This window comes from Tamandua tetradactyla, chromosome 8, assembly GCF_023851605.1.
Source record: "Tamandua tetradactyla isolate mTamTet1 chromosome 8, mTamTet1.pri, whole genome shotgun sequence".
Classification (NCBI taxonomy): domain Eukaryota; kingdom Metazoa; phylum Chordata; class Mammalia; order Pilosa; family Myrmecophagidae; genus Tamandua; species Tamandua tetradactyla.
This window is the reverse complement of record NC_135334.1, coordinates 113,004,340-113,148,518: the sequence shown is the minus strand read 5'-3', so window position 1 is coordinate 113,148,518 and position 144,179 is coordinate 113,004,340. Positions and strand designations below refer to the sequence as shown.

At 38.4% G+C, this 144,179-nt stretch overlaps 3 protein-coding genes across 4 annotated transcripts; 1 reads left to right on the top strand and 2 right to left on the bottom strand.

The window, feature by feature from the left end:
- Positions 1-39,271: 39,271 nt before the first annotated feature.
- IFTAP (intraflagellar transport associated protein) lies at positions 39,272-122,875 on the bottom strand. 2 transcript variants are annotated; one of them, XM_077114442.1, is made up of 7 exons: positions 122,665-122,869; positions 104,143-104,298; positions 78,725-78,879; positions 77,037-77,108; positions 68,872-68,938; positions 52,939-53,078; positions 39,281-41,174 (listed from the first exon to the last, which is right to left on the bottom strand). In XM_077114442.1, the coding sequence occupies exons 2-7, from the start codon at positions 104,273-104,275 to the stop codon at positions 41,010-41,012; spliced, it is 732 nt and encodes a 243-aa protein (XP_076970557.1). In that variant the 5' UTR covers positions 104,276-104,298; positions 122,665-122,869; the 3' UTR covers positions 39,281-41,009. The 2 variants fall into 2 exon arrangements, with proteins under 2 accessions (XP_076970558.1, XP_076970557.1); XM_077114443.1 differs by lacking the exon at positions 104,143-104,298 and having other exon boundaries at positions 39,272-41,174; positions 122,665-122,875.
- A 253-nt stretch (positions 122,876-123,128) lies between these two features.
- RAG2 (recombination activating 2) lies at positions 123,129-124,709 on the top strand. The gene has a single exon (XM_077112291.1). The coding sequence runs from the start codon at positions 123,129-123,131 to the stop codon at positions 124,707-124,709; it is 1,581 nt and encodes a 526-aa protein (XP_076968406.1).
- A 12,495-nt stretch (positions 124,710-137,204) lies between these two features.
- Positions 137,205-140,336, bottom strand: RAG1 (recombination activating 1). Its single transcript, XM_077112290.1, has one exon. The coding sequence runs from the start codon at positions 140,334-140,336 to the stop codon at positions 137,205-137,207; it is 3,132 nt and encodes a 1,043-aa protein (XP_076968405.1).
- Positions 140,337-144,179: the final 3,843 nt, after the last annotated feature.

The following is a 144,179-nucleotide window of genomic DNA, read 5'->3' as shown; positions in this document are numbered from 1 at the left end:
GCATTGCTGGGACACAAGGCAGGGATTTTTTGGAAGTGTACCATACGGCTTGTGTTTAGCTAACCTATTCCCAGGGTAAGGACTGCTCATTTTCCTCCTTAACAATAGAGGTAATCCTACGGAAAAGTGACAAGGACACTAGACTGGATTTTCCTGTGATGAGTCCTGCCTGGGTCCACATGAAGCCAGCACGGTATAGGAGAAAAACCACAAAAAAACAAGATTCTCTCACTCTTTCTTCCTATCACTAGAAAGGGGTTCTCCCTTCAAATTCTGCCTTCCATGTTTTTCCCCTTGACCTACTTCCTTCCCTCCAGACCACAAGGATTCACTTTCCTCCCTTAGGAAGGAAGTTTTTCTAAAAGCAAAATAAAAAGTCAGTCATCATTTAAAATAGAAGACTGATGGCTCTTAATTGAAAGATCAATTGTCATTACAAAGCGCCCCATATATGTCAAGCAAAGGTCCCTGCTGTGGGAAACTACAGTAGCGCTGGCCAACAGACTTTTCTGTGATGATAGTCTATGTTTCTGCTGTTCCATATGTTAGCCACTAGCTACAAGTGGATACTGAGATTTTGAAATATAGCTCTTGGAATTGAGGACTTAAATTTAAGTAGCCACGTGTGGCTAATGACGACCATATTGGATAGCATAGCTCTGTACACTATCATCCATTTCTACTAAGCAGTGCTGCGTGACTACCGACTTCTAATCAGTGCTACAAGGCAACTAAAAAAGTAAACTCAAATACGGCTGGTCTTCTGCAGGTGAGGCGACCTATACAGCTGTAGCCCCAAACCAAGTGTCTCTGAACAATTGTTTCCAAAACACCTGGAAGGCTGACCCTCCAATTGTCCTTGGGTCACTTACTCACTATTCAGTTAAGCAGGAGAACCAGTTACTTGTTTATCACTTGGAAGTAAGGACAGACTGCTGACATTTAGGCATCAGGAAAAGTCTGGAATTGGCTGCTGCAATTGCAGCAGATACTGTAAGAATTAAGAGTCAAGTACTACCTAAAGAAAAGCAGAATAATTTGTCTCTATTCTTTATCCCCTATGCAAATATGCCCCCAATCATGCTTTGGTCTTAGACCTGGAGTGATGAGCTTCCCTACAAAAATAGAAGTGCTAAGGTGGGGGGAGGTAACAAGCTATGCAAGGCATTTAAAAGGCAAATGCCCTGAAGTGCAGAAGGGTCAGCCTCTCTAGAACATCACCTAGTTCCATTCCCTAATCCCATATTATTGACAGTCCCTTCCAACATGAAAAAGTTAGAAAGGGCATAGCTCAAATACCCCTAAACACTAGGAGAAAGACCAAAGGTGATGGTGGAGCTATACAGAGAAGGTAGGGTTTAACAAATGAGTATGATTGCTGAGTCATTATATTGATAGTCTCTAGAATCTTGGAGCAACCAGAAGTAAAAACCTAAAATTGTATAATTGTAACCCATACCAAACTCTGAAATGTTTTCTACAACTAATTGTTGCAAAGTGCTTTGGAATTTATTGCTTTTTTGTATATATGTTATTTTTTTTTTTTTGCATGCTATATGGCAAAGATCACATTTCATTCTTTTTCCATGAACGTACCCATTTATTGCAGCACCATCTGTTGAATTTTTGTTTTGTTTGGGCTTTTGTTTATTTGTTGCTTGTTTGTTTGAGAAGTGAATGGGCCAGGAATCGAACCCAGGTCTCCTGTATGGCAGGTGAGAATTTTACCACTGAACTACCCCGTACCCCCTGTATATATGTTATTTTTAACAATAACAAAAAAAAAAAAAACGGTCAATTGTGATGATTAAAAAAAAAAAAATTCCTCCTAGCCTCCAGTGTTCTGAAGCAGCTAGAAGGAAAATCTGGGATAATGGAATGGTAGCCCACGACAAACTCTGGGATCTGTTCTGTAACTACTGGTTGAAGAGTGCTTTGAAAACTATTATTTTTTCTTTCCTTGCTTGTTTATGTGTTATATTATATATAAAAAAGCTTTTTTAAGAAAAGGCAAATCCCAATCCTTTGTGACAATGCAAGCATGTGCTAAGAATATGTTCCCAGACAAAAGCTGAATTTTTTTGCCTAATGCACTCAAATGACCAATTCCTGAGACCCCAAAGAAATAAAAAGTTTATTACTAGGTGCATAATAGGAGAACAAGTGGCCTAGCAGCCCAAAATCTATCCCCAAACTGTAATAATTCTGATAGTTTTATTAGAGAAAAAGCCAGATAGGGTTTAGAATACTGAGCACAGTGGCCCCAGGTGATTTAATTAGAGGAGATCTAATTATTGAGCATGTGCAGATTGACTACATGCTTAGTCACAGAACGTGTGTAAGAAGATGGTGAAATGAGGTGTAGGTTAAAGTCTAAGCTACTGCACATGTCAGGCAGGCCCACTTTGGTTAGATCCAGTCTCAGTTATCAAGATAACTTTAGACTTGGGGTGGATTAGTTCTGGGCTGACCCAAGACGTTTCATTAATAACCATTAGGGCTGTCTTTAGTGATTATAAGACTCTAAAGTTGAAAAACTAGATAACTGGGTACAAATGAAGGTTAATCTCAAGGTTTTTACAATCTCAGGGCAGAAGATAAAGGTTATACAATCATTATCAGAGATCAAAGCAGCTGAATTACAATTTAGAGATTTCAGGTATTTCCTTCTGTCTACTCCAATATACCAGAAAGCACAAAGGAATATCTATATAATGATTCAGTAATCAAAATCATCCCTTAAATCCTGAGTTCTTGGTTACAGATATGGAACTTGTATCTTCACAGTAATAAGAAGCATTGAACTACTGGAAGCAGGAGGACACATAATCAGGTTTGGGTTTTGTAAAGATACCTGTGTTTGCTGTGGGAACAGACTGGAGTGGAATGAGAAGGGTGGGAGAGACCGGTTAGGAAGTCTGGAAAAAGGCAATGGAAGTTCTGGACTATGAGAGCTGTTGAGCCAGAGAAAAGGGGTCAAACTGAACAGGGACAAAACTGACAGGGCTTCGTAATCATTGGTAGGTGGTGAGTAGGAACAAAAGTTCCTGGTTTTCCTAATTGAATGGAGGGAGATACTATTGCCTGAGATAGAGACACTGGGAAAAATAGGCTGGATTTCCAGTTAGGGCCAATGAGTTCCATTTTGGATACTCCCTTCTGACGTATCTTTGACCCAACCAGTGAAAACGGCAAGTAGGCAATTGGCATGTAGTTCTGGAGTTCAGAGGAGGGTTTTAATCCAGATGTTGATTCCATTAAAATAAGAAGAAGAAAAATCAAACTGTGATGAACTATCTCACTTTTCAACATATTCTGAGCAAAGCCCCTAAGTGAGCAAGGAAGACTCTTCCAGGACTCAGCATGTGCAGGTGACAGCCTCATCCTGGCCAACCTCCAAAGCTGCCCAATCCCTCCAGAAAACACAGTGGCCACTGCCTACTTTGGGAATGCTGTGGCACATGGTCTTGATCTCACATAATCCTGCTACATGATGCCTGCTGTTGCCACACACTTGCCTGCTGTTTTTTTTTTTTTCCTGCCTACTAAGCAGGGATGGTCATGAAGTTTTCTGCCCTTTCTAATTTGCAATGCAATTTTCTTTGCAAAAAGTTGTAACACCTTCATGTAGTGACCTCTTACTCAATCTGGAGCCACGTGATCCCTGTGCCCAAAGAAGGCATAATTAGGCTAGGGTCATACGATTCAATATCTGCAATGGTCAACCTGGAATTAAGCCACTACCCAGCTCCATTGTGATATTGCCATGTGGGAATACCCAGTATTGCCGGAGTTTCTAATTTTTCAAGAGAAGCTGAAGATGTAGGGGTTTTTTTAAACAATATGGAATCTCTACTGTTTAGCTCAGATTTATTTTTAGAAGACCAGCTAGGACAAACAAAATCCTTCATAGACCCCATTTTATCCCAGTTTGTGACTTCAGGTCTCATGGATGCCACATGTACAGCATTCTTGTACTCATTCATTAATTATCCATGATTGATACTCCTCCCCACCAAATCTGAATGCAACCTCTGAATCCACCTCAAACCAATTCTCCAGAGAGATAATATTCCAAATGCTCAAAGCTATTCGTGAGCTGAAATTTATTTGCCTTGTCTGGCCTAGTGGTAACCAATGCTACTCCTTCACAGACATATGAGAACATCATAAAATTCCCCAAATATAAAGTCTCTCTCCTTTCTACTACCTTTCAAGAGAATCTACCTTGGGGCACACAAATGCCAGAATCCTTCTGCTGGCTGTTTCTGTTGGCACACATTGTGTTGTCTGAGTCTGCAAACTATTCCTATTTTCTTTGTCCTCAGAGACCTTTTGAAATGCCTCTGTAGTTCAGTTAAATCAAGGTCTTTTTCTTTTTCTTTTCACTCCTGGCCTTCACTTCTCCTAATTTTTTTTTTTTTAAATCTCAACAGTATTTCCCTAAATGCCTCATTGTGACTAAAAGTAAGACCTGGACAATTTTCTTTACATAACTTTCTAATGTGATGTTAATTGATGGCAAGACCTTTTCACACTAGGACCAACCTAAGCATTCGGGGCAGCAGGAAGAATCTGCAAACCGTGTACTTCTTGCAAAGTGACTTGCTTTGTTTTCACGGGAGTTTTAGATAAATTGAAGTAAGAGTTCCCATTCATTCCAATTAGTAAAAAAACAATCATTTTCCCATGTAAAATTAAAGCTTAGCAGGCATCTTTCCTTGGAAAGAAAAGAAGCCGAACACTTTTAATTTAAGCAAAATAAGAGCATTAAGAAGACATATTCCTCTAGAGTCACACTCCTTCAGGGTCCTTGAACGCAGGTTATTAGCTTACTTTTTAGCCAAGATAGAAGATCTCTTTGCTGTTATCCTTAAAGATCGCCATTAATAAAGAACCTGCTGTTATTCTATTGTGAGTTTTCTTTGGTGGGGACAGGGACAGAGGAATTCTGTCTCATGTCTTAGATAGAAGTTTTGGGGAATAACCTGTATTAGAGCAGTGTATATAGATAGATAGATAGATAGATAGATAGATAGATAGATAGATAGATAGATAGATAGATAGATAGATAGATAGATACTAGTGACAAGTGGCAGAAATTAATTAAAGCCACGGAGACTGAAAATATTTAAAAAAAAAAAATAAGAAATTCCAGGGCGATGTCATCATGCCTCAGGAAATGACGAGAACTGGGATCTAAAAGAACCCTCAAGATCCTCTCCCTCTACTCTGCTCCTACTGGTGATAGGTGCATTCTTTCCCTCTGCAGATCTACTTTGTCTCCTCCTCATTTCACAGGATAGAAAAGGGTCCCCAGGCTTCCAAGCCTATGTCAGACAGGCCCTGCCATTTATGTAGACAGACTGACTGGGAGAACTCCCGTCCCAGTTTCCAGGGGAGAGAAACTGACTGCCTCAGCCCGGGTCCAATCAGTTTTGAACACGCTGACATGTCACCCAGTTTGAGCACGGCTGTCCAGGGCACGCCCCTGTGATCTGGGATACTTCCCACAGAAAACGGGATGGGGAGGGCTAAATGATCACTGGCCTTTGGATAGGACAGATGCTTTAAAAAGTGTCTCTAATTGGATAAAGACATTTTTTTTCTTCATATATCCCACTCTTTCTTGTCTGACCTCAGCACCTATTTCTCGTGCTAACTAGCCTCACTAGATATTTCTCCTTTTGAAGGCTAGACAATAGGTAACTATGGCAACTGGCTGTACAGGTAATTGCTTTAAAACATTGCTCAGGGGTTAGAAAGCCACGGAGACACTGATCCCTAGATTCGACTGAGGCATTAGTTCACATCTCAGGTGAGGGTCTTGTCTCCAGAACAATCAATGATTTACCTTTTAAAAATAAAGACACCTGTGTGTGCCACAATTCTGCCTAAAGGCTCACGCATTGAAGTGGACCCAGGAGATGCAATTTCAAATAAGACTCACCTTTTCATCTTCCAGGTCTATGACTCGGTTAGGTCTCAGCTGCCTCTAATCTTCTCCTTTGTCATCTTGGCCTCAGCCGCACACCATCTCCAGGAACAGGCTGTGAGGAAAGACAGTTAACACAGCATTCTTTCAGATGCCGTCAGCTCAGCCTCCAAAGGTCCAGCAGCACACGAGGCATCCCATCACCCTTCAGCTCCCGGCGATCTCCTGCCGCATCCATCTACTCTAACCTGGAATTCACGAGCACAAGGACAATATTCTTCCTTCTCCTTGTGTATTTTAAAATAAACATAACATTGGAGTGAGGCACTTTAGAAATGCTGGGATAAATAAATAGATATTATGCAAGCTTTTATGCCCTCATTTCCTCTTCTACCAGTAGAGTTTGGGAGATAGCTTGGCAATCGAGCACATGGGTCCTGGATCCTGGCTTCTTGGGTTCAAGGCCCAGCTCTTCCACTTACAAACCCTAGCTCAGGCATGTTGCTTAACCTCTCTGAACTTCAGTTTCCTCACAGAGTTGTTGTGATGCTGTTTTGGTTTACTGAAGCTGCCAGAATGCAATATACCAGAAATGAATTGGTTTTATGAGGTTTTGTTAGTTTACAAATTTAGTCCTAAGACCTTGAAAATGTCCCAATTAAGGCATCAACAGATAGGACCTGAACTCTGAACACAGGCTGCTGGCATCCAGGATTCCTCTGCCAGCAAGGTACATGGCCATCATCTGTAGGTCTTTTGCTCCAGGGTCTCCTTGCTTTCCGCTCCCAGTTCCAGTAGTCAACTCTCTGAGGGTCTGTGGGTCCTCTCTTGGCATCTCTGGGGGCTTTTCTCTCCCAGCTTTCTGGATGTTTCTCACTTTAAAAGCTCTCTTGACTTTTTCTGTCTTTTATCCTCATAAAGGATTTCAATAAAAGATAAAGACCTACCTTGAATGAGGGCAGGGACTGGGTCTGATCACTCAGAGTATTTCCCTCAACCTCCCTGGGCCCAGATAGACTGTGAGTTATAATGAGCATTTGCTGAGTGAATAATGAAGGAGCGGGGAAGAAGATGTGCTATTCTTTACATGCACAGGTGATAGCACTACTACCCTATCAGTTTCCCAACATTGGGACGTAGTATATGGATACATCTACACCCTCTTGCCTGGGACCAATGATTCAAGTATGACTGAATGAGGTCATTCGGCCAAGCCACCTCGTCCCACCACAAAGGAAATTCTGCTCCTCATCAACGTCACTTCCTTCCACCTCGAATGAGGTGGGTCACATCTCAGTTGAAACAACCTAATCAAAAGGTCCCACCCACAATAGGTCTGCACCCACAGGAATGGATTAAAAGAACATGGACTTTTCTGGGGTACATAACAGCTTCCAACCAGCACAGATGGTTAAATGAGTTACTATACCCAAAGCACTTAGAGCTGTGTAATTTATTGTTATTATTTTTACTATTGCTCTAATATAAAATCTGCCTGGAAGGGCCACCTAGGACTGGTCCATGACAAAATGAAAGAGCACTCCTCTTTGTTCGCCATTCAGGGCCATTCTGCTCTCCTACATCCTTTCATTGCTTCCTCCCCAGCACTCCAGCAGCTGGGAGACTCGTGCAAACTTCCCACATCAGTACCCACCCAGGACACACTCCCACAGCAGTGATGTTCTCTGGATCTTTTCTCTGCCTCTTCCCTCATCTGTGCCCCTATTCTGTCTTCTCACAGCAGGGCCAATGTCCAGCTTTTAATACCAACACTCTTGTCACCAACAGAGGTGAGAAGAAAATAGAACTCCTCGGGACTCCTGAATGACCAAAGTTGAGGCTGCACAATGGGATTGGCTCCCAAGGCAGTGCTAGACTTAGCCAGGCCTCCAGAACCATAAGGCACACTTCCTTTCCACAAAGCAACAGAGCCTGGCTTGTGGCTCAAACGTGGCTGGTTTTTCATCTGAGCCTTTGCCATCTCACTGGTCCTGCATCTCTACACTGACCTCATTCCAGTCAACACTCCCCACTGTTGGGATCTTTCTAAAGTCCATTTCTAAACGTGTCATTCTGCATCTCCAGGTCCCTAATGCAATGACCTGGACACATGCTCCCATGCCATTGCAGGGCCCTGTCTCTTTGCGCAGGCCAGGGTGACGGTGTACCACATTCGGTTGCACTTATTTGCTTTCCTACCTGTTCCCCCTAGGAGATCACGAGCACCGTGAGAATATAGACCCTGTCTTGCTCATGTTTGCATCCTCACTATCCACTGCAGGGGAAACGGTAATTCAATATAAGGTGGGAGGTTCTGAATCAAAGTAGTGTAGGAGTTCAGAGATGGGAAAACAACCAAGAACACTTAATACAAACCCTTCATAAACAAGTTCCCCTCTCTTTGAGAAAAATACTCCTAATATCTTTTCTCTTTCTTTTTTAAGAATATTTTTCTACTTTTTCTTCCAAAATACCCCCCCATCTATAGCCAACAGGGTTATGCCTATTACATTCAGTGTCTCCTAAAGCCGCCCTCCACCCTCCATTCTCACTGCAACTGCTTTGGATAGACCCCATCACCTCGCCCCTGGACCACTACATCAGCCTCCCTAGTTGATCACACTACCCGTTCTTCCTCCAGTCCACTGTCCATAGTGCTGGCATGAGGCTCTTTCTAAAAAGTTTATTTGATCATAAAACACACCACCCTCCAGTTAAATAAAATATATTTGAAGGCCCTGTACTGCCTACAAGGTTCTTAGCATGACTCAGAAGCCTACCTCTGGCCCCTCCCTACTTTAGAAGTCTCGTTTCCTACCACTCCACTTACCCTATCATCCTTCCCTCTAACCACAGAAAGCCACTGGCCACTGCCACTCTGCTCTAAGGGTTTCTATGCGTTGGGTAGTTTCTTCCAGCTAGACTATCCGCAGACTCACCATCCCTCCACGTAGCTAACTCCTACTCCCCTTTTCAAGCTCCAACTCACAGGACATCTCCTCTGGAAGCTTTCTATTGTTCCCCAAGAAATTATCAATTATACCCTGTCCTCTTCAGATAGTGTAAAAGACAAAGCATTTCCTATATGAGTTTGCTTATCTCTCCCCCACTTTACAGTGAGCTCTTTGAGGGCAGGGACTGGGTCTGATCACTCAGAGTATTTCCCTCAACCTCCCTGGGCCCAGATAGACTGTGAGTTATAATGAGCATTTGCTGAGTGAATAATGAAGGAGCAGGGAAGAAGATGTGCTATTCTTTACATGCACAGGTGATAGCACTACTACCCCATCAGTTTCCCAACATTGGGACGTAGTATATGGATACATCTACACCCTCTTGCCTGGGACCAATGATTCAAGTATGACTGAATGAGGTCATTCGGCAAAGCCACCTCGTCCCACCACAAAGGAAATTCTGCGCCTCCTCAACGTCACTTCCTTCCCTCCTCCTTCCTTACTCTCTTCCTTTCTTAAATACAGAATAGCAACCGTAGTGCTGGCATACACATGAACCTGACAGCTTCAGTGGGTGATTAAACTCTTCAGCTTCCCTCCCCTGCTAATCAACTACAAAAGCCTCGATACACGCATGAACCTCAGAGAGGTTTTATCACTTAATTACTATAAAACAGCTGCCCAGGTTAATGCATGCTTGATCTCAAAGGAGTGGCATTGCCCATTATGTTATTTATATCCATTGCATACCTAGAAACAAGTACAGAGAATTCAGGCCTAAAAATATGTGACAAAGTCTCATTTAATGGGACTCAGGAAGCATGCACACACACAGACACACACACACACACACACACACCACTAGTCCCCACTACCACTCCTCCAAACTCTGACCTGCTATTTTTCAACAGTAAATATAATAATATAATTTGTCATTATAATTCCAGCTCAATAATGTGCTCCTTTGGTTTTCTTTTTTCTGTTAAAAATGCAAATACCATATAGGATAGATCACATATCAAGTCACAGTCAATCACATATCGTAGAAGGAATCAATTAAGCCTTTTTCCCAAGGCACTAGTGTTTGTAGGGAGTTGAGATAGTCTCTGGAGGTAATCTGAGCACCTGAGTTCCTGGGGCAGATTTACCTACATGGGAGGAAACAAGCTCAGAGAGGAGGGAGGGTCTGAGACAGCAAGGCTCAGCTGTTTTCTGTCAAGGCTTTCTCCTTGACATTAATACAACGGCAGACAATTGCATGGAAATAAGAATCTGACTGTATCTAGCATACTATTCTGCAGGTTTGAATTACTGAAATTTTCTGCCTCTTATTTCCAGCTGCAGGAAAATCTCCCGGCATTTCAAGTATGAGGCAGGATGAATTCCAATTCCGTGTTTCATTTTATAGAGTGTGTGTGATTCTGACAAGCCTGGGTAAATAATTTTCCATAAATCAAATCATAATATAGGTATGCTGGAGAGAATTGGTGGGGAGATCATTTTGAACAGTGAAAACATCTTAACTATTTTGTATAAATGTATGCTTTGATACATCAGGCCTGCTTGCTAAGAGGTGCATTTACAATACGTGCTGCTTCTCTCTCTGGAAGGCAGAACATTTAGAACTCTGTGTCAAATACTGATTTCACTTTCAGAATACCTGCTCAGGTGGGCAAGATTCTGCTGGGACTCTCCTGATGATCTCAATATGCCCATATGCATCCACAGGGTGCATTTTATTATTCCCAAACTGGTAAGAGATTTGCTCATCTGACAGGTTGGTAGAGGAACAAAAAAGTTGGTCTGGTGATGGAGTCTCTTTCTGCTTTCTCATCTTCTCACCCGGGGGAGAAAAGAGACCCCAGAAACTACATAAGTGAGCTCTTATATCCATAGCCTCTTATGTTGAGAAAAACTGGCAGTGTGTTTGAATAGAAGTCTCGGTCTCACTGAAATAGTTTAAAGAAATGACAAAATAATGGTGTGTATCATTGCTTTCAATGTAGATCAACAATCTAAAGGGCGTTGTAAATAGAACCACGCTCTACTTAACTGGGTTTGCACATAGGGATTGTTAAAAATATTCTTCTCTAACAAAAATATTTCGCTTTTTTAGCCAGTACCTAGAAGCAAAGTGAAGCATGTCCCCCAATAAGCTTGGAATTACATGATCCAAATAAATTAAAGGAAAACCAGTTAAATGGACACTGAACAGGAGCAAGCAAAAAAAGACTACCGGGTCCTTTACTGAAGCATAATCAATGATGTCTGCAAATCAGAACCTCAACCAGACCCAAAAGAAATATTCCTCAGAACTCTCTCTGTCCCTTATGCCCTGAGTCCTGACCCAAAAACCTCCTGACTAAACGTAGCTTTCAGTGGCCATGAAAGGGGCAGTCCAGGCACCAGCAGACATTCTCTCTCTCTCTTTTTGTAAGTACACTCACTGGCATTCCACGTTATACATTCAACCCATGTGAATTAAGTTTGTGAGTTATCATCACCTGAAGTCTGATCAATTCTAGGTATATTGATAAAGCCCAGTTTCTGGAGCAATTTGCAGGGTGAAGCACTCAGAAAGATGCCACTGCATTCTACCAGTTAGCTTGTCTATGGCTTTATCCTTTCCTTGGCCATTGATCTTTTTCCAAACTTTGACTATTGTTTAAAAAGTTGTGACTCATAAGCAGTACCAACACAATAGAGCTTGTTGATCTATTTTACCTGGTTAGTGAAAACCCAGTGGAAATAGTTACTTAGCAGCACAGACAGAAGGCTAAAGCTGAGTATTCACTTCAGTGACGTGTTAAAACTGGTAGGACCACAGACCCCTTTGAGAATCTGATGGAAGTTATGGTTCCTCTCTCCATTAAAAATGCACGATCACAAGATTTGGCAAGTGAATCTGTTTCCAGGCTGCTGTTGGAGAAGCCTGATCTCAGGCTCACCCTCGTTTTGTCCAGGGAGGAGCTGAAACTCAGCGATGGAAAATGACTCGCCTCAAGTTGTACAACTAGTTAGCCACAGAAACAGAATTAAATGTCTTCAACATCATCAAACCAACTAAGAGTTAGATGACCAACAATTTTTATTCACTTTATAACAGGTTGTGTTGACATCAAATAGACAAGTCAGTCCACGCTGCTTGGGCACCAGCCTCTCATGGGCCCCGCTGACCCCAGTTCTCTGAGCCAAGCTGCATTTAACCATTCAAGCTGCAGCTCTTTATTCATATTGTAACAATGGTAGCCGAAAGAGGGAAGCAGGTTGCCCACCTCAATCTGAAGAAGATTCCAGCATCCTTCTTGCATCCAGGGCTATGCTAAGCAAACATCTGGTTTGTCCAGTGATTTTCATCAAACAGTTAGTTATGAGATTATGGATGAAAATAGACAGTTCACTCGAACTAGCTAGTTAGTGAAAACAAACCACCTACAGGAGGTGCAATTTCTAATGCAATTTCTCTGCAAAATAGAAATTAATATTTTCATGAAGTTTTACATTTTATAAAGCGCTATTAGGGACATATATCAATTAGGGAAGGAAGAAGAAAAGGGAGGGAGGGAGCAACAGAGCCTATGAAAGGTGGCTTTACATCAAATATTTTACTCCCTAAACAACACCAACTTAAAAATACCATGTCTCTTTTTATCCATGAAGAGTCAGAACCAAAGCGGTTAAAAAATCTGCACAAGGTCACACAGATAAGAACTAGCAGAACCAGAATTCGAATCCTGATAGCTGAGTACAATCCCATTTCGTACACATGACAAATTCAGGTTCTAGGAGGTAAAGTCACTGCTTCCATTCATCGAGCTCCTAAATCCTGGGGCCTGGATTGGGACTAGCACCGTTAGATCCTAAAGCAAGCTGTTCACTCCACTGAGCCAAGCGTTCTAATATTTTTAAGCAATGCATCTAAATGAGACATGCCCAGTTGTGCTTTGTTTCTCAACATGATTCCCAAACAAACAGAACTCATATCACCCGGAACTTGTAAGAAACGCATGTTCTCAGGTCCTACCCCAGACCTACTAGATCTGAAGCTCTGGAGGTGGGACCCAGCACCTGGGTTTAAAAAGTCCACCAGGTGATTCTGATACCCACTAAAATTTGAGACCCACTGCCCAAGCAGCATGCATTCCCTGAACACACCACCTGGAAGCAATTCATTCTCTCCTGCATCTTTTCGGGATTAAAAAGAAGAAGAAGAATTTAACATCTGTGACCTCGCCTTACAAATCATACAAATCATAAGTATTCAGTAGTCAATCCAAGTCCCACGGCACTCTGGAAGACCCCCCAAACACTGTGGCACATGATAGCACCCCCGAATTTCATTTTGGGCTCTTTTCCCCAGACACAACTGGAAATCAGAGGAACCCAAAGCATATTAAAAAAAAAACCTGCAGAAGTATGTCCTCAGAGATTATTTCCTAACGAAAAGGGAACAGTGTTCTCCTCTTTGCTTCAGGACATTTCAGGACTCAGAGCTGAATTTTTTAGGGAAAAAGCTTACCTTAGAAAATTGTTTTCTCTAAGAGAATCCACCAGGATAGGTTGTAAGCTTTGTTTTAGAGCTGAGCTCGGCAACGTGACGTGGGTGTGTGCCTTGCCTGGTTTCCTTATTTCTTGGCGGGTGGTTTGTTTGATGGCATTAAATGTTCTCCCCAAGCAGGTGTTGGCTGGATGGACTAAAACTAATTAGTCTGATCTTGGGGACACCAGGTGTGAAGACTGGAATTCAGACTGTGTCCCTGCTGGTTATTTGCTTGAATTACACGAGTGTTCTAACAAGGGGTGATAATAGATTACCTTTCCTGGAGTGTGCTATATTTTATCACGGAAAACACAGTGGTACCAAATACAAGTACAATGTTTGCTGGTTGAACCAACACAGTCCCCGCATTTCCCAGTTTATTGCTTAGCAATTGAATTCACCTGGAGTCCGGGTGTGGGCGAAGGCCTCGCCAGGAATGATGCAACAGTGCCCCCAAGTGGTTCCCACATGAAAGTGGCGGCGGCTGAAATGATACCCACCCCCATTAAAAGAGATGCATTTCTTCCCGAGGCTCCCTATGGTTCACTTTTGCGTTTGCAGCACAGACGTCGGGCGGTCGTGAAGGGACGTGGCCTGTTTCCAGATGGACATAAGACATCAGTCAGACAGCACAGGAGAAACTGGGTAATCAGGTCACCCTCTGAACTCCCGTTTTCAGCTCTCGTTCAATTCATCCGGCTCTCGCCCTTTCTTGTTAGTGGCTATTGTGGGACTCCAGTTTAATCAGCCTCGCTGTCACTCCGGAATCTCAGCGGCTGGCCATTTAAGTATGGCCCAGAGCTCTAAAGCCAGGCCCCATTCCTATTCTTTCTCAAAGCTTCCCAGAACACACTCCCAACCTGTAGGAGCCAAATCGTATCCTCGCCTTTAAGAGGGAAAAATGAAGGTCAAGAGGGAGAAATTCAGAAAAACCCTGGCAAGTGTCATCCCTCCAGCAGTTGATCTGGCTGGGGTTTATTTGACATGTCTTACCTCTTTATTAATCAGGTAGGCGTTGTGTGAATATCAGAGAAATCACACATCATCAATAACATTATCTAGGAAAAAGAAAAAGAAGTTCGCTTCTCTGAATGAATTGAAGACACATCATTAAATTTAATTATCTGCAAAGAACCATCCTCAGACCTTGTTTGCCTTCAGGGTCCCAGCAGCGCTGGCTTTCTCACAATCAGCCACGGGCTGTGGGCCAAGCACTGTGTCAGGTGTTGTGGAAAAGGCATTCACCAAACTAGACACGGCCCTCCCGTTGCTGACCATCTAGGAAGGAAAACGTTGATGTTTAATTAAAAATATACATAAATGAGTCTATTCTACAAAAGAGAAGTACAAAAGGCAACAGTTGGATGCCTCTGGGAGACTCTTACCTCTCCCTTGAGGAGGCAGTGTTGTGTAGCGGAGAGGGTCTACAAAGCAGAGTCTTTTTTTTTTTTCCCAAAGCTTACTTGAAAGTGGTTAAAATGGGAAATTTTATGTTGTATATATACACACACATATACCCCACCACAATAAAAAATATATATTAAAACACAGAGTGAACACTAAGGTAAACTCTGGACTTCAGTTAATAATATAATAATAGTGGTTCATCAACTGTAACAAATGTACCACGCTAAAGCAAAAATGTTAACAACAGGAAAAACTGGGTGGAAGGGGTTCTAAATAGGAACTCTGCATTCTGCGTGATTTTTTTCTGTAAATCTACAACTGCTGTAAAAAATAATAAACATTTTTAAAAAGACAGAACCACACATTTAGTCCAGTAATTGTTATTTCTGGATTTTGAGAGGGTGTTTTACATATGTATAACCTGGTATTTATAAAAAAGAGCGAAGACAATCAGGTTGGGATTAAGGTAATTCAGAATACAGGAGTAAGGAAGACATGGTCTATATTTTAGAACCTCATCTACTCTTTGAGAGAAAAGGAAAAAAGTTTATTTTGTCCAGAACTTAAATTTTCTGTAGCACATAATCTAATTCAACCTGTTTGGATAGATCACCTAAACAATCCAAACACAGGGAGCCAGAATAAGAATGAGGGCCTTTAATCCTGCAGAGCTTAATGAAATGCCTGGACACATCCCAGAGCATATTAAGCAGATAATCAAAAAGTACTGGCAAAGTCCTTTGAGGGATGGGAGAAAAAATATGGAATTATTAAACTTTACCACCAGGGAAACCCCTGATAATGTGTCAAACATTAGGGACACCCAAATCAATAGGCCACGATTTTGATCTTGAGGCTCTTTTGAAGCTTATGTAGGTAGCGGGGAAGCTTAGACTACCTATAGTTATATCTAAGAGTCACCTCCAGAGGACTTCTTTCATTGCTCAGATGTGGCCTCACTCTCTAAATCCAACTCTGTAAGTGAAACTATTGCCCTCCCTTCCATGTGGGACATGACATCCAGGGGTGAAAGCTCCCTGGGGGCATGGGAAATGACTCCCAGGGATGAGTCTGGCCCTGGCACCCTGGGATCAACAATGCCATCCTGCCCAAAAGGGGGAAAAGAAGTGATACAAATCAGGTATCAGTGGCTGAAGACAGTTCAAATAGAATCGAGAGGCTACACTGGAGGTCACTCTTACGCAAGCTTCAGTTAGATGTTGCTCCTATGATAACTTGCCAAACTCCAACCAAAATCATTCCTGTCAATCATAAAGAACACCTAGGGCAATATATAAGATTCTACAAAGGTTCCAAGGACTAGGGTAACTTTCCTGAAAACTTCAACCTCCAGATGGGTCCCTGGACCAGATAAGTCCTGAAATGCAGAGGGCCCAGCCTCTCCAGAACATCAGCTAGTTCCATCTCCTTACCCTATATTAGTGACTGACCCTTACAACACAAAAAATATAGAGTAGGTATAGCCCAAAAATCCCTAAAGAGTGGGAGAAAGATCAAAATTGATGGTGGAGTTATACAGGGAAGGTCAGGTTTTACAAATGAGCATGATTGCTGAATCGTTATATTGATATTTCTTTTAGTCTCTAGTATCTTAGAGCAGCTAGAAGTAAAAACCTAAAATCGGGTAATTGTAACCCATACTAAACTCTGAAACCTGTTCTACAACTAATTGCTGTTTTGTGCCTTGAAATTTATTGTTTTATTTGTATATATGTTATTTTTTCACAAAAAAAAAGAAAAATATTTCTTCTAGCTTCCAGCATTTTGGAGCAGCTAGAAGGAAAAAGCTGAAATAGTGAATGGTAACCCAGAACAAACTCTGAAATCTATTCTGTAACTACTTGTTGAGGTGTACTTTGAAAATCATGGCTTTTTCTTTCTTTTCTTTGTATATATGTTCAATTTAACAATAAAAAACATTTTTTTAAAAAGTCAGAGCTAGGCTTAAATTCCAACGTCCCAACCCATTAGCTGGGGACCTAGGCAGGTCACCTAAACGCTCAGAGTCCAAGTCTTCTTATCAATGTGATCAGTATATAAATTTCTACTTCATGGGGATGCTAAGAGGATTAAATGTGATTTTGCATGAAAAGATCCAAGTTCCTGGCACACAATAATAAATGGCACCCGCCCCCCCCACCCAGCAAGCTTCCCATGAAAGTCACTTGACAGCTCCACTGGCACAACGTCACCCTATAGCTGGTATGTACCTGAAGGCTGGAGGCTGGATTTCATAGCCGGCCAAGAAAAGCCCAGTTACCCCCACATTACATAGTTAACCCCATATTATTAACGGGCCTACTGCACGCCAGGGTCTGGCCAGGTCCTCTATGTCCATGCTACTTCTCATTTTCAAAGTGCTTTGCTTTTTAAAAAAAATGCTCCAATTCAAATCTAAATTTCGTATCTGGAATTTTGCATAAAATTCATATCTGGAGAGCATGATTTGCAGTGATAGATGGAGAATCTTTCAATTCCATAGATGACAGTTTTGGTGCTTCCTAGTCAAATAATCAAATTCGAAGTAGCTTTTATCCTCATCCCTGGAGATGGGTGGGCATTAGGTGGAGAATGAAACATCCGGGCTGACCATTCGGGCGCACCGGTCTGTTTGCTCAGAGGCGCTTGCACACAGCTTTCAGTCAAGCCAGCGGGCTGGCTCCCCACTCTCACTCTCAGCTCCTCTCAAGCAGATTTCTATCCCCTCACCTCCACTTCGGGAGGTACCGCCTCCAGCAGATGCCTTTATCAACAGGGCTCTAGCTTTGGAAACTTACAGAGGAGGCTGGGAAATGTCCATTCTTTAAGAATTTTAAGAAATATGGGGAGGGGGGATGGAAACATTGTAGTTGTGTCAATATTCACTTAACACTCTACTCAGATATACAAAAAAAAAATAGCCTTTTTTTCCTCTATAATTGATCAGGTTTTCCTCACCAGCCTTCGTGCAGTTGATGGCAGAAGCAAAAAATAAAATGTTTGTCCAGTCTGATAATTTAGCCTTCATAGGATCACACCTCTGCTTGGATGAATTGGCCAAGCGCTCAGGGCTTCCAAGTCTGGTCCCCCCGCCCTGCACCCCTCTAGGAAGTGCCCTGGGTTTGAGGGGAAGGGTGTGGCTCACGTGACTTGATAGCGGTGAGAGTAGCTGGCCAGGCTGCCAGCCAACATCTGCTGTGGGGGCCCAGGCTGTCTCCTGGACGGGAGACCCCTGAGCATGACCACCTGCCCTGAGCATCCTGCTGGTGCCTCTGCACGGTCCGTGGCTGGCATAGTTGAGGGTCTGCAGGACTAGGCCGACCTCAGCACTCGCGGCCCACCCCCAAGGCCTGACCAGGAATCCCTGACCGCCTGCTGTCTCAGCAACACATCTCCTCTGCCTCCTGAAGCAACCCCTTTCGGTGAGCTGCCCAGTCAGGCTGTGCAACCGTCAGTGGTTAGTCCTGGGAGCACAAGGGATTCCCGAGTCCCTTTCAGTCCCTTGAGAAATAAGGGAGATTCAGGAAATCCAACTCCAGCTCCTCCTCAGCTAACCAGGCTGTGCTGCCAGTGTCCATTGATGGAGCTGTCCATGGTTGACACCAGGGCAACTGAGAAGCAAATCCACACCCAGAATCCCAAAGACATGTGGTGATACACACATGAACACACACACACACACACAAACACACTTCCCATTTCCAGGGCTCCCAGAAAAAGGAAATCAAGCCTTTGTGTCCTACCCCTTCCTCGCCTCCCTCCTCCTTCCCGTCTTCTTCCCTCAATCCCCCCCGCCCACAGTGGGGGACAGTGGATTTTCCATTTATCCTTCTTCTGGGCTGCTACACTCGGAAAATCTTCCTGCTTTAATCGACTGAGGACCACTTCTCAAAACGCTGAATATAGAGGGAGTAGAAGGAACCTGGGATATCTTATTCTCTGTCGACAAAGATCTCTGTCTTCCTGCAGAATCAAAAAAAAAAAATACTACTTTAGATATCAAAATTGTAATATTAACTTTTTATCTTTGCATCCCTCTTGTAATTGTCCTAAGAGATGGGGGATGCCTCAAGTAAACTAAAGAGAAGAGGAAGGGTAGGGAAAGGCAAAACAAAAAAAGCAAACACTTATTTCAAAGTATCATGCCATTACGCTACCGTGCTCTCCAATTAAATTCTTCAGATCTTTCCTGAGCCTCCTGTGCATCCTCAACGACAGGAAGTACATAAGAAACGTGATGACATTGTTTCCAGCTTCAAGGAAACTTCACTCGAATGGGAAGAAGGACAGTACTCGTGAATTATTTTTTTAAAAGGCAAGATCTGACTTGTACAAATGAGTGGTGAAGGCAATTAGTGCTCCAGCTTGTGACTGAAAAGCAGACCCACCTCGAGTCCAGGACCTCAGCTGGCCCCTGATTTCCTTTCTTCCTCTGCTATTCTTAAATTCTTTGTTTTTTTCGTTTCTCTGCTGCTTGAAAGAAAAGCACTGAAGCAAAGAGAAAGCGATCCACCACTGCACACTTGTGGCTGCAGACAGCACTCGTATCCCTGGAGGGGTACGAGTCAAATGAATGAGGCGTCCTGCGGGGTCTCTGTCCCCTATATGCCATTTGTGCTCATCATTATTTTGATAGTTTCTCGGGTCACATAAGGCTTTACCAGACAAACATCCACTAATTAAATATTATGCAAAATGTCCTGTTCCTCTGCAGTCTCCCATACCTGAAATATATTCTATTGAAAAATGAATCAAATGATTTTATAGATCCACTTCAATTTTAGTAAGGCCCCATAAGAGAGTGGTAGACGCTGATTTTAAAAAAAAGTCAACCTAATAAAAAGAAACCTTAAAGGGCATAGAACTAAATGTTCCTCCTGGTTGGCTATTCTAGATTACTCTATGTGTGTGCGCACGTCATTTTTTTAATTTGTGCCTTTTTTCAGTGTTCTTAAAGATTAGTGGCAACATTTAACATGCCAAACATAGCAAGCACGGAAAAGCATAACATTCAGAAGTCAACATATCTTATGCTTAATTTTCTATAGTATTGTGTTTTGTTTTTTTGCTTGGTTTTGAGGATACTTTGATCTCCACTGAAAGCAAAAATAAGAGGGAGAAAAACAGTACAGGAGACCTGCTTGGCACAGTCACGAAGGACAGATGGACAAGAGGGAGAGAAGGCCCCAGGTCAGGGACTTCCACAGCTGATTTCTCCACCCCAGACTCTGCTTTTAGTTCATGGTTTTCTTCTCTCTTCTGCCCAGTGAGTGGCCTTCTCTGGGGAAGGGACCAGCGCCCCCTTCTTTATCAGCATCTCCTGGAGGGCCAACACCTCCACCTGGGCCTCCTTCAACACCTGAGTGACTTTCTCCTTTGCTACATCGAGTTTCTCTTCTGCTTGGAGCTTCAGTGCTCGGTATCTTGGGCCTTCCTTTTCAATTTGTAGTATGTAATCCTCAACACGCTGGAGCAATTCTTCATTCCAGCAATTGCTTTCAGTCCCTTCTTTTATTTCTCAGATTGCTTGCAAAGGTCAGAGAAAGATGTGTCCACAGAGTTCAGGCCTGTACGAAGTGGATCTTTTTCTTTCAGAGCCTTCTAGATTTCGAAGGTTCTGGCAAACTTCTGGGTCTGAGCCTCCTCGTCACCTGGAGTCTGATCCCTAAAACCTGTGCATGATCTCGCCCTCTGCAGGCATTTCTGGGTGGGGGAGCCTCAGCCTGGCTTTTCAATTCCAGGCTCTCGCTGCACCCACATCCGGGGGCCTCTGGCTGTGTGGCACGTCCACGGTGCTGCTGGCAGGTAGGCCCACGGGCCCCACGACAGAGCACTCATGGAAAGGTCCGTCCCAGGAGAATCCAAAACTCCAAAGAAATCCAACTCCACCTGCTCTCCTTCGGGCTGTTCATTGGCAGCGTGAATGTGTTTGTCTCCTGGCCATGGGGACCAATTTATTACAGCTGTCTCTCAGGAATGGGCCATATTTGAGATGTAAAGACCGTTTTCTCAAGGCAGACTCCAGTGAGGAAGTTCTGAACTGCTCCAAATGACCTACATCAGCCCTTGTGCCTAAATCTGCACCTAAATCTCTAAAGCACTTCTCTCCCGGGGCCACAGCAGGCTCCAGCCCTCGCTGAGCAGGGGACGGCACTGGCGAAGTGGTCCAAGCAAGAAAATTGTACGATTGTCTAGTTTTTCTTGAATTGGGCTTTTATGTCTTTACTCAATTTGGGTGTTTAGTGATTTGCCAGAAAGTCAAACAACTCTTCGTATACTAAGCTAGAGAACGCGTTGTAGAGCCAAATGAGCATGAAAGTGTATTTTTTTTTTTTTTAATAATGCTTTTGCTTTGGTTCCCCCTCTATTATCCAAGCCATTAAGATTTTATAATCTTGGCCAAATTAAAGTTCATCTAATATCTTAATTTAGATATTAGGTATCTAATTTAGAGATCTTGATTTAGGTATCTTAATTTCTCGTCAATTGTTTGAAGGTAACTTGTACTAGCAGAGCAGGTGACTAGCTCTGTAATTAAAACTCCATGATAACTGTTCATTCAAGTCAAATAAAATTCTTTGCCTTCCCCAGATCCTTTTCACGTGGGCAGCTATCAACAGTCCTCCACGGGGGTTCTCAAGCTTAAGGGAGCAATAGGATCACAAGGAGAGCCTATTAGAGCCCCGTCCGCAGAGTTCCTGATTAAATGGGGTTGGGGTATGTGGGAACTTGCATCTCTAACTGAAGTTCTTAGGTGATGCTGAGGCTGCTGGTGTAAGGATAGATACTAAAGAGAAATAAGAGAAAATTTAAAAATAAGAAAAAATTTCATTCACCCCAGTGCAAAGAAAAGAGAAGAGATTTACTGCCCCCCCTTTTCTTGGAGTACTGTAGAAAATTTTTAATTGTCCCTGCCTCTTTGAAATGTATGTAGATATTTTCATGAGATAAATAAGGTTTCTGCCAATTTTATAACCCAGGATTGATTCCCCCAGGACCCGGGAGCCCGTTCTTTGAAGTTGCTCTATCCAGCTCAGTCATTCAAAAATAACAGCGGTCTTGGCTTTGTAAATGCCAGCAGATGACCATACTGGTTTAAAAAGAAAAGAGGAGTGGCTGGCAAAATTACCACCCTAAAATTAACATGCAGCCAAAAGCCAATAAAGCCAGTCTGATTTCTGAATAAAGCACCAGTTCTTCGGAGGGTTGCTTTAAGAAAGCAGAGCTCTGAGTACACAGCGCAGCCGAAAATAAAATAAAAAACCCAACTGCAGCTCATTCCTGTCAAAGAGACTTACTGCTTTCGACCCAATTTATCATTCTATGGTACAAATCAGCATCACTACAGTGTGTTTCAAATTAATTAAAAGACATTTCTTTCCATCCAAGGTATAATCAAGGCAATTTACTTCCAAACATAATCAAGAAGTTATGAAGAGAAAGATTAACCATATGAGGAGTTTTTTCATGTGTGAAGGTAATTGATTTTCACATCACTTTTTTAGGTTTCAAATGAGATTCTAAAAGGCTGGGTTTTCCAGAATATCTCAACTTAGCAGAATTTTGAGGTACTCCTTCAAAGCAGATCACACTTTCTACCAAAAAAGAGCTCCCAGGCCATAGAGGGCAATGGGGCACTGAGATAATGAGTTTGTTATGGGGCCACCAGCGGCTATATTCAGAGTTCCTGGGAGCCTTAGCCAGAACTCCTTTTGAATACTCAGAAGAGGGCAAAAAGCATGATGAGATGTTCTGTCTCTCACCAAAGCTTGGAGCTGTGTATTTTAAAAGCCCAGGTGGGGGCAGGATCATTAGCAGTTCTTAGAATGGGAGAGCAATAGGGAGGGAAAAATGCTAGCCAGGTTTGTTCATCCCCAATTCTCTGGAAAAAATGGTTCATTTGCAAAATTCACTTCCATAAAGAGGCTCAGTACACTCTACCCTGAGCCAAATAAGAGCACATTCAGACAATAGAAGCAGCTGCCTCCATTGCAACTGGGGGCTCTAAAAGGCTTCCCTGGTCCCAAATCTCTTTATTCCAGCACTTCCATGGCCCCTTAAATTTCCTTCTCAGTCGCTCCAGCAAATCCTCACATGACATGGACTATTGCAGGAGAGTAACATAAGCAGTCATTACCCACATTTTTGCAATTTCTTGAAGAATACAGAGGGCTCCTTTTTATCGTATGCATCACCACACCTTTCTGAAGTCCATATTTTGAAAGATGTTGCCAAATAGCATGTATTAACAATCCTTTGCCTCCCCCCCGCTTTTTTTTTAAATTAACGGGCCTAGAAAATGCCAATGTAAGCTCTGCTTACACATGCTGACTCAGGAGATAGATCCCCAAGTTCCAATACTGATTAATCTTAAAAAGTTTCTCTGTGACTCAGTTTCCTCATCTGTAAAATAGAGATAATGCCTATATGTGGCTTGTGAGGTTTTATGAGAATGAGATGACTTAATATATACGAACTTCTTAGAACAGTGCTTGGCACAACAGGCTGTGTAAGTCTGTCATATAAGTCTAAGCTATTATGTTTAACGGGGGTGCAGGGAACAAAGCAGGTTCCCAAGCTTCTCTCCAAACCTCATGAGTCAGAATCTGTAAAGCTGTGTCTTCCCAGGTGATTCTGACGATGTATAACAGCTTTGGGAATCATGGATGGGCAAGAGTCACGTGATTATCTCATTTAAAATCTCTCCACACTGGCACAGGAAAAGACAGCTGGGCAGACCTAGAACAGGGGTTCTCAAGTGGTTCTCACTTTTGCCCCTCAGGAGACATTTAGCTTTGTCTACAGATGTTTCTGATTATCACAACGGGGGCAAGGGGGGATGATTGTGCAATTGTCTAGTTTCTCTCGAGTTTGACTTTTATAGCATTACTCAATTGGGGTGTTTTGTGATTTGCCAGAAAATCAAGCAACTCTTCGTATATTAAATTAGAGCCAAATGAACATGAAAGTGCTTTTTCTAAAAAAAATAATAATGATTTTGCTTTGGGTCCCCTCTTTTATCCAAGTCATTTCGATTTTATCAACTGAAAAAGGCCAGAAATGCTGCTAAACTTCTTGCAGTGCACAGGGCAGCCCCACCCCACCCCAACAAAGAGTCATCTGACCAAAGAGGTCAGTAATACCCAGATTGAAAAACCCTGCTCCAGCCCAGTGCTTCTCAAACCTTAATGTGCCTACAAATCACCTGGCAGATCTTGATGAAATTTATATTCTGTATACGCGGATTTAGGACGAGGCCTATTCACCAGGGAATCTATTCGCATAGTCTCGCATCCCTCCCCAGACCTGCTGGATCAAAATCTGCAGTTTAACAATATCCCCAGGTAAAATGCATGCATGTTAAAGTGTAAGTAAACTTTTCTAAAGTTACTCTAGAAAATCCAATCAGACTGGAGCTAATTCGCAGAAAAGAAAGCTATTTTTCAGAAGGATTGACAAAGAGAAAACGAATAGTACTTCAATTATTTTTTCATTTAAATGTGTTGGAGAATTCTAGGGATTTCAGTAGATGAGTCGCCTGAATCAGATTATTCAGACCAGATGGTCAAAGTAGGGTTTAGTGTTCCTTAGACAAAGCCAGCAAAATCCTTAAGGGTTCAGAGAAACAAACAAACAAAGCAAAGGAAAGAAGGGCAGATGCAAGGAAGGAAGGGAGGAAAGGAGAGACGGAGGGAAGAAAGGAGGGAGGAAGGCAGGAAAAGAAAACAAAAGGAAAAGTAGACAGTGAGTTTGGGAAATGCTCACTACTAAGTTAAGACGAATTATTTTCTTTAATACACAATCCTGAATATGCAAATATGCACTTTAAAATGCAAAAGGAGATTATTTTTCATATTTGATCATAGAAGCTTTTATAGAGCATTTCAAGGCCTTGATATTCTAAGGACTTTACCTTTGGAAATGCTGGTCTAAATAAATCATTCAATTTACTGGAGCTTTGAAAGTAAATTTGCTGCCATGTATACATCTTTCCAGACTACTTCACTTGGAAGTATATCTTTGGAGCCAGAAGCTGACACTTTCACCACCTAGCATAGACTAGACACAGTCCTGGGCACCGTATGTGTATTTTCTCTGGTACTCATGGCAACCCTGCAAGGGAGGAAATAACCCAGTTCACACATGAGAAAAATGAGGCATGAAGCGGCTGATAAATTTGCCCAAAGCCATGTATCTTGGTAAAGCTTGATATCCTCTCCTAGCGCATCTGATGAGGCTTTGCTTCTGAGACACAAGATTAGGAAATCAAGAGCTCAGACCTGATTCAAGTCCTGGCTAAAGACGTCTGCTTTCCTTCAGTCCAAGGTCCTCTTTGCTAGTCAATGACGTGACCTCTGTCTCAAATTCTAACCCACTCTCCTCATTTTCTTACCTCTAACATTTCTACTTTGCTCCAAGTCCTCTTCTGTGGCCAACATTCACAGGTATATCTACCTCCTTCTTTCCCACAGATAATCCCCCAGGATGCAGACCCCCAGCTTTAGAGTTCTCGCTTCACTCTCAGGTTGCCCAGATGGGATACGTCACCACCTCTAATTCCCTACTTGAAAAGAAGCCCACCCAACAAATCAAAGTATTGGTAGGGGTGGGCCATGGTGGCTCAGCAGGCAGTTCTTGCCTGCCATGCCCAAAACACAGGTTTGATTCCCAGTACCTGCCCATGCAAAAAAAAAAAAAAGAGCATTGGCAGTTCTACAGCTGCTACCTGGGGTATCCCCTTACCCCACTCTAGTCTGAAGATTTGGCCTCTGTCATCATGTCTGAGTACCAGGTGACCCTTACACTGGACTTGACTCAGTAGCCTACCATGTCATGCAATCCTCTGCATTCATTACCCCCGTCCCATCGTCAGGTACATTTGCCTACAACACTCTGTTGAGCATACCTGCTTCATCTGGGCACCATGCTAAATGCTTACACATCATCCTTTTAACCCTCACAGCATCACTATGAAGTAGGTAGTATTACTCCACTTTGAAGATGAGTAAATTATTTACACTATCACTCCACAAATATTTGCTGAACTCAAACTCTGCCCTTCCTGACCCCAAAGCTCATCATCTTAACTGCTAAGCCCTGAAAACTTTCCACTAATTTAATTAAATGCTTGTAAATTCCTACTGGAAGTGGGTGGAGGCAGGGGGTACAGACTAATCATGCTTGTTGCTTGGTTTCTTCATAAAGGCACCTCATGAAGGTTTCTTGGCAAATATTTCTAACATCAGATGTGCAAATTGAGGAAAGCTGCAATGGCCTGCAATTGTACTTTTCCAGTCCAAATTCACAACTGAACAGAACTTTGGTTTATGTCAAAACAGGAGTCTAAAAACAAGTTCACAAGCTCCAATTTCACAGAGATGCGGATTGTTGATGAAAGTTGAGCAAAATTACAACACTAAGAAATGAGCACTGTAAAAATTCACCCACAACCTCAACTGCATTTGTGGCAGAAAAATCAGCCAATGGATCTAGGCTTCTGCATCCTCTGGGATTTTCTTCCTTAGGACACCAGTTAATTCATCTCTAAAATGAGAGAATTCAATAAAGCAGTTGCTGTAGTGCCTTCCAACTCCAAATTTTATGGCTTTCTGAAATGGCAAGACCCATTTCCAGCTACCCGTTGGGAGCAGCTTACACCACATTCCTTGGAAGGAGACATAGTTAAACTGGCCTTCTCCACACATAAGTTTTCTATTACCTATTCAAGCTCAGTTTTATTAATTCTTTCTATAATGTGCACCACTGGAATTACTCTATTTGCTTCTTACTTTCACTTTTCAGATTCTCACAAGAGTCAGGCAAGTCAGGCGAGTCCTGGAGCCTCCATGACTCACTTGTGATTGCAAGAAGCCAAAGTAAGACTCAGCAAGCCCTAGCACTGTTCTCCCCCAAATACCCTCAACTCGTCACGTGACACCATGATGTATACCTTTCTCACTTAGAAAAGCAATGACATTGTCTATTGTCCTAAATCAATGCTTTTAACATTATTTGGAGTGAAGGACCAGTTTTGTTTTGTTTTGTTTTTAAAATTCCAAACCAGCTCAGAATACTTCAAAAAAATACAATAAAAATAAAGTTCTAGAAAAATGAAATGTTATTGGATACCACAGCAACTTCAAATTGCTAAAAAAGTTTCTAAATGCATACTCTCCTTTTCTGAGCTTATCTCACCAGGGACTAGTACCAAACAGTTCATAGCAGTTTATATAACCACAGAGGTCTGTGAAACACACTGAGTACTGTCCCCCTAAATCTGCATCCTCCTCATTTCAATTCCAGACATTAATAGGCAATTACTATGTCTACACTAGGTGCTATAAGTACTAGTGATGGTTACGCAACTGGCTTAAAATTACTTTCACATGCTGAGATGAGTAAGAATGAGACTGGGCAAGTTATAGTGCTATGAAATAATCCATAGATTTTTTTAGCTTTTTTATTGTATAGTATAACATATATGCAAAGCAAAGAAATATAAAAGCAACAGTTTTCAAAGCACTCTTCAGTAGTGGTTACAGGACAGATCCCAAAGTTTGTCGTGGCTACCGTATGATCCTCTCATATTTTCCCTTCTAGCTGCTCCAGAATAGAGGAGGCTAGAGGGCTTAAATATGTTATCATCATCACAATCACCATTTTTTCCTTCTTTTTTTGTGAAAAATAACATATATACAAAAAAGCTATAAGTTTCAAAGCACAGCACCACAATTAGTTGTAGAACATATTTCAGACTTTGACATGGGTTACAATTTCACAATTTTAGGTTTTTACTTCTAGCTGCTCTAAAATACTGGACACTAAAGGAGATATCAATTGAATGATTCAGCATTCATATTCATTTGTTAAATCCTATCTTCACTGTATAACTCAACCATCACCTTTGATTTTTCCATACATCTCTTTAGGGTTGTTTGGGCTATGGCAATTCTCAATTTTTTATATTAGAAGAGTCTGTCACCCTTATATGGAGTAGGGAGACAGAGCTATCTGATGTTCTGGAGAGGTTGGGCTAAGTTTCAGGACTTATCTGGACCAGGGACCCATTTGGAGGTTATAGATTTCTGGAAGGTTCCTCTAGCGCATGGAACCCTTGTGGAATCTTATATATTGCCCTAGGTGTTCTTTAGGATTGGCTAGAATAGTCCTGGTTTGGGATTGGCAGGTTATGATAGGTAGTAAGGTCTACCTGAGGCTTGCTTAAGAGTGACCTTCAGAGTAGCCTCTCGACTCAATTTGAACTCTCTCTGCCACTGATAGTTTATTAATTACACTTCATTTCCCCCTTTTGGTCAGGGTGGAATTGTGATCCCATGGTGCCAGGTCTGGATTCATCCCTGGAAGTCATCTCCCACATCTCCAGGGAGACTTTCACATAGAGGGGTGGCAATGATTTCACTTGCAGTTGGGCTTAGAGAGACTGAGGCCACATCTGAGCAACAACAGAGGTCCTCCAGAAGTAACTCCTAGTCATGCCTATAGGTAGTCTAAGCCTCTCTGCTACCTACATAAGCTTCACAAGAGTAAGCCTCATGATTGAGGGTGTGGCCTATTGATTTGGATGTCCCAAAAGTTTGACCCAGTATCAGGGGATTCCCTGATGGTAAGGTTTAATAGTTTCATAGTCTTTCTCCCCTCTCTCAGGGACTTTGCCAATACTTTCTGATTATCTGCTTAATAGACTCTAAGATGTTTCCAGACATTACAAAAATCTATGCAGGATTAAAGGACCCATTTCTTATTCTGTGCTCCCTGTGTTTCAGTTGTTCAAATGATTCTGTACAGATAGGTTGAATTAGATTATGCACTACAGAAATTTTAGTTCTGGATCCCATTGGTCTCAAAGAGTATGTGTGGTTCTAAAACATAGACACTGTCTTCTTTACCCCTATGTTCTGAATTACTTTAACCCCAACCTGTTCGGCTTCATTCTTATCTCTAAATAGTAGGTTATATATATAAAACAGCCTCTCAAAATCCAGAAATATTAATCACCACTCCGGACATAATGTCTGCTCTAAAAACTTACAATCTAGGCCCCTGTTTCCTTATAAGCATTTTTAAAAGATGACCACACCATTGTTGTTTTGTTTCTGGCTTATTTTGTCTCACCAAATGTCTCACATGTTCATTCACATCGTTGCATGCTTCACGACATTGTTCCTTTTTGTGGCAGCACAGCCTTCGTTCATAAGTATACACCATCATTCGCCAATCTACTTCTCCGTCAGTGCATCCTTCAGCCACCCTCATTCATCGGGCACCATGTAGAGAGCCCAAAGTCCACAGTCCATCAACATTCTCAATTTTAGATAATTTCATTGTTCCCAGGAGAAAGAACCAATAAACACACCCTTGCCAAATAGGAAATTTAAACGTCCTCTTAACTCTTGTTCCTCACCCCATTATTTACCTCTGCTGTTTCTGTGGTAGCTCTGATGGTTTCCTTTTGCATGTAGCTCATAGCATGCGATAGCAGTTTTTCCCCTATACTCTGGACTTAAACACTCTTTATTCAAGAATCGATCTTTGAATTAATTCTTACAAGAACTCATTCATATTCTTAGTGTGAGTCAGTGGGACACATAAGTCTATACAACCCCTTTCAATCTTGTTCATCTTCAATATGGTAATATTACTTCTAGACCCACTAGAGAGCCACCTTCACTCCTATCTATTCCCTTACACTGGAGTTCAACCTCATTAGCTAACGGTTCACCCATTTCTAGTTTCTATGTAGCTCTAAGTTCCCTATATTCAGTATTATAAGCCTCTGATTCTACTTTTAGGCTGGTCATAAAAGTGGAATCATAATGCATCATATCCTTTTCTGTCTGGCTAATTTCCCTCAGCATTATGTCCTCAAGGCTCATCCATCTTGTCATGTGCTTCAGGAAGTCATTTTGTCTTACTGCTGCATAATATTCCATTGTATGTATATACCACATTTTGTTGATCCACTCATCTGTTGATGGGCATTTGGTTTGTTTCCATCTTTTGGCGATTGAATAATGCTGCTATGAACATCGGTGTGCAGATGTCTGTTTGTGTTGTGGCTTTCAGCTTTTCTGGGAATATACCAAGTAGTGCTATTGCTGGGTCCTAAGGCAACTCGATATTTAGTTTCCTAAGGAACCACCAAACAGTCTTCCCTAGTGGCTGTGCCATTATACATTCCCACCAGCAGTGCCTAAGTGTCCCAGTTTCTCTACGTCCTCTACAACATTTATAGTTTCCTGTTTGTTTAATTAATAGCAGCCATTCTTATAGATGTGAGGTGGCATCTCATTGTAGTCTTGATCTGCATTTCCCTTATAGCCAATGAAAATGAGCACCTTTTCATGTACTTTTGAGCCATCTGTATTTGCTCTTCAGAAAAATGCTTATTCATATCTTTAGCCCATTTTATAATTGGGTTGTTTGTTCTTTAGTTGTTGCGTTGCATGGTTTCTTTGTATATACAGGAAATCAAACTTTTGTCCAATATGTAATTTCCAAAATTTTCTCCCATTGAGTTGGCTGCCTCTGCACCTTTTTGACAAGATCTTTTGAGGTGCAGAAGCATTTGATTTTGAGGAGTTCCCATTTATCTGTTTTTTCTTTTGTTGCTTGTGCTTTGGGTGTAAAGTTGAGGAAGCTACCTCCTATTACTAGGTCTTGAAGATGTTTCCCTATATTTTCTTCCAGAAGCTTTATGGAGCTAGTTCTTATATTTAGGTGTTTGATCCACTTTGAGTTAATTTTTGTGTAGGGTGTAAAATAGGGGTCCTCTTTCATTCTCTTAGCTATTGATATACAGTCCTTCCATGCCCAATCATTGAAAAGACTATTTTCTCCCAGTTCAGAGGATAGGGGGGCCTTGTTAAAAATCAGTTGACCCATAGGTTTTTACTTGAAAAGAAGATACCATCTGTCTTGAGAGGTATCACATCCAAGTCAGAGAACACAATGCTTCATTTAATATCATGATGTATTAGTTTTGGAAGTTTCAGATAGATCCCAACCCCCAATTAATACTTTTTTTCTCTATCCTGGTTTTAAACCTTAGAGGTTGAAAGAGAAGCCTGTAATGAAAAACCTGGGATTCAGCCTCAAATCCTCTCCTCCCCTCACCCTCCCCATATCTAATCCCTCACTGAGTCCCATCAGTTCTATCTCAAAAAGGGGTCCAGAATCCATCTCCTTCTCTCCACCTCCGCCATTAGCAGCCCAGCCCAGCCCCTGTCAACTCACACCTGGATTGCTGCACAACTAGCCACTTCGCCTATCTCCCTGTTCCTTCTCTTGACCCCATCTCAACACCGCAGAATTGATTTCTTAAACACATGAAGCCATGGCTTCCCATAACGCTGAGATTAGCATCCAGCTCCGCACTGTGGATGACAACACCCATGCCTTCTCTGGACACACCCTATCTCTCTGGCCCTATCTCCAACAGCCTGTGCTGCCCCTCACACTCCAGCCACACCCACCTTCCTTTTGATCCTCAGGCCACCAGGCTTATTCACACCTTAGGTCTTTGTCCTGGCTGTGTGCTCAGCCTGAAACATTCCTTCCCCAGGTCTGAATGCATCTTGTCATTCCAGGTTCAAGCTATCTGTGACCTCCCCAATGATGGTTCCCCTCACCATCCAAATCCTCTCTTTCACGTCACGCACACTCGTGTGCACGTATCATTAACATGTGATCTGTTTTGTTCACAAATGCAACTCCACAGTGTTAGTGGCTGGTACATCATAAGCACTCTTTAAACACATGATTGGCTATAGCAAAACTTTCAGCACTGCCCAGGAATGTGTGCTTCTTTGTTACTTAGGAGTATGAAAAATAATTCATTCATTTTTTTTAAAGGAAACAAAAGAAGCAGAGGGCTTGTTTGCTGATTTACTTGGGATTTAATTAAATGAAGAATTTTGATGAAAAGAAGAAAAATATTGTAGTACATTATGGTGCTAATGTGTGAGGGTTTCCATTGTTTACTCCATCTCCTGCCTGGGGTTTTATTAATGAGCCAACTATCTTGTGTATGTGATAATGTATTACAATGAGTTCCATTTGGTTGTGGGTCAAGATAAAATAGTCCAGTGTAATTTAAATGAAATGACGTTTGCCTGATAAATGGCAGACTCATTTAACATGTGCTTCTCTACTTACACACTTTAGCTATACACCCCCAAGTTGAACAAGCCAAGCCTCCCTCCCGTCTAGCTTGTGGGAAGGGGTAGATGCACCAGCTGCTCAGAAATCTAATTTGACCTCTAGAAAAAGGAATCAAGATGGCCCCTCAAACAGCCCCATGTTACAAAGACTCTCCACTGGGCCTGGCAGCATTTGAACGGTAGCAGGTCTTGACAGCGATCTCTGATTTTCTGAAAAGCCAGGCAGGTATTCACCACCTGGTTATTTCTCAGAAGCAGCTCCTTGGCCCAGAGCAGAGCACCAGTCCCAAAGAGGAGGCATTCCCCTCCAACAGACCACCTTCAAAGGCTGGCAGTGCCCCACGCCCACCTGTGCTAACTGTCAGCTCCCACAAGAGGACTCACGGGGTGGGAATGCCCCTGTTATCTCCAGCTTTCATCGCTGAGGTCTAGAGGAGCTGTTCTTGTGGGTTGAGAGGGATGGGGTTCAAGGGTTTCTTTGCCTCTGATGTCAACCCTTCACCACCACAGCCGAACACATGCCATCTGTGCTGCAGCAAGATGTCTAACAGGGGTGGGAGGGGCCGATGAAATATGTACATATATAGGTATTTTATCTTTGATTCTACATAATCAAGATGAGCCACCTCTCCCCAAAAGAATATTGAGCTCAACTTCTAGAAATTCTAAAGAAAGTCTACTTTCTTCTCCTTTTAACTATAAAAATTTCATTTGAGGCAATGGGTCAAGTTAATGCATTCTCAGTTCACCACTGGATTCCCCAGAGCATTACATTGACTTCTCTTCCCTGTGTCAAAATCTGCCTCTCTGGCATGTTCTACAGTATTTATTCACTCCTTTTTCCTTCTCCCATACTTTGCCTAAGATGATGCTGAACATAGAGGAGACATTCAATTGATACTTGGTATTTCCTTCATTCTTTCTATTCTGATCAATTATTGTTTAAAAATATGACTCAGATTTAGGGAAAATGCACAGTTTTTTCAAAAGTCATTTCATTTCTCATCTGGTGCATGGCATGAGAATGGGTTATTTAATTGATATTTTAGCATATCAGAGCTTCATTTCAGCACAATAAGAAATGATCACTTTGGATGCAATCTGCAAAAGTGTTTGTGATCCTTACAAATTAAAGATAATAACTAAGTAAAATACAATGGGCTCATTTGAGTTGACAAATATAGTAACCATTATATATGTGAGGATATTTTTACAGAAAACAAATACTATGGCCAGCATCTTCCACAGCCCTTGTCATGTAAGACTCATGTATCTTTATAGGTTTTGAACACAGAAACACCTCAAATCCAACACCCCATTCCCTCATCTGCAACTTGCATACATTCTTCCTTTTGTTTGTTTTAAATTAAAACCCCTTCCCCAGAGTTCTGTGCACCTGCACACAAGCAGCCAGGTGTTCTGCTGCTTCAGCACTAAACAACACACAACATGAATCTCTGTATGTTGCACTCACACTTGGTGGATTGGGGGAACAGATGCAGATGCTATAGGTAAAGCCCACAAGCCAGAGTAATACAAATGAACAGAAGTTAATTAAAACAGACAAATGCTACATATTTTGTTCCCTGAGAAAGGATATTAAACCCAAATGCAGGAATGTATATATATATACAGACATACATACATAATATATAAACATGCAAAATATAGTTTATATGCTTATAAAATAGTCACCAGAAATCATTAAGGTCAATACATCAACAAACAGGATGACACTATAACCAAGTTGTTTAAAGAAAGATATAAAAGATTCTTCAGGAACCAAAGCCTCTTCAGGAATGAGTTGACCTCTGTTTTCTGGTGCTATGTCCTCTAGAAACTGACCCACTTAAACCTAAGGGATTTAGGAAGACCATTTTTTGTACAGACGTCTGAGACCATGATTTAAAAAATAAAATAAAACAAAGCCCCAATCTGCACGATTCTAATCCTTTCCAGGTTTTCCCATCCTTGTGGGCAAAAACAAAATGAAGATGAGAATAATTAGTGCCTTTTTCTGCCTGGTTGTTAAACATCCTAATTACTTCAAGCACTATTACCACCACTTGCATATAAGCTGTCCTTTGAAAATACTTTTCAATCTAAACTAAAATTGATGTTAATTTCTTTCCAAGAATATAGCCAGTATTAACACAATCTGGAGAGTTATTGAATTTACTTTTTAAATCTTAACAGGGATGTCAATATTCTAAGTGCACACAATGGAGATAACAATCTAGTACCATCTGAAGTGGAACCAACAAAATAACTCTTTAGAAAGACTGCACATCTTTGTAGACATAAAAGACATTATAATTATATATCATGTACCATAGCCTTTATTACTGTCTTGTCATTATTTTGGTACTAAAATGTCTTCCTGTATTCCTTCATGCAAAATTTACTTACATTAGAATTACAACATTGAGTCTTTTTTTCCCCCACTTTTGCACTGGATAGAATTACTTCTTGATTCCTATCTCAATAAATCAACATTCTGGTGCAGCTTGTGCAGACATTTTTCATTAGTTTCTTTGCCATAAATTCAAAGTGTTAATAAATCATAGCATTAATTATTTGTTTCTGTAACAAAAATGTAACAAAGAAAGGAGACACTGGATAAATATTAGTTGATGTCTAAAATTTAATATGAGCCTTTATTGTGGCATTCAACCTGAATTTGGAAGTAAATGAAGCCAGTGATGAGAACCATTATGTGCAAGAGACAGTTCTTAATAAAGATGCAAGAATGAGTTTTGAGGTCCGCCCTCAGGGTTGGGGGAAAACTTGTACACGAATTACTGTAATACAAGGGAGAATATGCTGAATACCAAAGTATCACAAAATGACATCATGGTCCCGGAGAAGAAGAAATTACACCCAGTTGGGAGAATCAGAAGGGACTCATGAAGGAAGTGACCTTTTGGATGCATCTTAAAGAATGAGTAGAAATTCACTGGGCAGAAGTGAGGGGTGACCATTCAGTAAAAGAGAATAATAGGAGCAAGAGCTTGAAAGTAGAAGGAAATACTCAGGAGCCGTGAGTAGTCAATTTCGTCTGTATCATGGGACACATAGGAATAGGGTCTTCGATGTCAAATCGAGATGTTTTTAATAATTGGTAGTTTTAAAGCAACATTGGTGGAAACATGAAAATAGATGAAAGTAATGTGTACAGCAAGCTAGAAGTGAGAGAATTGAATATTTAGATATAAATTAGAAAGGAAGAAGGCTTCCAGGGAGAGATACATTAAAAAGAAGGTCTGAATAACGGCAGAGGGAATACAGAGATCGGAATCAAAAGGTTGTGTGACCCAATTCAACCATATATGTATAACAATTGGTTCTGTTTCTCTGAAGAACCCTGACTAGTAGAGGGCTCAATATATGTCTAACCAAATTGAATTGATGAAATGGACTTCCAAGTTCTTCAATTAATCAGCTTATACTTTTAGGTTTAATTCACTCAGTAAATATTTATTGAACACTGACTTTCCTCCAGGCAGTTTTAAGATGTTGAGGATACACCCTGCCCTCTTGCATTTTACATCCTAACAGGAGGGAGAGCGAGACAATAAATGAGTCAAGGTAAGGGAATCGGACGCACACTAACAGGATGGAGCTTTTTGAGAAAGGGCTCACTTTAGATAGGGTGGTCGGAGAGAGACTCCACATTTCACCTGAGATCTGAATCCTGCAAAGGATGCAGCCTGGAGACCAGGGGAAAGCCTTGTAAGCAGAAGGAAAAACAAGAGTAGAGCCCTAAGGTGGAAATAAAGCGTTGAAAAACAAAAAAGGTGGAAATGTTTGAAAAACAAAAAAAGAAAGCAACGTGGCCAGAACAGGAGAAAGGAGGAAGATGGTATTAGATAAGAACAGAGAGGCAGGTAGGGGTTACGTTAAGTAAAGGCTGGGTACACCATGATGAGAAGTGTGGATTTCTCTTCAGCATATGGAGAAATCTTTTTCTAGAAAATTCTTGAAAAAATGTCTCTTTTGTATCATTCCCTGTGCTACTGTATTCACTTACCACCACCTTGTAAGAAACAAGCAAATAAATGAATAATTTTCCATTAACTGGGTTTTTTCATATTTTAATTCAACCATACAGTCACCTAGCGCATAGGATAAAGTTCTCATTTAAAATGAAGATACAGTTCCATCTTATTCATGGGAAAAGAAAAGAGAAGCATCAATGAAGGAACTGAGGAAATTCAACATCGGACTGAAAATTTTTTCTCCATCTTGAGTCACTCCACATAAGATGGGTCCTGAAATGGTAAGATTGCTCAGTGTCAATTGAGCACTGAACTAGTGAGAGCTGGCTTGAAGTGATATTTTCTCCACTTAAGTTCGTTTGTGTTGCAACTGTCACATTATTTCAAGATACTTTAAAAATGCTCATGTTTTTCTCTTCCGTTTTGGTGTCTACACTCAGATGCTTCTCCCTACTTTTATTCTTTATTCATCTTACTTGTACTGCCATTACCTGACCCAGGTGGGCATCACCCATCAATTGAAGCACAGGTTTCTTCTAAAAGCACCTGCTTAGTGTTTGCCAGCCATCATGAAACAAACCATTTCCATTTTTTCAGGGAACCTCTAAGCTGAAAGGCAGTCATGCAGGAGTATTTGCTAGTTAGGGCAGCAGTAATGACCCAATGAAGACAAAACATTCCCTTCAAAGGTTTTAAGGAACCCATTTTCCAGTATCATTTTTCCTATAATGCACAATTGTTTCAAATAATGCAGGAGTCAAAAATTGCCAAGAGGAAAGAAGTCAAAACATGGTGCATGAACCTCAGATAGAATATTCTGCAGTAATGTTTACCAGCCATGTGCCCTGTCAAGTTAGATAATTAAATAATTCACTAAAATGTAGTTTTTTTAAACACTTTAAAAGATGGCCTTATTTCTGCAACTAATGAAACTACTTAAATCAATAAAATAGGGTTGTCTTGAAAATGGTGAAGTCTTTTCTTTATTTAAAACACCAAAAAGCTGTACTGAGTTGAAAGAGTCTCTGGTCCTGTGAATAATAAAATCCCAAATGCAGTTGTCTCCCCAAATCAGTATGCTGCATAGAAGATTTTATGTTAAAATCTTGTCAAGCTCACAATTGCTCTCATCCCCACAGTGCATCAGTAAACAATCCTTGTAAGGTTTCCTTCCAAATCTCTCCTGAATACATGTATGCTTTTTCTATCCACACTGCCTTAATTTGGGCATCTTATTATCTCCCACATCAACTATTCTAGCAGTCTCCAAACTCAGTCTCCGATTTAGTTTCACTTCGATTCATTTTATTGTTCCAACTCACACTAGCATTATCATTCTGAAGTACATTGCCAATTTTGTTATTTTTCTGCTTAAAAATCAGAATCTGACCCCAACTTACTTCTCTTCTGCAGCTGCCTGTACAGTAGTCCCACAGGAAGCAATGGTTTTTCTTCAAACAAGTCATAGTTTGCATGGTGGTTTGGACCTGTTTGTTCCACAGAAAATTCTTAAACTTAATCCACTTCTGTGCATGTGAATCCATTGCAAGCAGGACATCTGATGAGGTTACTTCAGTTACAGTGCGGCCCACCTCAATCAGGATGGGTCTTACTGTAATACTGGAGTCCTTTATAAGTGAAATGGAATTCAGACAGCAAGAGGAAGCCAGAGGGAGCAGCCAGAAGCTGAACATCGACGGAGCCCAGAAGAGAAGGGGGAGACCAGGAGACACTGCCGTGTGCCTTGCCATGTGACAAGCAAGGACCAAGAATCACCAGCAGCAGGCCCCAGAAAGCCACTTCTTTGGGGAGAAAACATCACCTTAATGATGCCTTCAAATGGACTTGACCTAACCTCAAAAATTCCCATTGGTATCCGTGTGACACCAGAGGCTCAGAGCTAGAGTTCTGTAGCTATGAAAGTAGCATTACCCCATCCAGCAACTGTTAAAAACACTGAAAAAGTGATCAGACTTCCATTAGAGATGTAAATGAAGCTCATCTGGGTAGGACTAGGACTAAGGCAAATTAGAATAAAGGGCAAAGGATGATATTGATTGTATTTTAAAACTTCAGCTTCTGTGTGAGACCAAAGGAAGAGATGTTTATTTGGCGCAAACTTTATATTTTCAGTAGCACACTGTCTAACCCAACTTGTATGGTCAGCTTATTCGAACACCATAATTGAATGGAACCTTGAATAGGAAGTGAGATCTTGTTAGATTGTACAGGTTGGTGTGATACCCCAGTACATTCCAGAGTGATCTGGTAAGAATATTAAAAAATATTTGCAAAGTCCCCTTAAGGGACTCGGGGAGAAGGTGGAAATAGTAACCTTTCCCACCTGGGGGAGACCTGACAGGCTCGCAAGCATTGGGAACCGCCAATTTCATGGGCCAGGCCCTCAATCTTAGGGGTTGCCCTTATGAAACTTATTTTTGCAGAGGAGAAGCCAAGCCTACTTATATTATACCTAAGAGTCACACCCAGAGAACCTCTTTGGTGGCTCAGATGTGGCCTCTCTCTCTAAGCCAACTCTGCAGGTGAAGTCTCTGCCCTCCCCACTATGTGGAACATGACTTCCAGGGGTATAAATCTCCCTGGCAATGTAGGTCATGACTCCTGCGGATGAGCCTGGCCTTGGCAATGTGGGAGTGAGAAAGTCTTCAGGACCAAAAGGGGGAAGAAAAATGAAACAAAATAAAGTTTCAGTGGCTGAGAGATTTCAAATAAGAGTCAAGAGATCATTATGAAGTTATTATGTAGTAGATAACCTTTTTTTAGTTTTTGGTATATTGGAGTAGTTAGAGGGAAATACTTGAAACTGTTGAACTGTAATCCAATAGCTTTGATTCTTGAAGATGAATAACTATAGAGCTTTTAAAATGTGTTCATGTGATTATGAAAACCTTGTAACTGATACTCCCTTTATCCAGTGTATGGGCAGATGAGTAAAAAAGAAAAAAAAAGAATAATAGGTGGAGGTGGCGGTAAGGGATGTTTTGGGCATTCTTTTTTACTTTTGTTTTTACTCTTACTTCTATATATTGTTGGGAGAAATGAAAATGTTTAAAAATAAATTATGATGAATGCACAGCTATATGATGATACTGTGAACCACTGATTGAACACTTTGGATGGATGATTATATGGTATGTGAATATATAATATATCTCAATTTTTCAAAAATTCCCTTTGTTTAAGCCAGCCCATTGCATGGTATTTGCTTGAGCAGCCAAGGAAACTAAAACAGTTTATATATACCCTTATGCCTTTCTTTACACTATTTCCTCTGACTGGAATGTCCTTGCCTCTTCTCTGCCTCAAAAAATCCTATTGATTCTTCATGGCCCAGCTCAAATCTCTCCTCTGTGAAGATTCCACAGCTCTCCAAGATGTAATTAAGCAACTCCAACTTGCTTTGCTCCAGTAGCTCTTGACACACACCACTCTTAGAACACAGATTAGCCTCCCCTGTATTGTCAAATGAAAACATGCAAGTGTTACCTGAAATTTTCTAGTAGTCTCATAAAAAAAGTAGAAATAGGTGAACCTTTTAATAATATAGCTAATATATAATCATTTCAACAATAAAAATATAAGGAGATACTGTACAATTTTTCATATTAATTATTCAAAACCCAATGTGTATTTTACATTTACAGAATATTCAAGTTCAGGAATTACGTTGTCATCAAAAAATAATCCGGTTTCAGATTTCATAAAATTTACAGTTAAAAAAGTAGATTAATGTATGCAAGTTGCTCTAAATGTTTTCCAAGAACTGAATCAAATATCAGGCTTTTCAGTTTTAAATTAAAATTAAATCATGTTAAACATCAGTTCCTCAGATGCACTAGCCACAATTCAAGTGCTATTGTATTGGACGGTGCAGCACTACTGTAATTATTTGTGCATACATCTGTCTTCCCTACTAAATTAGACCAGGTCTAATTTACCTGTATCCTCCCCCACTGCCTAACTTAAGGCTTGGCACATAAACAGTGTTTTATGAAAGTTTTTTGAATGAACAAAGGAAAAACAGATGTGGAAATCATTTGACTCTACCCCAACACGAAATTGAGAACATCATAATGTAAATAATGTAAAGGGCAATTTTTATGAATAAACACATTCACACCCACATAAGCAAACACACAAGCACAGGCTTGTATGAAAACCAATTAAGCCTAAATACATTTGATTTGTTACTGATTGCCTCAGTAATAAAAATGACTTTCTACATTCTATCCCCCCTTCTTCTTTGCCTATACCCTTCTTTTCTCCTTCACTTAATATATTTATGGATAGTCTACAAAATAGGACTTTATAATATGGTTTTATATTCTCTAGTTTTCTCTACCCATCCTTTTCATTCTCAAATTATTATTTGAAGCTTCTGGAGAAAGAGATCATTCCCTTCTACTTTGTAACTATCATCCTGTCTGGCTTAAAGTAATAATAAAGTACAAGAATTTAATAAATGACATATAATCAATTCTCAGATGCCTTCTTTTCAGTGAAGCCTTTTCCAGTCAATTCCTGAAGCCCAATCTCTTCAGCACTCAAATATGTACCACTTTCTCTGTACAGCTGTGAACTGTGAACTATCCACGTAAGCAATTCTCCTCTATGTGCTACAATTTATTTTGCATGTGCAATTGTCCTGCACCCCCAAGAAGGTAGAATCATGTCTCCAATTTTCATTATCATACCCCACAGCACCTAGTATAACACTCTTATCAAAATGGACCCTTCAGTAGGCTCATTTTCCCCACTTCACATCCCCATCACTCCCTAACCAGTCATAGGAGGCAGCCACATGACAGAAAGATCTCTGCACTAGCACCAGCGCCCTACTGACCAACAATTCTGAAAATGAACACACACATATAAATTTCCACAAAAGGGATTACAGAAGGTTTATCTTCTATTCTTACGAATGCTGCCTGATTAAGAACAAAACAAAAATAAATGCAAAAATGTCCTAGAGAATCAGTCGTGAGGTTCCTCTAAGTCTGTGCTGGTGTTCTCTCGTTTTTGCTTGGCTAGCTCTTTGACAGCATCCATCTCTGCAGGAGTGAACTTGGGGGTTAGCACCACATTGTCGTAATCAAATTCTTCATCAAGCGAGAATGGCTGAACTTCATCTCCAAGTATCTACAGAAGGTAAGAAAGGAGGAAAAAGAAGATAAAGTTGAAAACATAAACTCTCCATTAATATTTAAACTTTTTTTAGACTTTAGCACTCTTAGCTGATTAATCTGTTTTTAAGCAAAAGAACAAATTCAATTATTCAATTTGACCTAATTTAAGCCTCTTAACATGCCCCATTTGTAGCACACTGCATCTGAATGAGTATCATTAACTAATTCCACCCAAGGCAAGAATGAGAAATTCTCCCTTGCACACATTCATTACATTTTTACCACTTGTAGTAAGGGCTGGAGGCATACGGAAAAACTAAGTTATTTTGAAATGTGAGAATCTATACCTTAAGATTTTGATAATTTTAAGTACATTTTGACCATTTACTACAAAAAGACTACATCAAACATAATTTTCTAAGAAAAAAAATCTGTATATTTGGATATACTTCTTCAGATAATACCCATAACTCCTAGGCCAGTAAAAGTAGGAATTTTTAAAACACATAGTATAATTTTAAATTAAAAATTCCAGAATCCCTTTTTTTAACTACCTAGAATTTTTAAAATATTGGAGGTTTATCTAAAAGTCAGAGTAGCTGCAAAAACAGGCAATAATTTTGTCTCTATTTATTCAAAATTCATAATTTTTAGACTTCCTACAGTAGATACAAAGCATATTTTCCAATAAACAAAAAGTAAATGCCTTAAATCTCATTGTATCACCTCCTTAAAAGCCTCTCCTAAAGCAAATGGTGTGTACTACAATGAAATCATCCAGCACCTTCGCGTAGATCTATACTATGTGAGGGATGGTTATATAATTGAAAACTATGGTTTATGCGAGAATGAAAGAAAAGTGCCCTGAAGCTATAATCAGCTTAAAATATTCTTGCATGGAGGATGATCTCAATGAATAGATTTTGCAATCTTCTTGAAAATTAAGTATGTAACTCAGAAGCTATATACTGTTACTGTGGAAAAAGAAATCATGAAAAATAGGTATTTCTTATCCAGCAAGTGATATCCCAGCCATCTATCATCTTATCTTTGCAAAACCATCAAGAGGACAAATTTCAGACACTCGTTCATTTCCTCTTTATTAGAAGGTACTGGCATGCTTTTTTGACAAAGATAATGATAGGAGCTATTACTGAGTGAGTCCCCACCTCCTTCCAGGCACAGTACTAGGAATCTTTAAACAACACTACAAGTAAGCACTCTTACCTCCATTTTATGAACCTCTGAAAGGTTAAGAAACTTACTCAAGGCTGTTTGATAGCAGCCATTCTTACAGGTATGAGGTAGTATCTCATTGTTGTCTTGATCTGCATTTCCTTTATAGCCAATGAAAATGAGCATCTTTTCATGTGCTTTTGAGCCATCTGTGTCTGCTCTTCAGAAAACTGCCTATTCATATCTCTAGCCCATTTTATAATTGGGTTGTTTGTTCTTTTGTTGTTGAGTGGTATGATTTCTTTGTATATACAGAATAGCAAACCTTTGTCTGATGTGTGATTTCCAAATATTTTTTCCCATTGAATTGGCTGCCTCTTCACCTTTTTGACAGTCTTTTGAGATGCAGAAACATTTGATTTTGAAGAGTTCCCGTTTATCTATTTTTTCTTTGGTTGCTTGTGCTTTGGGTGTAACATTTAGGAAGCTACCTCCTATTACTAGGTATTGAAAATGTTTCCCTACATTTTATTCTAGAAGCTTTATAGTACTATTCTTTTATTTAAGTGTTTCATCTCCTTTGAGTTAATTTTTGTATAGAGTGTAAGATAGGGGTCCTCTTCCATTCTTTTGGCTATTGATATCCAGCTCTTCCATGCCCAATTATTGAAAACACTATTTTCTCCCAGTTCAGAGGATTGGGGGGCCTTATCAAAAATCAGTTGATCATAAATTTGGCAGTCTATTTCTGCACTCTTGATTCGATTACATTGGTCAATGCTTCTATCTTGGTGCCAATACCGTGCTGTTTTGACCTCTGTGGTTTTATAATAGGTTTTAAAATCAGGGAGTATTAATCTTCCCATTTTGTTTCTCTTTTTTAGGATGCTTTTAGCTATTTGGGGTCTCTTTCCCTTCCAGATGAATTTGGTAACTAGCTTTTCCAAATCTTCAAAGTAAGTTGTTGGAATTTTGATTGGTACTATGTTGAATCTGTAGATCAATTTGAGTAGAACTGACATCTTAACTAAATTTAGCCTTCCTATCCATGAGCAGGGAATGTCTTCCCACCTATTTAGATCTCTGATTTCTTTTAGCAATGTTATATAGTTTTCTGTGTGAGAGGTCCTTTATGTTCCTAGGTAAGTTCATTCCTAAGTACTCAATTCTTTAGTTGTTATTGTGAATGGAATTTTTTCCTTAACTGACTCCTCAATTTGGTCATTGCTGTTATAGAAATGTTATTCATTTTAGCACATTAATTTTATATCTGTCACCTTGCTGCATTTGTTTATTAGCTCAGGTAACTTTGTTGTAGATTTCTAAGGATCTTCCAAATATAGTATCATGTCATCTGCAAATAATGAAAGTTTTACTTCTTTCTTTCCAATTTGGATGCCTTTTATTTCTTTGTCCTGCCTGATTGTTCTAGCTGGACCTTCTAGCCCAATGTTGAATAACAGTGGTGACGTTGGGCATCCTTGTCTCATTCCTCATCTTAGGCAGGAAGCTTTCAGCCTCTCTCCATTGTGTACGATGCCGGCTATCGGTTTTTCTTATATTCCCTTTATCATATTGAAGTAGTTACCTTTGATTCCTATCTTTTGGAGTGCTTTTATCACAAAAGGATGTTGAATTTTGTTCAGTGTTTTTTCAGTATCAATCAAGATGATCATGTGATTTTTTTTCCTTTTCAATTTGTTAATGTGCTGTATTACATTAAGTGATTTTCTTGTGTTGAAACAACCTTGCATTCCTGTTGTGAACCCCACTTGGTCATGGTGTATAACTCTTTTAATGTGTTGTTGGATTCAATTGAACATTTTGTTGAGAATTTCTGCATCTATGTTCATGAGGGTGGTTGGCCTGTACTTTTCCTTTCTTATAGCATCTTAATCCGATTTTTGGCATTAAAATAATATTAGCTTCATAAAATGAGTTAAGCAGAGTTCCTTTTTCCTCAATTTTTTTGGAAAAGTTTGAGCAAGATTAGTGTTAGTTCATTTCAGAATGTTTGACAGAATTCCCCTGTGAAGCCATTTGCCCCTGAGCTTTTCCTTGTAGGAAGATTTTTGTTGACTGATTCAATCTCTTTACTTGTGACTGGCTTGTTGAGATCTTCTATTTCTTCCTGAGTCAGTGTAGCTTGTTTGTGTGTTTTCAGGAATTAGTCCATTTCATCTAAGTTGTCTTGTTTGTTGGCATATGGTTGTTCATAGTATCCTCTTATGATTTCTTTTATTTCTTCAGGGTCTGTGGTTATGCACCCTTCTCATTTCTGATTTTGTTCATTTACATTCTCTCTCTTTTTTTCTTTGTCAGTCTTGCTAGTGGCCCATCAATTTTATTGATTTTCTCAAAGAACCAACTCTTGGTTTTATTGATTCTTTCTATTGTCCTTTTGTTCTCCCATTCATTTAACTCTGTTTTAATCTTTGTTATTTTTCTTCTTCTAATTGCTTTGGGGTTAGTTTGCTGTTCTTTCTCAAGTTCCTCCAAGTAAGCAGTTAAGTCCTCAATTTTTGCTTTTTCTTGTTTTTTAATATAGGCATTTAGGGCAATAAATTCCCCTCTCAGCACAGCTGCATTCCATAAATTCTGATAAATTGTATTCTCATTTTCATTCGTCTCCAGATAGCTACTGACTTCTCTAGCAATTTCGTCTTTGGCCCACTGGTTGTTTAAGAGTGTGCTATTTAATCTCCATTTATTTGTGAATGTTCTGGTTCTTTGGTGGTTACTGAGATCTAGCTTCATTCCATTGTGATCAGAGAAAATCCTTTGAATAGTTTCAATGTTTTTAAACTTATAAAGACCTGCTTTGTTCTCCAGCATTTGATCTATCCTGGAGAATGTTCCAGGATTACTAGAGAAGAACGTATATCCTTGTGTTTTTGGGGTGTAATGACTTATATGTGTCTGTTAGGTCTAATTCATTTTATCAAGTTGTTTAACTTCTCTATTTCCTTGTTCATCTTCTGTCTGGATGATCTGTCTACAGCAGAGAGTGATGTTTTAAAAGTCTCCTACTATTAATTATTGAAACATCTATTGCTCCCTTCAGTTTTGCCAATGTCTGTCTCATGTACTTTGGAGCGCCTTGATTCAGAGCACAAACATAACTGTTATATCTTCTTGGTGAAATGACCTTTAATTAGTATACAGTGTCCTTCTTTTTCTCTTATGATGTCTTTACATTTAAAGTCTATTTTGTCCAATATTAGTATTGTCCTGCTTTCTTTTGGTTACAACTTGCATGGAAAATTTTTTTCCATCCTTTCACTTTCCATCTATTTGTATCCTTGTGTCTAAGATGAGTCTCTGGTAAACTGCATAGCTGGATTATGTTTCTTAATCCATTCTGCCAATCTGAATCTTTTATTTGGTAAATTTAGTCCGTTACATTCAAAGTTATTACTGAAAAGGCATTTCTTGGATCTACCATCTTATCTTTTTGTTTTTATTTGTCATATACATTTTATATATATATATACATATATATTCTTTTCCCTCTTTCTCTTTTTATCCTTTAAGTTACCCTTACTGGTACTCTTCAATTCTGTGCTCTCCTCCAGACATCCCTCTCCTGTCCTTTTTTTTTCAACTGGCAGAACTCCCTTTAGTATTTCTTGTAGGGCTGGTCTCTTGTTGACAAATTCTTTTAGGACTTGTCTGTCTATGAACATTTTAATCTCTCCCTCCGTTTTGAAGGACAATTTGGGTGGGTACAGAATTCTTGGCTGGAAGTCTTACTCTTTCAGGACCTTAAATATATCCTACCACTGACTTCTCACCTCCATGGTGCTAGTTGAGTAGTCCGAACTTAGTCTTATGTGGTTTCCCTTGTATGTAGTAGACTGTTTTTCTCTTGCTGCTTTCAGAATTTCTGCTTCTCTTCAACATTTGACAGACTGATTAGTACGTGTCTTGGGGAAGGCCTATTTGGATTTATTCTGTTTGGAGTTTGTTGGCCTTCTTTGACTTGTATATTTATGTCCTTTATGAGGGTTGGGAAGTTTACCCCCATTATATCCTCAACTACTCTTCCTTTACTCCTCTCTTCTCCTTCTGGGACACCAAGGATTCTTATATTTGTGCACTTTGTTTTTCTATAATTTCCCTGAGATCCAATTCAAATTTTTCCATCTTTTTTGCCATTTGCTATTTTGAGTGTTCAAAATCAGTTTTCCTGTCCTCTATATTGCTTATTCTTTCTTCTGTCTCTTCAAATCTGCTGTTGTGTGCCTCTAGTATGTTTTTTATTTGATCAGCAGTCTTTAATCTCTGTGATATCTATTTTTCTATTTATTCTTTGAAATTTCTCTTTTGCTCTTCTGTTGTCTTCTTCATCTCCTTTATGTCATTTGCCATCTCACTTATTTTATTAAGTAGAGTTATATGAACATCTTTGACTAGTTGTTCCAATGCCCATGTCTCCTCTCATGTTTTAATTTTGTCATTAAGCTGGGCTATATCTGTCTGCATTGTGGTATGTTTAGTGATTTCTGTTGTTTTTGTAGCATGTAAATACCTTGATTGATTTACTTTGGGAGTTGGTTTCTTTCAGAAGTCTAAGGCCTTGAGTTTCGGGATGGATGCGTAGCAGGTTACAGGGTATGGGGCAGGGCACAGCAGTGCAGTGGTGCATTGCAGCACAAGTATAGGCACAGGGTGGGGATGTTATACTGGTGCTTGTGAACGCGGGCACACAGAGGCCAGGGAGGATGTAGCCGTGGAGGTGCACAGGTCTGGGGGGTGTAGTCTTAGTGTACGGGGGTCTCGGGCACAGGCCCTTTGGGTACATGTGTAGAGCTGTGGCAACATTCATGTACTGGGATAGATGTGCTCTGGCTGCACAGAGCAGCACTTCCTCAGAGCTGGGAATCCAGCCTTTAATGCTTTTTTTATACATTTAAATTATTCTCTATTATGGAACATAATTTTCTTCATCAGCCACAAGATACTGGTCATAGAAATAACAAAGAATCAAGTTCTTAGCCAGTCAATCAATATGATGCCAAAACAAATATTATTCATTGATAATATACTTAAATAAAAGTGGTGCTAAAAGCTATAAATTTCTTCACTTCAAAACTGAGAATTATTAACAAAACATTTTGCTAGATTAATTTCCTAAGCAGTCAATTAAATGCTGAAATATAAAAAGAAAAATAATGATTCTATAGTTTCAATGCCAAAATATAATACTCAGAACTTTCTGAAATATTTTCAGGTATCATTGTCACTCTGTAATGTAATGTAGCCCTGAGTAAAAATGTCAGAGGAATAGCCTCCTGCAATCATCCCATTTTTTCCATAAACTCTATGACCCTATTAAATTCTAGGCATTGCATTAGATGCTAGGAATACAAGGATAGTGTTAAGACCTGCAGAAAATGACAGACTAATAAATAGGCACATAAACAATTCATTATAGTAAAATGTGGTAAGTGCAAATGGTCTAGTCAGGGGATGTTGAGACTAGAGAAGGAATACCTAACCCGTCCCAGGTTACAGGGATTGGGAAGGACTCAGAGAAGGCAGGCCTCCTGAAAAAGATGATGATGCCTGAGCAGAAGCTTAAAGGGTGAATATTAGTTAACAAGATTGAGAGAAGGAGTGCTTTGTAGACAAGGAGTTCACATGAGCAGGCAATGGAAATAAGCTAGAGTGCAAGTAGTTGGATGTGCAAGTAGTTGAGGGTTGTGAGAGGATAAAGCATAAGGTAAAAAGTGACAAGAGATGGAGATGATGCCATATCATGACAGGCCCTGTATGCCTGGAGATGATGAAAATCCAATGAAGGATTTTTTTTAACCAGGGTGGACACTTGGTCATCTATCCATTTTAGATAGATTACTTCATTCATTCCAATTTTTGCTGGATACCTACAATAAGGCAGGCACTATTTTAGGTGTTGGTGACATAACCCTGTACAAAACAGACAGCTGTCCTGCCCTCTTAGAGACTACATAACTTTATGCTTATAGAAACATACGCATAACTTTCTACTTATGGAGTCATAAGCATAAAAAGCAATAATTTAAAGATGAAAATGGATCCAAATATGTAGGATGGGAAGAACTGTAGGTTAAACATGGAAACTTGATGAACAGTGACTCATAAGGGGTAACAGAGGAAAAAAACTCCAAAGGAGACAATAAAAGAACGGTCTGAGGAATAAACAAAGAACCAGGCATGAGTGAAGTGAAAGCCGTAGAGTAAGAGTACCAGGGAAAGGGGCAGTGAGCAACCATGCCAAATACAGGAGAGAACTCCATTAAAATAAAGACTGAAAAGTGTCCATTGGATTTCACAGTTAAAAAGTAGCTGGTACCTTTATTTGGAATATATCAGTCAGATGGCTGGAGACAAGGACATTTTGCAGTATATCAAATGCCGAGTGAGGGGAAAGGAAGCAGAGTTAACTAGTGCAGTAGAGCCTCATGTCTTACAAAGTCTGGATGAAAAGAGGGAAAAGAAGAGAGAGTAACTAAAGAGGGTCCAAGGTGAAGGGAAGATTATGCTTTTCTTTTTTTTGTTTTGTGAAGGATTTTTACACGTTTATATGTTGAGGGGAATGAACCAATTGAAAGGAAAAGAAAGAATTACCTTAACCACATTATTATATCAGAATTTTGCTCCCAGTAAAAAGCAATATATTTTTCTCTATCTGTTCATTCAATAAATATTTATTGCCTATGAACTACATATCTGGCACTGTACTCAGCACTGTTTCTGCTTTTTCAGCACTTTAATCAAGTAAGCTTCTGAAGCCACATACAAATGAATTCGAAGTCTTTCAAAACAAGGGGCAGATACGAAATTAACAGAGAGACTGGATATAAAGCGGAATTCAGAAGACCTCACTGTGCAATTCCCAATGACAGTTTCTAAAATATATAAGGTTGCATCTCTGTGTGTTTCAGTGGTTGGTTGTTGTGGCAAGCTTTGAGAATTCTGTTTTTTCAAGTTAAGTTCATTTTAGGATTCTAAGATATAAGACTGAGATTTTAGATTACAAATTGAAATTCTGACTTACTTCTAAGAGAAGAATTTGTGAAATACAGACTACCAAATCCCTTGCTACTAAACAAATATGAATTAAGCTATTAACCTGTTAATTTTGCCTAAGGAGCTGAGAGAAATATGTGGGTTTCAGGTGCCTAATTTCAAATTGAATTGAATTTTTTTTGTAGCCTCTACAGGGAACAGAATTTATACACTATTAGAAAACTGCAAGTTTCCTTAAAATTGCTCAACTGACTTAGTCCAATAGGGACTCCTTATTCCTAAAGGAGGAATAATTTCCATTCATAGTTCCACACAGGTAAATTAAAGAAAACAAAATTTAATGCTCAAATTAATAACAGTGACATTTTGGCTGGAGCCTATCTTAAAAAGCAATACGGGGGGTGCAAAGGTAGTTTAGTGGTAGAATTCTTGCCTGCCATGCAGGAGACCCGGGTTTGATTCCCAGCCCATGAACTTCCCAAAAAACAAAACAAACAAGCAAACAAACAAAAATAGTTCAACAAACGGTGCTGCAATAACAGGATACTCATATGGAAAAAGAATGAAATGTGATCCCCACCATACAGCATATGAAAAAAAAAGCAATATGGTGAGTAACCCGTCTTTACAGGTAAACACTGTTAGAGTCCATTATGAACTGGAAAATCAGATCCCCTACTAAAATGCCTCAAAGCTTTTTTTCTATGCCCTCTTTCTTATGGCTTTTGGGGAAAAAATAATTTTTCACCTTCCTAAAATGAACTCTTTTTGTCCGGTAAAGCTGTTCAAAACTTCCAAAATTCATCAAAATAGAGTTATTCACAAATAGAAGGGCAAGAAGTTATTCACAAATAGAAAGTAGAGGGTCTTATAAAATATCTGACTCTAAGGGGAAAATGTACATACATAAAACCATCAATAAAATTAGAAAAAAAATTAATTGGTCCAACCCAAATCAGAAAACTGATGGATTCTTAATGAGTAATTTAAAGAAAGTCAGGAAGTCCAGGACATATTTTCATCTTTTGAGACCGAAGTCACAGAAAGCAACTACCATCTCTAGACCCAAAGTAGCCCTTGTTAGGGACTTGCAGGACATATTTGTAGGAAATTGATGACTTTGTTCATTTGCTGTCATTTCGGTGTTTTAAAATAAGATTAATACTATTAATTTAAGGCAAAGTTGGTGCAGTATTATCATTCTAAATGGTTCTTAAAAGTTTTATGAATAATGCTTAGAAATAGAATCCCAACCAAGATACTGCTACAGATATTCAAACAGCGGCAAAATTTACTCATCTATGGCTCATGAGTTCACCAACTCAAAAATTGTTCATATCTGATTCCAACATTTAAAAATGTTCATATTTTTCCAGTAAGAAATTTGTATTCCTTTTAAGGATGAGAGCATATATAGGGGACTTACTGGCTATTTGAAAGATTCCAAAAATCATTCAGCTTTTTTTAATCCACTGACTAAAACCATTTTATAACAATTTCTATTACTAGGTGCCGTGATCATTTATTGTTTCAATAATTTATACAATCATAACTGAAGCCAAGAAAATGAACAAGTATTTAAAAACTGATTCCTACTAGAAATGATCTTGCAATTTTACCTTTTTTACTAACTCAGAGAGAGCAATCCGTAATTGAAAAAAGCACACTGGAAAGTGGCTATCCCTACCTGTTTATCTGTAACCAATTTATGCATTTAATATTAGCCTGCAAGCATCCTAGATGTATCTTTGGATGCCAGTGACCACAAGTTCCTTAAGAAAAGGGCAATGTAAAATTGAAATGCATGATGGACTATAGTTAGTACAATTATAAAAATCTTCCCTTATGAATTGTAATAAATGTACCACGCTAATGCAGGGTGTTACTAATAGGGTGGTATATGGGAACTCTCTTTTACACACAATTTTTCTGTAAACCTACAATTTCTCTAAAAATAACTAACATGCATCCACATACACACAAAATAAAGGATAAAAAAATTGAAACATGTGGGTTATTTTTGACTGAATGACTACTTCCATAACAGAATATCTTTAAATGAAAAGACTAGTACCTGAATGATTACATAATCAAGAAATACACCAGAGATTTTATTAGGAAACAATAATAAAGAACCATCAGTAACTTTTCATGCCTAATTCACCTTAGTGTTAGACTAAGGAAGGTGATAAAGGTCAATATCTAATGTTACATGAGATAAATAAATATCTCCTTTTGGCCACCGAATTATTGTTGGGATTTTCTGATATAGAAGCCTGGGCTTACCTTAACTAACACAAGAGGTTTATAAGGACTTTGAAGCAATAAAAAGTAATAAAAATAAAATGGCCAGTTCAGATGAAAAGAGATAAGAAAACTGTCCATCCCTTCTTCTGTGTAGTCCATAGATAGCACTGTCCTATTACATGGCTATATCATAAAACAAAATTTCCACATGAAAGCATAATTGCTCTATGTGTTTAAAAAGAAATATATAAAACAGTGACAGTAGCAGGGAAAAGGACCAATTAAGCAACTTTAATTCTAAATTTTCCCAAGTCAGAGAAAAATACAAAAGCACCAGGTCAGGACAAATTCAACTTTCCCATTTGGAGAATTCCTGATATTCTCTCAAGCAGTGGGGACAACCAAATCACAGGCTGCGCCCTCGATCTTGGGGTTCGTCCCCTGTGAAACTTATCCCTGCAAAGGGTAGGCTAAGTCTACTTAAAATTAGGCCTGAGAGTCACCCCTTAGAGAACCTCTTTCATTGCTCAGATGTGGCCTCTCTCTAAGCCAACACAGCAAGCAAACTCACTGCCCTCCCCCCTCTACATAGAATATGACTCCCAGGGGTATAAATCTGCCTGTCAACATGGGACAGAAATCCTGGGATAAGCTGAAACTCAGCATCAAGGGATTGAGAAAACTTGTCTTGACCAAAAAGGGGAAGGGAGAAATGAGACAAAATAAAGTGCCAGTGGCTGATAGATTTCAAACAGAGTTGGGAGGTTATCCTGGAGGTTATTCTTACACAATATATAGATACCCCCTTTTTATTTATGGTGTATTACAGTGGCTAGAGGTAAGTATCTGAAACTGTAAATCTGTTCCAGTAGCCATGTTTCTTGAAGATGATTGTATAATGACATAGCTTTTACAATGTGACTGTGGAAAACATTGTGCCTGATGCTCCTTTTATCTACAATATGAACAGATGAGTAAAAATTATGGATAAAAAATAAACAAATAATAGGGGGAGCAAAGATTAAAGTGAGTAGATTGAAATACTAGTGGTCAATAAGAGGAAGGGATAAGGGATACGGTGTGTATGAGTTTTTTCTTTTTTCTTTCTTTTGCTGAAGAGATGCAAGTGTTCAAAAAAGTGATCATGGTGATGAATATACAACTACGTGATGATATTGAAAGCCACTGATTGTACAGCATGTATAGAACGTTTGTTTGTTAAGGTTTACGATAAAAACATTAAAAAAAAAAAAAAGGCACCCAGGTCTAGTAGTATTTCTCTGAAAGGATGTTACCCAAGCTAAGCAGTTTCAAATCTAATTGAATTCCCTGTGGAGTACCTCTTCCATTTGTTTGTCTGCTCCTTTCACAGTGAGCCTTGACTTTCCTTCACAGGTCAGAAGCCGGTCCACAGAAGGAAAGTAAGAAGGAACACTGGTGCTTACATCCGGTTCCACTTCTCCTGGAAGCAGCAGCAGATCTGTCAGGACAGAAAATATTTCACTTGATCCTTTCAGCAAGTTCACAATTTACATAATTCATCAAAAGGCCTATTATAGTCCAAAAAAGGACACAAAGATGCCCAAGTGAAGTGCAGGTCTATTTAACAGTACCTGTCCTTATTTGGGATTTTGATTAACATGATTCTCCTTTCTATAAAATATAAGTCTTTGGTGTGTTTATATTATCTGACTGTTATAGTTACATTCCATCCAAAATTCTGGGACAAATATTGTTTGTGGAGAAAGCTGATCATTCTCCTCACTCCCAAACCAATATCTACTTCTATAGTAAAATAAAGTAAGAAGATGCTACTTTTGCCTCATTTGTCCATATTTTCCTGAGGGGTAAAGAGAAAGAAAATAGAGTGCTGATTTCATCCTATAACAATATGGCAATATTTCAAAATATATATATTAAAAAATAATGATTCCAGAAAGAAAGTACTTTAACTTTCTGCAGAGAAATGAAATACTCTGTCATCCTCAGAATGCGTGGTCTAATTTTCAACATTTGCAAACAACCTTTTCCAGCTTTTTAGCACAATCACAAGAATTCAATAGACAATCTTGGTTTTCTGGTAGAGCCATTATAAACAGATATGTTCCCTTATTTTTGCATGCAATGATAGTACACCCATGCATTCCAGATAACTGGTGCTCTTCCAGAACTTTCTGCAAGGAGGACAAAAAAACAAATAGAAGCACAACTCCTCAGTCTAAGTTTTCATAGAACCAGAAGGGCTTGCTGGAGTTAGCCAATAACTCGCAGTTGGCGCAGGATGAAGCTGCCTGCTATTCAATGATGATCCTAATTAAGCCACTAATTAAGTTCTCAGTGGAAGTGATTAATTAACAACAGGCATGCCTTGGCCATTGCCAATGGCAGCATATATAGGGAGATAATTGAGCAGTTATTGACATTCAAAAAATGAAACTTATTTGAAGTGCATCTCTTTCACCACTGTAGATATCATCTTCACAAAACACACATACACACACAAAAAAAACCCCACATAATTACATAATTCTTAGACTCCAGAAACAGAGAATACAGCCTGGAAATCAAGAAAGGAGGGGAGGCGGGGTAAGGTGGTGGTGAAGGTACTGCTACTATGATTATTATTATTTTTTTTTTTGTATGCTGTATGGCAGGGGTCACATTTAATTCTTTTTGTGAGTATCCCCTTATTTGCAACACCATTTGTTGAATTTTTTTGTTTGGTTTTTCATTTGTATGTTTGCTTGTTTGGGAAGCGCATGGGCTGGGAATCAAACCCAGGTCTCCCACATGGCAGGCAAGAATTCTACCACTGGACTAGCCTCACACCCCCTATGATTAATTTTTGAAACACTAGACTATGATGTAATTTATTAGCAGAAAGAAAAAACAATAATAATAGCAAACACTTATGTGCCTGGCATTTTATATGCTTTAACTCAACTAATCCTTCCAACAACTCTGTTATTTCCCATTTTACAAATAATGAGCTCCAAGCACAAAGAATAACCTCACTCAAGATCCCACGGCTAGGGTGGGCCACGACAGCTCAGTGGTAGAGTTCTCACCTGCCATGCCCAGAGACCTGGGTTCATTTTCAGGTGCCTGCCCATGCGAAAAAAAAAAAAGATCCCACAGCTAGACAGTGGCACAGCTAGGGAGTTTGTCTGCAAAGAAGCTTATGGTCTTAACCCACAATGTCATATTATGAACTTCTTTAAACTAAGCATTTTCATTATATATTTTATTTAAATCTATCAGATTAGACATCCAAACTCAGCGTCAAAAAAAATGCAACTATTATTGCACATTAGCATGGTTAATAACATTAAGTCAATTCTTAAGCATTTTGTACCCAGAAAAGTAACATTGCTAAACCCAGTAAGTACGGCAGAAAGACTGGCTTTCTAATGTACCAATTTATGAGTTCAAGGTCAAACTCCCTCATCGAACTCTCCGGTATAACTGTCTAGGACGGGTACAAGCCTGGCCAGGGGCCCGCCAACAGCCAAGACAAGAACAGAAATGTTTGGGTCCATTAATATGTAAAACAATATTTACCAGACCCATTCACTACCAGGACAAACATCTGTTCAAATGTGAAATCAAAGTCAATTCTGTTTTCAAGGCTATTTAAAATCATCATTCAGACTGATAATATTGTGCCAAGGGTGACAACTGTGCAACCCCTTCACTGAAACTCTTCACCTCCCTAATCTCCTTGCAAAGGAGGTAAGATTTTCAACAGAAATTCTCTCTTTCAAGAAATTCTATTTCCCTGGGAATACACCTTTCAAAACACAGTACCCTTTGCATTTTTAATTCTCGTCATTAGTTTCCTCATTGCAAAAGCAAAATGCACAAACTCATATCTCTTGGCGTCTAACACAGCCCTATATGTAGTAAAGCCTCCACAAAAATTGCAGAGAGGAAGTGAATTTCTTGCATCTTAACTTTTAAACTGAACAGTAATAATCGAGTCTACCCAACAATATGTCATTGTAGGTGATACAACATAAGTATTGTCCTTGCCCTCAAGAACCAAATGTTGTTACAGGGATTTATGTCATACATAAAATCAATTAGAATAATCAAGAACAAAATTGAATGTCCTTAATTCTAAAGGTGACAGAAATTTATAAAAGAGTGAAACCAATATGGATTGCACAATCTAATAAGGCATTTGTTATTAAGGAAACAAAGTTATCTTTTAACCATTTTATAATATTTATATATTCATTCATTTAATAATAATTACATATTCGTATACTCTAAGAAGAAAAATTATTGAATTCACTGATGGGAGGCGGGTAGAATTCCCAAAGTTCTCTGTTAAACTTTCTAAAACTGAAATGCCTTCAGAAGCTTAAGTGGACCTTATTAGTTTTTATCTGTAAAACAAAGGCCTTGCTGTCGTCTTAACTAAATACCCCCATCTCTTCTGATTTGCACCGTCAAGTTAGGGTGACTCTCAAAAATGGCATGATTGGTTGGAAATATTTCGACCTTTTCTTTCTCAACTCTAAGAAAAATTCTAATATTTGTAAACCATGTATTCATGACATTTGTCTTTCTGTATTTAACCAATGATAAGCAATTCAGAGGCTATAACTATGTAATATATCACACTAAAAACTGAGCAGTCTACCCGACATCTAATAATACTGACTACAGTAATATTTAATCTTTCTGGCTTATTGTAAAATTAACCAATCTGTTCCTTTGTTGCCATGTAGAAATGGTCAAATTCTCCTGAAAGTTTGGGCATTTCAAGAACAATGAGGATATCAATAAGTAATATTTCAGCTTTTAGCTATGGCAGTCTAGCTCAGTGTTTCTCATTTTTTAAAATGATTAAAAATGTACCATATTAGAAATTAAAACATAAATTTTCATAAGTATTGAGTCATTAAAAATAATAATCTTATTACATGTTAAAATAAATATTGTATGGAAAATATTTTCCAAAGACAATGCAATAATGAGAAGAGTAGAATTGATTTACATTTTTTCAACTCTTTAATGTCTGGCTTAATACATAATAGCTAGATTCTATATTTGCTTCTGCATTCAATTCTGCAATATGCTGTTTCCGTTGAGGTAAAGGAAGAAAATCTAGCCTCATATAGACAAGCTGTTGGAAAGTGGAGAGAGAATTTTAATAGTCTTCTTAAACAATCATGAATATTCTTCCTTGATACTATATCAGGACACAATAAATGATAAATAAAAGTTAGTTTCAATGTGGAATCTGAAGCCATATGTAAGCTTTTCATATTGTTACATTAAAACCCATTCATCTATCAGGCATATTGAACAGATCTGTCTCCTGTACAAGACTTTGTACCAGCATATATTGGTCACTTGAAAAATACTGGTCTTTTGTGTTATGCAGATCTTCTAAATATTAATCTATTTCATCATTCACTATAAAATTCAAATTTGTTAATATCATTATGTTCTAGTTTGCTAGCTGCTGGAATGCAATATACCAGAAACGGAATGACTTTTAACAAGGGGAATTTAATGAGTTGCCAGTTTACAGTTCTAAGGCTGAGAAAATGCCCCAATTACAACAAGTCTATAGAAATGTCCAATCTAAGGCATCCGGGGAACGATACCTTGGTTCAAGAAGGCCGACAACGTTCAGCATTTCTCTCTCAGCTGGAAGGGCACATGGCGAACATGGCGGCATCTGTTGGCTTTCACGTGGCTCTACCAGAAAAAGGGACTCTCCCCAAAATGTTTCCTCTTTTAAAGGATTCCAGCAAGCAACTCCACCTTCAGTGGGTGCAGACACACTTCCATGGAAATCATCTAATCAAAAGTTACCACCCACAATCAGGTGGGTCACATCTTCATGGAAACAATCAAAATGCTCCCACCCAGCAATATTGAATGAGGATTAAAGGGCATGGCTATTCTGGGGTCCACCACAGATTCAGACTGGCACACATTACCAATTTCATCTGAAAATAATATCACCACCAATTTCATCAGAAAAGACTTTAAACATGGGAAGCTGTCCTCTCACAATACTGAATACAGGTTTTCCAAAATCTAATTTTCACTTGATTCATTGGCAATGAATACTATCAGTTGTTTGTTTTCAAGTGACAAGGCTGACATCATTCATTTATGAAACTATAGTTTGTCTGTCAGTCATTCTTTCAAGTATAAATGGTGAGCCACAAAAAACAAGCCAGTTCAGTGTGCCACTCACACAATTGCACAAGTGTTTCTACATAAGACAACCACCTCGTTTCAGTATGCAGCAGAAGTGCTTTGTGCACACTTTCTATTTTGGCACTCAGAACATTAAAAAGAGCTGTACTCAAGAATGAGGATTTAATAAAATAACTTTTTTCCTCCATCAAGGACATTATTAATGGAAATTGGCGTTTGTTTTAACCGCAAAAGCAGAGCGGCAAAGATCACAATGACTACTAGCAGGGTTGTGATTTCTGTAAGTTGCCACCAAAACTGTTTTTACAGCATGAGTACAAATACCAACAAAGTGAAAAAGGTAAATAATGTCTTGATATTATTATGAAAATAGTTTTAACCCATAGACCTCTGAAAGGGCCTCAAGGTTCCCTAATGATACCTAGGCCACATCCCCAGAGATCTATTAGTCTAATTACTATCAGTCCTACCATCTCACAAACAACTAAAAACGCTGGATAACTTATAAAAACAACTACTTAAAGGCAATAGAGAGCTACAAGGCAGCCCAGGGCACAAGGAATAAAATTTCCAAGAAAATGGAGAACACTGAGAAGTGAGCCTAAGAATCTAAACTGCTTTTCAACAATAGCATTTACTGATTTTCAAGCAGACACCAAGAAGCTGAAAAGCTAAGAAATAAGCTAAGAGGCTGAGAAGCTAAGCAGAACTACCAAACAATTCACAGTACTGAGTTCAGAGACAATAAGGAGAGGCTCTGGTGTTCCCTGAAGAGCTATACTCTAGGAATAAGCAAGAACTAGAAGCCCTAACAAACCTGAAACCCAATTTTGAATGAGGTCAACCTCTGATTGGATCAGGTGATCTATTCCTACTCTAATTACTTGCAAAATATTGAAGAATCTCTTCTCTAGAGGAAGATATCATCTAAAGCCTCTATGATTTTTCATAAAAAATGTTCAGCATTCAAAGAAAAATTACCAGGCATAAAAAGATATGGTATCCAAAAGGGAAAGCAGTTAATAAAAACAGACCCAGAAGAGATCTCAGCTATTAGATTTATATGTAATAAACTTTAAAATAATTTATTAATATGTTCAAAGAACATGTGCCAAAAATGGAGAATCTCGAGAACTGAAATGTATAAAAACAGATATTCCAGAACTATTTTAAGGATTACAATAACTGAAATAGAGATGGGATTAATAGCAGATCAGAAATAGGTCAAGAGAAGATCAGTGAAGTAGAATTTGGATAGTAGTAAATATTTGGACTGAAGCAAGAAAAGAAATAAAAAAGGATAGAAAATACAGAAAACAGTATAAGAGATATATGGGACATGAGGAAATGATCTGGCGCACAAGTGATATTTGAAGGATAACAGCTAAGAATCTTCCAACACTTAGAAGAATCTCTACAAATCTCAATCAAAATACTTACTAAGATCATCCCAGAAACTTCAGGTATTTATGTCACACCTGAGACTCAGAGTTAGAGCTCTGAAGCAATGAAAGTCAGCAGCACCCCCATACAGAACCCGTTTAAAAAGGTGAAAAAGGGATCAGACTTCACTTAGAGATATGAATGAAGCTGATCTGGAAAGGATTGGGGTAGATGAGTAAAGGATGATGATATCATCCATATTTTAAAACTTCAAGTTCTGTGTAAGACCAATGGAAGAGATGTTTATTTGGTGGAAAATTTATATTTTGGGTAGCACACTTCCTAATTTAACTTGTATGGTCAGTTTAGTTGAACATTATAAGTACATGGAATCTTGAATAGGGCATGAGAATTCGTTGGTTTGTCCAGATTAGTGTGATGCCCCAATATATCCCAAAGTAATTTGGGCAGGGAATAAAGAAGTATTTTCAAAGTGCTCTTGGGGGACTGGGGAGAATAGAGGAAATATTCAACTGCCGCATTTGGGGAATTTCTGATATTCTTGCAAACAGTGAGGACAACCAAATCAATAGGTCAAGCCTTCGATCTTGGGATTTGTCCTTATGAAACTTATTCCCGCAAAGGATAGGCTAGGCCTACTTAAAATTATGCCTACGAGTCACCCCAGAGAACCTCTTTTGTTGCTCAGATGTGGCCTCTCTCTCTAAGCCAATTCATCAGGTGAACTCACTGCCCTCCCCACTCCCCCAAATGGGACATGACTCCCAGGGGTATAAATCTCCCTGGCAACATGATACAGAAATCCTGGGATTCACTGGGACCCAGCATCATGGGATTGATGAAGTCTTCTTGACCAAAATGGAAAAAAGAGAAATGAGACAAAATAAAGTTTCAGTGGCTGAGAGATTTTAGACAGAGTCAAGAGTTATCCTGGAGGTTATTCTTAAGCATTATACAGATATCTCATTTTAGCATATGGTATATTGGAGTGGCTGGAGGGAAGTACCTAAAACTGTTGAGCTGTGTTCCAGTATCCATAATTCCTGAAGACAATTGTATAACAACCTAATTTTTACAGTGTGACTGCGTGATTGTGAAAATCTTGTGTCTGATGCTCCTTTTATCCAGTGTATGAACAGATGGATAAAAAATAGACAAATAATAGGAGGGAAAAGGGTTCAAAAAAATTGGGTAGATTGAAATACTAGTGGTCAATGAGAAGGAAGGATAAGGAGTATGGGATGTATGAGTTTTTTCTTTTCATTTCTTTTTCTGGGGTGATATAAATGTTCTAAAAATGATCATGGTGATGAAAACACAGCTATGTGATGATATTGTGAGCCACTGATCATACACCATGTATGAACTAAAAGTGTCAATAAAAATATTAAAAAAAAAAACACCAGGAAAACCACACCAAGATATATTATACTGAAATTACTAAAAAACAAAGAGAAAATCTTAAAAGCAGCCAAATGAGGGAAAAATCATATTGACCTATGAGTTTTCAGTAGCTTTAAACAATGAAATCCAGAAAACAATGGTATAATATCTTTAAAATGCTCCAAAAATAATGCAAACTCAGAATTCTATTCCCACTAAATACAGGGCGCAGTGGAATAATAAAAAATACCTAATTAATTCAAAAATAGGCAGAAAGTGAGGGGTGAAAAAAGAACACAGAAAAAGCAGGACAAGTAAATAACAAATAAAATAATAGATTCAAACCCAAATATACCAGCAACCACATTAAGTGTAAATGGACTAAATCCTCCAATTAATTAGAAGACAAAGTTTCCAGAATATATATATAATATATATATATTATGCTGTTTGTAAGAGATGCATTAATTGGAAACTTTCTCGAGAAAAAAAAGTAGAATAAGTAAAAGTGGAAGTGTAAAATAAGAACGATTAATGCCCATCCAAGGATAAAGTAGGGAGGCTCAGGGAAGACTTATTTCATGGATGGAATTGGCATTTGAAAGTGATAATAGATCATCTCCTATTTTCCAAGTACAGAAATAACAAAAGAATTTATGGAAGAGTTAGAAAGATGGCAATCAAAATATGAGCTTTATAACTGGTAGAGCTGAACTGGAAAATGGAGCTTGACCCACAGTCACAATTGGGCTGTTTATTTATCAGGCTTTTCTCTCAATTATAGACCTGAGAGAAAGTCCATATAGCTGAGACTTATCCAGACAGGTATAAACAGACCTATTTCACATCTATAGAGCCCTGAGAGTAAGGTCTGAGATATAACTCTAGACTTCAGTTCTCAGACTTCGTTGTACATTAAAATCACCTGGGGAACTTTAAAAATTGCCACTGCCAGGACACAACAGCCACTGAAACAATAGCTCCACAAGCTGGAACAAATCAGCTGTATGCTTTTAAAGCTCCTTAGGTAATTCCAATGTGTCCCTAATATTGAAAATCATTGCATAAAGCAGGCTTGCGTTCCAACTAAGATGTGTTTACTATAAGAAAGGAGACAAAGGCACAGGAGAAAGCATAAACCTTCCAAACAGCAAGACCCCAAAAGATACAAAAATAGGCTTAGTTCCTTTTCTCAGTCTCACCAATTACATGAAGCTTCCTCTTCCCTTAGGGAAAAACAGGCAGAGGAACAGAATTTCTCCTCCCAATCCTATTTTCTTCTAGAGAATGGAGTAGAAGTTTCTTCTTGCAATCATGAAGAAAGAATGGGCAGCAGTTTTTCCCTGTAGTCAATCTGGCTTTCAAGCAGAATGTTACAGACTGATAAATTTGCACATAAAAAATTACAGGAGAAACCCCAAACAGGACCATTCCAGCTAATCCTAAGGAACACCTAGGGCAATATATAAGATTTCACAGGGTTCCTTGCACTAGTATACCTTTCCAGAAACCTACAACTTCCAGACGGATCCCTGGACCAGATAAGTTCTGAAACCTAGAGGGCCCAACCTCTCCAGAACATCAGCCAGTTCCATCTCCCTATCCCATATTAGTGACAGCCCCTTCCAACATGAAAAAGTTAGAATGGCCATAGCCCAAACACCCTTAAAGAGAGGGATAGAAAGATCAAATGTGATGGTGGAGTTATACAGAGAAGACAGGATTTAACAAATGAATATGATTGCTGAATCATTAAATTGATATCTCTTTTAGTCTCCAATATCTTAGAGTAGCTAGAAGTATAAACCTAAAATTGTGGAATTGAAACCCATGTCAAACTCTGAAATATGTTCTACAACAAACTGTGGTGCTGTGCTTTGAAATTTACAGCTTTTTTGGGGTATATATGCTATTTTTCATAAAAAAGAAAGAAGAAAAGTCAATTGTGGTGATAAAAAGAAATATTTAAGCCTTCTAGCCTCCTATATTCTGGAGCAGCTAGAAGGAAAAATCTGACGGGATCATATGGTAGCCCATGACAAATTCTGGGGTCTGACTTGTAACTACTTGTTGAAGAATGCTTTGAAAACTATTGCTTTTTTTCTTTCTTTGCTTTGTATTATATGTTACACTATATAAGAAAAAATTTAAGAAAAATTAGAGGACTAGAGGACCTTTTGGAAGCAAGGACTTTCCCTTAAATGTTTTTAGTGCTCTTTTAGGCAATGAAGGAATGGAATTGTTATAGTTCTAGGTGAAAAACAAATGAAATGCTAAACTATAAGCTGGCTGACATGAGTCACCTTCTCCTGGTGACTTTACACATACTGTTACTTACGTGGCTCCTATACTCTCCTATTTACCCCTCACCCTCACTTTCATCTCCTCTTTGCCTAATTAATGCTACTCATCTGTTAGATAGCTCAAATTTCATTATCCCACAGACAAATCTACGTTCCCCTGCCATATGCACTCATGAGATCTAGAACAATTTGTATCATATTATGGTGATTATCTGGTTAATATCTGATTCAGCTAAACTATGAATTCTATGAGGACAGGGTTTATTTTATTCCTCCTTATATTCCAGACAGCAATCACAGTCATTAAACATTCACTGAAAAAGTGCCCCTAGTCTACAATGAGCTGGGACTTAGCATCAAGGGATTAAGAAAGCTTTCTGGACCAAAAGGGGAAAAGAGAGAAATGAGACAAAGTAAAGTGTCAGTGGCTGAGAGATTTCAAACAGAGTTGAGAGGTTATCCTGGAGGTAATTCTTACACATTGTACAGATATCACCTTTTTAGTTAAGGTATATGGGAGAGGCTAGAGCCATGTTTCTTGAAGATGATTGTATAATGATATAACTTTCACAATGTGACAGTGTGACTGTGAAAACCTCATGCCTGATGCTCCTTTTACATACGGTATGGACAGATGAGTAAAACATATGGATTAAAAATAAATAATAGGGGGAACAAATGTTAAAATAAATTTAGTAGATTGAAATACAAGTGATCAATGAAAGGGAGTGGCAAGGGGTATAGAAAAAAAATAGGGGAAACAAAGGCTAAAATATGTTAGCTGGATGGAAATACCAGCAGCCAATGAGAGGGAGGGGTAAGGGGTATGGTATGTATGAGTTTTTTTCTTTTTTCTTTGTATTTCTTTTTCTGAATTGTTCTAAGAAATTATCATGGTGATGAATTCACAACTCTGTGATGATATTGTGAGTTATTGATTATATACCAAGAATGGAGTGATCATATGGTAAGAATGTTCATGTTTGTATGTTGCTATGTTTAAATAAATAAATAAAAATTAAAAAATAAAAGTACCCCTAGTCATTCATTAACCTGTCTAAAACTCCTTAAAGTTGCAGATAAGGAACCTTTTTTTTTTAAGTAACTGATACCCTCACTTGTATGCATTTGTCCATTAATGGCTAAAAAAATTATTCAAAGTGGTAGAGAACTTGAAAATGAACATCAAACAAGGCTGTCAACCTTTAAGTAGGCAAGACCATCCACTCTTATTCAAAACAACCAACCACAGCATAAACATACCACTGCTCAAGTGACTTCTATAAGACAGTGTAGTTCTGGAAATTCAACCTCAAAAAGAGTCTCTTCAGCCAACTGACCTCATCCAGAAAAGCTGGTCTCAGAGAACAGCTTTAAGAACAAACTCAAGGGGAAAAAAATTACAGTAACTCGAAGTTCTCACTACTCTAATGGCCTCAGCATAATGCCTAATACATGTTCCATATAATAATTTTACTAGATAACAGCTTGAGTCAGCTTGTCTAGGACAGGACAGTCACTACGAATGCTCAGTACCATCAGGTTAATTACCTTATCTCAAATTCAAAGTAGGAAAAAATGGTTAACTGGATGGCAAACAAACACAAGAATACGAAGCATTTAGTAGTGTTAAAATGTTATACTCAGACAAGAGCACAAAACTGCTTCTCTGAAATACTGTCTTCACTCTCTCTCCAGCTGGACTGCCAAAAAAGATAAACCAAATATTGCAACAGAATCATGCTCCTGAATTTTGGAGAATATTTATGAAAGTAAATAAAGGTAAACAAATGAAGTCAATGGTAGAAAAACAATATGCAACCCACTTCTTTGCAGCCCAGGGCAAATCGGTTGCTTAAACAATAACAACAGAATCTAATCAGTAAACCTCTCAGCTGCCAAAATTATACAAGCAACTTGCCTATTTAAAATGTCACATTTCCCATCTGATATAAATATTTGCCTTCTGCTCACATTCCTGAAGTGTAATACAAATTAAACCCAAACTAAAATTCACCTTGGCACAAACTATTTAATTTTTTTCAAGTGACCCAGCATGTGCATTATGAAAACTGTGAAGCCCTGGTGGTCCTTCCGGTAATTAGAATAGATGACTGAAGGCGGGTTGCTTTTTAGCCTAGGCTTTTCACGTTATTTTACACATGGGAAATCTTGACTAGCTCATTCAGTCTGCTGAGATGTTGTTCAGTCTCAATAACCTTTCATACACATATGCAAGACCACCTGTTGCCTTATTTCTAAAACGCATCATCCTAATGAGACCTTTTAATTCAATTTTTAAAAATAAAGAAATAGACTGGTAACAAAAAAAAACAACTTTTAAAAAATGTTCAAAGAAAACTGAAAATAATGGGAAAGGTTCGTTAATAAGATTGATATAATAAAAATCAGAAAATATTTTGCTAAAAGCTTGCTCATACAATCTTTTGGCTATGTCAGTTTACATCAGTATACAGACTTTTTCATTACTGACAGGAAGTAAGAAATTTAAAACATTGGGAAAATGTCCAACCTGCACTTTTGTGTTCTCCTATGAGATTAATTGTATAATGCAAATGTACTGCATGCAAACAAGAACCATTTGACTCTATGTGCCTGTGCTGGTTTGAAAGGAAGTATGCCCCCTAAGAAAAGCCATGTTTTAATATAAGTCCCATTTCATAAAGGTAGAATCATCCCTATTCAATACTGTATATTTGAAACTGTAATGAGATCATCTCCTGGTTGATGTGGTTTAGTCAAGAGTGGTTGTTAAACTGGATTAAGGGACGACATGTCTCCACCCATTTGGGTGGGTATTGATTGGTTTACTGGAGTCCTATAAAAGAGGAAACATTTTGGAGAAATAGATTCAGAGAGATTCAGAGAGAGCAACACTACAAAGCAGAGAGTCCACCAGCCAGCGACCTTTGGAGATGAAGAAGGAAGACGCCTCCCGGGGAGCTTCATGAAATAGGAAGCCAGGAGAGAAAGCTAGCAGATGACGCTGTGCTCGCCATGTGCCCTTCCAGCTGAGAGAGAAGCCCTGACTGTGTTCGCCATGTGCCTTCTCACTTGAGAGAGAAACCCTGAACTTCATCGGCCTTCTTGAACCAAGGTACCTTTCCCTGGATGCCTTTGATTGAACATTTCTATAGACTTGTCGCAGTTGGGACATTTTCTCGGCCTTAGAACTGTAGACTAGCAACTCATTAAATTCCCCTCATTAAAAGCCATTCTGTTTCTGGTATATTGCATTCCAGCAGCTAGCAAACTAGGACAGTGCCACCTACCAATTGCCAATATCAGGACTGCCTGAGGGACTGGTTAAAAATGCAGATCATCAGATGCCAACACAAGACCTTCTGCATTAGCCTCTCTCTAAGGACAGGACCCAGGAAGCTGCATTTTTAACAAGCACTCCCATCCCCACCTGTAACACTAAAAAAACAGAGTGCTTACTTTCTGAAAAGTTCTTAGCTCTCCCTTCTAATCCAATCAGAGCCCCTTGAACTGTTCTACAATAGAAATTCAGAGCCCCCTAGGGTATTAAATAGAGAACTCTTCCCTGGAGAATGTGATTCTTTGGGTCTCCTATCTCACTTGAAAGAAATAAGTAACTAAAAAATCTGCAAAGTTTGCTGGTTAAAAGAGTGCTTGAAAAATGATCCCTTCAGTGGAGTGGTGGGGATGTTTTGCATAGAATAAAAATGTTAATTGCTTCCAATTATAAAGGCCTCTCAAATTCAGGCAAAGAATCAGAGCAGAGGCTTACACAATCCATTTACAGGTAGCACTCATCCCCAAACCAACAACCCCCAGCCACTTTAATTCCTGTCTGATTATTAAGCCTGTCTCCCCCAACAGTAACGACCATAATTCATGTTTCTGACTCCTGAAGACTAAACAACACTTATGCCAACAATCAAACTATAACTGAGAAATCAGGATTTAAGGGAAATTTTTGATTACTGAATCATTATATAGATATTTCTTTTTGCTTTCTGGTATATTGGAGTAGACAGAGGGAAATACCTGAAATCTCTAAATGGTAATCCAGCTGCCTTGAACTCTGATAATGATTGTACAACCTTTATCTTCTGCCCCTGGGATTGTAAACCTTGTGACTAACCTTCATTTGTATCCAGTTATCCAGTGAGTGTTGTAATCACTAAAGACAGCTCCTAATGGTTATAAATGAAGGGTCTTGGGTCAGCCCAGAACTAACCCACCCCAAGTCCGAAGTTATCTTGATAACTGAGACTGGATCTAACCAGTGGGCCCGCCTGACATGCTCAGTAGCTTAGACTTTTTAACCTACAAGTCACCTGTACCTCATTCTGCCATTTTCTTAGACACATCCTGTGACTAAGCATGTAATCAATCTGCACATGCTCAATAATTAGATCACCTCTAATTACATCTCTGGAACCACTCTGCTCATTATCCTAAACCCTGCTCATCTTTCTCACTAATAAAACTGTCAGAATTACTGTAGTTCGGGGAGACAGATTTTGGACTGCTAGGCTACCTGCTCTCCTACTATGCGCCTAATAATAAACTCTTTCTGTCTTTGAAACCCCACGGTGTCAGGAATTGGTTATTGAGCACATCGGGCAAAAGAATCCATGGCCTCTGTTTGGTGATAAAACTCTCATAGAAACTGCCCCTTCCCTAGCAGGTAAAATTGACTGTGAGATGTTCTTGCACATTAAATCAGCAATGAGAGTTTTCAAAACAACTCTAATTTTGAACACACTTTGGAGATCCTTTGAGCAATGAAAGATATCTGTGCTTATCGAAAAACCAGGAAAGGAAACAGGATTCTATATAAACATCAATGGACTAGCATTAAGGAGCTCCCCTAGTACAGTCCAGGCAGAAAACAGCCCCAGAAGGAACAGTTATCATATGTTAATATTTATCAGAATATTAGGTATCTGGTTTTACATATTTAACATTTATAGAAGCAAAAATTTGGATTTTATTTATTTTGTATTCAATCCTGGTATTTCTATGATTTTTATGATCAACTGATAGTTTATGTATCCCTTTAAAATAATCTCAATTTACAAAATTCTGCTTTCTAGAAAATAGGTATTTGATCTTAAAATGGCTCTACTTGAAACAAATATCCAAGAATCAATCATGTGCTGGGTTGGGAGAAGTTCACCTTTATTTCGTTTTGGTTTAAACCAATAGCTTTACAATCTTCAAGAGGCTATATATAGTCTGAATTGAGATGTGCTGTAAGTATAAAATACAAATCATATTTTTTTTAATTTAGTAAAAGAAAAAGAATCTAAAATAATTCATCAATAACTCTACATTGATTACATTTTGCATTTTGGAGATATACTGGGTTAAATACAATATCTCATTACATCTTATTTCACCTGTTTCTTTTTTGCTTCTGTAATGCAGGCCCAAGGTAATTTAATATTTCATGTCTGACTTGAATTATATTTCTACTGGACAGCACTGCTTTAGGCTAAGGATAGGTAAATTCTTTTCTTACAAAGGTCCAGATGGTAAATATTTTAGGCTTTGAGGAACAAACGGTCACTGCCCAACTAACTATTCAACTCTGCCCTTGTAGCTTGAGAGTAGCTATGGATAATTCGTTATGAATGAGTGTGGCTGCATTCCAATAAAATTTTATTTAAGGACATTAAAAAAAGAGACAGGAAGAAAAGAGGCTACATAACCTTTAAGCTGAAATCTTCAATATTAAAAAAAAAAATCACAATTCCAGTTTTCCCTATCTCAGGGGAGGCAGAGAAAGGAATTGCTTAAAAAAAAGAAACTGTCCAGTATATGTGGTTCATTGGTAGACTGCCCACCTGCCATGCAGGAGATCTGGGTTCAGCTCGCAGCCTGTGCACCACCCACCCCACCACACCACACCCCCCCCAAAACAGACAACTATCTCAAACTTTATTTGTAGTTTCCAGAAAGGGGCCAAGCGGTATAGAAAGAAAAGTATAGAAAGCATACCCTGGCTCGCATGCACCTTAACCTCTTCATCCATGACCAGGTCTTCCAATTCTAGAAAACCGTTTACCTAGAAAAGGATCGACATCATTTTTATGCATATTAAACTGAAAGGAAAAATGCGATTAAGAGTAAGTCCACTTTCACAACACTCAAGTGAGCAGATGAATCCACTTTTCTCATTAACTTCTGAGTCATAGCTAAAGGCCTTTATGCTCACTGAGCTTTCTTTCTTACTCAAAGCAGCAGTAAATTTCCAAGTTGGCCTGGAATTTGTAAGCACTATATTAAGATCGCCATACAAAAGAGGAAAAACAGTTTGGGGTGTTTTTGAAATGAGACTTTGTTCCAGAGTCTATCCCAGAATATATGCCACCCCCATCATAGTACAAACAGTCTTTCTGGGATTTATTGTTGTCGTTTACGTTTGTTCTCAAGCAAACAGTAATGGTGAGTACGGCCATTCTCCTAACAGTATGCTTTCCTACAGGACACCGAAGAGCCAGAGAGAAGAAACCAAAGACAGTAAGAGGCAGAGGTTCATTCAAAACAAAATCATGCTGCCCCAGGTAAATCACCAGAGAGGTGAGTAGGGCACAAAAATCAAGTGTTCCCTCTTTTGACCAATAAAACTGAAAATTACTTGAAAGGTAAAAAGAAGAGCACATGACCTTTACAAACACAATAGCAGAATTTCAGTAAAAAACTATTTCTCATGGAGTGCTGCTTTTCACTGCAAGCTGACAATGAGACATTTTAGATTAACAAAATGGTAACATTTCAGATTGTCAGCTAATTCATCTCAGGTGAATATCAAAGAGCACAAATAAGAAAATGCTTTCACCGTTGGTGTGAATGAGACCCAGTAGAGTGAAGGCAAAATGTCGCAATGTCTTTTATGTTCACAACCTAAGATATGTGCATAATAAAATGCCTTCAAATTACAAATTTAGGTTTCATAATTGGAATTCAAAAAACAGGCTGGGTCTGTCTTTCCCCAACTCTACCTATGAGTCCACAGCTATTACACAGGACTTAAAAATGGTCACTTCCACTGTTTGTGAATATATAAATGCAGTTAATTCTTGGCACCCATGTGACAGCAATACATTTATCTTCTATATGATGGTTTCAGTACTAAAATCTGAGAATCTTTACCAGGATAAAAAATTTAAAGCCCACAGAGCTGCACATAAACAGTGAACCCTAGTGTATGCTATGGACTATAGTTAATAGTATAATTATAATAATATTGTTTTATCAATTGTAACAAAGGTATCACACTAAGGCAAAGTGTTAATAATAGAGAAAAGTGGGAATCTTTCTGCATGATTTTTCTGTAAACCTACAATTCTCTATATTAAAAAAAAATTTTGGAATCTGTTGTATTGTCATTTCTTTTAATGGTATATGCTGAGGGGAACTTGAATTATGTTTCTCTATCAAAGCATCCTTTCTATCTGTTAAGCTTTGAGGAAAAAAGACCCAGAACCCAGTCAAGCAAGGATAGTTTAAGATACTAAAATACCAATTTTAAAAAAACGTATTTAAAATAAAACCTGGGATGCACGGGTGGTTCAGGATTCGATTCCTGGACCATACACCCAAAAAATAAATAATTAAATATAAAATCTGAATTCTCCACCTTTGTATGAAAAATGGCAAATGGCTCTTTCTCCGCGGGCGGCGCTCCCGCCACCAGCCAGCCAGCCCTCCTCTCCCTCTTTCTCCACCGGCGGCGCTCCCGCCGCCAGCCAGCCAGCCCTCCTCTTCCCCCTTCTCTGCCGGCAGCGCTCCCGCCGCCATCTTGCCCTTCTCTTTTCCCTCCTGCTCCGGCACTCCATCTGCCATCTTATCCTTCTCTTTCCCCTCCTGCTCCGGCACTCCATCCGCCATCTTATCCTTCTCTTTCCCCTCCTGCTCCGGCACTCCATCCGCCCTCTTATCCTTCCCTTTCTCCTTCTGCTCCGGCGGCTCTCCAACCACCACCGTGCCCTCTGCCGCCTTCACCAGCTCCTCCGCCACCGTCCTCGACAGCCTTGCCATCCTCACCTTTCCTCCTCCAGAACAGCTACTGGGGGAGTGGAGACGATACAGAGCAGCTCCCAGAGCCACGACGGAGATCAAAGGGACGGCCTACCCCATCCTGAAACGGCTGACTGTCTGGGAGAACCAGCTCCGGTGAGATCGCCGAGGGGCGCGGGCTTTCCCAGGTGGGATGGCAAGCGGCCGGAGTCCCTCCCTTCCTCCTTCCCAGGTCAGCTGGCAGAATTGGGCAGGCAGTCCCCTCGGGCCGCGGCGGTGGGCACCCCCACCACGCAAGGCCTCCCAGACCAACTGAGAGAGTTGGGTCGGATATCCCCAGACTGCGGAGAACGGTGACCGGGGAGGTCCCTTCCAAACACGTGACTCCCCAGTCTGGCTGGGAACGGTGCACTCTCCCGGGCTGCGGCGGCTGGCGCCCTCCCACCACGGCCCGGTTCCTTCCGGGCCGACTAGGAAATTCGGTCGGGCGCTCTCCCGGGCTGCGGCGGCCGGCAACCCTCCCCGCGTTCGGACCCCCGGGCCGGGTGGCACTCTTCCAAGCCACTTCGGCTGGCGAACCTCCCCCATGGCAAGAGTTTTCCAAGGTTAAAGGACCCACAGCACCTTTTGCTGGTGGAACGCGCAGACAAACGTGTGCCACGAGCACCACCTACGGGGCAGGATAGGAAAGACAGAACCCAGAGATTTCACAGAAGGATCTTTCAGCCTGTGGGGTCCAACACCCAGGGAAGTCTGACTAAATGCCCAGACACCAGCAGAGGATAACGGATCACACTCAGAAAACTGAAAATATGGCCCAGTCAAAGGAACAGACCAATAGTTCAAATGAGATACAGGAGCTGAAACAACTAATGCTGAATATACGAACAGAAATGGAAAACCTCTCCAAAAACGAAATTGATAAATTGAGGGAGGACATGAAGACGACATGGGCTGAACAAAAAGAAGAAATAGAAAAACTGAAAAAACAAATCACAGAGCTTATGGAAGTGAAGGATAAAGTAGAAAAGATGGAAAAAACAATGGATACCTACAATGATAGATTTAAAGAGACAGAAGATAGAATTAGTGATTTGGAGGATGGAACATCTGAATTCCAAAAAGAAACAGAAACTATCGGGAAAAGAATGGAAAAATTTGAACAGGGTATCAGGGAACTCAAGGACAATATGAACCGCACAAATATACATGTTGTGGGTGTCCCAGAAGGAGAAGAGAAGGGAAAAGGAGGAGAAAAACTAATGGAAGAAATTATCACTGAAAATTTCCCAACTCTTATGAAAAACCTAGAATTACAGATCCAAGAAGTGCAGCGCACCCCAAAGAGATTAGACCCAAATAGGCATTCTCCAAGACACTTACTAGTTAGAATGTCAGAGGTCAAAGAGAAAGAGAGGATCTTGAAAGCAGCAAGAGGAAAACAATCCATCACATACAAGGGAAACCCAATAAGACTATGTGTAGACTTCTCAGCAGAAACCATGGAAGCTAGAAGACAGTGGGATGATATATTTAAATTACTAAAAGAGGAAAACTGCCAACCAAGACTCCTATATCCAGCAAAATTGTCCTTCAAAAATGAGGGAGAAATTAAAACATTCTCAGACAAAAAGTCACTGAGAGAATTTGTGACCAAGAGACCAGCTCTGCAAGAAATACTAAAGGGAGCACTAGAGTCAGATACGAAAAGACAGAAGAGAGAGGTATGGAGAAGAATGTAGAAAGAAAGAAAGTCAGATATGATATATATAATACAAAAGGCAAAATGGTAGAGGAAAATATTATCCAAACAGGAATAACAGTAAATGTTAATGGACTGAATTCCCCAATCAAAAGACATAGACTGGCAGAATGGATTAAAAAACAGGATGCTTCTATATGCTGTCTACAGGAAACACATCTTAGACCCAAAGATAAACATAGGTTGAAAGTGAAAGGTTGGGAAAAGATATTTCATGCAAATAACAACTGGAAAAGAGCAGGAGTGGCTATACTAATATCCAACAAATTAGACTTCAAATGTAAAACAGTTAAAAGAGACAAAGAAGGACACTATATACTAATAAAAGGAACAATTAAACAAGAAGACATAACAATCATAAATATTTACGCACCGAACCAGAATGCCCCAAAATACGTGAGGAATACACTGCAAACACTGAAAAGGGAAACAGACTCATATACCATAATAGTTGGAGACTTCAATTCACCACTCTCATCAATGGACAGAACATCTAGACAGAGGATCAATAAAGAAATAGAGAATCTGAATATTACTATAAATGAGCTAGACTTAACAGACATTTATAGGACATTACATCCCACAACAGCAGGATACACCTTTTTCTCAAGTGCTCATGGATCATCCTCAAAGATAGACCATATGCTGGGTCACAAAGCAAGTCTTAACAAATTTAAAAAGATTGAAATCATACACAACACTTTCTCAGATCATAAAGGAATGAAGTTGGAAATCAATAATAGGCGGAGTGCCAGAAAATTCACAAATACGTGGAGGCTCAACAACACACTCTTAAACAACGAGTGGGTCAAAGAAGAAATTGCAAGAGAAATTAGTAAATACCTCGAGGCGAATGAAAACGAAAACACAACATATCAAAACCTATGGGATGCAGCAAAGGCAGTGCTAAGAGGGAAATTTATTGCCCTAAATGCCTATATCAGGAAAGAAGAAAAGGTAAAAATGCAGGAATTAACTGTCCACTTGGAAGAACTGGAGAAAGAACAGCAAACTAATCCCAAAGCAAGCAAAAGGAAAGAAATAACAAAGATTAGAGCAGAAATAAATGCAATTGAAAACAATAGAGAAAATCAATAAGACCAGAAGTTGGTTCTATGAGAAAATCAATAAGATTGATGGGCCCTTAGCAAGATTGACAAAAAGAAGAAGAGAGAGGATGCAAATAAATAAGATCAGAAATGGAAGAGGAGACATAACTACTGACCTCACAGAAATAAAGGAGGTAATAACAGGATACTATGAACAACTTTACGCTAATCAATACAACAATTTAGATGAAATGGACGGGTTCCTGGAAAGACATGAACAACCAACTTTGAATCAAGAAGAAATAGATGACCTCAACAAACCAATCACAAGTAAAGAGATTGAATTAGTCCTTCAAAAGCTCCCTAAAAAGAAAAGTCCAGGACCAGACAGCTTCACATGTGAATTCTATCAAACATTCCAGAAAGAATTAGTACCAACTCTCCTCAAACTCTTCAAAATAATCGAAGTGGAGGGAAAACTATCTAATTCATTCTATGAAGCCAACATCATCCTCATACCAAAACCAGGCAAAGATATTACAAAAAAAGAAAACTACAGACCAATCTCTCTAATGAATATAGATGCAAAAATCCTCAATAAAATTCTAGCAAATCGTATCCAACAACACATTAAAAGAATTATACATCATGATCAAGTAGGATTCATCCCAGGTATGCAAGGATGGTTCAACATAAGAAAATCAATTAATGTAATACACCATATCAACAAATCAAAGCAGAAAAATCACATGATCATCTCAATTGATGCAGAGAAGGCATTCGACAAGATTCAACATCCTTTCCTGTTGAAAACACTTCAAAAGATAGGAATACAAGGGAACTTCTTTAAAATGATAGAGGGAATATATGAAAAACCCACAGCTAATATCATCCTCAATGGGGAAAAATTGAAAACTTTCCCCCTAAGATCAGGAACAAGACAAGGATGTCCACTATCACCACTATTATTCAACATTGTCTTGGAGGTTCTAGCCAAAGCAATTAGACAAGAAAAAGAAATACAAGGCATCAAAATTGGAAAGGAAGAAGTAAAACTATCACTGTTTGCAGACGATATGATACTATACATCGAAAACCCGGAAAAATCCACAACAAAACTACTAGAGCTAATAAATGAGTATAGCAAAGTAGCAGGTTACAAGATCAACATTCAAAAATCTGTAGCATTTCTATACACTAGTAATGAACAAGCTGAGGGGGAAATCAAGAAACGAATCCCATTTACAATCGCAACTAAAAGAATAAAATACCTAGGAATAAATTTAACTAAAGAGACAAAAAACCTATATAAAGAAAACTACAAAAAACTGCTAAAAGAAATCACAGAAGACCTAAATAGATGGAAGGGCATACCGTGTTCATGGATTGGAAGACTAAATATAATTAAGATGTCAATCCTACCTAAACTGATCTACAGATTCAATGCAATACCAATCAAAATCCCAACAACTTATTTTTCAGAATTAGTTGTTGAAAAACCAATAAGCAAATTTATCTGGAAGGGCAGTTTGCCCCGAATTGCTAAAAACATCTTGAGGAAAAAAAACGAAACTGGAGGTCTCGTGCTGCCTGACTTTAAGGCATATTATGAAGCCACAGTGGTCAAAACAGCATGGTATTGGCATAAAGATAGATATATCGACCAATGGAATCGAATAGAGTGCTCAGAAATAGACCCTCTCATCTATGGACATTTGATCTTTGATAAGGCAATCAAGCCAACTCACCTGGGACAGAACAGTCTCTTCAACAAATGGCGCCTAGAGAACTGGATATCCATATGCAAAAGAATGAAAGAAGACCCATATCTCACACCTTATACAAAAGTTAACTCAAAATGGATCAAAGATCTAAACATTAGGTCTAAGACCATAAAACAGTTAGAGGAAAATGTAGGGAGATATCTTATGAATCTTACAATTGGAGGCGGTTTTATGGACCTTAAACCTAAAGCAAGAACACTGAAGAAGGAAATAAATAAATGGGAGCTCCTCAAAATTAAACACTTTTGTGCATCAAAGAATTTCATCAAGAAAGTAGAAAGACAGCCTACACAATGGGAGATAACATTTGGAAATGACATATCAGATAAAGGTCTAGTATCCAGAATTTATAAAGAGATTGTTCAACTCAACAACAAAAAGACAGCCAACCCAGTTACAAAATGGGAAAAAGACTTGAACAGACACCTACCAGAAGAGGAAATACGGATGGCCAAGAGGCACATGAAGAGATGCTCAATGTCCCTGGTCATTAGAGAAATGCAAATCAAAACCACAATGAGATATCATCTCACACCCACCAGAATGGCCATTATCAACAAAACAGAAAATGACAAGTGCTGGAGAGGATGCGGAGAAAGAGGCACACTTATCCACTGTTGGTGGGAATGTCAAATGGTGCAACCACTGTGGAAGGCAGTTTGGCGGTTCCTCAAAAAGCTGAATATAGAATTGCCATATGACCCAGCAATACCATTGCTAGGTATCTACTCAAAGGACTTAAGGGCAAAGACACAAATGGACATTTGCACACCAATGTTTATAGCAGCATTATTTACAATTGCAAAGAGATGGAAACAGCCAAAATGTCCATCAACAGAAGAATGGCTAAACAAACTGTGGTATATACATACGATGGAATATTATGCAGCTTTAAGACAAGATAAACTTATGAAGCATGTAATAACATGGATGGACCTAGAGAACATTATGCTGAGTGAGTCCAGCCAAAAACTAAAGGACAAATACTGTATGGTCCCACTGATGTGAACGGACATTCGAGAATAAACTTGGAATATGTCATTGGTAACAGAGTCCAGCAGGAGTTAGAAACAGGGTAAGATCTGGGTAATTGGAGCTGAAGGGATACAGACTGTGCAACAGGATTAGATACAAAAACTCAGAAATGGACAGCACAATAATACCTAATTGTAAAGTAATCATGTTAAAACACTGAATGAAGCTGCATGTGAGCTATAGGGTTTTTTTTTTTTTACTATTATTATCACTTTTATTTCTTTTCTCTATATTAACATTCTGTATTTTTTTCTGTTGTGTTGCTAGTTCCTCTAAACCGATGCAAATGTACTAAGAAACGATGATCATGCATCTATGTGATGATGTTAAGAATTACTGATTGCGTATGTAGAATGGTATGATTTCTAAATGTTGTGTTAATTTCTTTTTTTCCATTAATTAATAATAAATAAATAAATAAATAAATAAATAAAAATAAAAATAAAAATAAAAAAATGGCAAATGTCTTTTTTTATTTTTCCCCTCATGGAAGAAAATAGAATTACGTATTACCTTCACCTTTCCTGCTGGATTCAGATCACCTTGAATGAAGCTGCCAACCTTTTGGCCTTCATCTACCACAATCTGAAACGACAGTGGAGGCATATTGAAGGAAAAATGAAACAGCTAAAAATAAAGGAACTGATATCATAGCCCTTGAAATGACAAAACTCCTCTTCTGTTTTGTTCGTTAGCGAAGTATGATGAACCAGATTCACTAAGCCATAGCAGTGATCAGGGAATATGTTTAAGGAGGTCTGAGTTTACTTCTGTCATACAGACTTAGCCACACTATAACCTAGAGTATATTTCTTGACCACATTCCGTCCCATCCTATCCTAATGAAACTCTGAAGGACAAATTCCCAAGTTATCAGAAAACAAATTCATTCAACAATTCCTTGCCTCTCGCATACTGGTCAAAAGTTTAATATATAACATAATCCCAAAGGCCAATGATTACTAGAAGAGAGTGTATCCTTCAGGAAAAAAAAAATTATATCCCACTATTACCTCACTGTAAATAAGTTCGAGAAACATAAAGAGTTACAGACTTCTGTATAAACACACATTTCTAACACAGAGATATATGTTAATTTGTATAAAACCACAATACCACATGAAATTCTGTCCACAATATCACAGGGAAGATTTGTTGAGCTAGCAAACAGGAGCTCGAAGGATTTAGAAAATACAATAGGTTTCGGTAAGTGTCATGGTCAGGTTCACGTGTCAGCTTGGCCAAGTGGTGGAACCTGTTTGTCTGGTTGAGCAAGTACTGGCCTGTCTGTTGCAATGAGGACATTTCATAGAATTAAATCATGAGCATGTCAGCTGCATCCACAGCTGATTCCATTTGTAATCATCCAAAGGGGAGTGTTTTCTGCAATGAGTGATGCTTAATCTAATCGCCGGAAGCCTTTTAAGGAGGATTCAGAAGAGACGGGCTCTTCCTGCTTCGGCTGGCGAGCCTCTCCTGTGGAGTTCGTCCAGACCCTCCATCGGAATCGTCACCTTCACAGCCTGCCCTGCAGATCTGGACTCTGCATTCCTGCAGTCACGTGAGATACTTTTATAAATTTTATATTTGCGAGTGTTCCCACTGATTCTGTTTCTCTAGAAAACCCTAACTAATACATTCAAATGATTCAGAAAATGGAACAGGTTTTGGCAAGATATTCCTTGGTAATTAAAAACTACTAAAAAGAATGTGAATAGAGTCTATAAAGTCTTAAATTAAGGAAGAGTACCCAACATTTAATGACAAAACCTTGGAGAAACAAGAATAACAGATTCTACTTGAAGACAGAAAGAGCTGAATCTAGAACAGATAAAAGAAAGGCAGTCCTATGTTATACCAAGGATTACAGAAGGTACTTTTTTAACCCAAACACAAAATAAGCTAAAAGATATATTTTTTTTCAAGAAAAACATAATAGATAGCAGATCCTTAAGAAGTTTTTAATGAAAATGGGATAACCAAATTTCTGTCATAAAGCCTGCTACTGAAATCAAGAAATGCAATGATGGTTTCCAGTAAAGTATTCCTAGGTACTAATTTCTCATAGAATTAGGAGTCTGAGTTACCGATCCAATAATAGTCCAGTGTTTCTTATGTTCTAATGGTTTCTTTCTATATAATTCCATGAAGAATGCTTTTTTTTTCCTCAGACCATTTCTATAAATGTGCTGTCATATTACCTGTTCTTCTTCTGAACACTGGGATGAAGTATGAACAAAAGTGGTTTTATTTCCAAGATGCTGGTCATTTGGTTCATTTCTATGAGGAAATGTTACTGAGGTAAATTTGTTTTCTGAAGAATAGGTTTCAAATGTTCCTCTTCTGGTCTCATTATCTGAAATGTGAAATGTTAAGTTACACAATATTAGGAAACACCCAGCACACCCCATCTGGTTTGTGTTATCGAAAACCATTCATCCAAAAAAAGAATACCTTTCAAAAAACTCTACAAACTATACCTGAAGTAGTAAGCACTCTTAACTTTATAAAGTTATATTTTAAGAAGTACAGAAAGATAAAACTATTTCATCCCACATTTAACAAATATTTGAGTGCCTACTACGTACCAAGCACTTTTCTTGCCACTGTTACAAGGTCAATAAAGCACAGTATTTGCAAAATTCTTAGGCATTTTCAAGAGAAAACTATTACCTATCCCATTTTCTTTCTAAATTTTAAAACTAATTTTTTCCTTATATAGAATGTATGGATGATTTTAGAAAATCCATAAGAAATTTTAAAAAAAGAAAATCTGAAAATCATTCATTATCCCCCAAGCTGGAAAAGCCACACTAAAATTTTTCAGTTGCTAATCTTTCTTTTAAAATGGAGTCATACTGTATTGTATCACAACTTGACACTTAACAATGTATCTTTCCATATTATTGATTATTTTTATTTTAATGTTATAGAGAATTCCATTATATAAGTAGAAAAATTTATTTAATCAACCCCTTATACTTCATTGTTTCTCCTAGTGACAAATCATGCAGTAGGAGAATGATTGACCATGGATATATTCTAAGGACGTTGCTCTCACCTTCCCAGTCACTCTGAGCAGGGTTTGCTTCACATCTTCTAAACCCTAACTTTGGTTCATTAATGCTACATTTTTTTAACCACAACCAATTCTTGCCTAAAAATGTCCTTTCTCAGCACTTTTGCAGCATTAAAAAAGGAAAGTAATTAAAACACTTGCTCCTTTCCCATAGAGGACATCTCTTTCCTTTGCCATTTCTACCACCTATGACTTTCAACTTCAGTTTCATTCCTCTCTGGGAAAATATGTAGAGAAGATGGGTTCATCAAATCTCATTCATATCCTCTTCCTGGGTACAGCAAAAGATTATAGTTCCCAGACTTTCTTGCAAATTAGGTTGAGACTTGAATTCAGGCCAATGGACATAAGTAATAGATGCTACTTCAGGTCTGGCCACAAAATTCCCTACATAATTGTCCATGGTCTCTCTGCTCCTTCCAGGGCAACCTTGGAGGCCATGTGTATAAGAGGGCAGTGTCACAAGATGAATGGATTGTGAATCCCTAAATCACCAGTGTAAGAGGTGCAAGCAAGAAGAGTTGCACCATCCACATCAAAATGTTACCGGGGTAAGCTATAAATTTCCATTGCTTGAGTCCCTGAGATTTTAGGGATTGTTTGCTAACACAGTATAGCCTATCCTATCCTCACTAATATAGAATGTAATTCCTAAATCTCTCCTGTTACACTCCAGTAACTGGAAAGAAAAAAAAAAGCCCATTTGAGATTTAAGTTTTTGGCTTTCCAGTTTTCTAGTTATTGGTAAGAAAGAACAAAAACTTTATAAACGATGACTCCTAGTATTGTTTCCTTTTTATTTCACCAGACTAGAGATTTTCCAACTTCATGGAAAGGTTTTGTAAATGAAATCTTACATCAACCCCAATAAGAAATAGATAAAAGCTAAATTTTTTCACACGCTACACTCCCCATTTCCGACCACACACCTCTGAAAATAACTCGCTAGGATGATCTCTGTTCCCCAAGGAGAAAAGATACAGCTACATTTCAAGGAAAGTCAGAATAGTGCAGTTTATTTTGTGAATTTCCTTACAGGAGCTTGCTCCCTACCTGTCTCTTTAGTTTCCAACTGCATCATTCAGTGCCCTCCCCTGTCTCTGAGGTCCATCTGCCTCGGGCTTCTCTCAATTCTTTCCACCACAGGCTATTTGCCTCTGTGTCTCTTCTTTCAGAACTGCTTCTAGATCTTCTCCCTGACAAGGTCAGTTCCCTATCTGTACAGTCGCATGTGCCAATAAGCTCTCCTCCACAGCACTTGTTACAGATATATACTTGTATAATTCCTAAGTTAATGTCTTCACCCTGTAGAGACTATGAGCAATATTAAAGTAGGGACCACATCCTTTTCTCTGCATTATATATACTCAACATCTAACACACATTGTCATCCAAATATTTGCGTGTATGAAGACAGAAACTGGTATGAGTCCCCAGCCGTGACTGCTGGAGCTGGAAAGGATGGAAGACAGGTAAGTGAGGTAATGGGAAAACTACTGAGGATACTGCTGGGGACAGCATAATGATCAGTTAAGTGAGGAAGAAATGGCCTTAGGACTTACCCTCCCCAACGGGCCTCCTATTTTACAGCCACAAAGATGTCCTCAGTCAGTCTTAGAGCAAGGAATAAACAGTGGAAGCAGGATGGAACATGTGATGGTTAGTTTTGTGTGTCAACCTAGCTAGACTATAGTATCCATTTATTCAGTTAACCATTAATCTATGTGTTGCTGAGAAGGTATTTTGTGTATGTCATTAGCATATATAATCAGCTGACTTTAAGTCAAGGAGACTACCTGGGATAATCTGGGTGGGCCTCATTGGTCAGACAAAAGGCCGGAAGAGCGGAATTGAGGTTTCCAGGAGGAAGAATAAACTCTGCTTCAAGAATACAGCATCAGCTCCTGCCCAAGAGTCTGCAGCCTGCCAGCCTACCCTGGAGATTTCAAACTAGCCAGCTAGTTCCTTAAGATGAAACCTGGCTTCATACAGAGCAAGATAAGCATGGAGAGGCTTGGAAACATAAATCGTTGTCTGAAGAACCGAAGGTTTCCTCAAATTTCATCCAGGTTAGATAGGAAGATTACCTGTGGCCATCCCGCAGTGCACTATTTCAATAAGAGGTGAGAGGTGGAATAGTTTTTGCTCTCACTGTTTATTCTTTAAGTCTAGCACAACCTAAAGCCAGTATTTACTGAAAAAATACTATATACCTAGCACTGCACTACTGTAGTAGTCTATTGACTTAAATACTTGAAAAGCATAATGATGTCTGGGAATAACAGATACTACATAAGGATAAGCTCTATTCTCATAATCACTCATGTACTAAACTATTTCTGATAAAGCACCTAGGTTATTTGACAGGTATCCAGGGGAACCTCTTTCTAAAAAGAAAATAAAATACAATGAATTCCTAGCTTTTGATGCTGGTGTTTAACTATTGTAACCATCTATCACAGTTCTGCCTGGGGTCTCAAATATAACATAATTTCTTGTCCACCCTTTTAAAATTCCCTCCTTCTACAAACATATAGCTTTCATTTTTAAATACCAGAAGATGTAGAAAATAACTTGTTCTCTCTCTATTTGGACCTACAATGTCAGGCTTTTTATTAACCCTGAATGTAATTCCATAAGAAGGCATACCAAATCTAGCCAAAACCCAGAAATGCTCCTTATAAAGTCTTTATCATTAAAAAAAAAAAAAACAGCAAATAATAAATCTCTTGGCAGAATGAGATAGGAAAGATAGGTCTTTTTCAATGTGATAATATCAAAATGGCAGATGTTGGCACAACCCAGAATCCAAAGTGGTCTAAAGCCTGATTAGAGAGGCAGATGCTGCTTCCTGGAGTTATCCTGGTAACAATACAAATATGTCACCCTAGTGTTCCTCTCATCTCCTGTTTCTGTTTTTCATCAGAATCCTTTTCTACCCCTTCATCATATCCCTAACGTTTCTTGCTTTGAAATGAGTGTCAGATATAATGCACTCTAGAAATCTAACAGCAATATCTTAGAGAACAAGTAGGTTATTGAGCCTTGAAAGAGTGTTTCTTTGGGCATCTGTGAGTCAAAACTTCAATATGGATGAAACAAAAGGTTTTTCCCTAAAGGTTTAAAAACGTTTCATTATTCTGAAGCAATGGAATTTCAGTTTCCTTCTGAGATTAAACAGACAAGCTTTCGACAGATCACCAGGCCACAACTGCAACCACAGTGTCCAATTTTAGGCCGAAGACAAAGGTCACACACTCCTTGAAAAGGATAAAACTATTGATTCTTTGATAAATTAGACACTAACCACATATTGATTATATATCTTCTAGATAAAAGTAATTACTTTCTGAGAACACAATTTTCAAAGAAACTTTTTTAAAATCCAAATTTATCCAGATGAAAGCCATAGTAATTTCAATGAGACTAGAGGAATTAACAGCTCCCACAGTAGAGTTTTCACATATCAACACAACCAGCCCCAGAATCCACGACCAAATCCTGCCAGCAACCTGTGAGTGTCTGTTTTTCTACACACTGGTCAATGGCAATACAAATCAAGAGCATGTTCTCAGTCACAGAGAGATACTGAATATATTGCTAGAAGGAAAGGAAAATTCATGGGGGGGAAATTCCGTACAACACTGGGGAGTTGCAAAATGCTTTCTGCAAAGAGAATAGGGGAGACACAATCATGCTTATAACAAGGTTGAGTACTCTGAAAGCCAAGGGATGATATTTACATTTTACTGTTAGCCTGTAGCAATATTTCTCTGGACAATAACATTTGCTCTTGATTTGTCCAGCCAAACTACTTCGCTACCCTGCTTCTTGATCATACGCTCCTTGGTATCCGGCCTCCCCTGGAGCAACAGTCGTTAGGATTAAATAAGCAATTTAAAAACCAATCAGTCATAAATCAGAATAAATCCAAAGAAGCTAAATTCAGCAGACAAATGTTTTGTCTAAATTCCCTTTGCAGTACTCTGAATTCCAACTGTTTTATGTTCTTCATTTGAAAGAGCACAGGGAGGAGAGGATTACCTCAGCCTGGCCAGTCAGGAATAATTGTGCTTTCCCCAAGGCTGGATGGTAATTGACTCATTATTCACAGTCATAGCTCTCAACCTGCCAAGGCACCAACGCAGAACCCTGGCCTGGAAGAATGTGTGTCAAAAGCCAGAGATGAGAGACTCAATAACTGCAAGTTGAAATTTTGAAATGGCCAGTGTTTGGCACTTAGAGAAAACGTGAAGAACGTAAAGTTGCTGAAAGTTGGGAGAAAATCTGAGTGATATTTGAGTTATACAGCTCATCTGATTAAAAAGTTATCTTCTAGGCATAAACTCTACACAGTGATATGATGGGTCAAGACCCAGTAACTGCCCTTACGGAGTTCACAAACTAGGAAGTGAACCCAGCACACAAACCGCCAAACTAAAAGATGATTATGGCAGGTGATGTAAGAAAGGTGCAAAGACAGAAAATGGTGAAATCACAGTCAGTTTGGGAAAATTACAAAAGGCTGTACAAAGAATGAGACATATGAGCTGGAGCTTGAAGATGGTTACAGTTTCAACAGGTAAGCACTTGGAAGAGGTTATTCCACAAAGGGAAAACTGTGATCAAAGCCCCCAAGGTGGAAGAGCACCCGGCCTGAGAAAGAATCCCAGAATATTCCAGGAAGATTGGAGCACATGTTTAATGATACATGGCGGGTAGTACTTGGAGGCCTGAGGAAATGTGCGTACTTTGCTAGGCCCTGCAGAATCCTAATCAGAGCTGTGCTCGACAAAGAAATGGATAAGATAGAGCAGAGTGGTTAAGATATTTGAGCCAGAAAGTACAGTATAGCTGTTACAGTAATCCAGGTGAGAAGTATAGGCCATTTTGCTTTATTACACTTCAAAAATACTGCGTTTTTGTACAAATTGAAGGTTTGTGGCAACCCTGGGTCAAGCAAATCTACTGGTGCCATTTTCCCAACAGTATGTGCTCATTTCATGTCTCATTTCATGTTCAGAGACATGAAAAAAATGTACTTTTTTTTAAGACATAATGCTATTGCATACTTAAGAGACTACAGTATCACGTAAACATAACTTTTATATGCATGGGGAAACCAAAATACTCATGACTTGCTTTACTGTGGTAGTCTGGAATCGCACCCGCAATGTCTCTGAGATGTGCTATAAATGGAGCCTTGACTGTGGGGGTGGGGGTGAAAATAAAAAAGATTTAAGGGGAAAAAAAAACCCTCACAAAGAAAGTTCTTTTCATGTTTCTAAAACAGAAATGAACACACTATCTCCAAATGGTTATGCTTCCTCCCTGTAGATATCTAAGGGTATTCACTTCATCTTTCCACTGCAATCTGCACCATTCTTTTACAAATAATTTGGTGTGACCTAGATAACTTTTTTTTAAATCATCTCTATGATGATGAAAGAAGATAATGTACCACATCTGTGAGTTATCAAGGGGTTACAGTTTAGTGCAAAGAAGCCTCATACCACCCAATAAGATGAACTTACATTTCCAAATCAATCAAGGTGACGGGGGCTCAGAGGTAGAGCATATACAGGTATTTGAGCATGGCTTCCTATGCATCCCAGAATCCTTAACAGGATGACAGATGCTGGCAACACTGTCTATACAGAGTAGGATCTTTTTACATCCAAGAAGTTTCTTTCTTTTTGCACCACAGCCCTTTTCTACTTGAAACTTACAATTCTATGCATAAACAATTTACTTTCTTAACAGGAAATATTTACAGATAAGTAGAACCCTCCTAATTCTTAAGCCAAACCCAGAATCAGCAAGTCCACATCCTCATCCAGCAAAGAACTGGGTAAGGAGTGAAGTATCTATAAACAGTACCCTTGCCTCTCTATAGCTTTTATAGAGGAGTAATTTACATAACATAAAATTCACTCATTTTAAATGTACAGTTCAATGATGTTTAGTAAACATACTGAATTGTACAGCTACCATCACAATTAAATTTTAGATTATTTCCATAGCCCTAAAAAGGTCCCTGGTACCCATCTGTAGTCCCTCTGCTTTCCCACCACTGAACTCAGGCAACCACTAGTCACTTTCTGTTGCTATAGATTTGCCTTTTCTGGAAATTCCGTGTAAGGCAAACTATATGATTTTGGTCCTTTGCATCTGGTCTCTTTCACTTAGCATAACTATTTTGAGGTTCATCCACATTGTATTACTGCCTCCCTCCTTTGTATTGTTAAATAATATTCCATCGTATAAATATACCACATTTTGCTTTCTCATCTACCAGTTGATGGATATTTGGATTGCTTCCACTTTTTGAAGTCCCTTGATTTCAAGGACTACCATCACTACTCTAGTTCAATGTGCCATGATGTGATGAACTCAAAACAAAGGATAACTGCAGTGAAGTCCCAGCTTCACTACAACAGAAAATGGAAGAAATACAGATATTCAGTTATATTCAGCCATCTCTCAGCACACTCACAGGCAAAGAATAAGCCCTCTCTCTGTCACACAGCCTTATTTTCTTTTCTTCAAACTGATCTGAAATCATCTGAAAATATCTTGCTTAATTTTTCATTATCTCTTCCCACTAAAATGTAAGCCTAAGGAGAGCAGGGGCCTCTCTTTCAGGAACTTCCTCGTGGCTCCTGACACATGTTTAATAAGAGATGCCAAATGAATGAGTAAAGTAACTGAGAAGGACCTTAGATATCATCTACTACTACCCTTGTTTTAAAGACGAGGAAATTGAGACCCAACAAGGCTAAGCCTCCCAGCTATCTAAGTAGGATGTGGGAAGCAGCAATAACATGAAGATGCTAAGGAACAGGGAAGAGGATAGGCAGTACAAAACCAAGAATCAGTTCCTACCCAGTAAGTCTCTACCACGTGTCACATACTATAGGTGCATGCCAGTCACTTCAGGGGCACTGGTGTTTGGGTGCTTAGTCACCATCAAAAATTAGAGCAGTGTGAAAAGGCGAGAACAACCCCCAGACTGACCAAAGCCCAGGCGCTGCTGCATCCCCATGTCCACCAACAATGTTCCACCACTGTCGCCACCATGCCCAAGAAAAGGCTGAAAGGGATGCTAAGGGAGATAAAGCCAAGGTAAAAGACGAGCCACAGAGAAGATCTGCAAGGTTATCTGCTAAGTCTGCTCCTCCAAAGCCAGAACCCAAGCCTAAAAAGGCCCCTGCAAAGAAGGGAGAAAAGGTACCCAAAGGGAAAAAGGGGAAAGCTGATACTGGCAAGGACAGGAATAACCCTGCAGAAAACAGAGATGGCAAAACAGACCAGGCACAGACAGCCAAAGGTGCTGGAGATGCCAAGTGAAAAAGTGTGTGCATTTTTTGGTAACTGTGTACTTCTGATGACTGTACAGTTTGAAATACTATTTTTTCAAGTTTTATAAAAATACAGAATTTTGTTTTACTTTTTTTTTTTTAATTATTTTGTTAGCACACAAAACACTTCATTGTTGTTTTTTGGGGAAGGAGCAGATGTCACTAATAGAACATCTCCAAAGCTGGATTAATATGGGAGAAAACACATTTCCCCTCAGTTTTAAGAGACTTCATCTTTACTTCCAGGATACCGGATTCCCTGATGTTGATACACATTAGCCACCTCGGCACAAAGGTGGTGTCGTATGGAAAAACTAAAATTCATTTTTATGTCCTCATGTCCTCTCTTCCTTCTCAGCATTCAACATAGACTTGACTCCCTGAAGTGTGTTGGGGCCTGGCTCCCAAAACCACCAGTATGTCAGGCTATCTGGACTTTCCACTGATGCCCCTGAGATGGCATCATGCAAAAGAGCAGCGAGTGAGTCCCTGTTTAGACTGTGGATCTTCAAATTGTTAATTCAGCCATTTTCATTTCGTTTCCTGAAAGTCAGGGTCAGCACGTGAAAAACTATCAAACATGCTAAACGTGAAATGTCAGCCCTCACTCTAAACTTTCCCTGTTCAGGGCATCAAATGAAGACTTTACTGGGTTTTACAGTAGCTTTCTGATTTTGGTAGTCCATTGAAGAAGGGGGTTTGAAACTGTTAACGACTGTAGCCCACGTGCTGCCTGAACTATCATGATTATTTATGAAAAGTATTTTTAATAAAGCTGGATATAGTTTGACTTGGAAAAAAAAATCAAGGGAAAATATTTATTCTTCATCCTCAAGGACAAGTAAATTAAGACTGGAACACAAACTGACACTTGGCCCTTCGACCAACAAGTTATTCACTACGTGCTTAACACATTATTCTAGGCTGGAAGACTGAAAGAGGAGTTAAACTTATAATATACGGCCTTTAACTGTAAGAAATATATATACTATTTCCTTAAATATTTTAATTACTCAAAGGCTTGAAATTTTACATATCTTTCAGCCAGCATCTCCAAATCTAAAAATTTATCCAAAAGAAAAAATTAAATACGTGGCAAAGATTTCACTACAAATCTAAAAATACCTAATCTATTCCCTTGAAATATTTTACTTAATCAAGGCCTTAAAATTTTGTATATCTTTGAACCAGCATTTCCATGTCTAGAAATTTATCCAAAGGCCATTAATAAGAAGGATGCAAACACGCAGCTACAAAAAAATAAAAGGTCAGAGTCCTCACAAGGGTCTACAGGTGATCCATGGCCTGGCCTGCCCCCGTCTCTGTTTCTGTCACCCTTGTTCATGTAACTTGGCATTTACTGACTGAATGAGGATATGCAATGCAGCATCATTAATAAGAGCCAAAAATTGAAAATAACTTAAATGGCCAAAAAAAGAAACTGTGTTAAATAAATTATGGCATATTCACATAATACTATGCAGTCATTAAAAATACTGTTAAATAACAAATTTATTAACATGAGATGTTCACAATCTAAAGTTATTTGAAAAAGAAGTTATGAAAAGAGTATATATACATATATGATCACATTTTAGAAAATAATTATAGATATACTGAATATATAAATGAATGCAATATTAGGTTGAGCCCTACTATAATGCAGTTGCAATAAATATAAATAGGTAAATACATATGCATATATATATAACTATTTCTTTTTTTTTTTTTGGCATAGGCAGGCTCCAGGAATCGAATCTGGGTCTCCAGCATGGCAGGTGAGAATACTGTCCCTGAGCCACTGTTGCACCGCCCAAAACAATTTAATCTTAACAGTCTATGAGATAAATATATGTGTGTGTATATAAACTATTTAATCTTAATTGTCTATGAAATAGAAGTATTAGATCCGTTTTATAGATGATAAAACTGCAGTTTAGAGATTTGAAATAATGTGTCCAAGATCATATAGTTAGGAAGTAGCAGAGCTCGTATTCATTGAATTGAACTGAATTCTGGCAGTCTTCAAAGCTCTATGTTCTTAACATATATAGATGTAATTATGTATACAGAAAAAGTGAAGAAGAATGTATCCACCCCAGATTTATCTCTAAGATATAAGGTTACGATTTTATTTGTTAGTATTAGGTTTGCCTCCATGCAACAGACACCTGAAATAACAATAGCGTAAACAAGATGGAAGATCATTTCTCGCTCATGCAACAAATATAGAAGTCGATAATCCAGGGCTGACATGGTTCTTGTTCTCCATAAAGTCATCCTGGAACCCAGACTCCTTCCTTCTTTCCTCTCTGCCACGCCAGGGCACCACCCTCACTGACGTGGCCCAGGATGGCACACCACCGCACCCTGTTCTAGACAAAGGCAAGGACATCACTTCCCCACTGCATTAGTTAAGCCGTGGGTTAAGACACTGTATCAAGGAAGCACCAAAAGAAAGCAGCTCAAATGAAAATTTTATTTCTATCTCATGTAAAAGTTTAAGAGAGATGAGCAGGCTCTGTTTCACGAGATGATTCAGGGATCCAGGGAAGTGATATGTTCTGCCATCCCCAGCACAGGGCTTCAATCACTGGGTCTAAGGTAGTTACTCTAATTATCACCAATTTCAAGCAGGAGAAAAAGAATACAGGACACATGTCTTAAAACTATGACCCAGAAGTTGCACATATCAGTATCCCTTATATTTTACTGGCACAAACTTAAGTGAATGGTTAATACTCCATCGCAAGGCAGACTGGGAAATATAATCCTTATTCTGGATGGTCACAGGGTAGCTAAGAATTCTACTGCTATAGAAAGAGTGTTTGTTTTTTGTTTTTTGTTTTGTGTATGTGTGTGTGTGGCTTTCCATGTTTTCAATTTTTCTACTGTAAACAAACAAAAAAAGTAATTTTTATTTATAGGGAAGGTAAAAAGCATTTTATCCAACCAAGCCTCTTCTAATCCTGAATGTAGGGGAAAATGCCTATACGCCTCTCCTTCCTTCTTAAAAAGTCTTCCTGGAAACAAAGTAAACACACACACACACACACACACACACACACACACGTGTATATACAAATGAAATATACACCAGAATAGGTGCTAAAAGCAACAAAATTAATGGAGGAGCACTTCCCAGTTGTAGATGCAACAAGATGCCTCCACAGCCTGTGTGGCGTCCCAATTCTCTTACCTGTGCACTTGCTAATGGCAAAATGCTCACAAGGAATACAGCTCTTCCAGCAATAATAAACAGAAGCAGCAGGGAGATTTCCCTGTGATGGAGCAACTTTGGCCTATGATACATGCACTGAAAACCCTCAGACTTGGGAAAGAATGTATGTTCAACCAAAATCTACCCTGAAATTCTATGAGCTATTATATCCTAACCTAATCCTAATATCAAAGATCAGTATTACCACAGTAAAATTACCACTATAATCCCTCACAGTTTTTCACTTAGACTGCCTCATAGTAATGTAAAATTGTAACATTAAACAAAAAGTCATACTGAAAGCAAAATAATTGTTCTTACCCTCTGGGTGAAAACTGAAAGCTGTGGACTTATTCCTAAAAACATGCAATGTATACAAAACTGAGCACAGAATTTTGGAGAAGTCACATATCTCCATAAACCCTCCTTGAGCTCCTTCAGGGCTTATTTCTCAATAGTGGACTGAAAGTCAAGGATTCTGGATTGTACCCTAGAACCACTGAATCAGAATTTGGGATAGAGCCTCAGGAGTCTGCCTCAGAAATCACTTCCCAGGTGGTTTTTACATACACTTAAGGTAAGATTCCCACCTAAGAATCTGAAAATTGAGAATTAAGTATCTGAACACTTATCTTTGTCAAATCTTTTTTTCTAATGGCAATAAGTAGGCATATTATTTAGTGCATCCACCAGGGGGCAGTGTAGGATTACTGCCTGGATTGATGAGTCCTAGACTATAAAACCCACACTCGAGATACGCACTACCCACAGTTGGGTTTAACTGCTCCAAGGAACAGGTTGTGGACTTCACTGTAGAAAATATTTTACATTTTTTATATTCTAGAGTCAATCTTTCTTTAATATTTAACTTTGATGACCCTTTTTAAAATCATAAATGGCTCCACTAAATATAAAAAACTATACTTGAGTGAGTCTTTAAAATTTACCAAGTATCTTCATGGGTTTCATCAGTCCTCACCGTATCCATCCTAAACAAACAGAGCAGGCAGCATCGTCTGTGGTTTACAGATTCAGAGAGGAACAGTGGCAGAACCATGGTGTAAAGGAATCTGTCAATACTCGGACTAGTACCCAGGTCTTACGACTCCTAAACTTGAACCCTTTCCATTACACCAGTCCTGCCCACACCAAAATGAGAAATACAAGAGCAGTATAGTCAAACTTTCATTAAACCGAATCTCTTCAAACTAAAAGATGTTCCCTTACCCCGAGGCCATGCCTTTCTCCTGCCTGTACAAAGAAGGATCTATTTAAGGCAACCTCTTTTGCCTCCAAAGCCAGAGGGAATCGTCATCTGCCCCCTCTCCTTCACAAATAAATACTTCTTTGAAGATTTCAGACTTTAGGAGGTAGAATAACCTCTTCTGCAAAATTTGCAATAATCTAAAATTCAGTACTGGCCTATGGTGGTAGGACACCACCACAGAGTAGGCAAACTCTGTACGCCCTTTACCTTCCCTCCCTTCTTTAGGAAACACGTAGCACATCCCTCATGAATAGACTAGCCTAAGAAGCCACTGTTCAATCGTTCTTCTTTTTGAAATGTATTATTCTATTATTCTTTTTTTTCCTTTATTAGAGTAGCTGTGGGTTTACAAACAATCATGCATAAATACAGGATTCCCATATCCCACCACCATGTTCTAGTCATTCTTATCACTCTTTTCTTAGCCTACAGAGGGTCATTTAATCTAAGACTGATTCCTCAAAACCAAAGGCGATATTGTGGATATACCTTTATCAGCACTCTGTAAAGAGTAGTTAGCATTCCCCAACCACTCAATCTCTAACTATACAATCTACACAAACACAGATTGTCATTCTTACTTCACAAATTTAAAGCATTAAGGAATCACATGATCCTTATAAGCAGACAGCAATAAATAAAAACTGCATCTTTATATGTCGATCATCCTTGTATTCCCAGATTCTAGCCAAGTCCTAAAACTCAGCAGAAACAGTCAATCCTGAAATGACCTCCACACCAGCCGGCAGAACTGGACTGACAGTATAGCGAGGGACTAAATCCAACACCCAGAAATTAAATGACTGCCTAAAAGTCATACAAAGTATAATTTAAGGAGAAATAGGGGGGAAAGAAAATATGGTACAGGATTCATAATATCTTTTTTAAATTTTTATTGATATATATTATATATTCACAAACTATGTAATCATCCAAAGTGTACAATTAATGTTCACAATATCCTCGTATAGCTGTGCACATGATACCTTTTTTTAATCATGGGTTATACACGACAAAATCTAATGCAAAGGTAGGCTAATTCTAAAAAACATATGAAAATGGTATAGTGATTTCTTCCTGTGCTAATGGAACAATGGGCTTGCAATAAAGTGAGTTAACATGCAGTACTTAAAATGTATCTCAACTGGGTGCATGGGTGGTTCAGTGGTAGAATGCACACCTTCCATGCAGGAGATCAATCCCGCATGGATTTGATTTGATTCCCAAACCATGCACCACCACCCCACCACCCCCCCCCCAGAAAAAAATATATATGTATATATCAACTGGAAACAAATCCAAGTAGGAACAACAACAACAAAAAAGATCACATACTAGATAGAGTATGGTTTGATTTTCATATAAGCAAGATATGGGTTTGGCTAAGGTTTCCTGTTTTTATCTTTCTTGGTTTAGTTGACCATTTCAAAGAAAATATTGTCATTGCATGGCTGAAAGAATATTTTGCTAAAACCATCCAGATTTGAATAAGTGCCCACTGAATTGATTAAATGACCACCTCAGTTTCCACTCAAGCAATTTACCCCTTTCCTTCAAGTAATAGCCGTGCATTTAACAGCCATAACTAAAACCAATGTCTCAAATAAAAGAAACATAAAAAACAGTGAGTACCGACTCAATATTGTTTAAATCACCTATGTAAAGGTTGGTAGTGACCCTCTTAAAAGTTTAGTTGGCTGTAGTAGTTCTCTCCCTGTGTTTCACAAAAGTTCAAAATTCCATTTGTCTGAGACAGTTCACCTCTCTAATTTATATGTACACATATAAAATATATTATACTACATATATAGTATATATGTAAGTTGAAAAGATATAAATAGAGAACTGAAGAAAATAAAATACAATTCTCATAATATCTTCATTGAGAAAACGTAATAGAAAATATATCTATCCTAACAAAATACAATGCATTAAATGCATTGCAGAAAATCAATTTAAGGATTATAATTCAAAATGTTGTAAATACTTATATGTATTCTCTTTCCTTATCCAATTATATCTAAAGCAGACACACAAATAAACAAACAATTATCTATGGACCAAATAGTCATGTGTAGAATAAATACGAATTGAAACAAATGCAACTGAAGATTTATGCTAATGTATCTAAAATGGCTCTATCAGCTCAAAGTCTGTCATAATTTGGGTGGGGGGTGATTTCCTTCTACAACTGAACCAGCAGTTTTCTGTTTCCTAATTTGTCAATTTGTTCCCTAACTGTAGTAATTTAGTGATGCCAAAAGAAATAGAGAAACAAATGAAAATTGCTTAATTATAGCTTGCAGATGTTTCCCCAGTGAGAAAGAACAGGTTAATACTGCTGATGCAGTTTCTTCCTTAGGACTCTGCTATAAATTAGTTCACTTCATTCAATATTTTTTTTTCCTTCAGTGTTCTACCTGATATTTGATTTTATGGTGTGATAAAGAGGTCACATACAGATAGCTACTGATTTTATACTTGATATAAATTTCCCTTCCCTTTCATTCTTTTCATCAGTGCCAAAAGATACATCACTAAAAAGCTTTAAAATAACATGGCTTTCTTTTTCTATCCCTTGAGATAAAAGGTCAATTTAATTAGTTTTTTTAACTGCTTAGTTGCTTTTATTAGTAAGCCCACTCATGTGATGCCTTCTGCAAATTCCTCTTGAGGTTAACATTATTCCAACGGCCAATGTCTTCATTTTAAAGTATGGTTATTTCTACTTGCTGTGCTATCTTCAAATGTGCCCTTTACTATTAAATTCACATTTGCAAAAGTGCTTCTCAGCTTACCTTTTCTTTTTCTTAATATGGCTAACGTAAAAAAGGAAACAGAAAGACACAGCAAATGGCCTGTGAAGTAAAAACACTGCTCAATATTCAGTAGGGAATTAAATGACTGATAACAACAGCACAGAAAATGTGGCTTAAGCACCACCTGGAAGCATAAAGCTGGTCAGTTTGTTTCCAACTTCCTCCAGCAGACAATCTGCCAGTTGCAAGGGTATCAAAACAATGTTAAGCCTGCTGGTCTCTATCTAATACTTGACAGAAAACAACTGCAAAAGGCTACACTGCAAGGATTATTTTTCTGCTTGTGTTTTCTTTTATGACAGAAAGCTGTTTTTATGCTCTGCTGAAATTTCTTTCCTGCTCTGAAATTAGTAAGAGGGCCAGCTGCTTTCTATATGTTTCTCTGTGGTATTTGTCTATAGCAGCTTCTAAATTCATTCTTCAGATTGGAAAAAGCTTTTCTTTGTACCCCCATGGAACTTAAAGATGACTGTCTAGTGTTCAAATTCAAAATAGTTTTGGGACCAAAATGATATGTCAACTTTGAGAAAATGTGTTGTGTTATATGCTGTCACCAGTTTCATTTTTAATTACATTTTTTAGAAGTTGTCGAGTACGAGAAGTGATTGATTTTCCTTTGGCTGAACTGACAACTCAACATTTATCAGTCCACAAGTATGAGCCAAATCCCAGTCCAAGATTTTAAGCTCTTGACAGAACATACACACAATCAGAGAAAAAAAAGACAAAACAAAACAAAAACCAAAAGATTCCTGAAATGAGATTTGTGTCACTCTGAACAGTAACTTGGCCTCTGTGGGTCTCAGTATCTCCTGGGCAAGATACCTGTGACTTGACCTTGACTCTTTCTTCTCCCTAATCCTCTGTCAGTTGCCTAGAACCAAGGGCTGCCACTCCTTCACCTGCAGTGGCATTTCTGCTTTCCATTTCCTCCTGCACTAACCTCATTCAGAGTTCCACAGGCATTTCTGCTAAGCTTCCGGGCTAGTCTCCCTGGCTTCAGATTTTCTCTCCTTCCTTGTCTCTACCTATCAAAATCGCTTTCAAGATCTGTTTTCAGTTTTATTTTGTTTTGTTTTCTGTTTAAATTCTATTATGGCTCCCAGTTACCAACTATACAAAACTATTCAAAAATCCATATTTTGGATATCAAGGTGCGGTTTCTTTAGCGGACTCTTCTTCCTGGGACTGTTAAGTACAGCTACTCTTCAGCCTGAGGCTCTCTGTCTGTCATTCTGTCATTCCTTTTGTTTTCTTTCTATTTCACTTACCCAAATATTTACTGACTGTCAACTCATTCTACATTACTAGGGATTGTTTTAGGTGCTAGAGTAAAGTGGTGAACGAAACCCACAAGAAGACTCCCCTCATGGAGCTTACACTCTAGAGAAGACAGAATAAATGTATTTGGAGGTAACACATCCAACTGTTCATATCACATCTTACTGTTCATATTATGTATACGCCAGTGACTCCCCATCTTGAGAAAAACTGACCACTGCTGTTAGGAGGACAGAAAAGCAAAGAAGAACAGCGTGGGTTTTGGAGTCAACTTGACTAGGCCTGAAGTTCAATTACACCACTTAACTAATTACATGACCTTGAGCAAGTTACTCAACCTTAAAAACCTCGGTTTCCTCATCTGTAAATTGGGAATAATAAACTTAAAATATAAACCTCACTAGGCTACTGTAAGGATTAACTGAAATGACTCATGAAAACTGCTAAGCACAATACCTAGTACTTAATAAATGTTAGCTGCTCTCAGTAATATTAGACTGGTTTCTTTATAATCCTACAACCTCAGATGTTTCTGTGAGAGGTACACCAGTACAGAGGGTCTCGAGTCCAGAGTTTGAATCCTTGACCTGAACTCAGGCAACTTACTGATCTATAATACTTTCAGTTCTCTGATCAATAAAAAGGAACAGTGATGGTTGTTTTTTGTATGTCATTGTGACAAATATGATCATAAAAATGCTTGGTGAATGTATGAATGAATGGATCTAAAAGTAAAAAGCGCTAGACTGTCTATTCCAATTCTAAAAGCTTTCAGCAATTATCTGGTCTCTTAAAGTAGATAGTCCTGTTTTAAGGGAATGCATTATCAGAATTTGTCCTGTAGACAAGTGGTTCTCAATACTAGTGGTACATCAGACTCATCTCTAGAACTTAACAAATATAAATATACTTTCCTAGACCCCTCTCTTAGAGTCTCATTTAGTAAGCTTGGGATAGGATCTGGAAAGCTGTCATTTTTGTAAAAATATTCCATGTCTTTCTGATATTCAACCAGTTTGAGAACCTCTAGTCTATATCAGCAGTGTCTAATGGAAATAAAATGCAAGCCTCTTACGCAATTTTAAATTTTCGAGTAGCCACATTTTAAAAAGTAAAAAAAGTGAAGTTAATTTTAATAATATATTTTATTTAAACCAATTTCCTAAAATATTATCATTTCAAATATAATACTATTAAAAATATTAATAATGAAATATTTTGCATTCTATTTTTCAAACTATCTTCAAAATCCAGTAGGTGTTCAAATATTGACAATCAGGAAGGGTTGACAGTTTCTTTTCCAAATATATGTTAAAGAACAATAAAATGCTAAAAACATAATGCATTGCAAATGAAATGAGAATCACATTAAAAACTGGAAACAAACATCAAAATCTGAAACAAAATCTTTGATCTGGACAAACAGGCTAGAGTAGATAAATATCCAAACTATTTTAAACCGAAGAGTTGGTAAAATGGGCAACTTTAATGGGAATTTTTAGCCTGAAGTACAAAATCAGAATGATAATTCCATGTGAAATAACTGTATGTGAAAGAGAAGAAGAGAGTAAGAGAGAAAGAAAGAAAATTGGGTCAAACTGCAGAGAAAATAATTACTGTAACCCTCCAAGGTTACCAGATGAAACACATAGAGTTGAGAGGGTTTAATGTCAATTTCTAAGTCACAGGCTTCTCAAATATAGTTTCTGTGTAATGGCAATTTGACCAGTAACAAAACCCTCTAAAAGGTGGGAGTGAATATTCTATATAAATTGGATAGTATGATAATACTTGTGTGGGAAGAAATAAAAGAAACAGCCTTTTTCTAGCAGTTTAAAAGTAACTCTAAACCTTACTAAAGCAAGTCTACATCTCCATCTTGAAGACTTACTGTTTAAAAGATCTATACATCAGGGTGGGCCATGATGGCTCAGCAGGCAGAGATCTCGCCTGCCATGCCAGAGGACCTGGGTTCGATTCCCAGTGCCTGCCCATGTAAAAAAAAAAAAAAGATCTATACATCAAACAAAGGGAACAGTGACCCAAAATGACCATCAACCAATGGAAGTATTTAAATATCTGTCAAACTCAGCTCCAATGTGTCAAAACGTCCTGTGTTCACTCTACTTAATATCTTAGGGCCCTAGGCAAGTTTTGGTTCAGTGGTTATCCCAGACTTCCTTCATCATCCTCTCCTGTGGGATACTTCATTGCCCTCGCTCCAAATACAGGTCGGAGGGCCCTCCTATAAGCCCTAACAGCACCCACTGCTTCTCTCCACTGCAGCATTTATTGTCCATTAATGTACTTCCCTGCTTGCTTAATTATCTCCCCAACTGGACTCTCCAACCATCTCTCACTCTATTTCTCCCACTGAGTGCTTGAGAACACAAACTACATCTTATTTAATTTTTGATCCTCAGCACCTAAAATAATACTTAGACCATAACAAGACAGTCACAGCATGAATGAATGAAAGAATGAATGTGGTATTAACAAAAAATCAAATATAAGTATTTATGTCTGTGTTTTTATAACCTAAAAAAATATATAGAAATATGACAGACAAGGAGGAAAAATACATTTTTCCTATAGATAGATATTCTAGAAAGGACTATAAAATAATCATAGAAACTGAGATACAAAGATAGGACTTTATAAAATAATCATAGAAACTGAGATACAAAGATTGAAATTTAGCTTTTCTCATATCTTCAATAATGTCAATGGTATAATAATGTCTTCACCTATAAAGAATAAAACCAAAATCTGCAGGCTGATCTTTATAAATACACAACAATATTTTATATATATATATATATAAAACACCTTACAACTTGGTCTTATGCTCTTGAACTAAAGCCAAGGTTAAGAATTCACTTATAACTACCTGTTTAATTAAAACTAATAATTAATATGCCTCTTTAAACATTTTAAAAGAGCATTGTATTTATTGCATTTATTATCAAGCACTGTTAAAAAAACAGCTACTCTAAAAAAACTGCAAATTACGATCAATATAAATGTACTATAGTAAAAATTATGCTATAATAGTAACAGCTTCCAACTGTTTTCCAAGAGTTTAAAGTAATAATGTGAATTTTTTTCAATAATACTATAACTTAATTTTTCCAGGAAAATATTTTTAATAGGATTACTGACCCTTTTAACACTCATGGAAAAAGAATGAATCCCATGTGCATTCTGATGTTTATTATAAAAACAAACAGAACAGTCAATCAGTAGAAAAGGTAATGGACTTGAGAAACCAAATTTACTAGGGAAATGTACAAAAGTATATGTAGTGATAGCCACCTTAAGAGAGAAGATTCCACTACAGGTCACGAAGCAAGCAAACACACTGAGTCAAATGAAGGGCTGAAAGGGGTAAAAACAGGGACTTGGAAGAAATAGCTTTCACAGCTTTCCTAAATAGAAATAAACACCCACATTCACCTTGACCAATTCTGCTGACTATCATTCAACTCTTAGACTTGTCCCTAAGCCCTGTCTGGTTTTTCAGAAAGTAATTAAATGTTTCAGGGAGGAGGGGAAAGGATGCTTACTGGTTTAAGACATTTTTACACTCACAGCTCTTTGTTTTAAGAGGAATTTTTTTCAGGCCGTTAGTTGATAATGTGAACTGGTGCCTAGAGATATTTTGAAAGGGAAAAAAAAAAAAACTAATGTGTATGAAGATGTTGTTTATATGACTTGCATAATCATTTATTTCAACTCAATTTGGGACATAAAACTGAACTCAAAATGAAGTCACCAGATCTGCAACAGCTGCTTTCTTGGCATGCAATGATTATATCAGAATTTGAAAACCCTTTATCCCCATTGTGATCCCCTTGTAATATCAACATCCTTGCAGGAATTTCCTACTCTTTGAGGGTACAGAATGTCAGCCTTACAAAAAATTTCTAAAGTAACTGGGATCATCAAAATGTCACTGACATAAGAGAATGGCATTAACTCTGCTGGTTTTACCCTTGTTTCCACCTCCCTTAGAGCCATCCATACTGCCATGTTTGGATCCAAAGCACAGTGGTTAAATCATTAGGCTCATTGTGGGGCATGTAACGATGTGAATGAACCTGAGGGACATCTGGTAAGGCAAAATAAGCCAGAAATGAAAGAATAATTATTGTATGGCCTCCTTTAGAAAACGCTTATAAGAAAACAAGGGCCTAGATTGTAAGCTCTTATAGCAGTTACACTTAGTCCAGAATGGTAATTACTATTACTGCATTTTGAGAGGCTGTGTTATATATCTTAACCTGGTATTTAGAGATAAGAATGAAGCAATTAGGTTGGGGTTAAAGTAATTCAGAACACAGGGGTAAGGAAGGCATTTTCTATATTTTAGAACTGCACCTACTCTTTGAGACAAAAGACAAAAATTTGTCCGGAACCTAAATTTTCTGGACAAATCTGCACATAATCTAATTCATCCTGTCTGGATAGCTCATTTGAACAACTGAAACACAGGGAGCCCAGAATAAGAATGAGAGCCTTTAATCCTATATAGCTTAAAATAATGCCTGGATACATCCTAGAATATATTAAGCAGATATCAAAAAGTATTGGCAAAGTCCCTTGAGGGATGGAAGAAAAATATGGAACTATTAAACTTTACCATTAGGGAATCCCCCGATCATGTGGTCAAACATTAGAGATACCCAAATCAATAGGCCAATATCTTGATCTTGAGGCTTACTCTTGTGAAGCTTATGTAGGTAGCAGAGAAGCTTAGCTACCTAAAGGTATGCCTGAGAGTAACTTCTGGAGGACCTCTTTGGATGCTCAGATGTGGCCTCACTGTCTCTAAATCCAACTCTACAAGTGAAATCATTGCCCCCCACTACATGGGACATGACATCCAAGAATGAAAATCTCCCTGGTGACATTAGAGATGACTCCCAGGTATGAGTCCAGCCCTGGCACTGTGGGATCAACAATTCCATCCTGATCAAAAGGGGAAAAAGATGTGTAGCTAATAAGGTATCAGTAGCTGAGAAAGTTCAAATACAGTTGAGAGGCTACTCTGAAGGTCACTCTTAAGCAAGCTTCAGTTAGACATTGCTACCTATCATAACTTGCCAAACTCCAACCAAAATCATTCCTGCCAATCCTAAAGAACACCTAGGGCAATATATAAGATTCCACAAGGGTTCCATGCACTAGGATAATTTTCCAGAAATCTTCAACCTCCAAACAGGTCCCTGGACCAGATAAGTCCTGAAACCTAGAGGGTCCAGCCTCTCCAGAACATCAGCTAATTCCATCTCCCTACCCCATATTAGTGACAACCCCTTCCAACATGAAAAAGTTAGAATGGCCATAACCTAAATACCCCTAAAGAGAGGGAAAGAAAGATCAAAGGTCATGGTGGATTTATACAGAGAAGGTAGCTTTTAACAAGTGAATATGACTGCTAAATCATTAAATTGATATTTCTTTTAATCTACAGTATCTTAGAGCAGCTAGAAGTAAAAACCTAAAATTGTGGAATTATAATCCATGTCAAACTCTGAAATCTGTTCTACAACTAATTGTTGTGCTGTACTTTGAAATTTATTGCTTTTTGTATATATTTTATTTTACATAAAAAAGAAAAAAAATTTAAAGTGATGATAATATATATATATATATATATATATTTTCCTTCTAGCCTCTAGTGTTCTGGAGCAGCTAGAAGGAAACATGTGAGATGATGGTATGGTATCCCATGACAAACTCTGGGATCTGTATTGTAACTACTTCTTGTAGAATGCTTTGAAAACTATTGCTTTTCTCTTTCTTTGGTTATATGTTATATCATATAATAAAAAAAAAATTTTTTTAATCATTCAGCTCAGAGAAAGCACCCCTCTTCCTGAATCCAAGTTCACAGACCAGAGAATGATCAACATATCATATAAAAGCAAGTTAGATATGATATAACCCCAAAGTTAACTAGATATTTTATAAATTCTCCATTTCCCTTAAATATAAACAAAACCACAGATAATGATATTCCAACTACCTTGTACAATAAAAGAAACAGGTTGTAATCACTTTCCTAATCTTAGATATAACTATCTTTCTATCACATCTGTTCAGGACACATGAATCATCACTTCAAAATCACAAGTCAGATATCTTGAGAGTGCCACAAGCTTGGAGACTATGAAATTCCCTGCTCATAACCTTGGGTACACATTAGAATCACCAGAGGAGCTTTTTACAAACTACTGATTCCTGAAGCCCAGCCCAAGTTTTAAGGTACACTCTGCATCAACAGGTTCTAAAAGCATACCAGGTGAGCCCAAGGTGCAGTTAGCTAGAGAGCCAATGGTCTCTCAAATAAGGACCCAGGAACGTCTAAAGTTGAAAACAAGCTAGAGGCAATCTGAAGGAAAACCTAGAACAAAAACTATAACTCAACCTATAAGAGCCACTGAAATCAGTGCATACGCACACTCTTAAATTGTGGGAGAGCCAAAGAATATGACAAACTAAATACCTCACAAGCTCATGGGCAATAGCCCTTGGTTTCTGAGCTTTGATTATTACCTTGGGTAAGTGAATGCTGACCCCAGAATAACAGATTTTCTGATGTAATCAAGAAAAATCAGAAATCAAGATTTTGATATAAAATGTCCCAACTTTTAGAAAGATAGATGTTAAAGATCGAGATGGTATAATCTAGGGATGCCTAGAGTGTATAATAATAGTGAAATGTACAATGTACAAATTTTAAAAATGTTTTTGTATGAGGAAGAACAAAGAATTGTCATTATTGCAGGGTGCTGAAAATAGATGATAATATTTCAAAATGTCACATTATGTGTAAGACTAAAGCAAAACATGCTTATTTGTTACAAAATTTAGATTTTGACTAGAGCATTTCCTAATATAACTCATGTAGATAGTTTGATTGAATGTCATAAGTACTTGGAATCTCAGGTAGCACATGAGATTTTGTTGGTTTGTCCAGAGTGATCCCCCGATGAATCCCAGAATGATTTGATCAGTGACTGGAAAAGTATTTGCAAGCCCCCTTTGGGGAAGGTGAGAGTGGGGAGAAATTCAACTTCCCCAAGTTGAATTCTTGATATTCTCACAAGCAGTGTGGACAACCAAAGCTATAGGCTGAGCCCCCAGTCTTGGGGTTTGTTCACATGAAACTTAACCCCACAAAAAATAGGTCAAGTCTACTTAAAATTTAGGCCTAAGAGTCACCCCCAAGAGAGCCTCTTTTGTTGCTCGGATGTGGCCTCTCTCTCCAGCCAACATGACGAGCAGTCTCACCACCCTCCCCCTCTCTGCGTGGGACATGACTCCCAGGGGTGTGGACCTTCCTGGCAATGTGGGACAAAGATCCTGGAATGAGCTGAGATTCAGCATCAAAGGACTGAGAAAAACCCTAGAATGAGCTGAGAATGAACATCAAGAGACTGAGAGAACCTTCTCGACCAAAAGGGGGAAGAGTAAAATGAGACAAAGTGTCAATGGCTGAGAGATTAAAACAGAGTCGAGAGGTTATCCTGGAGGTTATTCTTACGCATTAAGTAGATATCACCTTGTTGTTCAAGATGTAGTGGAGATGCTGGAGAGAACTGCCTGAAAATGTAGTGCTATGTTCCAGTAGCCATGTTTCTTGATGATGATTGAACAACGATATAGCTTTCACAATGAGACCCTGTGAATGTGAAAACCTTATGTCTGATGCTCCTTTTAGCTACTATATCAACAGAAGAGTAGAACATATGGAATAAAAATAAATAATAGGGGGAACAAATGTTAAAATAAATTCAGTTTGAAATAGTGGTAAATGAAAGCAAGGGGTAAGGGGTATGTTACGTATAGTTTTTTTTTCTCTATTATCATTTTATTTCTTTTTCCGTTGTCTTTTTATTTATTTTTCTAAATCGATGCAAATGTACTAAGAAATGATGAATATGCAACTATGTGATGATATTAAGAATTACTGATTATATATGTAGAATGGAATGATTTCTAAATGTTTTGTTTGTTAATTTTTTTTAATTAATAAAAAAAAATGTCCCAACTTTTAAATGTTCACTCAATTAAAATAAGAAAGACAACAACAACCACACTTTGTGAGCCAAACAAAACACATAGTGAAAGCACGGATTTGGCCTTTAGGCTTGAGTTTATCTCTATCCTGATGGTTTTATAGGGATTATCTCAATTAAACCTCATCAACCTGTAAGGGAAGAACTATTGTTATCCCTATGTTATTAGGTCACAGAACCAGTGAATGGGGATTCCAGAGTCCAAATAAGTGCAATTATATTTCCTGTAAGTATTAAATATGTTTTTAACAGACTCTACTCTTTGCACTTGAATTTCTTCAAAAGGAGAAATTCTCAGGTTCTTTTTAACTCTCAAATTCAATGGCTCTAACTCAACTCTTGGTTATATAAAATCATTCACATTTACATGTATCGGTCATGAATACCCTAGTAAAAATTACCTGATCAAAGGAATGAAATGAATATTTATTCAATAGTCTAAGGTTCTTTCTGAAAAAGCAGGAAAAACATAAAAGTATAATAAAAGTTTACTCTTCCATTTTACCTTTTGAAATATAAGTAAAAGTGCTCAGAAATTCTTCATATGTTTGCTCGTGACAATTAACAAACTTATCCAAGACTTCTTCAATTAACCGGTCTTCATCCATGATCTCCAATCCTGCTATTTGGGCAGGCATGCCTACTTAGGAGGCTACTTTATCTATAAGAGCAAGAAAAACACAAGTTAGAGAGAATCATGCCATAGAAACACTTCTGAAAGTACTCTGGATGGGTAGGTGGAACAGTTCCAAGACCCCAAAAGGACAGATCAATAAACTCTAGTTCAAGAGACCAAAGTTTCATTCATATCCTTGCTGCTAAATTGTTAACAATTACAATTTTATTTTTACTCCAGTTTCCTCACTGTCATGTTCTTAATTCATGGGAATTTCATCACACAATTAAATGCAATTAGAAATTCAAAGTTTCACAAAATGAGACGAATTTTAAAGAGTGTTTCAACCAATCACCCATCCAATGACAACAATAATAGCTAATACTTATTTGTTACTTATTTAGCACTTACTATGTTCCAGGGCCTTTAATGTTAATTATCATAATAATCCAAAGTCACAGAGCCAAAAGGTAGAAGAGCTAATTCTAGGAGACTGATACTAGAACCCAAGCCCTTAAGTACTTCACTATTTTCAGTTCATTTTATTTCACTCTATCCATTGCTTGATCTCTGTACCATGAGGGTTTACTTACCTGAGCTTTAACACACTCAGGGACCGTGAACTCAACATTCCAGAGAAACCTTTGGACAGCTCTGACTATTAAAGATTCCTTCTAAAATTCTCTCTCAGTACCTTGCGCCCAACTAATCCCTGAGATCCCTGGGATGTACTGAGTAATTTTAATCCTTGTATATGACATCCTTTCAAATATGTGAAGTAGTCCTTACTGTCTCAATCTTCTCATTTCAATCACTGAAACAAATTTATTTTTCAAAACCCAGCTCAGAATTCAATTTCTCTCTGAAGGCTTGTCCCTTCTATCTGACACCAACACAAAAGAGTTCATCATAATCTCTCCATGATACCTTTGTACTAAACATGTACTATGACACTTATCACACTGTATTGGAAATAGTTATATACTATTCCAGTGTATGTATAGTCCTCCACTAGACTCAGTCCATGGCAGTCAGGGTCCATGTCTTTTCATCTTTGCATCTCAAATGCCTAATAGCTTAGGATGTGGCTGTCAATCAGTATTAAGCTAAAATTGTTTATTTGAGCAGGTACTCCAGCCCAGTGTTGCTAGATGCTGGACAGCTGGCAAACATTTGGCTAAACGTGCCCAATTCCTTCACCTGTGCCTTACAGTGCATGTTTTCAAGTGATTCCACTGCCCCCCTGCCCCAACCCTGATCACTCTAGAAAAGATTTTACATTGCCTGCATTCCTTTTAAGATACAACATCCAGAACTGAAGATAAGACTCCAGATATGGTCTTACCAGCACAGGATACAGTGTCATTTGACTAACTTCCACATCCTAGATATTGCATTCCTGCTATGTAGCTGATAAACCACTCACATTCATTCCAGTTGGCCCTTTCGCATTGTCAGTTTATTTAATATACTCCTAACTAAATGCCCGTCCATTAAGATGCATTGCCTCAATCCTGTACTTGCACAGTTTGAATTTTATTTACGTGTGATATTTCATCTGTTTGTCACCATTCATTCTGTGTGAAATAGTTTTCTTTCATAGCTTTGAGAAAACTGACGATCTACAGAAAGCAGAAGAGTAATTACTGCCCAAGTAGCCTATGTAATTTGTGGGAGATATTAGAAAGGAGCTCTCCAGTACTACATAGCTGAGAGTGCCTGCCTTACTCCTATTTTTCTGAAACAAGAGTAAGCATCTGTTATGAATTTTATTCTTCCTCAGTCTTTCCCTTACACATTTCTTTATCATAAAAATGCAAATAATACAAATGTGTATAAGGTAAAAATGTTAAGATTTTTAATTATCTTCTGACCCCATTCAATCTCACCCTTCAGAAATAACTGTTGTCCTCGGTCTAAAAATATATTTATAAATCTTTTACTATAATGTTTATATATAATGATAGCTTTTCCCTAAAAATTGAGCCATTTTATATATGTTATACTTTTCAACAGCTTTTTAATTTAACAATATGGACATCTCACTACTTCAATAAAAGATACATATCTAACCTATTCTTTCAAGCAATTATATAGTCAGACACCAACTAGCTCTTAATTACTAATTGCATAACACTGTGACAGTTACTTACTTCTCTGGGCCTGTTTCTATAAAGAGGGATAGCAACAGTACAGGCCTATATTTCCTCAACCATAATTCCAAAATACAAAAGAAGTCAGAAAAAAACAAAAATCTTTTCATAAGATGATGTCCAAACTTATTTGGTGGCAAAACTTGATCTGAATTAGCATGAGAGTATTTACAATTTTTATTTATTCCACTCAGTGTGACTCTTTCTATGTTTTTCTAAACAGAAATACTAATGGGCTTGCTCATGAGGTGCGTTCCCAGGCCCCACTTGAGACTTTGTGTAATATAAAGTAGGTGAATTTATTACCTAACTCCTAAAAATTCTGAATTCTGAAATACATCTGAGCCCAAAGATTTCAAATAAGGAATTCAAACCTACACACATCTCACAGGACTGTAGGGAGGATTAAATAGTGTAAGAAATGTTAGCCATGATGACGATGGCGACGGCGATAATACTGGAATATTCTCAGTATTCCGCCTATAGAAAGAGCTATTATGCCTGTGACCATTCTGTCTTTGAAGGCACAGGTGTTACCTAAAGATAAATCAAGATAATTCTTCATATGTTACAACCCCAGATAAAAACATGGTTTTGGGGAGGGCTGAGTGAAAAATAAAAAGTATAGCTCAGTCTCAACTTAAAAAGGAAGAAACTATTCAAGCTATTTGTACCTGAAAATTCAACATACAAAAAAAGAATCAGTTCTGTCTTGGACAAATTTAGCCTCCAGTAATACAAAGCTAAAGAAATTATTCTTGCAGCTGCTAGATAATAAAGAATGAAAAATAAATTCAAAGGTGGATATTAGTTCACTATCAGTAGGACATGTACTTAATTACAAGAATGTCAATGTCAATCTTCTTTTTCAGAATGGAACCCGAGCAAAATTCCAACAATGTATTTATCAATCTCCTCCTAAAATTATTTCTGGCAACCTACTTCAGCAAGCAAGAACCAAGCAGAAGCAGCCAGGGTGGGCTTTCTAGTGCTCCTCGTGGATGCTTTAAGAGTGATAATGGAAAGGCCTTGCAACTTCCTTTCCAATTCTCAAATTGGTATATTCTGAGTTTTTATACTTAATACATCTCAGTAGTACTAAAGATGAATAACTAACAAACTACACACCGCACACATTCAAAATCCTTCAAGGTCTTTAATTTTATTCACATAGCTATCAGAATAAAGAAGAGACGATGCTGTGTTTTTACTGACTTCTCTAAGACTTTCACAATACCCAGGTCCACACACTGCTATTACGTGAAGAGGTGAACAAACACACATCTTCAAAACGGTCCTTATCCACTAAAATAATAATAATAATAATAGCAAAAGTCCCCAAGGAACTGACAGAGCAGATAATCATTTACCAGACAGTCAAGTGGTTTATGCAAATCCAGGTGGTTTTCTAGAAGGAAGCAATGGTTTTTCAGTTACCATTTATGTACTTTCATGTATTTATCATGAGGTATTTTTCTCAAAGAAAAAAAAAAGCTGTGTCTGGATAATTGGAATCTCTGTTTTGGTTTAGTTTCATTTTTTAGGGCTTAGAGCTTCACGTGAAAGACCCAGAAGTAAATGTTTATGAATATCTGTGAGTAAACCATAAGCAGAACTTTCAGTCACTGCCTCTGAAGGAAACGCAGAGAGCATGCATTGTTCTGCCTGGACTACCAAACTTCCCTCAAAGGACACAGGTTAGGAACAAAGTTCTCTTCCTACTGTAGCACTGAGAGATAACAAAAAAAATTCATAACCTCCCTGGAATCATGTTTTCTACTATCAAAATGAAACTAATAACCACCTGAACTTGCCAGTGCTATGCGCTCTCTGAATGGGCATTACTATGAAATATGGCACATGCAATTAACTCCACTGATACAGTACATCTTGGATGTTTATCTTCAGGTTCCCTGCTTAATGCAACTTACCCAAAAATGCAACTTTCAGAAGCAAAAACAGTAAGCCTTAAGAAACAATCACCACAAGCTAGTCTTCTCTCAAAGTGCTTACATAACCTGCTTTTTAATGGCACAGGGTATGTCTGCAAAGAAAGTTTTTTAAAAAAAACAACACAGTTTACTATTACTGCTTGAAGATTATAAATAATAACACAAATTTAAAGAGTTTTACAGGTGCTATCAAAGCCCAGTTTCTAAAATTTTTATAGTTCTGCTCAACAAGAATGTACTGCTAAGCTGAAAGATAAGATGGGTTGTAATCAAAATAATTCATCTTTACTAAGGAAATGAAACCATCAACCTTGGTACTTCACAGGGTAGATCCTCCTTTATAATTTTTGCAAATGGCCAAATGGCCAGAACAAAACAAATAATACTGTAATTATGCTGATTTATTTATATAATAAGAGACCCAACTGTAATTATTTCTTCTTCCTTGAATGAACTATAACCATTCTGCATCCTCTAATATTTCTTCTGTTTTTAGTTTATAAATAAGAAGAGAAAAAGTAATCCAATAACAAAAACTGCCACTCTCTTCGTTGAGAGAAATATGAAGGTTTTCTAATCCAAACAGAGAAAAAATGAAAGAGTCTGGGAAAAAAAAAAAGTTCAGGTAGGCTTCTTTCAACTAATGCCCCTATTCGTGAGCAGTACCATGTAGTTCCCCTATTATAAACAATAATGAGATGTCTGTGGTGATGAATTGTAAGCCATCCATGAAACCAGCAGGAAATTAACATGTAGAAGTAATCTCACTCTGGATGGGTGTATCCATGCCTCTGACTACTTTTCTGCACAAAACGCCTAGAGCATGAGCATATATAATGCTGCTTGCTTTAGACACTGTGTTGATTTGAAGCTGCACCCCAGAAAAACATATTCCTAAACTTAGTCCATTCCTGTGGATGTCTACCTTCAAAGAAGTTCCTTCAGTTAAGGTGTGGCTCATCTCAACCAGGATAGGTCATAATCCTATTACTGGAGTGCTTTGTAAGTGGAATGAAATTCAGACAGACAGAGAGAGAGTAACAGAGGGAGCAGCCAGAAGCAAAATATCAAGGAAACCCAGATAAGAAAGGAGAGACCAGGACACGCCACCAGATACCTTGCCACCTGACAAGCTAAGACCAAGGATCACCAGCAGTCAGCCCCCAGAATGCCAGTCTTCAAGGAGAAAGTATCACCTTGATGATGCCTTGATTTGGACTTTCTCTTGGCCTTAAAACTGTGAGCAAATAAATTCCTGTTGTTTGACTGTGCAACAGGACTGGATACAAAAACTCAGAAATGGACAGCACAATACTACCTAACTGTAATATAACTATCTTAAAACACTGAATGAAGCTGCATGTGAGAATGATAGAGGGAGGAGGGCTGGGGACATAAATGAAATCAGAAAGAAAGATAGATGTTAAAGATTGAGATGGTATAATCTAGGAATGCCTAGAGTATATAACAATAGCGAAATGTACAATGTACAAATTTTAAAAATGTTTTTGCATGAGGAAGAATAAAGGAATGTCATTATTGTAGGGTGCTGAAAATAGATGGTAATTAATATTTTAAAATGTCACCTTATGTGTGAGACTAAAGCAAAAAAATGTTTATTTGTTACAAAATTTATATTTTGACTAGAGCATTTCCTAATATAACTTATGTAGATAGTTTGATTGAACGTCATAAGTACTTGGAATCTCAGTTAGGACATGAGATTTTGTTGGTTTGTCCAGAGTGATGCCCCGATGAATCCCAGAGTGATTTGATCAGTGAGTGGAAAAGTATTTGCAAGCCCCCTTAGGGGAATGGTGAGAGCAGGGAGAAATTCAACTTCCCCAAGTCGAAGTCTTGATATTCTCACAAGCAGTGTGACAACCAAAGCTACAGGCTGAGCCCCCAGTCTTGGGGGTTGTTCATATGAAACTTAACCCCACAAAGGATAGGTCAAGTCTACTTAAAATTTAGGCCTAAGAGTCACCCCCAAGAGAACCTCTTTTGTTGCTCAGATGTGGCCTCTCCCTCCAGCCAACATGACGAGCAGTCTCACCACCCTCCCCCTCTCTGCATGGGACATGACTCCCAGGGGTGTGGACCTTCCTAGCAACATGGGACAGAGATCCTGGAATGAGCTGAGACTCAGCATCAAGGGACTGAGAAAAACCCTCGAATGAGCTGAGAATTAACATCAAGGGATTGAGAGAACCTTCTCGACCAAAAGTGGGAAGAGTGAAATGAGACAAAGTGTCAATGGCTGAGAGATTCCAAACAGAGTCGAGAGGTTATCCTGGAGGTTATTCTTATGCATTAAGTAGATATCACCTTGTTATCCAAGATGTAGTGGAGAGGCTGGAGGGAACTGCCTGAAAATGTAGTGCTGTGTTCCAGTAGCCATGTTTCTTGATGATGATTGAACAATGATATAGCTTTCACAATGTGACTCTGTGAATGTGAAAACCTTGTGTCTGATGCTCCTTTTATCCACCATATCAACAAAAGAGTAGAACATATGGAATAAAAATAAATAATAGGGGGAACAAATGTTAAAATAAATTTAGTTTGAAATGCTAGTGGTAAATGAAAGTGAGGGGTAAGGGGTATGGTATATTTAACTTTTTTTCCTTATTATCGTTTTATTTCTTTTTCTGTTGTCTTTTTATTTCTTTTTCTAAATCAATGCAAATGTTCTAAGAAATGATGAATATGCAACTATGTGATGATATTAAGAATTACTGATTATATATGTAAAATGGAATGATATCTTATTGTTTTGTTTGTTGTTATTAATTTTTTTCAATAAAAAAAATCCCTTTGTTTAAAGTGACCCATTGCATGATATTTGCTTGAGCAGCCAAGGAAATTAAAACAGACAACTACCAACACAAACAAGAAGACAGGGGAAGAGATAAAAGGAATAAAGTATAAGGCAGAGCCATGAAACAAAACATGCCTCACAAAACAGAAAAGAGTCTAAGTTTCTTTACTTCCTTTTGTCTGGATTTTAAAAAAAACATACACCCAATTCTAGCATCAAAAGATACACTGCACATCAAATTATAATCCCTATCAAATCTTTTCGAACACTTAAAAATACATGGACCTCTTCATTACCACCAAAACAGTTGACAGTATAAGCAGAGAAGCATTTAGAGAAAGAAGGAGAGGAAGAGATTACTGTCGACCACAAAATTTTAGAAGAGAGCTGTACTGTCTTCTGTGCTGAGGTCCTGGAAGTAGTTAAGTCTTAACAGCTGTAAGTTTTTCCTTGACAAATCTCACCTTAAAAAAGAGAGACAGAGGGTGCATGGGTAGTTCAGTGGTTAGAATGCCCACCTTTCATGCAGGAGACCTGGGTTCTATTCCAGACCATGCACTCCCCCCCCTCCCCAAAAAAAAGAGAGAGAGACAGGAAAAAACACTCGTACTAAAAACTGCATCTAATAAACAACGTGAGCTCAGTACAAACTTACCATGAACAGAGATATCACAAAGTCTGCCCTAAAAGAAACAAATATGATTCCTTCCCTATAGAGGATTATAATCTATATATTCTATACAGGACTTCATTTTCTATACATGAGTCTGACAACCCCTTTCATGATTATTTTAAAATAAAAGCAATATGGGATTGAAATTATTTTTAAATAAGGAAGTAATAGGAATGAGGAAAATTAAAACATAATAAGGCCAAATAGTGGAATTTTTAAAGAAAGCAGGAAAAACACATAGGAGAGAATCTTTAAACCAGGCAAAGAGTTCTTAGATTTGACAGCAAAATAATGATCTATAAGAGAAAAAACTGATAAATTGGACCTCATCAAAATTTAAAAAATGAAAAGAAATTACAAGAGTGGGAGAAAATATTTACAAATCAAATATTCAACAAACAACTGGAATCTAAAATACATAAAGATCAATCAACATACAATATGTACATTCTTTTTTTTCATCACAAAGTTATATATTCATCATCATGAGCATGATCATGGGCATGCAGTGAAACTCAGGTTACAGAGGTGAGAAACAGCAGATGTTTATAGTCCATAGGGAAGCTGGTAGTTAGCAAAGTGAGTTTTATCATTACAGTGTGACAGTTGCTAGGGTGGAGAGTTTTGCATTGTTGAGAGGAGCAAATGTGAAGATTAGTTAATGGAAGAAAAAGAGGAATCATTTATTTCCCTCAACTCTAATATCAAAAATATATATACATAAAGAACTCTAAGAACTCAACCTTAAAACAAAAAAAAAATCCAACTAAAATTGGATAAAATAAATGCATAGACATTTCCCTGAAAAGGATATATAAATAACAAATAAACACATGAAAAAATGCTCAACATCATGAACCACTAGAAAAATACAAATTACAAACACAGAGAAATACTGTTACGTATCTATCAGAATGGCTAAAATGAAAAATAGTGACAACAGCAAAAGCAGGCAAGGGTGCAGAGAAACCAGATCATTAAACTGCTGGTGAAAATGTAAAATGACAAATCCCTCTGGAAAATGGTTAGACAGTTCCTTTGAAAACTGAAAACGGACTTACCAGATGATCTAGCAACTGCACTTTTGGACATTTATCCCAGAGAAATAAATACTTATTTTCACACAAGAACCTGTATATGAATATTCAAAAAATCTTTATTTATAATAGCCAAAAACTGTAAACTACCTAAACTTCCTTCAACAGATGATTGATTAAACAAACTATGGTACATCCATACCATGGAATACTACTCAGCAATAAAGAGGATAAAACTATCAAGACATGCAACAATTTGGATAAACCTCAAAGAAGTTACACTGAGTGAAAAGAGCCAATCTGAAAAGAAGATATATTGATGATTCCCTTTATGTAACATTCATAAAGTAATATAATTAAAGATATAATATAATTATATCTTTAATTTAATATAATATAATTAAAATATAATATAATTTAATGGCTATCTGGGGTTAGGGACAGTGATGAAGGGATGGGTGTGGCTATGAAGAAGTCTTGTGGTATTGTTATAGTTGAACATATTCATTGTGATGGCGGCTGTGCAAGGCTTCAGCTGTGATAAAATGTGCCACATACAAATTAGTGCATGTATAACTAGGGAAGTCTGAATAAGGTCTGTGGACTGTGCTGATAAAGTCCTGATGTTCATACTATACTGTAGTTATGCAAGAAGCTATCATTGGAGAAGGTGGGGCTAATGATGTGTGGGACCTCCCTGTACATTTCTTTGCAACCTCCTGTGAATCTGTAATTATTTCAAAATAAAAGCATTTAAAAGCGGGGAGGACAGGATGATAAGAATAAGCCAATTAAGGCAAAAGATAATTAGGAAAACAAATTATCACTAAAAGTTTGCCAAAAATGTTGGCACTCAGGCATCTTGATAGTTCTTCCCCTGCAGAAAGCTTTGGGGAAAATGGAAATAAAACTAACCTATGCAATGACATGTTTGGGCAGAAACTTTCCTCTTGAAAACTTTGCTTCCCTTTCCTGTTCATCCATCCAAGCTACTGTAATGAGGTTTCTTAAGGCTATCATTCATTAAGCTTTGCTATTCATCAGCAGATTGTATAAAATCAATTTTTTTTTTTAATTTCCCCAAAACATACTCTTCCTCCTAGCTGTTTAAGTCAGTCAGAAATGTCTGCACTGATTGACTGGGGCGGGTCAATTACGTATTAGCCTGTTTGCCTGCTTTCAATTACACAGTTATTAATTCCAGTAAACAAAGAAAAATGCAAACAGTTAAACATTTGGACTTCCTCTTCCCGTTCACTCCCTATCATTTTGAAAAAACCAATTACCTGTGTACACGGAAACTGAAGGATATGCCCAGAAAACAAATTACAGAAAATGCATTGCACTTGAAATCAGGAAGCTTACATTTTCTATACCATTTTTTATTTCTTTTTTTTTTTTTTTGAGGAGGGTTGGGCAGGAAGAGTTCCAGAGCACCTTAGAACTGGAGGTCTAAGGGAGGTCATGTCCATGGGAGTGTGTAAACCAGTGACTTCATCCAAGAAAACTACCAAAAGCTTTCAGACTATAGAGGGTCAAATTTTATGAGACATCGAATCAGCAAAATTCGAAAATGCCATAAAACACTAATATATTTAGTCTTTATATTCAAATTCCAAAATAAAATAAATTTAGCATCTTATTATGGTCCCCAAATACTGTAGGGTACTGCAGGTTTTATTCTGAGTTGGGCAGAAAGAAGTAGAAGTAGTTTATTTCTTTATGTGCTTTTCTGAAAAGTCTAGAGCTCTGCAAGAAAACACTCTGCTTTCACCCCCTAACAACTCCTACAAGCACAGTAACTGACCTCAAGACTAGTACATTTATCAAGAAAAAGATACTATTCACATATTTCAGCTATGTCCAAAACTGATATTCTGTTCTCAGAAATGTTATCAAACTACATTGATGAGTTATGGACAAAAACAGTTGAGTATTTCTGTGAACATTTTTTCAGGGCCCCTGGTAAAGCTGTGAATCTATAAGGCAGCAGAGTTTCTGAACCAACTGTGCAGTTCTACACTCACTAATATTTCAATCATAAAAGATTTATTGGATCAAATGTGATCCCACCTTCACATGGGAGGCAATGTCCCATTAGTGCTTAATTTATCTGTACTGCATAACAGCTGTGGCACAAAGGCACCCACCCTTAATTAAAGTTTTCTCCTCCACTCCATCTTCCCTAGTCTATCAGCCACCTGCACACTACACGGCACTTGTACAATGCCAGAAAGCCCACTTTAAAGAAAAACCCGCACAGCTGGTTCGAAGCAGGTGTAAACCAACTGAACTAAATCAACTCTGCTTGCAGGAATTCATTTCTAAGTGTTTTTAAATGCCTGATCTTGCAAATAAAATCGACCTTTTCATTTGACATTCCCTTAAAAGAAATGAGATTTTAGAGATGTATTTCCTAGCTATTTTTAATTCTAAATTCCAATGCCTGTAGGATAATAAATGGGCTTTAAGAGGTAATGCAGTACTTCCCTAGTTTCCAATTTTCTTCAGTATTTTATTTGCCATTTTGTATACAAGACACACGCACACATGCATGAGTACGTAATTTTTGCCAACATGCTTTCTATACCCAAAGGTAGAAAAATTACAAACCTCCTCCGTTTATCAAAATAAAATTAAGTGAATATTTTCCAGCACATTAGCAAAACTCCTCTGAAATTTTTTTCCACTTTATTTTACAGAAATCATATTTAGTCCACCTTCAATCAGAAATCATGGAACCTTTAGAGGAAAGTATTAGTCATTCTAGTCAGGCAGCCATATTTAATTGCTTTAAATAAAAAATGACAAGTCACTTGTCATGGTCTTCTCTTGACCATCCATCACACTAACTGAAAATTGCTTTTCTTTTATTTTCCCTTTCCTTCCTCTTTTCTCCTCTTCACCAGTTTCAGTTGTGGCGCATAGTATGTGATTCATTGAACAAGCCAAAAATCTCCTTTTCTATATGTTTTATTATTTCCTTAAAAGTCATGCACTTATTAAAAATAAATGTCTGCCTATCCTAGCACTATGAGAAGTTACCACTAACCTTTTTTCAAACTCTTGTTAACTCACTGAATGACAATGTTAAGCTGTTTCTCCATTTATAAAATGGGGATAGAAATGCTTGAGTAGTGCACTACATTTCTCAGAAAAAACTGTCATGAGTTCACAAAACAGTGTCTCTCCCCTGCCTTTCCCCACCTTCGTGTCCCACCAAGCACACACCCCTGCAGCTGCATCACCTTATATTGACTTATTTAACCTTTCTAGCCTCCAGTAGTTCAAATTGCTTAAATACAGGGATTGGACTTAAGGTCACCTTCTGTCTCTGACATTCTATTTTTTTTTTGTCCCAATTATACCTTTTTTTCTGTTCACTTACCATGTCAATATAACCCATTACCACATTTTTTATCTTCTCTCCCCATGGTAAAAAGGTTATTCTGTTTTATACTGATTTATAATCTTTAATTGTCTACTATCTTTTGATTTAAGGAAAGATAAATTCATATTATTTCAGTAGGAGTTTGAATTCAATTTTGCCTTAAGGCTTAAGAAGGGGCTGAGTAACCAATAACTGTGATTGCCATAGGCTGGTGAACTTTAAGAAAGGCTGACTGTGGGAAGAATGTAAGGTGTGTTTATCGATAATCAAACGGTATTTCTTCCTCTCACCATGTAGGTCCCTTAAGGACAAGACCTTAAGGGTCTTTTTACTTTTATTTTTTACAAGATTTTTATTTTTTAATTCTCCATATATCTCAGTGAACAGTAGTTGCTCAATAAGTGTCTACTATTTCGTATTTAGTTTCTATGCTGAGGACCCAAGGATGAGGTACGTCGACTGAGAACACTGCAAGTCTACTACTCTCCTGAAAGCACCGCAAGAGTTCATAGTTTTAAAACCCATTTCTAAATGTGTTGCTAACTTCAAGTTACTTCAAAAGACAACTACCCCATTCAATAAGTAAATATTATGGTACACACTGCCCATATTTTGATGTCAGTAAAACTCAAAGGCTAAATCACCTGCTAAGACTCACCACCATGGTTTTTCATGTAGTCTTTCTTATTTTCATTTATTATAGAGATATCCAACATGTTAATTTTATTAGGGTTCCTGCTATTGTTATTTGTTGTTGTAATTTAAATATTTATATTTAATAAATATAAATTTAAACATAGTCATTATATAACACCATATGTAGGTTGGGGAAATAACCCAATATCCTTTTTGCAGACAAGCAAAAATATCATCTTGGAAATAACCAGAAGAGATGATTATGCTTTTTTTAAGGGAAGAGACAATATTTCAGATGAGAATCAACCAAGCAACTGAACTGCTTGCTCATCAGTTTAAAAAAAAAAAAATCAACCTTGAAAATTTATCCTAAAATTTTTCAAAGAATGAAAATAGTCACTTAAACATATTTATAGCATAACCATCATTAGGCAAGATTTACTGAATATATTCTATATACCAGACACTTTATATCTATTAATAGTCACAATAAGTAGCATCCCCATTTTAGAGACATGGAAACTGAAACTCAAAAAGGTCATTCAGCTAATCAAAAAGGTCATTCAGCTAGTAAATAGCAGAACTAAGTCTAACTCCAGATTTGTCTACCTTTGAGCACTGAATTCTGTCATCTAAGCTAATGGGAATTGATTAAATGTCCAAAAATAGTGGATGACTAAATAAATTGTGTTATATTACTTAACGGGATTTTATACATTTCATCTTGTTTATGGAATAATATTAGATATAAAAGATTTTAAAAATTCAATGTATTCTGATTAGGACTAGGTAAAAACGTATATATTTAGGGAAAAAAAACTAGAACAGAGTACAAAGAAATGGAAAGATTTGTAGTGAGGTGATAGGCTCACAGGTGGTTTATGTTTTTTCTTGATGTAAATCTTTTTAATGAATTGTTTTAAAATTAAGTCAGCTCTTCCCACATCTGTTCTCAACCCTTTGGTTTTATTCTTCCTTTATGAAAATTCATAGTGGGGAGATAGGGAAGGCGAAGCAAGCTCCTGCTATTAAAACCAGTGTGAAACACATTCCTTGCTGAGCACTTTACATACATTATTTCATTTAAGATTTTTGCAACAATCTTTTGAAGTAAGTACATCTTTTCTCTCCATTTCAGAGATGGAGAAACCGATGGAAAGCCCGCCTAAAGGTAAAATGACTCCATTTGAAAAATGGCAGTTGACAAATAAAACCAGGTCTGTCTTACTCAAAAGCCCATTCTCTTAACACTACACTGTACAGCTGTCACAAAGTTCGTAGTAGGCCTTCCAATAATTAGAACTCCTCTGAGCCATACATAAAATATGATGAAACCTCAGAAAAGCAATTCAAAGCTAAAAGTACTGGCATAGGTATTAATGATCTCTGCTTTAGGACAAATAATTTCCCCTTTGATTCAGAACCATATTTACTTAAATCACTGTAATTATATCAATATTCCTGTGTTTTTCTAAAATGTTTTAATGAAAAATTAAATTGAGTTTCAACAAGATTGTTTTTTCTTTACAAGTGAGTAGTGAACCGTGTTTCTACGGTTCACTAGTGATGAAATGGTTAAATCCTGGGTGTACACTCTGGTGGATATCTCCCCAACCATCGAAAGAAGAAAAAGAAGTCACAGTCAGTTCCTCCCCTTCCATCAGTGCTCATTAGAACATCTGTAGGCACACACTCTCTCTTCACCGTCAGCCTTCTGCTTGCCACGGTCATGGTGGGAAGTCAGTGACTCTCCCCAAGTGCTGGCATTTAATACCGGGGTTAGCAGCCAAGATTCAGAGAGGGGTGAGCAGCCTCTCTGGCCTCCAGGTAGGTCCAATACCTTCATTTATACCAAAGCTAAAAGTTGGGCGCCTATATGCATAACTTTAATGGAAAGATGATGCCACACCTCAGGAGCGTGTGAGCTGCAGGTGGACTGGCTGTCCAAATAGGGAAGGGATGATGGAGAATTTGGAAACGGTGCCTTTTGGGTCAGTTTCAAATCCTTTGGCTGTTGCAAGGATTTACTTTCTATGTCTTCAGAGCAGTGTATATAAATCTTACTGCATAAATGCTTCTCGAGCATAAGCGTCAGAAGGAAAACCTAATCCTAGTTCCACCGCCAGCAAAAATCAAACAATGTATGCCACAGATCTGGTTAACCCTGCAAGCGAGAGTTACTTCACGCCTTAAATGCTGACAGTTACAAGAAGTTACCTGCTATTTTGGAGCAATCAGGAAAACATGAGCAATATTGATCAGTAAGATGTACTAGTTCAGAGTACAGTGTCTTTCTTTGGAAGGAAAAACAAAACAAAACAAAAAACTTCAGTTCAGACACAGGAAACTACAAACCCAAACCTCACACCGTTAGCCTTCCTCTGATTCTCAGCTATGCCCTAACTTCACAGCGAACAAATGAAAATCCTCCTGCTGAGATATGCTAGTACGGGGTTGGGGAAATCCTGCACGTTTAATGGTCCTCTATTTCCATCTCTTAGAAAGAACCAGTAATGTGCTGACTTTACAGCTTCCCTCAGCTGAAGAACAGTGTCCTGTTTTTAAAAATCCTCTGGTTGGGCGGGCCGCGGTGGCTCAGCGGGCAAAGTGCTTGCCTGCTATGCCGGAGGACCTCGGTTCGATTCCCGGCCCCAGCCCATGTAACAAAAACGGAGAAACAGAATACAATAAAACAAGAAAATGTTTAAAGATGTTTCCCTTTCTTCCTTCCTTCCTTCCTTCCTTCTATCCTTCCTTCCTTCTCTCTGTCTTTCCTTTAAAAAAAAAAAAAAAAAAAAAAAAAAAAAAAAAAAAAAAAAAAAAAAAAAAAATCCTCTGGTGATGATGTTAAGAATTTCTGATTGCATATGTAGAATGGTATGATTTCTAAATGTTGGGTTAATTTCTTTTTTTCCGTTAATTAATAAAAAAAAAAAATCCTCTGGTTTTTACCCAGTCTATTTAAAGAAAAGCACTTCAGTAGAATTATTTTGGAGCTAGAAAAATGTTTTAAATGCTCTTAAAAACCAAGATGTGGCTAATATAGTCATATTAAAACCATGGAAAATATACAATAGTAAAAGTCAGTGAAAATCTTCAAGTCAGTAAAGCCAAACTTAAAAATCTAAATAAATACAGCAAAATAATACAAAAGCAATGTTTCTGTTTTATTTTTTTAATACATAAAGCATGATTTTAAATGTGTAATTCTAAAAAGTAAATATGCAAATATTTGAGCTGTGTTAAAAGAGGAAGTAATAAATGTTACCATGTCCTGTAACCCTGTAAGACCCTGAAATTATAACAAGGTGAGCCAACAGCAGGGCAGCAAAAATGTTTAGGGTTCCTGACAAGCTACATAAAGGGCCAAACTCTTCCTTATAGGCTTCCCAAGAAAATGTTTCTGTTTAATCTGAAACAATCCTGTTTTCACTAACAAGAGTCCAAAATTCCTGTAACAATCTTAAAATGAAGCCAATGGGCTATAATGAAAACATTTTTAAGACACTTGCTGTTTAAAAGCAAGTGTCCTTGGTGCATATTCAGCTCGTGAGATCTGGAACCCATTACCCCTATCTGGTTTGCCTTAAATACCAAGAACAGTCTTCACAAGTGTTTAAAACAAGCAGGCTTTGGCTTCAGTGCTGCCTCTACCACAAAAGTGGGCAACTCGCTAAGAATAATCGCACATCATGCTGAGAGTAATTGCCTGTGGATTTCATTTTGGTTCCTATAGATAACATTTTCCTAATTGCACAGATGTCTTTCTTCACAAAAAATCTGAATAAGCCATGCAGAATTAAAAACTTACCCAGCTTATTTTCTAAACAAGATAAATTGCTGAATTTACAAACCACCAAGGTGTGAGTAATAGAAAGATTCGTTTCCATAACTTTGGTAATAATCCTTCTCATTCACCAATTCCACCCTTGGTTTAATAATCCACAGGATAATTATTAAAAGTTCACACCTTGAGGAATCTCCCATGGTAAAGGATTTGAAGTAAATTCAGTATCTTAAGTAAAAGAGAATAATAAGCAAATTACATCTGCTCCACAGAAGTGCTCCAAGTACTTGCTCCAAGTTAAAGCCCCAGACATCTCATCAGCATGACCAAAGATTCTAAATGGTCCAAGAAACCTTGATAGGGGGAATAAAGATAAATAATAGTGCCAATTAACACTTACTACTTACTATTTGCCAGGCATTGCACAATGTGATTTACATAAGTTAGCCCATTTAGACTTCAAGACAAACTAATATCCCCGTTTTAAAAATAAGAGAAAAAAAAAAAAAAACAGAAAATCATTTGCCCAAAGTGGTTACACAGCAATTAAGTTTTAGAGCCAGGATTTGGACTGAGACAATCCAACTTCGGAGCGTGGATATCTAATGAATTTAGAGAAAGGGTGACAAGAAGAATGAAATATTTCCTGTTAATTGAATTGCAGTCACCACAGCACCCTCATCGTATATGCATACCTAGATCCTGTTAGCCCAAAAGGTTATTTATGTATACTTACTATCCAGTTTCTCAGACACTAAAGTCCCTTTTAACCATCTCCAACTTTATCTCCAACATCTGCCATGACTGACAGGTAGTTGAGCACTAAAAACCTTACTTTTGATTAAGTTCAAATATAATCACAATAATAAATAGCACTGTGTGCAAAGCTCTGTTCTATGTGCTTGGCATGAATTAACTTAATCAATTTATGAAGTAAGTAAAATTATTATCTCAAGAGGAAACTGAGGTAGAAGTTAAACACCTTGTCTGAAGTTATATAATTAGTAAGTGACAGAGCCCATAGTTGAATGCAGCCAGTATACACTCTCAGCAGCAGTTTTATACTGTTTTGAAACATTAAAAAAATTTACTCTTAACATTCAATGATCTGCTATTTTGTTTCCTCTACCCTTTGGTATCTAGGACTTCACTCTGCAAACAGGGAGTATATTTCACAGTAAGGCTCTTGACAACTCTCAAAGGTAGGTAATAAAAAAGAGAGAGAGAGAATTTAACAGGCTTATTTCATCTAGTAAATACCTTTTTTTAAAACTTCATAATGCAAATATTACTCTGATTAATTCTGGCCCCTCTTTGCTTATTAAAGAATTACCAAGGAATGACTTTGGTCTAAGTTCTTGGGCTGGAAAGAGATCTGAAATAACTGCCACTAAACTATATTCCTAGCATAAAAAGAGAAATGTGTTTGGAATCTTCTATTAGTCCCCCGAAGAATCCCTAAAATGGGAATAAGAGAGGCTGAGAAAACTAAGGGGCTTTAAGAGTGATACTGCTAAAGTATACTCTATTTCCATTACTAAATATAGAAGTGGTAAAAAAAAAAAAAAATCATTATTCTGCTCCTCCCTGCTTCCTCCACCCCTCCAGACTCTAGGCATTCTGAGACTTGTCTTTTGGTCCTGTGAAACTGTCACAGCTTTTGTAACCTCGGTGCTCACCCCCAACCCCAGCGACCTAAGGATGCTCAGGTGTGCAATTCTGTGTTGTGCCCCCAGGCGTCCAAGCAGGAATCGGTTAAGACCACCTTGGCCGAGGCGTCCCTTCAGCCTGCGGTTTCCAGGCAACCCCACTCCGGCCAGGAGCAGAAGTGCTTCCTAATGGGCCACCTTCTGTAAGAGTTCCCCGAGAGGCTCCAGCAACACCGGGGCAGGGAGTTGCCGGCCACTTCTCCTCGCGCTGCAGCCTCCCCGAAACCCGGAGTGAAGGTCAGCCACGCTCACCTCCCATTTCCTAGTTTTTCGCCTTGGCGCCCATCTAGTCACTTGGCGCTTCTCATGTCTGTATTCAGAGAGCCACGCAACGATTATCCTCTCTAGGAGCAACAAAGATAAATTATCCAACATTCCTCAGGGAGCTGGCTCCTGGGAAACGTAGTTCTATCTGCAGAGGAATGGCGAATCTTTGGGGAAATTTTACTACAATTCCCAGAATGCTGAGGGAGACTAGTCCATGCCTAAAACATGTCCCAGCTGCTTGGATTGTATTAGGCAGGAAGGTTCCGTGGTTCTTTGCATACCCAGCATTCTGAATTTTGATAATTCAGTCCCACCCAAATTTGTGGGAGGAAATTTCTAACATGTTTTTTACATGTGAGAGAGTCTAATCATAATGATTGATGTGAAGAGGTACACTATGTCAATTTTTTAAAATTCTTTCAGGTAAAAGATCTACCCACGATCAGAAAATGTCACTACAGATGGTAACAGTCAGTAATAACATAGCCCTCATTCAACCAGGCTTCTCACTGATGAATTTTGAAGGGCAGGTTTTCTTCTTTGGTCAAAAAGGCTGGCCCAAGAGATCCTGTCCCACTGGAGTTTTCCAATTTGATGTAAAGCATAACCATCTCAAACTGAAGCCTGCTGTTTTCTCTAAGGATTCCTGCTACCTTCCTCCCCTTCGCTATCCAGCCATTTGCACATTCAAAGGCAGCTTCGAGTCTGAAAAGTATCAGTATATCATCCATGGAGGGAAAACACCGAACAATGAACTCTCAGATAAGATTTATGTCATGTCTATTGTTTCCAAGAACAAAAAAGTTACTTTTCGCTGCACAGAGAAAGACTTGGTAGGTGACGTTCCTGAAGCCAGATATGGCCATTCCATTGATGTAGTGTATAGTCGGGGGAAAAGTATTGGTGTTCTCTTTGGAGGGCGGTCATACGTGCCGTCTGCCCAGAGAACCACAGAAAAATGGAACAGTGTAGTTGACTGCCTGCCCCATGTTTTCTTGGTGGATTTTGAATTTGGGTGTTCTACATCCTATGTTCTTCCAGAACTTCAGGATGGGCTATCTTTTCATGTCTCCATCGCCAGAAATGATACCATTTATATTTTAGGAGGTCATTCACTTGCCAATAACATACGCCCTGCCAACCTGTACAGAATAAGGGTCGATCTCCCCCTGGGTAGCCCCGCGGTGAGTTGCACAGTCTTGCCAGGAGGAATCTCTGTCTCCAGTGCCATCCTGACTCAAACTAACAAGGATGAATTCGTTGTTGTTGGTGGCTATCAGCTTGAAAATCAAAAAAGAATGGTCTGTAACGTGGTCTCTTTAGAAGACAACAAGATAGAAATTCATGAGATGGAGACCCCAGATTGGACCGCAGATATTAAGCATAGCAAGGTATGGTTTGGAAGCAACATGGGAAATGGAACAGTTTTCCTTGGCATACCGGGAGACAATAAGCAGGCTATGTCAGAAGCATTCTATTTCTATATGCTGAAATGTGCTGAAGACGACATGAATGAAGATCAGAAAACATTCACAAGCAGTCAGACATCAACTGAAGACCCAGGAGACTCCACTCCTTTTGAAGACTCAGAAGAATTTTGTTTCAGTGCAGAAGCAAATAATTTTGATGGTGATGATGAATTTGACACATATAATGAAGATGATGAGGAAGATGAGTCTGAGACAGGCTACTGGATTACGTGTTGCCCTACTTGTAATGTGGACATCAACACTTGGGTACCATTCTATTCAACTGAGCTCAACAAACCTGCAATGATCTATTGCTCTCATGAAGATGGGCACTGGGTCCATGCTCAGTGCATGGATCTGGCAGAGCGCACACTCATTCACCTGTCAGAAGGAAGCAACAAGTATTACTGCAATGAGCATGTGAAGATTGCAAGAGCACTACAAACCCCCAAAAGAACCCTTCCTCTACAAAAGCCCCCACTGAAATCTCTCCACAGAAAAGGCCCTGTGAAAATCTTGACTCCTGCCAAGAAATCCTTTCTTAGAAGGTTGTTTGACTAGTTTTGCAAAAAGCCTGTGAGATTCAAATGCATCAAATTTTTAAACCAAGTTTAAAGAATCATAATGATGATGAAATTAGATTGCCATTTTTGTTTATTGGAAATGTCTGTGCTTATTGTGCATGAATTAAGTGCCAGGAAAAAGTGTTTATAATGCAATGCTAAATGCAGCCAGTATAGAATCTATACATTTTCTAAGCTGACTCCTTGACAGATCAAGATCCGTAGAGCTTTGGCAGCTATATTGTCCTCATTGACATGAAAGAAGAATAAAGGAATCTGCATCGTTTGTTACATTTTCTTAGGTATTTGTCAGAATAAAGATAGAAGGGCTGTTCATTTTGAGGCTTCAAAATATCAGTTGATAACTAGATGGCCTTAGAAATACATGTCTTCCCTGCTGAAGTATTTTTCTTGGGAAGGATTTCACCTTCTCCTAAGAGGTTAAGCCACAGCCTCATATTTAAGTGACTTTACTGAGAGTCCACAGTGTGTAAAGAACTATTACCAAATTCAGAGACGACAGCAACCATATAGGAGGTGAAGCTCTGGAGTAGTAGTTCTTCTATGAATAGTTCCGTGTCTCAGGTCCTGTCATTAACTTGGATAAATTAAATCATGTTTTCACTCAGTTTCAATAATGTTGCTTGATGAATATTCCTTTTGAACAATTAATTGTACCATTGTTTTGATTTTTTGTTGTTTCTATAACCTATATAAAACTGATAAAATAGCTTAAATGTCTGCCTGAATTAACTTTCTCAGGGTTATTCTACGTTGATTTGTTTTCAATTTTTTTGTAGAAAGTGGCATAAGTTGGAGCTGAAATATCCTTCACAAGAGTCCAAAAGTTATATTCTCCCGAAGAATAGGTGCACTCCTGTAATCTTAATTAGTCTGCAGAGAATCAGGAGCTAAAGAATTATTGACCCATATTTATTTTGTGGTCAATGAGATCAAGATATGATAATCTAGGTGATTCAATTCTGAATTCACTGAGTTCTACAGTCAAACCCAGATTTCACCAGCATAGCTACTTTTGAGTGTGTGAGTATGTGTGTGTTTTCAAGAACAAGTAGTTTGGTTTCACTAACCATATATATATGAAAGGAAATAGGTCCTTTCAAGTTCTCTCTCCAGTGAGTTCATCAGATCTGATTGTAAGATAATGAGATTGCTTTTCAATTAAGCATATGCAAACATCAAAATGAACCACATTAGAAGAGTATGTAGTTATTCTAAAGATACTGCCTTTGCCTAAAACATTTTGGCACTCAGGTTTCTGTCACCTTCAAAGCCTATGGTTCATTCCTTTGAAGATAATCAACAGTTTGTCCCTCTTCCTTTGTTAGGAATGGATTTGATTTTTGGAAGCAGACAGATGTCATTGAGAACCTAGTGTTGCAGATGAGGAGGATGTGACTGTCAGTAGTATATTGCCACTTTAGGTCAAAAAGAAAATGCGAGTACAAACAACAAAATAGATCTTCTGATAGGGGTCATAAACAGGTTCCATAATTAAGTCCCTGAATTTTTTGCACTAGAGATGTATCATGAAATAAGTATATGACCATTTTAAAGGACTATAGAGATTTACAAATTCAATGTGTTAGGGGAAGGGAAAGCATACTGAAAAAGGAATAGTTTGTCCAAAGGCCATGGGGTGAGATGAAGCTTGTCACATTTTAGGAACTGAAAGAAGGTAAGTGTGTTTAAAGAAAGGTAAACAAGGGGTGTGTGGAGTCATAGGAGCCCGGGGACGTAGGCAGAGGCCCCCAATTTTAGATCAGCAAAATAAAATCACACACTGCTCCATCATATCAGAAAGTGATTATGAGGGTCAAACAAATTCATATAAACAGAAAAACATTATCTCAACATACACTGTTGTTATGTTGTGTTTAAAAAAAGATTTTATTACTATCCAGACACTATGGATCAAAAGCATCTAAAAAGAGGGTGTTTAATCCTATTTGTCAGAGATTTTCTGATAGTGAATATGCGTAACCAATTACAAATTCCAAGTGACAATACAAAATAGAGACCAGACATTATCATCTACTATGTAATAATATTTTAAGTGGGCTGAAAGGAGGAAGGCTCCTGGTCATGAAATATTGTAAGAAAAATGCTCAATCTAACATTCCAGTTTAGAAGGGATGTTTAATGGTATATGATCTCATCCTGGGCTGAAAGTCAAAGCGTCGGATCATATTTAGTCAGGAGTGATATTTAATCAAATGGAAATCATTCTTTTCTGTCAGGCCTCAAATCAATAAAACAAAATTCATGAAGTTTCGTGAAGAGGACAAATCACTTCTATAATGTAGCATGAATGGCCCATGTTGACCTGTCCTCTCCCTGCTCACCTCTCTGCCACACCACTCCCTTCACGCTTTGTGCTCATTCTCCAAAAATGCTGAAATGGTAACACTTGTAATGAGCACCAGGGTTATTTCAGGCCCCAGGGCCTTTGAGCTAGTTATTACCTGTGCAAGTCCTGCCTTCCCATCAGGTTCTCTCCTACCAACACTTTAGTCCATCAGGCTCATTCCCATCCACCCCTTACTTCCCAGTTCTTACTCCTCCAAGAAACCTTCTCTGAACCTCACCACCTCCAATACAGCTAGAATTCTTACTAATATCAGCTTAAATACTCAGGGATGCAAGAAATAAAACTGACTATATTTTCTATGGCAACACACATTATATTACCTTCTACATTTACGGTAGAAATTTAATTTCTAAATGTAGGGTTCTCCCTCTTTTCATCTAACTTATCCACATTCCAGGGAGAAATGTGATGATGACTTGTCAGGTGTAGGAGCAAGTGGGGGTAAAGCAATGGGTCCTTAGGGTCATCATCCCTCCTCATTCTGCTAAAACAGCCGCACTCCCACTGGGCCTGCAGTACAGCTACTGAGTTGCACTTCAGTCTTAATCATAAGTCCCTTTTAGGTCCAGTTCTCTTTTGGTCACTTTCGTGCTCCTGACGGGACCACATGGGGGAACAGTGGCCACTTTGCCTCTTGTTCTCCCATCCGGCCACAGCTGTCTGGGGGATATCTAGAACTTGTCTATTTCTGTGCCTCTCTTGGGAGCACCATGCTGCTGAGACACAGGACCTTTTCCTGGCTGTCTCTACCTAGACGTGCCTCACTACCACATCACCTCTGGATGTCCCTGGGTACCCGCTCTAACAGAGAAGAGGCACATCCTCTCTGGTCTTGGACCCACCAAACTTATCTTAGGTTTCTGGCGTTCTCCCCAATGCCACAGGTCACAGAGTATAATGGCCCATTTTCTCTGGACCCCCCGATGAATGTTCACTGGAAATGTTTATCTTGTCATGAAAACAGCTCCTGGTGTGTGGTAAGCACTGGATAAATAGGCATTGAATGAATGCATAAGGAATGAATGAATGAAGCATGATAGAGTAACTCTTACTCACTACATATCTATAAACTAATGCTCATCTTTTCCGTGTTTTCAATCCTAGTATGAGACATAGACCTTTGAAACCCAAAGCCAAGGTAAAAGGAAGAAATAGGAGGAACCCAAGTCAAGTAATCTCTCAAAATCATTTCACATTACATTGAGTCCATCATTTCCTCCTAGGCGCTACTTCAGAATCTTGTCATTATTTCTATTGTTACATCTAAACCAGTAAAGTATTGATTGCTAAATTTACAAATGTTTGGCTCTCTCAACCAATTATGAGTTCTATGAAAACTAGATCAAAGTCTTTGTTCTTTTTACATACTGAGCACTCAACACGATGTGTAGGCATCCAAATTGTCGTTGAACTCCATTCCTTGGCAAGTCGCACCTGTCTCTTACTGTGGGCAGAACAAGTGGCCGCCAGTTCTTTTCTAGCATAATGCTGATCTGTTATACTTTGTTATAATTATTCTTTACCACCTGTAAACTTTTAGTTCTACAATGGCAAAGATCTTATTTATTCACTAGTGCATCTCCAGAGCCTAACAGAGTGCCTGGTGCTATATATATATAATATATATTAGATATCTATATAAAGATAGATAGATTATATATATATGTAATAAAAGTGTCTACACAAAAGTCATCAAAAAAAGAAAAAGATTTTGGAGTAATGAAAATGTTCCAAAATTGATCATGAGGATGTCTGCACAACTACATGACGATACTGTGAGCCAGTGATTGTTACTTCAGATGGTTTGCATGGTGGTGTGAGTGCATCTCAATAAAACTGTATTAAAAAAAAAGAAAGAAAGAAGAAGAAAAGAAAACTAAAAAAGCAAAGGAAATGAGAATAAATGGTTCCAACAAACCTCTGACTACATGGGTGAGAATAAAAAAGAGTGAGTATTAGTCAGGGTAATTACCACTAGTAACTGTAATAAAAACCCCAGGGGGTGCGAAGGTAGTTCACTGTAGAATTCCCGCCTGCCATGCTGGAGATCTGGGTTCAATTCCCGGCCCATGCACTTCCAAAAAAAAAACAAATAAACAAACAAAAATGTAACAAATGGTGCTGCAATAACGGGATACTCACACGGAAAAAGAATGAAATGTGGTCCTCAACATACAGCATACAAAAAAAAAAAAATCCCAAGCATTCCAGTAAATTGTCACAATTAAAATTTATTCCTTGCTCACAGAGACCCATGCAAGTGTTCCTTAGCAGCTGTCCTCCAAGACATGTCTCAGGGTTCGAACCCAGGCTCTTTCTATTTGACAACTCTTCCATCTTCATCTATACTATGTGTCCTCAAGATTTCAGATAGAAGAAAGAAAAAGAGAGAGCATGGAGAAGGCACACTTACTAGTAAATGTCCCAGCCTGCAGTGATGCATCATTTCCTCTGATATTCTGTTAGCAAGAACTAATAACATGACCCCACCATGTGGGGGGTCCAAAAATATCCATAGAAAGGAAATGGATGTGTAGAGTAGATAGCCAGTTTCTGCTGCAGTATATATATTTAAGCATCCCAGATGAAATAGCCCCATTTATACTGAAATAGTAGTGTACTTCAGTACACTAAAGGTAATGAAAAGTATGAACATGGATGGCTCTGTTAAGCTAGAAACATAACTACACTCTCTGTATACTTATTCTGTTTTGCTTAGCCTATTGAAACAACCTCCTAACTAGCCTCCCTGCCTCTACTCTCTCACCCTCCAATCCACAGACTGTTTGGAGATCACAGTAATCAGTCTAAAATTAAAATCTGATACTTAATTGATGAAAACTCCAGTGACTCCCCATTTTCCTTGGGGAAAAATATCTCAACTCCTCAGTATGGCATGACATCATTCTCCAGACCCATCCCTCCCCTCCCCATACCCTTCCTGAACTTGATTCTCCATCAGTGCTGAGCCTCCTCTACCTGGAAAAGCCTTCTACCTGGTGAACAACTATTAATCCTTCATGAGTAAGCCCAATTTTGGTGCCCTCTGTGAAACCTTCAGCCCAGAGTGGAACACTCTCACCTTGTACTTAAGCCATATCTTACACTACCTCTCTATTAAAGCACCTACCAATTTATAGAACTCATTTATATGCCTGCCATGTCTCTTTGACAGTAAACTCTCTGAATGCAAGAACAGTTTCTTCTTCAGCTTTGTATTCTCAACACTAAACATAGTTTCTGGCACATCATAATTGCTCAATAAATGTTCATTGAATTCAGTTCGTTGTATATGAACTGAAGTGTACTCATCTCTGCAGTTGTTGTCATTATCTTTCTGGTTCTTTAATAAATGAAGGATAAAAAGTAGAAATGAATACTTTGGGCTCTAAATATCTTGATTCATCAAAATTTTTCACAGAACTTGAAAACCAAAAGTACGGCAAAATTCACAGGAGCAGATGAGGTGGTGGATGTTTTCTTTTCTAGTGAAAAGAGTTCACAGAATTTAAGAATAGGTATCATGGTGAATTTAGATAGCATAGGCGGCCATTCTAATCCACACTGACAAGAATTCCAAATCATTTATATGCCACTGAACGCCACTGTAGCATAGAATATTGCTTTGTAACTTGGAGTGTACCACAGATGAAGTCACGTTTTCCCAAACCTGATTCTGTCAGGAAACATCTAATATTGCACGTATTTCTAAAACAGCTAATTCTTCATTTATCCATCTAAATATCAATCTAATAAATATATGTTCATCTGAATCATAATTTGCAAAAATGGGAAGGAGAAGTTATCAATAATATTCATTTTTAAAAGTTGATTATATGTGTAAATTAAGGCTAAAGATCCCTGAATGTATGGGTCAATTCCTCTACCAGTAGGCCTCCTCAAACTATCCATCAGTAAGCGTTTATTGAAAATTCAAGATCCATGTAAATATTGTGCTAAATCCACGTTAAATATCATGGTACCTGCAAAAGAAATGCAAAACATGAGCCCCATCATCAGGGAATTTATCGTTTCACTAAAGAATGGGGAAAGGAGAGCAGGCAGAAGAATTATAGAAAATAAAAGAATATCTTTGAAGTGCTAAGTGACAATTAAATTTGAAACTATGTGATATGGGTTATCCGTGCACTAATAGTTCACTTACTGGTAAAATTAAGATTTAGTAAACATATTGGTAAAATTAAGAAATTGGTCTAAAATATCATATTGACGTCTGCTGAAGAGATGCCACGATAAGGAAAATTGTAAACTGTAGGAAGGACTATTTAAAGTGTTATGCAAGCGCAGGCCACCGTGGCTCAGCAGGTAAGAATGCTTGCCTGCCAAGCCTGAGGACCTGGGTTCGATTCCCGGTGCCTGCCCATGTAAAAAAATAAAAAATAACAAAAATAAAAAAATAAAGTGTCATGTGAAAGGTATAGTGCTAGCTCAGAAAAGGAGGGGTTTGTGTGTGCATGCAGCAGATGGCTAAATCATCTATTTTAAAGCCATGAAAATGTGTGAACTTCTTGAAGACAAAGATGAAGACCGACAATGTGGACATTTGGCATTTATTTAGCTCTCGATCAGACCTCAATCTAAAATTATGCAGGTCTTGGCCTCCAAGTAAGTCAGTGTATATTTTGTGGAGATAGAAAAACATTGTCATCATCAGAGAGTGAGACATATGAACTAGCAGGCAGTGTTTTATTGAAGTGAAAAATGTTTGAAATTGCTTCCCTGTAGCTTCGATTTATGAGTATAAACCTTCTCAACTTTGGACAAAAGTCCCTCATATTCAGTCCTTTCCCAAAGCGTTCCACTTGTGCCCCACGTGTGGCATGGCATGGAATCCATAACTTGCCTGCTTCAGATTCGTCAAAGCTTTCTTTCTACACTTAGGGTAGGATTCAGTTCCTTACCAAATCAATCGCATCTTCTATGAAGAGGCCTCCGTCTTGTCCTCCAGGCTCACACAGCTCCATCCTCTCATTTACTCACCTCACTCTGCTCTGGCCACAACACTGCAGAATGCTCTCCTACTTCAGCTTTCCCACAGCCTAAGTCTGCTCCAGGTCTATCACTTCCTGATAACTTACTTGACCTTGCCCCATTCATCCTAGCAGTCTGTGCTTGAATGTTCCTTCCTAGGAGCTTTCTCTGAAAGCTTCCATTGCTCTATTGTACTTTCTATTGCACCCATTGCACTTCCTACTGTACTTACATTGTACCTAGTACTTGTCTTTCATGTCACCTCTAGGGTCCATAGCATGCATTTATTTGTTTTATTGCTGATGGAGTGCCTACCTCCCCCTACCACCTTGTGAGCACAGACTGCCTATTTTATTCACCACTATGTCACGAGCATTGAGCATATATTGGGTGCTCTTAGAAGACATCTTATGAGTATTTGTTTGAACATATAGACCGAAGTAGTTGGAAAGGGCATCTGGAATGAGATGGAACTAGGCTGGGCCTTGGAGGGTAAGGAAATTCCCCATTCTCTAAAGTAGGGGTCATAGTCAAAGTATTCAACCATCCAACAAAACAGATGCTGTCAGTGATGCTGCAACCCAGTCTGGAGGCCCCTTTTCAGTGTCAGGAGTTAACCTCCTAGTTGCTGGATTGTAGAGCGGTCCAAGGGGTTCCTGATGGAGAATGCTGCGAGGCTGCCAGGGTGGTGAATGCACACTCAGGGCCTTGGGGCACAGACTATTTACCTACAAGAACAGATGGATTTCAACAGTTTTCAAAATTGGTACAGGTCTCCAGAGGCAGCCAGGCTGAATCAGTCATGGATGGACAGGAACTGGGAAGCCTCCAGAAAAGACAGGACCAAAATGCTTGAAAATGTGTGGATGGTGGGGAGATGCATAGGGCAAAGGAAGCCTGGACAGAGTTCGAGGGGGAAATTGGGAAGACTTGGCTCTGCCATTTTCTAGCTGAGACAAGCCTCAGGGAACTCAAGAGTGACAAGAAGATAATAGTAGCACCGACTTCAAAAACATTGAATGAAAAAGTGTATACAAAGTGCTGACGAAAAAAAAGCTATTACTGTGGTATTATTATGGTTGTTAGGAAAAGCACTGGACAAAAAAATTTGGACACTAGCTCAGTTCTGCCCTATTCTGTGGAGCTGTGGAGTCCTATCTAAGTCAACACTCTGAACAAAATTTTGAATACATGAATGAGGAATGTGAACTTTCTGGGGAACAGGTCATATGTTCATCCGATCCTCAACGGATTTAACAATGATTTTCAAATCCTATATTTCCAGAAGTTTTAATATGCACATTAAATATCTGGAACCAAATTGTCTCATCCTACCTTAGGATAAATTATACTCATTATCACTATTCAGTTGCCCTTTATTCCAAATATCGCCAAATTTATTTTGAGTCCCCTCAAGAAAAGAGAAGGTATTTCATTTTTAAATGTTATACTCAATATTATTATTTGACTATAAATCACAATACCCACTATTTTCAAATCTTAACTGTTTATTTCAAAAGCTTATACATAAAATTCACAATAACTGTAATATTAATAAGGAATAGAAATATTAAAATACAAGAATAAGTACTAACAATCGACATTTTGTCTAATTTGAAAACATTTCGCATGGAAATACAGGTCTCCTGCATTAAATAAATCCATTGCATCTCCATATCTGAACTTCCCTAAAACAGCAAAAAAAGAAGGCTGTGGGAGTCATTAAACAAACTGTATGATAATTCATAAGAAAATAAAATGAAGTGCAATTCCACAAAAAGAAAAATCTCACCAAAAATGAATTCTGAGGTATATTTCTGTAGGTTACCATGGTAAAGGGGGGAAAAAGTAAAATGAGAACAAAGTATCCACTCTCATTTAAAATCTCTTAATAACTAAGGAACAGACAGACCATCTTTCATACAACAAGTGAAAGCACATACATAACTGCCATCAAAAATCATTCGCATCCAAATGACAATTTGTTCCTTTCAGCCACCACCAGCATTTACAAACGCTGCCTGCCGGCTGCGTGGAATTTCAATTCTGTTTGACGTGACGCGAGACTCACACAGCCAACCAAAGAAAATCTTTATCTTTATCTACATTTTGTGAAAACAAATTGCAGCAAAACTTAATTCCAGTCAACCTGGAAGGAAAAGACATTTTTTTGCCTCCTGCTCTGCTTTCTCGGTGCGTGGTTATGAATCCCAAGGCGCGTTTTGACCTCGCACCGGCCATTCATCAATTTTCATCAGCTGTTAGCACTGCTTCCTGCAGCGCACCTCACTGGGCTGGCACGAACACTTGTAGAATCAGATTTTAAGGAAGAAAAATACATTGCGCTTCTCAAGTCCCAGGCTACTTCAAAAAAAAAAAAAAAGTGCTCTGTTCAGTGTTGTGAATTTCCCTGGAGTATGTGACTGCATCTACAATGAGCATTAATAAAAATAAAACTCAAGAACAAAACCGGTGTCAAGGATATTGCAATCTCCACATTGAAGGCAAAACAACTATAGGCAGCATTTCTACATATTGAAATTCCTTCTGCCAGATGTTCCTGGAGTTTATAAAAATGTGATCTGATTAAAAGAGTTTGGGGAAGATAGTGCTATATTTCACGCTGCTGGTCATGTGCATTCAAAATAGTTCCTGCAATGCAAGACAAGGGAAATTTAATATTGGAGAGTAAGCACAGCGCACCAATCGAGTAACACAGTAGAAGTGGGGGGGAAATCTAAAAACCAGTGCCAGCGTGCTTCAAGGAGTAGGATGATTACACGAATTTAGCTGTTTATTAGTATAGAGACATGCTGCAAGGATTAAATGGGGTGAGAGGGAAGGGGGCTTAGAAGCCCATTAGTTTCCCAAATGTAAAACTTAGAGTATTCAAGAAAAAGAAATTATATTAAAATATGTGTCTGCTTTGACAACCAAATTACAAATATGTTTGATACTCTGTGTATAAAAAGCAAAGAAAATGCTGCATTTTTAAATAGAAAATACTGGGTTCAATCCCTGCAAAGGCACCAAATGCACACCATTTAGGATAATGTCAATGATGCATGTTTGACAACTAAATTACAAAGCTCTTTGATATACTGAAGAGTGGCAATTATGGCCAATAAAATCAAAGGAAGAAAAAAAAACTAATTAACACTAACATATCATTATGACTCACTAGCATGTAAAATCCCATGCCTGCTCTAAATTGCCAGCAACTGGCAAATCCCAAATTCCTAAGGATACAGACAATGGTTTCAGAATAACTGGAGACCCCAGAAGCTTTGGTGCCCCATCGGAGCTTTAGCGCTGCTTTCTTATGTCAAAAGATCCAAAGTACACAAATAACTTAAACCTTCTCTAACCTCTGCCCTCCAACAAAAAACAAAACATCAGCAACGAAAACTAAATCCCAAGGTTATGAACTGTAGTAATTAATTGTGGATTCTAAACAAATTCTGATTTACCTCCTAAACAAAAATTGTGGTTAATTTTTGTGGACAGGTGTGTGTGTGTGTGTGTGTGTGGCATTTGGAGACAAAAGGCCCAGGTTCAAATTCTAAATCAGACATCTATTATCCCTGTAACTCAGCAAATCATTTAACTTTCCATCAAATGGGGATAATAATGTCTACCCCAGGTGGGCCACGGTGGCTCAGCAGGCAGAGTTCTCCCCTGCCATGCTGGAGACCCAGGTTCAATTCCCAGTGCCTGTCCATGCAAAAAACAAACAAACAAATAATAATAATAATAATGCCTACCCCATAGGATTTGAGGATAGATGAGGCAGAATGAGTGTAAAAACATTTCAAAAGTGATAGAACAAACAACAAAAGCACCGTACAAATGTGAACTCTTTCCCCTGCCCTAACCATGAGATGTTTCTATCTAAACAGTGATTTTGTATCATATCCTGATACAAAAATGTGAGTGCACTGAAAGTAAACTGATAATTTTTTTTAAATGTACCACATTACAGAAAGAAGGATTCTGTGAAACCTAGATTTAGTGAAATGACCCAAGTTTCATAGAGAGAGAATTTTCAGCACGACATTAAATCTGCTTTTATGCAGTGAGCAAACCTGGATTTTTAAAAGCCTCTGTGGGGCCTTGCAACTAGATGGAAAACCATTTGGAAACTTTAAATTAACTGAAATTAAAAGGGAAAAATAAAGCATCACATTTGGCTACTGGTAGCTTGGTACATATGCTTTCAGAAGATTTAATAGCTAATTGTGGCTAACAATTACATTCTTCTAATATCATTATTGAAAAATCCATGTCAGAAGATGAGCTCTTAAACTCTTAAGGTCACAATAAACACACAATGAAAAACTGGGAAATGACAGACTTTCACACACAACAAATGCTTAATTTAGGGTCTTTCTGCATAAAGGTACCAAACGAAAAAATGTAATGACAGTGCTTTGCAAAGGTCAACGTGCCATACAAATGTAAGCTGTTATTAAACAGAATTCACAGCTATATGATGATACTGCAAACCATTGATTGTATACTTTGAATGAGTATATGGTATGTGAATATATAATATATCTCAATAAAATTGCATTAAAAAAAGATCTTTTAAACAAATCTGAAAAGCTCTTTTGACTCTTCCAGAGTAAAGGTGGAATTTATAAAATAAAGAATTTTACAAAAATGAAATAGAAAGCACTTATCATATCTCAAAACAAATTATAACAAATTGAGGAAGAAAAGTGAAAACTACCAAACAAATTCCTTTCCTGACCCCTTCTTTGACAAGCTTGGCTTGATTTTCACGCCACTCAGCCATACACTTGCACGCACACACACGGGTCCTTGCTCATTTCTGGTCCCCTGCAGTCACTTCTATACTGAGTTACGGAGCTTTCAGATAACTGATTTCTCCTGCTGCTTCTCTGAACTCACTGAACAGCCCAAACAATCAGCTCACCCAGTTACTCTTTCCTGACACGGTTTCAGCATCTGTGATCCCTCACTGCAACCAGCCACCTCTTGGTGGTAAACCCATCACAAGTAGTAGTGAAGGGTGCTAAGAGAAGATCTCAGTGCAACCCAGAGGAAAACTCATTTGCAAAACCACCCCATGAGAGGTTGCCCTACTTAAAATCCCATTGAATCTTGAGTTTCCAGAGAGTTCTCTAGACCCAATGTGTCCCCTATGCTTGCCTGTGAGTTCACGGTAAACCCAGAGTTTTTCAATGCATTATGAGCATTCATAAACTTCTGGAGGTATTTGGAGGTATACAACCAGTGGTGTTTCAGGACATCTTCCAATTCATAACACTTTGACTGCCTGGCATTCATTTTCCGGAAGCGCCTGAAGAGTTTGTTACCAGACTCGTTTCCCTCACTTGCCCATGCCCCAATGGAGCCATCCCTCTCAATAATTTCAGGGACATGTGCAAGGGTTTTGTGAAAATAATTAGTAATTTTGCCCTCATATCTATACTTGAACTTGGTAGATAGGAGCTCAGCAAAACGCTGTGAATTGAAACTATACTGGCAGAGGGATTCTGGGCACTCTTTAGCAGGACACGTTGATCTCCACACAGGTTTCATCTTCAGGTAAAGGTCCATCAGCTCCCTCAGAGCTTCGTGCCTCTCCTCAGAGGGAATTAATTCACACACTGCCTCAACAGTCTCTTTGGTCATCAACTTCCTGGCAAAGTTGCCGTTCATCCTCATGATTGGTTTCAGATTCATCTTCTTCCGGAGATGTTTGTCCAGTGTGGCTTGCCATCTTTTCCTTTCCTCTTTGGAAGCATTGGGATTCTTATACACCTCTCCTATCTCTAGTTGGAAAATCTTGTAGAACTCAGCTGCATTGCCAATGTCACAGTGGAGGGCATCTATGGAAGGAACCGTCTCAATGAAAGGTTTGGCTGAGACCCCTTTTACCCGATCACGCAGATCCTCCACAGACTCTTGGTAGGGGTTGGAGCGCCAGACCTCATAGCGCTCCAGGTTCTCAGCATGGCTTCTGGTTATGGAGTGCAAGACAAGATTCTGAGAAGCTTCCAAGCGGGTAGCATCACAAAGGGTACAGATGTAGACTGAACCAGAGGCCTCAAGACCTTCCACTTCTCGGACAAGTTTTTCATCATATCCAGTACCTCTAAAAATGAATTTAAATTTCCTGAGAATGCCCCCCATCTCAAGCATTAACTCACTGTTCTTCATGGCCTCCCTCTCGGCAATGAGAGGGCTCAGGATGGCCGTCAGAGTCTCATGGTCAGATTCATCTGCCAACATAAGGCACAATGGCTTGCAACACAGTTCAGAGTTAGGTTTGGCTTCCTCAAACACATTCACAATCTGTGATCCCTGTGCTATAGTAATTCTCATGATTGTGAATGAAAAACGAACTGCCTTTTCTGGAACTGGTGGTCCACTCCCATGCTTCTCACTCACATCTCCCATTCCATCACAAGACTCCTTTACCACTATGGTGAAGGGGCCATTCAGGTAGTCATCAAGATCTTGGGATCTCATGCCTTCCAAGATGTCTTCTTCCATGTCCATCAAGGCAGACACCAAAGCTGAATCATAGCGGAACCTCTTTGCAATGGTGTCCACTGGGTAATCATCCACAGAGGAGGAAAGTCCAGACAGTCCATCAATAATGCCAACATCAGTGCTGGAAGACACATTCTTCAGAGGCGGCTGCCACTCAAAGGGGTGATAGCCTGGGAGGAGGACCTTCTCAGCATTCCGAAGGGCATGCAAAGGCTGAAATATCTGCCTCCCTGTGATGGCTTTCACAGTCCTGTACATCTTGTGGTACTGGCTGCAGCTGAGGAAGGTGTTAATGCGGATGGCCAAGCACACAGCTGGCTGCAGGCCAGACCCCCGTCCCTTCATGATGGCCTCCAGTTCGTCAGCTTGTCTGTGCTCATTTCTCGCCCTCAGTGCCAGCAGGAACAAGGTCAGGCATACTGACTTCAGATCTCCACCTTCTTCTTTGTCAGCAAAGGCCTTGACTTGCATCTTGAGCTCCCTCAGACGGTGCTTCTGAGCTCTCCGGGTCAGGGACAGGAGATGCTGGCGAGGCCGGCCCCCTTTATTAATATGCACAAAAGTCTCCTGTGATCCCTTGTGGCTTGAGACATGATGATTATATTTTTCCAAGGTGACCTCTTCATTGCATTCTTTTGCAGGGCATTTCACCATCAGGGTATTTAAGATGCTCAGAAAGGACTTCACTGGACTCTCCAAGTCACTGGGGAAGCAAGGATATTGGCAAGTGGGACAATAGCTACCCAGGATTTTAAGGCACCTGAGAATGCAGATCCTGCAAAATATATGCTTACAGCTGGTCTCCACAGGATCAGCCAGAATGTGTTCACAAATCTGGCAGGAGATAGATTTCACAAAGTGTGCTGGAAGGTCCACTGCAAGCAGCTTGGTACTAAGATGGATCTTACTGCAGTTGATGATCTTCTTCATGACTTCTTTGCTCCTGATCCTTTTCTGAGCTCTTCTCTTGCGTTGACGGGCTTGTCTTGCTTGGTCAACCACAGTTTTGAGTTTTTTGCTGAGCTGCATATTTGGCTGATGACTCTTCCTCTTAAGCCCCCGATGGGCTGCATGGCAGATATCACAGGATGCTGTGTGGGGGTGCCACTCCATGGTTGCATTCCTTGGGAAATGTAGCTTACATGGAACACTGCTAAACTTCCTGTGCATGATGGTCCAGCAGTTATGGCAGAACTCGGTGGGATGGATCGAGTCAACATCTGCCTTCACATCAATCCGGAAAACCTTGGCAATGAGGTCTGGCCAGGAAGTGACTCTCCTTTCCTTCTTTCGTAAAAGCCCTTGGGTTTCTCCATCCACAGGCCCATGGACTGGGTATCTCCTGTTGAACTCATCCGTTTTAAAAGAATTTCCACAGATGCGGCAGAGATGCCGAAGGTTAGCTTGATGGATTGCTTTGTCTCTTGCTTTCCCATCACCAAAGGCTTTCTTCAAAAGTTTAGGGTAAGCCTTTATTTCTATGTGAGTCAGTGTTGGCTGCTGACCATCGGCCTTGTCTGGGACAGCAGGAGATTGCTCTAGAGAGGGTCTCCCCTCCAAGGAATCTTTCTTTTCTATTTGAGCTTCTTCAGATGTCTTTTCAAAGGATCTCACCCTGAAGAGCTTAAATTTCCATTCCGAAAATTTAATATGTGGGTGCTGGATTTCTTCTGGAGCAGAACTGAATCCCAGGCTGGGTGGCAAAGAGACAGCCATGCTGACTGAAGTACCTGGAGACAATGAAACAAGTCAGGTTAGGAAAAAATTAGAGAATTTATGAAAAGGAACCATTTTTTTCTCAATATCCCACTGATGCATCTTGGAAGAAATAAAATTACTACATTTAATTATTCATTCATTAATTTATTCAAAAACTTATCTATTAAGCCTCCTGATTTAAGACATTATGCCAGGTGCTGATCAAACAGCAGAGAACAGAGACATTTCCTGTTATTATAGTGCTTGTCATTTATGTCTTAGTGTCTTAGTAAATGCACCACCATAGTTGGATGCACACATACATAGACATAGATATACATACATAGCTAATCATATGTTTGCGTTGTGCATATCAAACCATGGTGGTGTATTCCGTAAGACAAAGAAATGATATGCCTCTCTGTGTGTATCTTATTTCTTTTCCACCAAACCTTAAGGTCTCTGAGGATAGAATCTTTGAGTGACTCATTTTTGTCTTCCCAAGTTTCCTAGTATACATTAGGTTCTCAATAGTTATTTGATGAGTAAATTAATAGACAAACTGGCCACTAAAACCAAAGAAAAGACATATATTTCCACATTGTGTTAGCCTCTTTGCACTAGCTGGACAATATATCTCCAGCTTTTTAAAGCAGTCTTCTGGGAGGTTGGTTGCTTATTTCTTCCAAATGAGTCATAAAGGGATGATAAAGTTACAGACCCAAATAAACTAATTATTCACTACTTGAAAGGATGAAGTAAATTTTGAGCTTTATGAATGTAAACTACTAAGTATCACGGGTAGTAATTATGCTCACAATTTTAATTAGTGAATGCTGCTGTAAATTATCAGGCTGTGCCCACATAAGAAACAAACCACACGACTCTCCAAACCTGTAGCAAACCATGGTCGTGCATATTCTAAGATTCTGAGGAATTTTTAACATGAAAAACTCAAGTGTTTTTAGATAGAACTTTCACAGCTCATCCTAAAGGTTGCTACTGGTCAATGATCATTAACTCTGTAGTTTTTATTAGGAAGAGATGAGAACGATATTTTCTTTCTGGTAAAAATCATTAGCAAGTACATATGTCAAGAAACGCTACCCATCTGGTTGTAGTAAGGATATCAATAGTGATGTCAAAAGCATCTGCAAAGGCCGTGTGACTACTCTCTAGAACCAATTAGCCCAATCTTCCCCAAACTCTTTAGTACGCATAGCCAGAGAAACAGCATTTGTATGTTCAACCTATTGCCAACATTTCTCAAATCTCCCTGGGTTAACTCTTTCAACCCATCAATTATATCAAACAACACTTTCCCCCCCTTGATTAATTAACTAACCAAAGTAATGAGGTTTTGGGTTTTTTTTTTTATAGCCATACAATCATAGAGACAAATCCTCAGATAAATATACTTTAGCCAGGCTTAACCTTTGCTAAGAAAGCTTCTTTTAAGTCATCTCTTCAAACCACTGAAGTTTGCTCCATCACTCATGCACCGTGCTTCAGAAATTGATGTTTTTCATAAAATTCAAAAGAAAGTTTCCAAGGCCTGGTTAAAAAAGGAGATCAGGGTAGACTGTCCTACATGCAGGACTGGGTGGGAATCAGACAATTCCAACCCATTCCAAATCTCTCATTAACCTCACAAATGTTTTACTGCAGCCCAGCAAAGACCTCAGAGTTGTTTTTTGTTCAACAGTGTTCGTTAATTCTGTCGTGTGTCTTGTGCTAGGCCTTTCTATCTGTCTCCCCTGCCTAAAAAGGAATTAAATGCCTTTTTAATTCCTCTAGCCTTCCACCTTCAAACCCTTTTCTAAAAAATTTGCTCCTTGACATTCCAAGATAATATTTTGAGGAGTTAAGAAAGGCTGTGTGACCAGCTCTGGAGCTAACCACATAAAATAATGAGTAAACCACAAGGCAGGTTGGAAGGATCCCCTAATACTATCTCCCTTTCCCTGCCCACTTCTCCCCTGACTCCCATTGGCTTGAAATGTCATGTAAAGTTTATCAGAAGACATTCATTTATTGAGGCAAGATGTGGTATATCCTAAAGTCCATGAGGAATTGCAAATATCCCCATGGAAAAATGCTATCACCAAGCAGTATTAGCCACCGACATTCAAATTCACACTGGAAATTGCTTGAAATCGTTCAAACTAGAAACAAGGGTGAAGTATTATCGTTCTTCTGTTTAAAAGAATATACATGAATATCCACCAAGATGCTGAGGTGAATATCTGTGGAATTTATAGATATTTTATACTTTCTACCCTTACCTCTGATATTTACTCACTCTAAAATGAACATGCATTACTTTTGTAAGAAAACACTTTTTAAGAACTAAATCTAATGGAACATCTTTTTTTTATCTATCAGATTAGCAAAGATCAAAAAGATTGATATCACTCCGTGTTAAGGAAGGCGTGGAGAAATGGAGATATTTTCATACATTCTCGGAAGGAATATAAATCGGTATAATATTTTTAGTTGACAATTTTGCAGTGTCTATAAAAAATTTAAATATATATATATATGATGCAACAAATTTACTTCTCAGAAGTTATTCTCTAAGAACATTCCCACAGGTATACAGTGATATTTGTATGGAGACAGAGAGAGATTTGCTTAAAAAATTATTTTTTTACACTGAAAAATAGGAAACAATATGAACAATCACCAATAGGACATTATTAAATAAACTATGGTCTAGGTGCCCAATGGAAAATCATAAGGAAATTCAAAATTTCCATATGCATTGCAATGGTTTCTATATACGTTAGTACAAGAGACAAGATTTTTATGTACCCATAATCACTTTCCCACTTCCAAAATTTCCCTCAGAAAAGTTTCAGTCCTGCCTAAGTCAAATTTGACCACCAGTCTTAGCTTTCTTTCCTTTTTCAGTAAATATGTAGCAAAGGGATTGAAAAATTGACCAATAGATAGCAGGAGGTTAGGATTATGAAGGTGTATTTTGTTGTCATGGGTTGACACTCCAAAATCTTGCAAATGTTTGATCTCCTTTTTTCTTACCAAAGATCTCAGCAGAAGATCAACCTCAGAATCTAAACAAGGCAGCTGATGCTATCCACATCCCAGCTGCAGGAACCTTTTCTCCACCAGACATGGATCCATTTTGATAAACCATTCTGGGGTGGCTTGGACTGGGCAGAAGCTGTGCTTTGTGGTAAGATATAAAATTAGCTACTTCAAGAGACCCAGCCACAGCAGCAGCAGCCCAGCAGCACTCCATTTCCATCCCAGCTCCCCACCTACACACACATGCAACCTAGCACTTGCCCCTCAACCAACCTCTTCTCACCTGCAACTTGCTCCATATTTGATTTCCAAGTGACCACTCTGTACCTAAATGTGGCCCCTCGTTGTCACACCTGTCCCACTCATTTGAACTCATTCCACAAATGCTATTTCTACCATTTACCAAACATCAAAAGGCTGACAGCATCAAAGGCTTTTTATAAGTTTCACGCACCCGTAAAATGACCCTAAGACTTGTATACATCCTCCAGGCAACTTTTTGCTCAAACCACTTGCAGGAAGAAAATGTCCTATCACAGCCCTGGTCAGGAATCCCGACTCAAGAACATAACTGTAAAGCAGCATCTCTACTGTCACAATTCTCAAAAATAATATGTATCAGAAACACTGGAGAGTTTGTTGTTTTTTTTTTTATTATTTTAAATGCAGATCATCAAGTTTCAGAGAGTCTGATTCAGTTTGTCTGAATGGAGTCCAGAAATCCTTTAAACCAGCATCCCCACCATCCTAATGTAAGTGGTACACACGTCACACTTTGAGAAATACTGGTCCCCTGCTCAGTCCAATCTAGTT

Coding starts and splice junctions, on each gene's coding strand:
- RAG1 (XM_077112290.1), bottom strand. CDS start 140,336: ATGGCTGTCTCTTTGCCACCCAGCCTGGGATTCAGTTCTGCTCCAGAA.
- RAG2 (XM_077112291.1), top strand. CDS start 123,129: ATGTCACTACAGATGGTAACAGTCAGTAATAACATAGCCCTCATTCAA.
- IFTAP (XM_077114442.1), bottom strand. CDS start 104,275: ATGCCTGCCCAAATAGCAGGATTGGAGATCATGGATGAAGACCGGTTA. Junction 68,939..77,036: donor ATCCAGCAGGAAAGGTGAAG/GTAATACGTAAT, acceptor ATCCTTTTCTAG/GTAAACGGTTTTCTAGAATT. Junction 41,175..52,938: donor CAGACAAACAAATGGAAGAG/GTACTCCACAGG, acceptor TACCTTCTGTAG/ATACTTGGAGATGAAGTTCA.